Source organism: Idiotropiscis lumnitzeri, chromosome 15, assembly GCF_059441095.1.
Source record: "Idiotropiscis lumnitzeri isolate Australia: NSW breed Sydney's pygmy pipehorse chromosome 15, RoL_Ilum_1.0, whole genome shotgun sequence".
NCBI lineage: Eukaryota > Metazoa > Chordata > Actinopteri > Syngnathiformes > Syngnathidae > Idiotropiscis > Idiotropiscis lumnitzeri.
This window is the reverse complement of record NC_142405.1, coordinates 103,803-225,698: the sequence shown is the minus strand read 5'-3', so window position 1 is coordinate 225,698 and position 121,896 is coordinate 103,803. Positions and strand designations below refer to the sequence as shown.

Here is a 121,896-nt window from a genome sequence, read left to right as displayed (position 1 = left end):
TCGTCGGAGTACTGCGCAGCGCAAAGCCCCGAGGCGAGGCAAGATGAAAGTGAAGTAAGCAAAGACAAGAGATTCATTCATTCACGGCGAGGTGATTTAATGCAACGTGTGTCTGAGCCGCCGCAGATGATCATCATGACTCACTCGCACGCTCACACGCAAAGCCGCCTTCATGCTGACGACGGATGACTGACACTCAAATCTACTGACACGGCTAATGACATAATGACATACTTGGGTGTTACTGCTAATACCATCATCTCATCAAATTAATATACACACACACACACACACACACATTCTTTTCTCTTCTATTCTATAATGTGTTGCCATTCAGGACTTGTGGCAAATACGTCGCGTTGTTACTTTTCGTCCTGAGATTTCCGAGTTCATAAACGCAACACTCGGTGTGTGCTCGCAACTCACAAGGGACCAGAAGTTAGCACATGCGCTCTTGCGGTTGTCTACGGCGCCTATACAGAAACTGCGTTTTGCTTTTTAATAAACGTGAGTTTGCCACCACAATTCGCAGTGGACGCCACACGATGTTAGCGTACCTCAGCAGGACACGCGTGTAGCATTCCGTCAGACGCACACCGTAGCCCGCGTGTGCTAACTGCAGCTAGCTTCCACACACAACTGTCCCGATGTCAGAAATGAAATCTGGCATTGGCCGGAACGCGCTTCCTTTTTTAGATGCTCTTTTATCGCTGCCGTGCTGCTACAAAACCGAGGTTTACGTCGTATGAAGTCAGTTTGTGAAATAAGACCGAACTTTCAGGCTCTAACGTGGGCCTCACTCAATTCCGGGACCACAATGCTTCTTTTTTTACATGATGGATGACTCTGTGCATGTGCGTTGCACAGAGGCATGTAGCCAGTGGGAAAAGCAGAAGAGAGGAAACCATTGAGCCAAATTGGTAAATGGTAATTGGCAAATATATAAATAAATGACTATTTTGATCATCGGCGATTTTGATCGTCGACATCATCCCGTGTATATATGTACGCGACACTTTGAAAAACATGGAGGACTCTCACATGCAAACGTTGACGCATTCGTCACGTACCGAGCATTATTTTCAGTGAAGCCTTGATTGGCTCTTGCAGGTAAAACTGTCCATCAATTAAACAAAACTGACATCGTTTATACTGTGTATATTTGCATGCTTTTTATGAATGTCTGCTGCTAATGTTACACATTAAGGGCTACATTACGCCGCCGACTCTGTGTGATCTATATCTTTGCTGCTGTAACACCTCAAATTTCCCCATTGTGGGACTAACAAAGGACATCTTTATCTTTATCTTTATCACGTGACAAAAGCAACTCAACATTTGTATTTCACAGCACAAAAGTAAATACTAAAATAAAATGAATAATGCAGCATCGCTGGGAAGGTTCTCCCATTATGCGTATTCTATTGTCTGGTAAATGTACACTTGATGTTGTGTCTTCAAAACCCGATAACGTGAGGATTCTTTTGGCTTCGGCACTCTAACTACATTTCCCACGCTGCTTTGCGCGCTCTACGTCATCCTTAGGCCGTGTATGTCACGTGATCGCCTGCTCCGCTGCAAGTGTGGCTCAGGCTGCTCAAACTCACTCAGTTGCCATCTGAGCAAGCACGAGGACGTTTCGTCTGAACGAGTTTTGCTGGACTTCGAACATCGCTGACTGAAAAAGAAAACCTGAGCTGCTTGAACCTCATTTAATCGCCCAAGTTTTTTTCCTTCTTCTCTTTTTCGACGGCTGTCGCGGACTTTCCTGACTTGTTTGCTGAACTTGAAATGCTGTCTTCGCTTGCCTTGATCTGGTAATAAATTCAAATCTGTCAAATATTGTCAGAAAATTGAAAATGGATAACAAAAGGCTCCACGTTACGGATTCAACTGCCTCTCTGCGGATTATTTTGTGGAATAAAAATGCACTGCCCTTTTCTAACGGAAAGAAAAGAGTGTTGCTGTCCAAGTCCGGCTGCTTGCGGGACATCTCGTGGGATCATCATCATCATCATCATCATCATCATCATCATCGTCATCACCATCATCATCATCATCATCATCATCATCGTCATCGTCATCGTCAACATCCTCGTCCCGTGGATCCATTTTCAAACACAAATAATGGAATATCTTCTCAAGTGGCGGAATATTGATCATCTTGGCAGGTATGTAGATTTGCACCAAAATGGTGATCATTTTATTTAATTTTTTTTCAGTGTTCTCAGTGATGGCACAGGTTCAATAATTGTTAGCTCAAAGAGTTGGATAACCTGCAACAATTCGTCCCTGAGCACATTTGATGTGGTGACACAAATGTCAAAAAAGAGCTTAAGTGTACAAATATACATATATGTTGGTTGGGCTTGTTGCCCCGTTAGTCCATTTGGAATGAAGCTTTTGTCAGCATAAAATATGGTTGAAACAAATCCACCTGAAATATGGCTGCATTTTGTAACTCGTGATCTCATTTATCACAAGTCGACGTTCTCGAATGCACCTGCTCCTGACCGCTCGCCGCAGCTTCTGATTGCGGAAGTGAGTCACCCTCTGCGTTGATCTTGCTGCTCACTATCTCACAGCATCAGCGCTTCAGTGGGAATGCTCAAGACAAGACCCCCCCCAGTCCCCTTTCGAACAAAAAAGACTGCCGTGGAGGGACAGAGCGGAGCACCTCCAAATGTGCGTGACGCAACTCACAAGACGGCCTTTCTCCACTGAAGAGGGACCCTCTGTCTGCAGCCAAGTGACTCTCACGGACGGCGGGACACTTGCCTTCACAAAAGGAGCTCAAGTGTCAAATAAAGTCGGTCAGAAGAGCAAACCCCACACCAGCCCCAACCGCCGCCAATTCCTTTATCTGGGAGGCGGACAAAGACGCACTTTGTGTCAGCGAGCGGAGCGAGGTCTTGACTAAACATTGGCGCTTCTTCTTTTTCTTCTTCTTGCCTTCTACCGTGCGGGAGTGGCGACGAAGACGCATGTCTGCAGGCGTGACCCCTGATCGACCCATGTGACCAAAATTAACACTTGGTCAACTCGTGTCAACAGCAAAAAAAAAAGTTTGCCTTGTATTCAGGCGATCCCCTCGAAAGTACGCGTTTCATCCTCACGCCAGGACAAATGACCGAACTCGCAGAGCTCGGCACTCGAGCCTTTTTTGCCGGTCAGCACGGTACGGTTCTGGCCTCGACCCTCCGGCTGCCAGGATGGCCGAGTGGTCTAAGGCGCCGCATTCAGGACCCACTCTCCCCAGGAGGCCTGTGTTCCAATCTCGAATTTGCCCATTGTGGGACTAATAAAGGGCAAATTATTATTATTATTCCTAAAAATGGTCGCCTTATTACGCGACGGACTGGCCAGCTGTGTATGATGACACCGAATAAAATGGTTGACCAACGTTTTCTGGATTAAAACGGAAGGCTTTTTTAGCCCCCCCCTCCAAAAATGTTTTTTCTCACATTTTTGATGAAAGCGCTAAGCGGCAAATGCCCGAATTTTATTGGTTGCTGACGATATCTAAATGAAAACATTTTCCTCTGTGTCTCGTGTATATTTTTATGACAGCTTCATTTTGTAGTCTTTAATTTTGTAATCTTCAAATACTGTTCGTGGCTTTCTTCCAACATAACGATTATTGCGTCGTTGCTCATTCCTCCGTGCTCGCCGTTACTTTTTACAACTTGGGAAAACACCTCTGCCTTCTTTTGCCCGTCTTTGGAAGCAAACCAAAAAGTGTCTTGAAAGTCCGACGGGACGGCGAGCCATCATGTGTCGCCAGCACTCGTGAGTCGTGTTTTCAGGTGGGCCAGCTTGCTAATTTTCTTTTTGACAGCTCAGGAATTTGCTTTCTCACGCAGTGTCAAGCGTGCTTGCGTGTCATATGATCGGCTCGCGGCCAAGCGCCACCGACAAACATTTACGCATCGGGGCTCGACTCGTTGAACGAGCCCTCTTTTCCTTTTTTCCTCTCCCCAGGATTTTTCTTTTCTCCCCAGGATGGGCAAAACCTTCCACCATGTTTTCCCGTGTGTCCTGTCGCGCGTTCTCCTGCTCATGTTCCTTTGAAGCAAACTTGTTTTTGACATTTGGAACCATCGATAGCATCTAAATTCCGTTTTGCTGAGCTGCAATGCCAACGTGAACAACGATCGTCGCCATCTTCACATACTTGCCCATATTTCTTCTCGTGGCTGAAAACCGCGTAGTCTTGTTTTGTTTTCTTTAACGAATCTTTTCGCACTGGAGTTTCACGTTTCGGAAGAGTTGCTCTTGTGCTGTGAAAAGTAATCACACACACTTCTTCCACCGTTCCACATTTGGTTAGTTTGACTGGCAAGCGGCTGGCAACATTTGGAATATGAGAAAAAGTCATTTTTGCCATTTGTGCATTTGGACCGGGACGAAATGTGTTTTCGCCAAGTGCTTTATTTGACCTTTGAGCTGAAATTCAGGTTTCCGTTCACACGCAAACTCATTTACACAATCGACAGCGCCTCTGCTGGTTGCAGCAAAGTACTGCATCTCGTTTTTTCCCTCGACGATGAAATCCACCCGATGGACGCGATTGTGACCAATCGATTACTCTTCCCATTTCAGCATTTGACTTGCGTCCTTGCAATCGCGCCGTCTGACAAAGTCAAGAGCCGGCGAATGAGCTCACCGTGACCTGAGCGTGACCTCCCATGTATGCGTTGTCATGACAACCCGAGGTGTGCGTGTACTTGGCATGAATGACACCAATTCATGTCAGTTACGTGTCCCGTTGCGTTTCCTCGGGGCAAGCGGCCGTCCGTCATCCTCCCTGTCAGGTGACCTTCCCGTGCGTGGAGGGGGTCAGGACAAATTATGCTTAGCATGAAATGCGTTTCATGTCAGGACAGCAGAACTGTCATTTATTCATACGGCCCAAACAATGGCGATCTTGTCTGAGGGGGGCCGGCGGGGGAAGGGGCCGGTCTGAGATTGGGCAGCAGCCTCTGACCAAGAACAAGCCCCCGTCTGATGGGGAGAACTGCTGACCCTTCCGCAATAAAATGCTACCTTTGTTTTCGAAGAGTGTGTTTGGGAGAAGGCGGCAGGTTTTTTTTTTTTTTTGAAGGGCCTGCTGTGAAAAGCGCTTTTGTGATTTTTCTCTCAGGTTGCACTTGTCTCGGAAGGAAATGCGTGAGTTCAAAAAAAGTTGTTGTGTTCCTTTGAGATTATTGGCCAACAACGCTGCTGTCAAGTCGTGTCGTCCCGGAAAAACGTGAAAAGTGAGACTTGTGCACGCTTTGAGCAGCCACGGCACCAATTGGCCGCTTATGTCGTTCGATTGCTCCAAGTTGTTTTGTGTGGAAGCTTCCAGCTGCCGACCAAATGCTGCAATGCGACCGGACTTCGATTCGAGGATGCGCTTGAGGTGGTTCGGGTTTGGTTTGAGGTCAAAGTTGAGGGAAAGGCGCAGATGACTGGTTTTCAAATTTTAATTGTTGCTCAGAATACATGTAGGGGTTAAGGCTAAGGCTGTCATCGCTTGCGCGATTGTGCAAAGTCCCAAAATGTCACAAATTGTTCTGCGATTGCCGTGACTGAATGACCATCTGAAGTTCATCACCATTTGAAAACGTCGCTCCTCTGCGCCTTCTCTCTTTTCATAGTTATACTCTGCTGCACCCTTGTGGACACTTGGTGAAGTGGCCCAGACTGAGCATATTTTCTTCCGCTGCATTTCCTACACTGTGGCGCTCATGAAAAGCAAACCTTAGTACATTTTCAAAGTGCTTTTTAATTAATTTCCCTTAAAATAATCTACCAATTAAAAATAAAAGAAAATCCAATCAAAAAATAGTCATTAAAAAAGATGTAGTTTACTGTGCTTTCTTATAATATAAATAGTTTTTATATGCGATATCTTCTTGTTTAAAACAAATTACAATTGATTTTTTTTAATATACGCTTTTATTTAATCCAACGCTACCATTTCATTTCGAAAAATAAGTAATTAATGGTTTTGGTCGAAAACACATTCGAGCATGAGTCACTGATGGTGTCGTGGTACACTCGCCTGACTTGTGTGTGGGCACCGTGGGTTTGGTTCCCACTCAGTGACTTGTGACGGGCTGGCGACCAGTTCATGGTGTCGTGCGCCTTTCGCCTGGAGTCAGCTGGGATAGGCGCCAAATAAAGCTTTGTTCACTGTGTTTGCCTCCAAAGAGAAATGATTGTTTTGACTAAGACTAACAGATCCTAAATTTAATACAGCTGTATTTAATTTAAGATCTGTTACTTTGTTTAGTTACTTCGAGAAAATATTTTTTTTAAATAATTCAATTAATATATAAAATGTGTGAATTATCACCGACACAGTTCAATCTGACAATCTGTTAACTTTTGTGTCCATAACTTAATGCAAATCATTTAAAAAATGATAAACAACAACTGTCAAAAGGTAGCCTTGGCGTCCTTATTAGTGTTAAAAAAAGCATGATAGTTAATTGTCATTTAAGATATAATTTAATTGCTTTACACAAAATGTCCTTAAATACCGTCGTTAAAAAGAACAACTTAAATGAATGAAAACCATCGTCTCACCGTCGCACTCCAAATTCTGAGTTTATAATTTCAAGCGTAGAATTGAATGATCGTCCTGTGGAGATGTTGAAGGAATTGTTTAGTTATTGATTGAGGTTCAAATATGACTTTGGCCATTATCTCGAGCGGCTGATGTGGAGCATCTCAAATGAATAGCAGTTTTTTCATCTCACCACTGGAGGTCGCAGTTGAGTTTTGAATCTACAAGTTGGACCTCAGTTGCAAGCAAGCAAACAAATGATTTGATGTTTGAACTTTTTTATGTTATGTTTTTGTTAGAAGTTACTGGAACTGATTGAGTGAGACTATAAGGTCGTAGAACCGATTTAGAATACTTGTGATGATGTTTTAACGCACACACTATTTTGTTGTCTTTGGAATTGTTTAATTAAAAAAAAGATAAGGTGAACTTTCTTTATTTCTTTAAATTAATTTTAATTTTAGTTTCTCTTTGTGCCTGTGAAGTGATCGACTCTGCCGATTTCTTTTATTTTTTTTGCATGAAAAATGAAATATTAACTGATTATTAATATTGCTGATGTTAATACATATTTTCTTGGTTAGAATTTTTTTTTTTTAGATTTTCCATCATAATTCTTCCTATCATAGTTGTGCATGTATTTCTTTTTCTATTCCTTCTGGTTTCTGTATTTTCAATGGTTTCAATCACTGGCCCATGTAGCTTCAACATAATCATAATTGTGTTTTATTATAACACATTTTATTAAGCTTAAATTCAAAAGAAAAGCGGTCAAAGAAACCATCCGGTTAATTTTATGTTCCACTAATGACTGATTTGGTGTGCATGCAATTGAATTTAAATCAAAGAATGATGACAATGTTGGCCACTAGATGGCAATGTGGCTCCACAAACGTACGCAGTGCACTGAATGCTGTGGATTGATTAGTCATACATTATGAGTACTCTTATTGCCCCCCTCCTAAGTCCTTTCCCCTCCTAAATCTAAATCATCTCGCTTTGAAGATCAATGTGCTCTCCGACACCGATAAAGGCAGAAACCATAAAAAGTCAGCGGTCGCTCGCTCCTCTAGTTTTTGGCAGACTTGAATGTTGAAAGCAAGTCAGTGTTGTTTGTTGCCGAAACTTGGCGAACGGAAAAGTCACGTGGCTAGGTGGGGCACATTTTCATTGGGTGACAACAACAGAGCTTGCGAGTGTCATGTACCAGTTCCCACAGGTACAACGTGCTTCGTGTCCTCTTTGTCCTTTCACACACAAATGACTTGGAATCCCCCCCAACAACCCCGTCCTTTATTTACAGCATTAAAAAAGGAAAAAGCACGCAATGCTGGTACAGTTCATGCCAAAGTGTCTTTAATGTGTTTAGGGACCAAGAACAAGAAGTCAATTAGAAGTTAATATTGCAAAACTTGAAGTACGGTCAATCCGATTTGGTTGTCGCTCCCAATCTGGTTTTGTCTGAATTCCACACGTTGGAGCGCATGGACACGTGGCTGCATGACATTTTATAATTCATTCTTTATTTGCATTTTACTTTTAGCTTTAACCACACTAATTGTTTTAGGACACCAAAGTTCTTTCGGGGCCGCTCTTGCATTTTCTTGACACCATTTCAGTTAATTTTCCCATTTTTAATTTTTTTTTTTTTACTAGATTTTGAATAAATACTTTTTTTACTTGTCGGATTTTGTTTTATTTACTTAATAAATCATTTTTTCTCGTGATTGATAGTTTTTATTATTATTTTCTAATTATTGTAATTTAATGTCTTTTGTGTTTCATAAATCAATGTATGCCAAAAACATTCCGTTCTATTGGACATAGTCGATTCAAAATTAGGAGTGAAAGCTACTACAATGAATATTTCTCCCTGCTTGAAAAATTCAGGCGTCGGTATGTCTTTTGCCCAAAAAGTGTTTCCCGAATGTCGACTTGATCGACACGGGTGGGCGAGGGTCAGCTCCTTTCCCACCACCCGACCCCCCCGAGGAGGGTCACGGCGTCCGCGACACCCGACACGGTGTCGATTTTAACAGCGTTCACTTTTATTCAGCATTTCGTGTGCTTCATGCTGAAACATGTCTCCCAAATCCCGACAAAGCTTCTTTAATCAGCGAGAGGACGGCTTTAATTAAATCACGTAAACATGATCCTTCGGCTAAACTTCATTTCCAGTCTCTTTGTTTTTTTGCCTTACTTACTTAATGTTGTTGATATTCATGATGGCGTCCCACTTAATTAAATTTTTTTTTTCTAGTGGCAGCTTCCTTTTTCCTTTGCCATGCGCGGAGTTGTGTTGGAAGGCGCCCGCGGGGCAGCTTCCATTTTGAAGCCGCATATAAACAAGCGTGGAAACGCAGCCGCTCTCACGCCGACTGCAATTGTGTCATGTTTAGACTTTAGTGTGTGTGCGTGCGTACGTGAACGCCGTGTCAGGCCACCGTGCTAATCCCCGCCCCTTCGGTTTTATTGGCCCGCACGAGGTTATACGCGTTCTAAAGGGATCGCACCAAAGTACGGTCAAAGAACACGACCGTCTTTTGAAGGGCACCGTTTTGCACTCGACAAACGTGTTGGAAACACGTGAGACGCAAAGAAATGAAAGAAATTCTTTGGCCACAAACATCCCGGCACAAAAAGCTGCGTTAAATGTACTACAAAAAAAAAAGTGACTTTATTTGGCGAGTCAAGGATCTGCTTCCGTTCTGATTTGAAACGGGAATTGAGCGTCCGACTCGATGAACGGTCGTGACAATTGCCACAAAATGGAGGACGCAATTTGAAGAATTTCTGATTCAGAATCGACTCTTTTGACAAAGACGTCGGCCGATTGCAAACGACAACTTGTCCGCCGTCACTCTTAAACGATTTCAGACAAAAGACATTTGAACCTCGATATTTTTTTTATTTTTTTTTAATCAATAAAAAGGCTTCAAAGTTGCTGCAATCTTCATCCTGCGAGTGCTAGGAAAGCAAACCAAATTGTCTGTACAGTAAAGCAACGACATTTGGCCCCGTCACAAAGGAGCGACGCCATAAAAACACCTTCCGATGTCTGGCGTTCTGCAGTCTGCGGTCATTAAGCTGTAAAAAAAAAAAAAAGAGCTTGAGCTGATAGCGCCAAAGATGAAAGTACTTTCATAAAACCAGCCGTGCTTTTTTTTTTTTTTTCTTCCCAAACGATGACAATTTTTTGAATCGTCACACCCGCGCTTGACGTTTGCCGCCGCTGGCAGCATCGGACAACTTTTGCGGCAGCGCCGACGTCACCTCCTCTTCAATTCCGACTTGCAAACGTTTCCCTTAATCATTTGCACTTTGGACCGCGGCGTCGCTAAGAAAGTTGCACGATTGGCCACTGTTGCAAGTCTGCCGGCTCGTGTCCATCTTGGGCCTCTTTATCGCGTGTCCTCGACCCCGAAGTGTCCAAAAATAACCCGAGCCGAGGCGTGTTGATGTGACGAGGGTTTGCCCGCCGACGGGTCGATCCGGCCTCGACGTGTGCAAGAGTTGAAATCAAACGAGGTCTCACGCACGCTTGTTTGCGATAGACCGGCGACCGATCCGGGGTGTCGGCTCCAGGATAGGACAGAAGGTGCGCTTCGGTGCCCTTTTTTTGCGCCGCTGTCCCGATCGGATTGCGATCACGATGACGATACGCATTTGCAGCGAGCGCTCTTTGTTTCATCCAAACACTTTTTTTTTTGCTTCCCTCCCCCCTTTTTCTAACCCCGCCTCCCATTTCCAAGCGCTTTGCAAAAACATCCCTCCTGGTGCAGTTTGTTTGACTTGTAGCTGATTATTCAAACAGAGCCGTCTCGGGCCTGCGCTCTGATAAACATTCGGTGGGCTCCGCGCTCCGCGATTGAACGCCACCGTTTTCCGCTTGTCGTCTGCCGCTGGGAGACGTGCGCTAGCGTTTTCTCGGTGGGGAAGATTTTCGCTTTATTCCCCGAAGAAGACATCTGTTTTGCAAATGTTCATCTTTTTGGGACTCGGTTCTGAAATGGATTGAAAAATGGGCCTGGAACGGCTTTTGAACTCGGAAAACTGCAGAGCGGGCCACATGAGCCTTTTTCGTCCGACCGCCGGCCGTGATTTCGCCACCGTGTCGACCTTATTGAGAAAAATTGTCGTACGGTTTGCCGAACTCTGGAAAACTTGATGGCAAATTGTGCAGAGTCAGTCGTGACTTTTTGGTTCGGATGAAGTATTTTTTTTTTCTTGTCCACTTGAAAACGAGACGCGAGTTTGCTGCCGTTGCTTTTATTGCAACGGCAGCAAACATGGCATCCGTGAAGCTGACCTACTTTCCCATGAACGACCGCAAACCACAAACGCAATCATCGCCACTTTTTTTTTCCTCTCGAGGTCTTCGGACGCTTCGTGCGGGAGCGCCAACGTGCAACTCATTCCGTTTGCGTTTGGACTCAAGTTCTTATCTGTGACCCGCCGGCATCATGTTGGCCTTCTGACACCAGCAGGATCCGCTCGCTTGATGAGTTTATCATTGTTTGCCGAACGCCAGGTGTCACTCCGAAGATGATAACGGCAACTGAATTGGAGCGTTGACGAATTGCGGCGGACACTCGCGGCGTTGCCCGCACACGCTTCAAATCGACTTTGGACTTGGAATGTCCAAAGTGATTTGCAACCCAATCAACGTTGTTCTGGTTTTTGTGTTTTTTGTTTGAAGTGACACGTCACATTTTGCATTTTGCATCCGAGGTGACTTTGAGGCCAGCCGATGGCCACTGAGGAAAAAAGCCCATCAGGCTCTGCGTCGGCGTTTGGAATTCCCCTTCATGGCTTGAGCCGCCATTGTTTTCCTGAGCGGCAGGTAGAAAAATGTGAACGAGATTGATCGGACTCCCCCTGAAAACATTTTGCACTGGTGGGTCTGAGCAGGAAGCGGATCTCCCATTTCCAACGCGTTTGAGGACGGCAACGTGTTCGCAAGGAGCACGGATTGCGATCCACCGCGCCCGCAAATTCTCAAAATGTTTGCCGGGTTGACGTTCGCAGACGTCAATGGCAAGGACGAGAGCGTCCGCGTCAACGTCAAATGTCTTTTGTTTCTTTGCCCTCCGGCAGCCGCCAAAACAATCCAAAGAGCGGATTAGTTTGGCGTTCCCGCATTTCCTTTAAAAGCCAAATGGCAGAGGCAAAAAGGTTCTGCGTTGGGATACCGGCTTGGAATTTCTGCGCGGCGTTGGCGGCAAAAGCTTGCGTGGCTTTTCTTTGCGTGGTCTGGGATGTTCTCAGGTTGCTCGGCTTTCCCGCAGCGTCTCGCGCTCCAAAACACGAATGCTCGTTAATGGAGGGTGTGCCCGTTGTGGCGAGGATGGAAATGAAAAGAAACCGGTTGGATTTGCTTAAGAGCGGCACGACGCAGCCACGGACAATTGCTCCGACGTGCACAAGTGCTTTTGGCTTTTGTCATTCTCAAGCGTTCGTCTTTCAAGGTGGAATCGGAACTTTGTAGGTTTGCGCTCGCAAATCTGTCGCGTCTGGGAACTTTGCTTCCCTCCTCCAGATTCCACGCGCGACCTCATTTTTGTTGGTGCGCATCCTTTTGCGCTTTCCCGTTGCCGTGCTCTGGCGCCCCCCCAGGTGACCGCAGGCGCTGCGCTTTTGGCGACTCCCGGTTACGGTTTGCCTGGTCACCTGGAGAATGAACTTTGCCAAAAGTGTGATTGTGGCGTGTGACTTGTTTGCCAGTTTGTGTGCGTGATGCGTTTGAGTGGCCAGCAAAAAATGTTTTTTGTCACTTGAAATGAGTTGCAGTCGATCAAAGTTTTGCAAGCGCTGACCTTTGCCATGAGGCGGCAAAAACCTCGCACGCAAACATGTGCGCCCGCTGATCTGCTTACTGCGATTAGACGCAAGTGACCCGGCTTATGACGTCAAAAAAGTGTTCAAACGAGCTTTGGCCAAATCTGATTTCTTTATGCAAAATCGGCCTTTGCTTGGTTTGCTCTTCAATTTTCTTCATTCAAGGGAGAAATGTTTTTGTGCTCGCGCTATTCACCATACGATCGTCGTGCTGTGCCACAGGAGAAGGAGGAGGTGCAAAGTGAGGTGGGGGGGGGGCAATTACGACATTAAGTTCAAAGGAATTCAAAATAATGTAATCTCTCAATCCCTTTCACTGCCCCCCCCCCCAAAAAAAAGAAAAAGTGAAGAAAGCTTGAGAGTGAACATGCTCCATCTTGTTGCCAGACACAAGACGAGCACAAAGTGGCGTCGGGAAGAACGAGGCGAGTGCTTCGTGAAAGCGGCCTTGCGAGCGAAGCAAAGTCGTTTTTGAAAGAATTCCTTCAAAGCGATGCGCAAATTCACTTTTCTGTTTCGCAACTCGATGTGCTCGATGAAATGAAAAAACTTTTTCTGCCATCCCCGCAAATGCAAAACGCTTTGCGGGAACGTCGTTTGTCCGATGGCGAGTCTTCACGCGCTTTGCGAGGCCACTCGGACATTTATTTATTTTTTAGCAACAAACGTGAAAACGGGCCGCTGCGTGGAGCCCAGATCTCTTTTTTTTTTTTTGCAGCCACGCGATCTGTTGCGTCGCTCGCGATGACGTTCAAGTCAACTGGACGTCCGCGTTGAAGCGAGTCGTTGGCGGCCGATCGCAACCTGCGGCGCTGCGAGATGACTCATCTTTCCGTTGCTCGGGCGGGACGGCGAGGTCAGCCGGAGTTCTTCCGACCAGGAGCACTTTAACTGACAGCGACTTGGCGAGCAATTAAGACGCTTGCGACAGCCTGTAATTAGCGCCTCACCCGTGCGTCACCTACATTCGCTCGCTGTCTGTCGTGTCGTAGAGAACACGCCGCCGCCGCGTAGTTGAACGTCAGGTCAGGACCAACAAAAGCCAAAAAATGACATTGTTTGAATGCCGAAGGCTGGCGAGCGTTCATCCGCGCCCAAAAGGTTTGTTGATGAATCACAAAACGTGCTGCGGCAGCGGCGCTCTTGATTCAACTCGTTTGGCCATCAAGTGAAGAAGCGCTCAATTATGCCGACGCGGTTAATCACGTCTTGAAGCTGTCGAGGCGAAATGAACGCGCAAACGGTTGCCAAGGCGGCCATCTTGATTCAACCACTCGACGCTCTCATCACCGTGAACTCGTTTGTTGGCGCGCACACTTTGACTTGAAATTGGAACGCTCTTCAAGTTTGCGTTTCAAAGCGCTCTACGTCCCCATCAATGTTGAGGTTGGTGCCCGGTGGCGCAAAAGATCAGCTTTCCAGCGCGAGCAGGAAGCGAGAATCGGAGGCTTCCTGCTACCCTTTCCGTCGCTCTTCCGACATGGAACCTGACTCAAACCATGTGTGCTCTGACCCCGCGGCCTCCCCCAAATTCGTCAAATCGCCCCCGAGGGTTGCGACCGCAGCGAGGCTCCATCTTGCCATTTTTATTGGAATCCCCCCTGGGTGCGCGCTTCGGGAAAGTGGAAAGCCATTCGAGTCGTCCTCAAGTCCGCTTTCATTCAAGACTCGGCGCACGAAGGCTGTGACGGGGGGGGGGGGGCGCTTGTGGCACCCCGGGACTTTTCAAACACTCAAGTTGGAACGGGTTAACGCAAAATGGCTCAAAAAAACAACAACCCAAAAAAAAAAAAAAAAAAGACCCGACCCACGTCATAGACACCTGAGGGCCGCCGTTGAAGGGAAGGGGTGTGGCCTTCTTTTTTTTTTGCCATCTTTTAAACCGAGACGTGTTGACTAATTGTCTCAAGATGAAGCTCTTAGACAAGGCCTCTTTCATTCCGACACGCCGCTGAGCTGGCGAGGAAGCGTTTTGTTGGGGCGGGACCAAGTTCAGGTGGCGGACTGTACCTGGACTTGGCTTTGTTGCGTCATTCAAACATCTGCACTCGCAGCAACAGATGTGCGCGTGCGTGTACCCGGCGGCGGCATCTTTCGCCACTTGCACTTAGTGAAGTCAACTCCGCTCTTTGGGCGCCGAAAAGTTGCAAAAGTGCAACGCTACGCAGTTCATCGGCTTTGAAAATAAAATTGGATTTCGTTTCACTTGCTTATTTTTGGAGGCCTACAAAAAGGAAATCAAAGAATAATCGAGTGTAACTTTGCAACAGCAAAAAAGAAAACAATTCTGGCCGAAAAAGGACGTGCGCGTGCGCGTGCGTGGAGGGAGGTTGCCGGCCTGCGTCTCGTTGATTGTAAAGGTCACGTGACCCAGCTCGGACGTCATCTCGTCCAGACATCCTCCGCCAATGTGCTCATTGCAAAGAAACCAAATCACGTTTTCCACGTTGAGCGTCGGACGCTTCACGTCCAGTTCTGGCCTTCGAGAAGCAGCCGCTGCAAATGTGCTTGCGTGGATTGCCCATCGCCGCAAAATCAAATTCTTGCTGTCGTCCGCTCGTAGAAGCGTCGTTTTACGCCAAGCGCTCTTTTGCAATCTCTTTCAACCGGTGGCCACAATCGTAATAAAGTCGCTAAATCACTTTTGCGGTCGGGGGGAAAGCAAAGTGAACGGGTGGAGGGTTTGGTTTGTGTGTGCGTGTGTGTGCGTGTGTGCGTGTTCAGAGGCTATGATTGGGCCTCCAGGTGAGTGCACCTCCGGTTGTTTGGGCTTGTGAGGCCTCTTGCGGAGGTGGCTTCATGACAGCACTAATGATTGGTTGTGGCAGGTGAAGACACGAGGATGTTTATATGTGCTCGTTTGACACACGCACACACAACAACGTCGATTAAAATGACACCTATGAAATCAGGACGAGTGAGTACTTGCAAAGTGACGGGCAAGTTCTGCAAGTGGCAGGTCAGGTGATCGTCGAGCACTCACGATTACGCAAGCGCCGCAGCCGAGGTGGCTGACGGGTCAAGTTGAGCTTGCTGCTTGGTCGAGTGTGACGTGGGGACGTTTTCGTTTGCCTTTGGAACCGGAGCGCAAATAAACGCTTTCATCTGACAAAATGAGCATCGTGCTACAAAAAGTCACTCGGAAAGTTTGTCGTCAACGCACGGAAAAGTGCGGCAGAATTCTTTTGACATGTTGAAGCGAACCATTTGGTCCTTAATTGCCATGACGATCTGTTTTTGTTCCGTCACCTTGTGGTGATTTGTGGCGTTTCGCATCGGTGGTGTACATTGCCACCCTTGTAATCGTTTATCAACTTAATAACTCAATTATTTCTCATTGATAGCTTTAAAAATCCAATTTGCCACTTGCTGAAAAATGACTTAGGTCAGAACCGATCACGACTCACCTGACGTTCACACGCTGAGCTGCGACCGGTCGTTACGAATAGTACAAAAAAACAAAAACCTAATTGCAAGTTAAATCTGAGAACTACAAAAGTGCAATATCGCCGTGAAAGCAGAGTTGGAGTTGAACATGAATTGAAAGGAGGTCCCCAAGTTGCAGGTAAAACGTGAAAGGCAAGACCATCCAAGATGGCGTTCCACTTAAAGGCCCTTTTGTTTGTCGAGGTGCCACCCTTCTTAATCACCGTCTCTTTTGAAGACAAGCACATACTTTGGAGTCATTAAAAAAAAAATAAAAAATCATCATCGTCATCTTCATCGTCGTGAACACGAGCGCAAAACAATCTCCTGTTGTGCAGCGTAAAATGTAAACACGACAGCGCGCCTCGACAAGGATGCTCATTCCTGCGGCATGCGGCCAGGAAATGAAACACAAAACTGAAGGCGCTTTTGTGTTGCGGCGCATTTCCGCGTCGGCCTCACGCAACGTCAACGTCGGCTGCAAGCGCGCGACCGTGCAACAAAAACAGCCGAGCCGATTGTCTCGCCTCGCGTACGGCGAGCGCCCGCTTCGTCGTGTCTGCATGTTTGATCTTCCACTGACGTGCGTGGATGAGATGCTGCTCGCTTTTAAAATGCGTTCTTAAAACAACGCAAAGCGCAGTTCACGACGACCCCCAAAAAAATTGCGTTCATTCGTTGCCGTCGCTGTCCCTCAGCTCAGCCGACAGGCAAAAGTTTTCATTCCGCCGCTTCAGACGAGCGTGTGCGGGCAAATGTCATTCTGATTGAAATCCGGAGCAATTTTTAGGAATAAGGCCGGAGGGTCGAGACCGGAACGGTTCCGAGATCGCACGCCCAGTTCGGCTTTTTCTGATGACGCTTGAGCGAGACGGCGGCGACCGCTAACGTCCCAAGTCAAAGTTGTGTCCAAATATTTCCCACTCGGACCCGAGTTTGCGAGACCGATGGGAGTCAACTGAGCTTTTTGTCAGCGCTTGCAACGTAGCCTAGCGGTGATTTTTCACGCAACTTAACTTAAGGTCAGAAAGGCACAGACGTGCCTCCGTTTGCCGGCCCAAATCTTGCCCAAGACCATGCGGAGCGTTTTCTCGTGCATGAGAACGGGCTCCGTCCTTACAAGAAGCTCGGCCCCGAATCGCGATTCCTGCTGTCGCTCATTCAAAGCCCGCCGCTCTTCTTTCGAAGCGCGTCCAAGTGTAATAAGAAGCCACTCAAGTGCTTTTGTTGCTTCTCTCGCCACGTCGTCCCCGGTGGCGGTGAACTTTCTGATTTCGACCAATTTGAAGCGTATCCAAGTCGTGGACTCGGACCTCCTTCTTATCTGGCATGTCTGTTCTTCTCCGGCGGTGCCCACAGGGCAGCGTCACATCGCTGCTTTTATTTGTGATGTTGTTGGCACCCGAACAATGTTTTCGTTTAGGCGCCGCGCATTCCTGATTGTTGACACACCGCGTTTTGGAGAAGGATTAGCGAACGCGTCGGAACGCCGGCTCGTGTGCGACGACAACCGCAACGCGCCGCGATTTGGATGCCAACCGGTTCGACGTAAGTCGAGTTCTCGCACCAGCGCAAGCGGATTTTCTTGCGGCACGACCGAGCTCACCGATTGAAATGATTGACAACATTTGCAAAATGAGGAATTATCAAGCCCTTGTCTCGGTTCTCAAATGCTGGAGGCGCGCCCACCGGAAAACCGATGCAACTTCGCAACTCTTTTTTTTTTCCCGACTCGCAAATTTTCCAGCTTCCGGAAAAGTAGAAAATTGCGAGCGAGTGCGAGCGTCACGTTTCACACGTCGACGCCACTTTGTGACATCATCACACATTTCATGAATTGACAGACGGCGTGAAAAATCGGCAAATAGAAGTTGCCTTTTTTTTTTTTTTTAATTCACCGTTCGGTTCACATTTTGTACAGAAAGAGAATAAAATTGCTTTTCATATGACGACATTTAATGACAACCGTTCAAATCAACGATAAAAGAATGTATGAAACTTTTCGCAGCAGTTTTTTTATTTTTCCCGGAAACTTGCCAAAAATTTGTTTTGACTCCACAAGAAAGTGTCACAAATCTGCTCAACTGGGTCAGAATGTAGAAATTGAGGTGGTCTCGTCAGTTTTCAAGTACGTGCGGCCGTACGTTTGACGTCGTTCCCGACGGCTGACGTGGACGAGATCGAACCGGAAAAGACGAGCGGAAGAACAAGACTCGGCCTGTTTCGAGGCGCCCGCTCGGCGCTTTTGTTTGCTCCCGTCCGTCCCTTTTGTTGACGCTCGCATTCTCTCATGCCTATTAGATTTCCACGCATGGACGGCCGGCGCGCTCTTGCAACGTTTGCCAAGCTCTTCATTTTCAAGGATCTCTTTCGTCCGACATGAACGCGATCAAGGCCATGCTGGGAATTGGACACGTTTTCAAACCGTTTGATTGCGAGTACAAGTCGAGGTTTCCGTCGGTGAAAATGTCCACCAAAAGTCCGTCAACTATGAAAAACAACAACAACAAAAAAAGAAATGTTTTCCAACAGGAGAGTCATGTCGTTGCACAAGTGCGCACACCCTCACAACTGGAAATGGCTCAGAACCTTTTTTTGCCGGCCATCTTCATAAAAATGGTCAGCCCCGCCCCCTTTCTGGCCCCATTTCACTCACCCCGTAACAGGAGCCAATCACCTTAGTGTGCACTTCAGGGACCACACGGAAAACTGAAACTCCAAGAATATTACCAGTTGGTGGCGGCGCTTAAGATGCGTTGGGAGGCAGTTCTTGTGGTTTGCCCATTTGGCCGCCTCGCGACCACATCGCACGCAAAACGCCGATTTTTGGGCTCCGGTTGTGATGAATTGAACCCCCTTTAAAAAAAAAAAAAAAAAAAAGTCACCCCACGCCACCCGGCCCAAAAATGGACGTCCGGCCGGGCTGGAGGCGTTCCGCCTGCCCTGCTCTGGGATGGCGCCGTGCTCAACCAAACCTTTAAACTTAAATGCCAGTTCGTGCACCTGCCACCGTTTCAGTTTCCCAAGTTCTAGTCGGCTTTTCCTGACATGTTTTGTAGTCACAAAGCATCTCATTGGTCACAAATGCTTTGGAAATGATTCCGATGTTTTTAGAAGACGTCAACGTTTTTCTCTTTTATGCGTTTCTCAATGGCTCACCAGGCCGGCAGCTTTTTTTTTTCTGTAAACGTGCAACGGGCGATTAGAGCGCATTCTCGTTCCGTGGCGTCGATGCGTTATGAGGCAGCGTGGGAAGTTGGCTGCACTCGCTGACCCCGCCCGCAACGGCGGCGCGTTGACCCTGGTCACGTGACGCAGGAATGCTCGCCGCCTTTTGTTTCAACATCAAGTGGGGAACAACTTTGCATACGATCGAGTGATGGCTCCCTTGGCACGTTGCCTTTCTATTCTCCTCCCGCTCGGGGTTGCGCCCAAACACGATTTGCAGGCTGTGCTCCCCCCACCGCCATCTTTGAAATCACTTCAAGCGCCACTGAAGCCTTTTTTTATTTTTTGCACCCCAAAGCGGGCACCCAATCGAATGGCATCACAGGGCCTTGGACACTTCAAGATGCCCCCCCCCCCGCCTTTTTTTTTGTTTCTTTTTTTAAATGTTTAAGGCCAAAACAAAAGGCGGGCCCAGCGAAGCTCATCTCGGCTGGTGGCCTGAAAAGAGGGGCCCCTTTCATGGCTGTTTATGAGCACCCCTCCACATCCAAATGGCATCCTGCTTCTTTCTCGCTCTCGCTCTCTTTTAGTTGTTTCCCCACTTGATGGATCCCCCCCCCCCATTTCGGTTTGTTTGTCGGCATTACATAAGAACCGGCGCTTGTGGGAAATCTCATCAAAAAAGTTGCGAGACAGACGTCACAAATAAAGACAAAGTTAAAACTGTCGGATTCCAAACAAACAAGCTCGTTGATTAGGACCCATTTTTAGTCGTGCCGCAATCCGAATATTCACTTTGTGTCCACAAAATATGAACAACACTGCTAATATGACAAACAAAACAAAAAAGAAGAATTTGATGAGAATAAGGAGGAGCGAAAAGGCGAAATGTGTTTAGTGCAAAAAGTGTTTGCCTGCCAAATTTGTGCTTTGCTAAAATAGTCAGCGTGTGATTGGCGTTGGTTGTTTGTCGTTTTCTCGGAAACTTGAACCGGGAGTGACGAGAAAGTAGAAAATCCCTTTTTTCGAGATTTGCCAAGATGTTTGCAGCCGCTCGACGAGCTGGCAACGCAAATTAAACCAAGTCAGCGAGCGCGGAAGCAAACTTGCAAGTCATCGCGTCCGTGACGGCAATCACGTCCCCTTTTCCGTTCGCTGTCACATCCCGTTCGACAGGTAAGCGTTTGACGGACGGGCAGGAATGCGGGCCGAGGGATTTGTTTTGGAACGGCGGCCCGTTCTTTGGCTGTTCTTAAGCAAACACGGCGGCCGACTTTTTTACGGCTTTGGCGCGTCACTGTTCAAGCGCTCGCGCCCGACAGAGCAAATAAGGCCCGAATGTCGACCTGCCGCTTCATGTGACGCGCAACGGAAAGGTCGACTCGAAGTGCGGTTTGCACATTTGCATAGCAACAAAATGAAAAGTAAGGAAGCATCCGGTGCTGCCGCATTTATGACCTCCCCCAAGCAAGTTTTGCGAGTTTGTTGGCGAGCACAAGCATGCATGAATCCGATCGTGGCGGAACACGATCCGTTGCACGATTCTTCGCTTCTTTGTTGTTGCCTGAGAAAAAAAATAAATCAGATGTACCTTGACTGGCGTTTTTTTTTCTTTGTCTGGCCAAAAAGCGGCGACCACCAACGTAGCTCAGCTCACGCTAACCCGCTAGCGGCCTAAAGTCGGATTTGGTATCGACACGGAATGAATCGTCCCTTTCTTGACTAATTGGAATGGAAATGCTCGATGGCTGAACGTTTGGTATTGCGCTGCGAGGCTTTTTGCTCTTCAAATTCCTGCGGGAGCAGAAAATGACACACACAAGTGAGTAAGGCTTGCAGATGTTTACAAAGGCTTCATCCCGCCAGGTGAGATGATGAGCGATCACTCCCAAAAAAAAAAAAAAAGCGGCGAGCGGAGGGGAATGCATCCGCTGCGATGGCTCCGCCTGTCTGGCGTTTCCTGCGGCGGTATCGGAGGGTGTAATCCCTCAACGTCCGTTTTTTTTTCGCTACGTGCGCGTGCTTTCTGACTGACGTGCGTCGCTCGCGACTCGAGCTAGCTTGAGGCCGTCCTCGCTCGCGAGTTGGCCACCCGCAGCCTCAATTGCGAGATTCCGGAACCGTCGCTCACAAGTTTGTGGCGTTGCTCGATTGTTGGCAAAAACTTTGAGCACTTTTTTGAAGTGAAAAAATGGGGGCGCAATTTGTTGGAACGGCCAACGCTGTCCATGGCCAACCGGGGCGGGTGTCGGAGCTCCTGAGTGTAATTCCCCGCCCGATCTGACAGATGGCGCCGTTGTGGCTGTTTTTCTTTTCGCTGCTAAAAAGTCCGCCAAGTGAATTCAGATTTATTTTTTTTTAATCTTGTGCAAGACTGTCAACTGTGTACATTTAGCGTGAAAGCATTTTTGTAACATTTCAGTTTTCCTGAGCCATCCTCGTGACCACAGATGTGGAGGCGCCATATCCAAAATATTCCACATGCCGACGGCAAACCTTCCAATTTTTTCTCAACCGCAATTGCTTTGAGTCTGCCGACACCCCCAGACTCAAGACGCAGCGACGGGAACCCGCCTGGCCCCCCAATTCGCCGACCTGCGACACGATTCCTTGATGATTTTCATCTTTGGCGGCTTCTTTACTTGACGATCGGGTGTCAAGGATTTTCAACCTCACCCTCCAAGCGTCCGACGAACTCATCCATTTTGGGGACAAAGTGTTTGCGAGTCGGAAGCTCGATTTGCAAAGCCACGAAATGGGACCGACCGTCCACCGGCATCACCGGCAAATTCGACCAAATGACGCGTTTGTCGTCACCCGTCCATGCATTTTCTCAGACGCAGTTTGAACGGCCGCAAAAGCCAAGTTCACAAACGTAGCGGCGAACACGTCAACTTGGCCAACGCGTCCCCGTGTCGCGAAAAAGGACGCTGAACACGATCGTCTCCATTTGGGACTCGACACGGACGGACGATGACTTCACGCAGCTCCGCCCAGATGAAACGATTTCTTTTTTTTTTTCTTCCACGTTTTGTCATCTCCGAACATCGGGACACAAAGTTTACATTCCGTATTCATCCTTCGGACCACATCGTAACCATTTCTTTTGTTTTCTCCGCCTCGCCACTTGTGAGCATATTCTCCATTTTGCCGATTGCGTCACCACGTGCGCTGTCCCGACAAGTTCCGCATCTGTTGCAATTTTAATGACACGCATAAACGTGCGCTCGGCCCTCATCGCAACATTCCTCCGTTGACGGCTTTCCTCTCGACACGCCTCTCGCCTGCTAATCCGTCTATTGTTGCCCGTTCTGGACGAGCGTCTTTGCGTGGGAGTGGCCTGGGCAAGTTTAGCACCGAGCGCCACATTTGGCGGATAGAAGCTGCTCTTATTTGTTTGTTTTTTTCTTTCTCAACTCGTCACTTGAGCTGACATTTTCTGTGCGCAAAAAGTCGCGTCAAATAAAGCCGTTCCTCTCCGAGGTTCCCCGCTGTCGTGTTAAATCCGTTTTTCAGACCAGCGCGACCACATCGTGACTCTTCTCTTTGGTGTCAACTATACAAAACGAGGGATCGAAACTTTCAGCGCCAACAGATGCCGAAAAATGGCGCCAAAGCACTTTTCCTGTGCGGTTTAGTCTACGACCGAAACGGTTCGTCGCTTGCCGCTGCTTTCATTTGCGTGTCATGACATTTTTCTTTTTTATTTCCACAGTGAGGGAATCCGGATTGCGGCCACCAATCATCCACCGTCGCCGATGGTGAGTACCTCTCGAAAGTCGCTGCTCACTCCGTTGGGGGCCCCCCTTGAAACCTGTCGTGAATAAGTTAGCTTTCATTCGCCTTCATCAGTTTCGTTTTGAACAACCCACGAACATTTGCCAAAGATGCCGACGGCTTCAAACTAATGCAACGGACGAGCGACGGCTTCGATTTCGAAAACAAAATCCCCGAAACTCTCCAATCGGCTCGCCCAGTTTGCTGTTTTGCGCCGTGCTCGTCAAGCTTGGCCACCGTCCCACTTGACCGCCGTTGCCTGAGCCCACCCGCCAGCGTCCGGTGTGTTCTTGTCAGCGTGTCATGGCGGGGTGATGCCCCCCCCCCCGCCTTCGCCTTCGCCTTTGCGGGCCTTTTGACTCGACACAACTCGGTGTTTGGGAGCCGGATGCAGGAATGAATTGTTAACTCCGCCGGCTCCCTCGCGCCCGCCCCTTCCGACATGCTGTTGACTCATCTCTATGGCGATGGGGCAGGAATTTGTTTTCGCCGAGTGGCAATCGGAGGGCAGGCGGGGGGGGGGGGTCTGGTCACATGACCAGGAATGGCCCGGGTTCCTCAACTGTGTCGGAAACCAAACCTCGGGGGGACTTTGTGTGCGCTGCGCTCGTCGATAACTCGAATGCGTTTCCTGTTATTCTTACGCGACTGCACTTGGCCGCCATCTTTTTGGAATTTGGAAGACGAAACCAAAGTTTGGAAATAACAACCGTCTGACTTAATTCATTTGAAAGAGTTTTTGGGCCGGATTGTGTGAACAAAAAGATCCCCCAAAAGGCCGTTTTTCAACCTTTTTCCGGAAGCCACGGCCCAATTTTCACAATTGTCGCTACGTTGAGCACTCGGCATTTTGTCGTTTTTGACAAATTGTCACATGTAGCGACTGCACTCTCGAAACTGTAACTTTGGCTGCCATAACAGTAGCGAATTTCTTCTTCTGTCCTCCGCCGTGACAATATTTGTCACTGCCCCCTTGTGGCAGAAATGCATCGACGTCGCAACGCCGCCCTCGGGCCTTTTTCGAAAAGTGGCTCATTTGTCGCAATTCATGCGCCGGCTTCCGGACAAAAGCCGAGTTGGTTTTTCTTGTGTGCACATATCGACTGGCAAGTGTTGTTTGCGCTTTTGGCCTCCGCTCACGTTGTTAGCTCAGGGCAGGTGAGTGTTTGCCGACTTTATGAGGTCGGCGTACAGTGCGGTATGCGGCAGGAATGCACCGCGTCCCATTTGTCATCGACTCGTATTGTTGAGCTCATCCGACGGGTACATTTGGTTCTGTTGTTCCCGACAAGTGACAAACCCATTTTGAAACACACACTCTTGCTGGAGCAAAATGAGAATCCGTTTAGCGTGCCAAATGCAAGTCGGGCCGGTCAGCAAACGTTGCCATTGCCTTGAATCGGTGGTCATGAAATCCAATTTGGCTTCGGCAAACGGCCTGCTCGCTCGTTCTCATGACACACACTCGAATTAGACACGTGAAAAAAAAAATTGTGATTGAGCAGAATCCTTCTCATCAGCTGTGCGCATCAAATGATCACAGCTGGGCACTTGACCCTTTATTTGCCTGCCGGTCTGTCCCTCGCCCTCCGGCCGCCATCTCGTTCCGTTCCGGCCTTACTCATAAAAATTGGCGGCCCTCGACTCCGATTCGTGAGCCGGAATAAAATCAACCTCCGGCCTTTGTTAATTGAACCCTTTTTGAAAAGTTTGTCACCACCCGACCCCCGGCCCCAAAAACGGGCGTCCGGCTGGGCCGAGCGGTCCGGGACAGACCGGCCCACTTTGTGAATGACGAAGCCAAACACGGCGCCATGTTGAGCTCACCTTAGCGTGCCGCTTTGTCGCCACATGCGCCGCAGTCACCCGTTGGCCGCCGCGCTCCGGAACCGTCTCATGCTGCTGACAATCTCCAACGACAATTCCAATCTTGTTTTTCAGTTCGCTGCCGTTCGGCACAACCTCACCGAACTGAAACGGAGAGACTTGCGGACTGCAAACGTTTTGTGGACATTCCCGATTATTTCCAATGCCAAAGCGAGTTCTGTGAAGAAGAAGAAACCCAAAACATTTCAATGGCATTATTTGTGATGATGTGCGAAGGTCTTCCTTTCCTTTTTCAAGCTTTGCGCACGGCGGTTGGGCGTCTTTCGGCCCGCGCCGCCATCTGGGTGGTCCACACGGCCGGCTTGTCCGTAATCCTCCTGTCCCATAAATCAGTGTCCGGGCTCGGGACGGGAGCTGATGCTGTGTGACCAGTGGAGCGAGGTCGGCGGGCGGCGGGGGGGGGCGGCGGGGGCGGGTGTGCCTCAAGGCACTAAGCCGAGGCTCCGGACGCTTTTTGGCCGCGGCCGTCTTTAAAACAACTCGTCATGCATGCTTGACTTCGGGCAAGCGTCCTCGGCCAGCCGCTCGCTGTTCTTGCGTCTTCAGAACTTTTTTTTTCCTGCCTTATTGCAGCTCGCTACTTTCAATCAGCCGGCCGGCGGCTCATTTGGGCAAATTCCCGGGTCGAAAAGATCTGGAATTTGAGATTTGAGATCAAAATGGCCGTCTTCCTCCTCATCAGTTTTTTTATTTTTCTTTTTTTTTTAGGGGCAACAATAACATAAATAAACGTCAATTCCAAGTGCGCCTTCCCGCTGCCCGGTGCTCGGGTCCAAATCAAGTCTCTGTTGTGACGAAAGCCAAAATGGCCCAAGATGAAAGCGGCGTGGGCGCGACGAGGACGGCCTCTTTGCTGCGCTTTTATCTCGGGGGAGGAAATTGCCCGCAATTGCGTGCGGACTCGCACTCCCGACGAGTGCTCGGACCTGCGGCGTTGGTGAACATAATAATGCTTGCAATAATAACGGTCGCTTGAAGCCCGACGGCGGAAGAGAAAAGAAGCTCAGATGAAAGGCGACGAGGTGGACGGATCGACACGCTCGCGTCCAAACAGACGCCGGTGCCGATTTTGACCCCGTTGAAACGCAATTTGTTCTTTTTTTTTTGCCGAGATCACAGAAATGTTTTTTTTTTTTTTTTTATCCCGGCACCTCCGTGTCCCTCGCTGAGTGCAATTTAGTTTGACGAGCAGGTGGTCTCGCCAGAGCTTCTTGGCTTTCAGGCCGAGTCGCTCGTGTGGGCCGGCCGGGATTAGCGGTGCGGCGGATGGAGCGGAAAAGTCCCGCATGTGTTGCCGATGCGAGTCGCGAGCATGCCGAGTGCGCAACCAAAGTTATTTGGCGGCTAAGTCGCACCCCAGATGGCTTTTGTGCGGCGCTCAGCGGGCGAAGAAGGCAACGCAATTCAAAATTGGAGGGCGACGCTCAGCACATCGCACATGCGCTCGTGTCGAGGACTTTGGAAATGTGACTTTGAAACGGGCGCTGGCCTCCCTACGAGGCGTTCGCATGTCGGCCCGCGTGGTCCCGTTCCAAAAACCAAAAGGCGTCCGTTGCGCGTGAGTGCTCGTTGGTCTCGACGTGCCCCGCGATTGTCTGACGACCGATCCGAGGCGGACCGAGCCAAAGCGGCCGGCGTAGGACGGGCCTCGACCCGGAAGAGGAGAAGCGCTTCCGCAAATTGTCACGTGTTTGTAAGCGAGGTTCCCTCGAGGAAGAGCGAGCCGCCATTTGCAAGCGACGGCGGCCGGAGTCGCGATGCCTCGACCTCCGCACTCGGTCGGCTTCACTTGACCTCGACGCCACACGCCGCCGTCTCATTTGCGTGCAAAAATGAAGCTCCGTCTCGGAACGCTCTTCAAACTTCACGAGCACTCGATGACGAATCCTTTTTTTCACGGTGACGGAAGATCGCGCCGCCGCCCGCACGCGTTGGCTCGGACGATTCATTGCATTGATGCGCCGTCTCCGTTTCCGTTTCATCAAACAAATTGATTTGCGGGAAGTGGCAAAGCTTGCGATTTGTTTGCGTGATTGTTGCCGTTTGCATTTGTCGCCTTCACGCTCGTGTGGCAGAATTGGTCGCGACAACGCGAATGCCTGGAATTGTCGTCCAAATACTTTTTGTCTTTGATGCTTCGTGAATGCTTCATTTGCCTTTGGCTCAGTTTTCGATCATTCATCACAAATGTGATATTGTTTGCCGGAAAGAATATCCAATGTTGAAAAAAGGCCTCGCCGTCGGATTCTTTCCTCTCGTGGTTGGTTGTAACGCTAAAATTGTGCCGTCGCCTTCTTGCCGATCACGCGTCTCGTGTTGATTGGTAACGTCAACAAACGTTTTCTTTTTGACTTTTGAATCGCCGCATTGCAAGACCTCAAAGTGCGATTACAAAACGTGCGCGTGATTGATGGCATGCGCATTCGCTTGGGTCGCTGATGTTTTCGTTTTGGGAAGCGGAGAAGCATTTTTCTAAGCATCTGTTCAAAACACGCCAAAACTTATTGTTTGGCCCTTAAAAGCTTTGAGGGCGGAGGAAGACTGATGGCTTTTTTTTTTGGCCCTTGTTTCCCAAGAGGCAGGCGGCGTCTACCCGCTCTGCTGAACAGGATCCAGACCCCGTTGGGGTCTCGTGCAGCCTCGAGGCGCAGAACTGCGAATGGTCGTCATTTGTTTATCGTGGATGACATTTTGCCGATTGGTAATCCTTGACTGGATTAGCCTTCATGTGTTCCTCATTCCAACTTTCTCCAGCCATCGCAAGCCCTGACTTTTTTTTTTTGGTCAGCTCAACAAAAGCTGTGCCAAGAGTCACCAATATTTCAAAAAAATGCAAACATTTTCCTTTGGAGTGTTTGGAGCAGACAAACAAGAAACGTGAACGCATTTGAAGCTGTCTCCTACTTCCGAGCACTTGGAACGTCAAATTTAGATTGACGACTCGTAAACTAGCTGCTGAATGCCCCCCCCCCCCATCTCCCTTTTTTTTTTTTTTAAATAGGCACTGCCAGAAAGAATTTTCTCTGCGGTCTTTTGAGCTGAAGTGGTCGCAGTCGAGTGTCGCGGGGCGTCGCTTAATTAGCAGCTTGTGCAAAGATATGCTTGGCTAGGCGTCGCTTCCTCAATGGCGCGTCGCACCAGTTGTCCTTTTTCAAATTGTGCTTTAATTGGCTGGCCGGTCACAGGCTCTTGCCTTCCAAATTGTCGTCTTCTGTGCTTACCTGCGTGTGCCCGTTTTTGTCAGTCACAAAGCAGATGTTTTGCTTTTGGGCTTCGTCTCCGTTTATGTTGTGGCAATATTTTCGAAGTTGCTTTCTTTTTCTTTTTCTATTCATTGGCGCCTTGCAATACGAGTACGCTTTATTTATCAGTTGGATTGTTTTTGCTTTGCTCTTGTCAACTCAAACCACTTTCACCAAATAGTGAACAACAGTTCCAAGCAATTTCTTGCCAAAATGAACATGAAAGAAAAAGAATTTCTTCACCTCATCTCGCCTTTCCGTGTGCTAGCTTCAAGCTAAAGCTAATTATCGTCTGCGAGAATGCGCTAACCGTACGGCGACCATATAACGATCCTCGTACGAGCGGCGGACGGATGAGCTGACGTCTCGATGAGCAGTCGATGCATCTGTCCGTCTTAGGCGAGCGTTCATTCTTTTGAATTTGATTTGATTTCATTCCCACGCGGAACCGAACGCGGCCTCCGCTTCAGCAGTCCTGTGCCGTCCTGTGATCCCACCATGGGGTGGAGATGACTGCGGCTCACGTGACTCCGCCCGCTCGCAACCGCAATGGGAAACATGTGCTTACTGAGAGTGGGTCGGGTTCGGGCCCACCGTGGGAGAGACGCTGTTTACCTTGACTGCAAAACTAACATTTCTCAGCTCCCGCGGGCACGGCCGCGCCGCTCGCTACCTCTCGACGGCCTTCAAGGAAAAAAAAAAAGAATGACAGACGATCCATCGGCGTCATTTTGTTGCCGACAAGATAATAAGCCGGCACTGTTGTTGCACGATATAATTGTCACTTCACTTGTCAGTCGGGACAATTTGCCACTTGCTTTTTTTCTTTTTTTTTTTTTTTCCCAACCAAAGGATGTGGACGGCATCGTAATTTGTAATCGTTTTTAAGTCATTTTTTTCCCAAACTGAAATTTGGAGCCGATTGCGTTGTTCCCAACAAAGCTTAAAGCCCACGAGGGACGAATCTGTCCCGATTTGTCAATTCAATTCGTCTTTTCTGTTGTTCAGGGACGCCAAATGGCGAGCTTGAGGGCAAGAAATGCGCTCCGGATGAACACTTGGCTTGCGTGGACCGCCGCGTGTGCACGTTAACTCGTCATCCGAAGATTTGAAAACTCCACGTGAGGTGGGCGGAGCTTGACTTTGGGATTGACATTTCCATTTTTCCGATTGAAATTTTGGCTTTCGGCCGCTGGAGGAAAACGACCCGTTTGAGTCGATCTTGCTTCCGGTTGAAAACCTTCGAAGGGCACCGCGTTGTGCGTGGACCATTTTGAGACTGGCCAAAACGACCCGTTTGAGTTTTTCCGGATGAGTTTTGGCTTGTTGATTGGCGCCGCTGTTGTGAAATGACTTTTTGATTAGCGGCGCTGAGCCTTGTTGAAGTCTCGTTGGGGGGCGACTTGTACTTCCTCGCGTGGTCTGGTTTTGATTAAGTTCAACAGCGGCAACGTTTTTACACGCTCGCTCATGAACATTTGTCGCTGTCCCGTGAAAAAGACGCATGGCCAATTTGGTCATTTAAAAAAGAAAAAATTTCAATCATAAAAAGGACAGCAAAAAGGATGTCGGCTTTGCACTGACAGTTTTTCGGAGCGCAGTTGGTTATTGGAGCTGAAAAAGTTTTGTTTTGCGAGTTTGAGTTTCAGGCCAGGCTCAGATGTTCCTTCAAGTTAGCGTCGCGAGCTCGCAATTTAAGAAAGTTTCGTCTTTCAACGTTTCCAAGTTGCACTTTTCAAATTCGGCTTTTCAACGTGTTTTCATTTTGGGCTTCAATTCAAACTTGTTCCCCCCCAAAAAACAAAACGTGTCGGTTGACATGACTGCTTGAACGCGCGTCTGCATTGATTTGTCTTTGCCAAATATTTTAGTTTTGCCTGCGAGAAACGCAACGATGTGGCTCACGTTTGCCGTCGCGGCTTTTCAAAGCTTCCTCGAAAGTCGGCAAATTCAAAAGCGTCGGAAAGAAGACGGCTTTGTTTGGAACTCTCGTTTCCACATTTGCCACGTTGGCAACTAATCAGAAGTCACGTGGACGATTTGAAGCGTTTGCGAAAGTCTCGCTCGACTTGACAGCCGCTGCCGGATTTTCCCGTCAATGTTCACCTTTTCTTGTTTTGATTTTCACTGAATTGTGGGAGGTGGTCACGTGACACGCGAGCGTCGGAGAGGAGGCGACGTTCGGTGACTGGCGTCGCGGGCGACCGTGCCGGCGAGACCGCGCGTCGGGCGGGAGGCTCCGATCCCGTCCGGCGTGTCGGCGGGCGGCCCTTTTTCATCCGACACACAAAGGGCCGCAGATTATGAGCGCAAGCTCATCAAGACCCTCAAAGCGTGAGCTCATTTTGGGGGACTAAGCCGAGCGACTCGCGGCGTCGAGCTCCCGCCGAGCCGCGGGAGCGTTTGCCTGACAATCAGCAAGCAATGCGAGAAAAGAAATTGGCGCCGTGGTGACCTCGGCCAGGTGAAGATCTTTGAGAAGACGCGACGTCGGGCAGTTCATAGAAACGTGACACGCTTTCAAACGAGGGTTTTAAAGCCGCCGTTATTCAATCATTTTTTTTCAGCTGGGAGTGAACATTTTCGGATTTGAAAGCTGCGTTGGGCTTTTCTCCCTCCGACAGGAAGTTGTGAAATTCGGTCTTTGTGTCACCGGGGCCCGGCGCTCTTGTTGCCAAGGAAACGAGTCTGGGACAAAAGCAGTTTGCGAAGGCTTGACCGCGCTGACGCCGGTCCAAAACTGGTCGTTTGCTTCCGAAACATGTCCGCTTGCATCCAAAATGGAGTCCAACCTGAAATGGAGCCAAGCCGCCACTTGGAATTGCCAAGACGCAAAAAAAAAGAAAGCATCGCCTCACATCGGAGCCCGAACGTGATCGGCGGAGAAAAAAAACCCTCAAAGCCGTCCGGTGAACGTTTGCGACCTTGAACGACCCTGACGCCAACGTGCATTTTGCTCCCCGTTTTCGCCAACGGTCTCAAATGTTTGCCGCTCGGCTTTTAGCATTTTAAGCTTCCGGAGTCGCCTTTTGGGTTTCCAAGTCTAAATGAGTGTTTCCATCAAAACAGGATTTGCGCTAGAAAATATCAAATTCAAAACATAAGCCGACGTTCGGGATACAAATGAGCAATTTAGCTGAAAAGCGCAAATGTGACGACGTCGACGTGTGCTTTCGGTCGTTTTCAGATGCAATGGCGTTAGCGAGCGCGATCGCGGTCGGCCTGATCTCAATGACGTCGTTTCATCCCGCTGCTCCTTCTCCAAACCGGCAAACGAGCGCGAGCGCGCCGCGTGCTCGCCGGCCGATTGTGCGCGACTTGGCCTTTGAGAGTTGAAGTGACGACTGCGCTGCCAAGAATGCGGCGGCGCGGCCGTATCGCCTTCAGACGCTCCGACGGTGGCGATACGGCGCCTTTGCCCACCGTGGCGCCGCTGACCTTCAAAGCACCCTCATGACGCCACGTCATGGCGGGCGCTGTGTACGTGCGCCACTCACGGTTGATGTGGACGTGCCCCAAGCATGCTTGCCTGCAGATGTTCCTCCACCTGTGTGAGCGTGGCAAGTTGCCCACAAACAAGCACCCTCGCAGGCTTGATGAGGGGAGGGGCGGCCATAGGGGCTGCACCCCCCCCCCCCGGGGCATTCGCCAGCGTGCCGAGACGGCGAGGCAGGTCGGGACGCGGTTCCCAAAAGAGGAGCCACAAAAGGCCGCAAATTGAAACGGAAGCGCAGTAGCTTGAAAATGGTTTGACATTTTTCAGGATTTGCACTTTTTTTTTTTGAATGCGTTCTTATTGTTGGAATGTATTTGGGTTCCTTTTAAATATATGAAGAATTTGTCAAGTGCAAGATAAGAAAAAAAAACCAAAATAAATCTAAAGATAAAAATGAAGGGCATTTTTAATTCTGCAAATGGAAGATGGAGTTTCATTTGGTCTTTGTTTTGTTTTTTGAAATTTGCAATTTGGTTTGTATTTTGTGAACGAAAATATTTTCCAATTTTACTTGTACAGATCAAAGAAATTCCGAGTCGCAATGCGATTTATTTTTTTTGCAAGAGTCCAGCCGAATGAACTTCCTCAAAAGCGCTCGATGCCCTTGAGCATGGCACCGAGTCCTAAACGACGTCGCTCGTCGTCAACAATTCCGCACCTTCGCGGTCGGCGTCAACTCGAGCCGCATCGTCACAGTTGCTCATTCGGACATTTTGAACGTTTCAATTGAACGACGCCATCAAGCAAACGCATCTGAATCACGATTGTGGACTCCACGACGACGTTCGCTTCTTTGGATTTAGTTTGTTGGAAGAATTGCACAAGATGCTTTTGGATCTTTTGGGGGATATTTGTTCATCTTTTCATGTGTGTTTGAGCCCGTGTGCTCATTTTGGGACGCGTTCAATCATTAGTTTGTGTGTTTTGTTTCTAGGATCACGAGTAAATCCCACTTTGGACGCCACGAGCAGATGTTTTCTCCTGGCGAGGCGTCCGACAGCACGCGCTCCGTCACTGACAACGTCGCTCTCAAGAGCTTCTTGGAGCGGGAGAAGCTTCAAGGAAAACGCGGCAGGGCGGAGGCATGGATTCCATTTCTCAGACATTAGGAAAGAAATCAGGCCAGCTAAAAAAGGCAAGTCGAAACGGCCGCAAGTGATTGCGACGGACATATTGTTTGGCGTTTTTTACGTCGAGCCTGGATGAATATTTTGCCGCCCACACATCTGCTTTTCATACTCGAAACGCGTTATCCGGTTGACATCAACAAGCGCTGGAACTGACTAAGGAGAATAATCGGTCGTTATTTGCATTCTCGTACGAAGAACCGAGCCAGTTTTTAGAGCACGTTGACTGGTCGAGGCCGTGTCCTGGAGAGCGCTGTAAAAAATTCAAAATAATCTCAATAAACTCCCGTGCTTTGCTGAGCGCTTTGTTGCTCATCAATTTCAACTGAAAACGGCAACAAAAAGGAAGTCAAAAGGAATTTACATAAGAAAAGATTTGTTGGCAATAAAATATGAATAAAATGCTGTTTGGTTTTTAAGACTCTTTTTGTATTTGTTCTTCTTGGACTGTCGCTGTTTGTTGTTGTGCTGTTTCTTGGCGTCTTGTGGACGTCGTGTTGATGATGACGCACATCTGAGCAAGATGGCCGCCACGTAGCAACGCAAGCGTTGGGCGGCAAACGCCAAATTGATCTTTTGAATGCCGTTTTGTTTGCAATGTTTGTCTTTTACAAATAGTCACGTGACAACTGGGGGGGGGCATCTTTTGCTCAAATGGAGTCAATTGGAATGAATCGAACCACAAGCGGAGTGCATCGTATCGGAATCGTTGTGTGATATCGTTTTGTAATCGTGTGATATCCTGTTCTTAAAAAACTACCCAAAAAATTGTTTTCTTTTACTTTGGAACTTGACAGTCTTGTGACAAGTCATCCGAAATGTCACACAGCTCATCCGAGCATTTGTCAAGAAAAAGTGGGGGATTTTTCTTTTCACAGTCCAAACATAGACATCTTGGGGGGGTGAGCCACATGACATCTTCATGGCCCCCCAAAACATTAGCATGACCACAATTCACCCTCCCACCACCCCTAAAACACAAACACACCCCCACACACCCACACACACACACTTGAGGCGAAAGATGACCTCCCAATTCACTGCACTTGTATAGTTGTCAGTAGAGCGGCTCAACAAAAAAGGTGACATCATTTTCTCAGGGTTTGATTGCCCCCCCCCCCACCGTGCCCCGGGATGACATCATGCAAGCCACCCTTCCCCAAATGCCTCGCAAACAACCAACCGGTATCGCCCCCTCCCCGAGCCCTCTTGGATGCTGTCGCCAAGGCAACCGGCCAAGAAATGGGCCAGTACTTGGCAGTATATTAGCGCTGCCTATCCCATAATGAGCTCAGGCGGCCATGCCTTTTGTCCGCCCACTAAACAATCATGGGACCAAAAGAAAGGGTGGGCAAAGTGCAAAGTCAGCCATGGTGCTGTTGCCAGAACTTTCTACTCAACAAAAAGAAAAACAGGAAAAAAAAACAAAAACTTCTCAATTTACTCTTTGAAAGCAACAGGAAGCTTGAGTATTTTTTTCTCCTGTTTTTTTCAGTTTTGGGAACATTTTTTCCAGTTTTTCTGGATATTTTTTCAGTTTTTGAAGATTTTCTCCCGGTTTTTTGACTAAATTTCTTCATTTTTTTCTGAATACTTTTTTTTTTGGTTTATTTTATATATATTTTATATTTATTTTATTTTTTCCAGTTTTTCTGAATTATTTACTGTTTTTGGATTTTTTTTTTTAAATCTGCATATTTGTTTCTTTTTTTCTGAATTTTTTTTCATTTTTTGTGAATATTTTCTTTCTGTTCTTTGGATTTTTTTTCAGATTTTTTTTTTTTAGTTTTTCTGAATATTTTCTCATTTTTTCCTCATTTTCCCCTGTTTTTCTGAATATTTTTCCCGTTTTTCATGAATGTGTGTTTTCTGTTTTTCTGAATGTTTTTGCCGCCCCTTTGGCTTTTTCGCATCGTGGTATCAGTCACCTCTGGCATGACGTCCGTCCACTCGCCTCTGGTGGGAATCAACAACTTTAGCGAGTTTCCGCTATCGAGTCCACTGTCAGCAGAGGTGATGAATTTCACTCTCATGTGTGATGGACTTTCCTTTGAGTTGTATTTGTTTTTTAAGGACTTCCTGTGTTCCAAAGGGTGCCGACTCGGGCTTCTAACTAGCATGAGAAGCTAATGTCGGTGTCTAAATCTCTTTTTATTGGAGAGGAAACGAAAGGCCGCTGCAACAATGTGGAGACTGTAATACGACCAGAGTCACTGTTTCAGTGTAGAACAAGACCCACAACAAATATTGGGGGGGGAGTGAATAGTGGTGCTATTGACTTTTGCCCCCAATATTTGTTGTTGGTTTGTTTTGTTTTTGTTTATCCGGGAAGCATCCTCGTGGCCCCCCGCCCCGTCGGCCCACCCCTTTGCGCACCACTGCTCTTCATCTATGGCTTGCGTAGCAAAAGCGCTGTCCCATCTGGGCAAGCGCCGGCTCACACACTCTCCATCCCGCTCTTAATCCCCATTGAGAAGTGTGTGCATGAGCGGGTGGGAGGGGGAGGGGGGTTGGGGGGGGGGGGGGGTCACAGTCCGGTGGGAGCACCAGAGCAGGCCAAAGGCTCCGCTGACATCCATGGGAAATGTGCGGCTCCATTCAGCAGTAATTAAGGGCATTAATGCAGAGAGGCGGGGGCTGAGGGGCCGGGAGGGGGGGGGGGGGGGGGGGGCTGGTTGAAGGGGTGTCACAGTCCAAATATAGACATCATGACAAAACGGAAAGGTCGGCACTACTTTCATTTAAGTGGAAATGAGCTTAACCTCGAGACACACTTTGAGATTTCAATCCATATTTCCATTGTGGAAAAATGTTGTCTCGTCCTGATTTGGATTTTTATTCTCTTGAATTTTTTTCACTTCTGATGCAACAACGATATGGCGATCAAAAGTAGTTTGAAAGCGATATCAGTTGAGACGATATCAGCAGTAGTGACACATTCTTCCATTGATTTTTTTTTCATCTAAAAACATTGAAAAAGCAGAACGAATTACCTCGGCAATGTGACATCCTTTTCACGCTTTTCCACTCAGAAAGTATTTCTTAATTCTTATTTTCTTCTGCCAGGCCCAGAAAGTTAGACATGGAAGCCAAACAGAGCCCTGACCTCAACCCCATGCAAATTCGTTTCTCTCTCCCCAAAGTTGTATTTTCTTTTTTTTCTTGTTGTTTAGCAGCTGATAACAAATGTTTTTCTCCAAGCGTGCGTCGAGAAATGTTCATGAATCATGCGCGTGACTTTTTCTGGCCTTTTCACTCCTGGATTCGGAATTCCAGCAGAGACGCCACCTCAAACACTCGGCCGGCTTTCAATTGCAATTGCCAAGCTGGCCGAAGCAATTAGGAACTGGTTTTTGTTTTTGAAACATCAAAAGATATTCGATCCCGGCTCCGGCCTTCCTGTTTGGAGTTTGCATCGTTTCCTCCGGGAACTCCCACATTCCCAAAACATGCACGGCAGGCACACTAAATTGAAAAGCGAGGATGGTCGTTCTTCTGTGTGCCCTGCGATTGGCTGGCAACCAGTTCAGGTGTCCCCCGCCTACTGGGGATAGGCTCCAGCACCCCCCGCGTCGCTCGTGAGGAGAAGCGGGACAGAAGATGGATGGATGGATGAAAAGATATTGGAACGGGGTGCGGAAGGACTGGACATGCAAACGATGGCGAGTAAAACCTTTCAAAGTATGAGCGCCTCCGTGCCAGCGGGCGCTTCTTCTTCGCCGTTTGACTTGACATGGGTCTCATTACGCCTCGGATGAATTTCGGCAGAAGGTGTTAAGCCGGCGGCTGCACAAAACTTGCGCCGAGGATAAAAGAAAGCGACGTGGGAAAAAAGAAAAAAAAAAGCGGCCACAACATCACCAGCGACACGACGCGGCTCATCTGACATCGTCGACGAGCCGAAGCTGCCCACGAAGATTTTGCGGCTCTTTTCGTGTTCGTTTTCAGTCACTTTGTTGCTTTTATTTTCTCTACATTTCTGATTCGGATTGAGATGAGCCCCGTCGACTGGAAATTTTTGGGCGAGCATGAGCGCGAGGGTCAAAGTTCCTTCTCGTCCACCCAATTTCAAACGGCGCCGTTCCTCAGCTCGCTGCATTCAAGGACTCAACGACGTATTGTTCTCAGCCTGAGAACACGCCGCCATTTTGTCCGCTCACACGCGTGACGGAATCCTCCTGAGAGGGCCGATCGGTAAACGATCCCGCGGACAGCTTTGCGCAGGTGAACTGTAAGTGAACACCGATCCCACGTGGGCACAATGCCAAGACTTTGGCCGCGCTGAGGACTTTTGTGGCGTTTGTCACCGTGAGAAAGTCGGGAAAACGGCTCCATTTGCCCTGGAGTCACGAGCTGACTCCTGCTATTTTCCAAACGATCTTCGGAGACGAGTTGCCCAAGAGACGTGCGAGCAGCGCGCTGGTCCACATTTCCAAAGTGTCCAATTCAATTAGAAAGAAAAGTCTGCGGCGTACTCTCGCACTTTGGTGAGCTTCCCACTTTGCGGCAAAGAAATCGGATCATTCACCGCGACCCCGCAACGTCTCCATCGTTTGACAAGCGCACGTTGGGAATGTGAAGAGGAGGCTTGATTTTTCGGCTCTGTCGCCCGGGCTGAGATTGATGCGAATGCGACTCAACTTCGCCAACGTTCCCAAATGATTCGGCTGCATTTCGCCGTCCAAATGGAAGTCGTGCCGCCGGTCAGGTGGCCGGCTGCGGGTCGGGTGACTGCCACCGGGCGGCACAGCCTCCAAACAACCCCCCCCCCCCACCACCACCAACCTTCACTCCCTGATCTGCCCAACGTGCTCCGGACTTAGTGAGGATTATCTCCGTTGCACTTCCACCCAACCACCCACCGCCTCCTCCAAGTTTTGCGCAGCCGCTTGCACGGACAAAAATACGACATTTGCCTTTCCAGTTTGGAGCCATTTCACGAGTCGCAGACCGAAAGTTTGCAGCTTTTGCTCGTCAGTCCATCAAAGTGGCCCTTGAGCAAAGTGATGAATTCAAAGCTGGAATTTCTCCAGCCTCAAAATAATTTGGGCCTTTGGATTGAAATTGAGATTTTGCTTTTTTTTTTAAATTTTGGCTCGTCTTCACACTGTCCAGACTTTTCCACACCGCCAGTTTTAAGAGATCAAATTAGCATTTGTGTTTGAGCACGAGGACAAGTCAACTTTTTGAAAGATCTGCCAAGAGAGAGTTTTAGAGTTGTCGCGTTGCTGCTGTTTGGCATCTGATCAAATATCCACGCTGGCGATCACTTGACTGTCAGTTTTGCGCTCGCGCACGTAAAGCGAGAAGGAGAAAAATCCCCACCCCCGTTCCGATGACAGACAAGTGACAATACCGGTTTTTCGAATTCAGGTTATAGTTGAGATTCCTTTTTAGTCTTCCAAGCGCTCACTCACGAGTTGACGCGAACATCACGGCTGCAAATTACTGAGAGCGAAAAGTGAGGCCGCTCACGTTCGTCGATGTGCGTCTCGCAAATACCCGGCGATGATGTCATGCGTCGGGAGCGTTGACAAGAATCTTATCAGCATGCGGGTGGACGAGCGAACGCGAGTCGCTGACAGAGACGCAACAAGAAAAAAGGGGAGGGAAAAAAAAAAATCAGCTCGGGCAATCGGATGACATCAGGTAGCCTGTTGTTGACCTTGCAAGAGATCAAAACAACTTGAGAAAAAGAGACGGAAGTCGCTGACTTTAGGGGGACAAAAAGTTGACCGAAGCAATTTGGATGCAAGTTGAAAAGGTTTTGGACTCGAGACTCGTCCGATTCCAAACCTTCATTCCCATTTTCATCGTCACGCTCGTGAGCCCATCGAAGTCTCTGCCAGTGGCAAACGTCGGCTCGCCCTCGCTCGCTCGTCTCTGTGATGGATGTGCGACCGGTCGTGGGTGTCATTTGTCAGACGCGATCGTTTCTCACTTCTCGGGATTAGCCAAGCGGGAAACATATCGAAGGACGCTTGCGTGGATTGTTAACCGTGAAACCTTCACGAGTCCCGAGGCCTTCAAAGTCAAAGAAGTTCAACAGGACGTGGGAAAAAAAAAAAAGAAATCCACACCATCGCAGAAGGGAGTCGGTCCCGAAATGAGGTCAAGTCGACAAGCTCGCATGGCGTGACGACGCGACGTGTTTGCTGCACGTGTGCAACCTTCAAGATGCGAGTGTTCCGCAACTTGCTGCGCGCGTTCTTTATGAGCAGATGGGAACAAGTTAGCGCAAGTCCAAAGGCCTGATATCGCTGCCGTGTGCGGTCCCCACAAGGCGTGCACTGTGTGCGCACATGCTTGTGTGGAATGTTGCAGGCGGGAGTGGCGGGAGATCAGCGGCCCGAGCGAGATAACCAGACTTTAGGTAGTCGTCGTGGAAACGATGATGTCACCACCCAACTCGCGCTGCCCGATAAGGTGGCAAGACGGAGCGTGGGAGTGCGACGGACGGCGACGGAACGCACGGCGGTGGCAGGCTGGGTGGGAAACATTTCGTCCGTCGTCCTTCACGATTACGATTATTTTTAATGTCGACTTGAACGCACAGAAAATGCACAAAATGAGAACACGTAATGCTCGGGAATCGAAAACATTGCTTGTGAGTAGTAATCGTGTTCATTGTCTGAGCTGGGCCGTCCGTCCTGGAGGCAGAACGCTCCAGGCTTGATTTTTGTGAAAAAGGCCGGAGGCTCGAGCCCAGATGAGTAACAAGATTGCAGCTGGAATGCAAAAAGGATCCAGTGCCCAGCTCTGGCAAAATCCAAAAGGGCAACGTTGCGTAATTTGGTGCAGCAGGTGTGCATCTCTTCATTTGTTACGACGGCAAAATGTTGAATTGGTGTCATGTTGGCGAGCGTTGCAAACACGTCAAGTCAGTCAAGTGACTTTTTGTGACGTGCAGTACGACGAACGCGATCGTGGAGGACGCGGCCAGATTCCCGCAACCTCGTCAAGTCTTGGCGACGTTCCCTCACCGCATTTTTGTCAAGCAACCGCACGACGTTCGACGCGGCCTTCGCTGAGCACGGGGCACATTTTCTACTTTCAACGTTGAACAAACGTTGTGCAAATGTTTAACTTTGAACCGGCTTTGCAGGAAGCGTTCAATAAATCTGGGCCGCGTCATCCGTCGGTGGCGTTAATCTCGTATTTTCTGCCTCGCTGGTTGGCTGCGAGTGTTGCGCAACGTCTTTTTTGTTCGCCGCTCAAACAGGACGGAGCACAAGGAAACAATGTCAGGAACAAAAGTGTTCGTCAATCGTAGCGTTCGCAAACTTTAGCGGTCGGTCTTGGTGGCGAGGTTTAGGTTTGGGCTCGGGCTACGGCTCCAGTTAGGCTTAAGGTTCATTTTGGGTCACAAAATACGCAAAGGAAATGGACAAAGTTTTCAAGACGATGCCGAGCGTTCTTTGTGGGCGTTGACTTGCTTTTGCGGCGCGACGACAAGTTGAGTTGAGTTTGTCGCTCTTCGCAAATGCCGACCGCGACAACACGAATGTCAAAAGTCTTTGGGTTTGCCGTGCTTGACAAATCTACAAGAGGCGACCAGCGACGCGAGCGTGCGATGCGGCTGAGCGAGTCCGTTTGTGGCTTTGCAATGACGTGCGAGATTCCAAAATCTTGGAGGTGATTTTTGTGAAACATGAGTCATGCGGGTTTGCTCTTCGTGGTTTGGTGCCATCTTACGATGACATTTGGAGGGCGGGTGGCGCCAATCACATTTTGGGGTTATTTTGGCCTTGCGATGTTTGAAGCAATTCAAATTGTTTGATATCAAAACAGACGCGGCGGATGCAAACGGCCGATCTTGGCAAACAAGTGCGCGCTCGTTTGCGGCCCCCCCCTCGGCGTATAATCGCGACCCATCTCAGTGGCACGCAGCGCGCTTTGCAGTCGCTTGGGCTCTCGCCGCAGTCTGTAATCCTCGTTGTGGTCTCGCCTTCTGAACAGCCGAGCATGAAAACGGCGGCGGGATTCCCAGGCTGTGACGCCGTCATTACAGAGGCCGCCTGCTCGCCAAACGGGCGATGTTCTCTCCCGGGCCAGGCTTGACCCGACGAGACGACCGCAAGCATTTTATTTTTTTTTTCGAGGGGAGCCTGCGTGTTCTGCGCTCCATTTGGGCTTCTTTGAGGCGTCCCAAACAAAACCACAAAAGTGGAGGGCTGATGCAACGAGGTTGCCGAGCAGCTCGGCAGCAGAGCGGTGAGGTCATCCCCGGCTTGAACCCCCCCCCCCCCCCCCCCCCTCACCACGGCCGGCCTCGCGCTTGGCAACCGGCATGGGAAAGGCCTTCCAATCGCTCTCATCGGCTTTCTCGCAGGTCTCCTCCTCCGTCAGTCCCCCCTTTTTTTTCTTTTTCTCGTTCTGAGCGTCCGACAAGTCCGAGCACCTCGTCATCGACGGGGAGAACGTGTGCTGCGTGTCACCGCCGCACGTTACTCCTCTTCCAATTGGCTGCACGTCACATTTGCTCTTTTTTTCCCCACACGATGTCAATCGAAAAGATGTTGGCATGGCGTCAGCTCCTCCGAGTGTCCAAATGTCCCCCGACTCCCCCCCAAAAAAGACGATTCGTTACAAATGACGATATATGAGGTACGATACCATTGAAGAATAAGAAAATTCCATCGTATTCAGTTGAATTTCATACGATTGAGATGTGATTTGATGTGCTACGGCCGTGGCTTTTGTCATGTTCATCAATCTGTAAACGCGACCAATGTGGAGAAAAGCTTTTTAACTGGGCTGTCGTCGGAACGCGCGGCGAGGTCGACAGCTTCCGTACTTTGAAATGTTTTTGCGTATTGAGAATTCCACGCGTCCGTCGAAAAAAAATCATCTCCAGGCCAAATGATTGAACGCCGTTCAAAGAAACAACAAGAAACAAAGTCATGTTGTCTAAAAAAAAAAAAAAAACTCAACTATTTATAAAAATGTTAACGTTACTTCACTGGAACTTAAATTTAAGAACTGAATTGAAATTGCGAACCGAAGACAATCGAAACGTTGTTGCGTCATCGCTCTAATTGATTGCGTTCAACGAAAGTCCGAATGGAAAAGTCACAAGCGTCACAAGATGGCGCATTCGGAAATGACAAAACGTTTTGGGGATGCCTCGCACCGAGAGAACGAGCGGCGCTTCCGAAACGGCGTCGTCTAATCCGTCACTTCATGTGGGAAGCGAGCCGCCCCCTTTAAAAGCTGAAGACACGCACATGAAAGCGTGCGTGTCAAAGGTCATCGTGACAAAGTTGCAGCTTTCATTTGCTTGGCTGCTCGTCTCAACTTCTCGAGCACGACGCCAATCACAACATCGGAGTTGTGAGTCACACAAGTTGAAAGATCGGCTCGTGGAAAACTGCAGATTGCAAGCGCGCAAACTCGTAACGCCCGTCTTCCAAACATCCACGACTCGTTTGCTTTTCTCGTTTCTTCACGGACTCATCACTAAAGAGTCGCTTTCGGAGAAGCGGGAGCAAAATCCACAAGTCTCATTTTCATCATTGCAGACGTGCGATTGGAGGTTGCGAACGTTGGCGCAGCAGGTCGGCGGAGCTTTTTGGCCAAGTTCGACGTTTTGCCGTCGAAGCGAAACTGCAAACGGCTCCGCAAGGACGAACTTGACCTCGGTTGCGCCTGATGCGGCGCCATCGGGTCGGGAAGCCAACTCAATATGAAGCGCTTCGAACGAGTCGGAAAGCTCGCCAACTTTGCCTTTTCAAGTGTCATGTGATCGAGGTCCCGCCCCCGACAAAATTTGCAGGCGCTCCTGAAATGCTCTCGCATGTGGCCGAAACCTCGCCGACTTGCGTCCGAGAGTTCGGACTTTGCCAAGGCGGGCTCGAGTTTGAAGCCGTGCGGCGTTCGCTCCCTTCGCACACGGGTGGCGGGAACACAAGTATGACACGGGCCTGTCAGCGGAGCGCGGCCGTCGCCATGGTGACAGCCGACTGTTTTCTTTAATAAGCGCCTCGCAGATAGACTTACTCATATACTTTGATGACACCTGTCAGAGAGGCCCTCTCTTGCGGAAAAAATATGGATGAGCTCAACAGCAACCACGCACACACACGCGCGTGCACAGAATGACGTCCTTCCAGATGAGTGCGAGCGCAGTCAACAGATATTGTAGGAAGTCACCGAAAACCACGCCTGAATGGTGACAAGGGGCCCGTCCGTCTCCATGTCACGACGAGGCCGTTGCGGAAACAAAAGTGACGTTCCGTCAGTGGAAGTCCGCAGGAAGCAAATTGTTTGCGCAGGGATGTTTTGAGGCCCGCATCCGATCTGCGCTCGCCTCGGCGGACCTTTTCGTTCTCATTGGCGTAATTGCAATGCTCTGCTGCGGCTGGTTAGGACACGCGGCCAACCGAAGTGCCACCGTCATGTCAAGCACGAGCGTCAACTTGACGATATTCGTTGTCCAGCAACTTGCAAATAGAACAGTTTTCTAACTTTGTGTCTTTTGCGTTTCTTTTGTTGTCTCCTGCCAGGTTGGCATTGCAAATGATGAGTAGTTCTCAGTTGCCAATAAAGGTTAAAAATAAATAAATATACATAAATACAGGAATATATATATATATACATAAATAAAATCAATTCATTTTGAAATGAACAAAAAAGGGAATTTAAATGTTGATGCTTTATTGTAAGACATAAACAACAAATGTAATTAAACAACTATTTCATTATTGATTTTATTTCCAGTTGTTTAAGAAATTAGAAATTAGAAATCCCTTTATTGTCATTTATCCAATGAAAACCTCGATTTCATGGCATTTATTTCTTTGTTTTACGCAGGCCTAAAAGAGAAGATTGAAATGTGAAGCAAGCAAAACAAAATGAAGAAAAAAAATTGACGAGGAAGGAAAAGTGAAAGAAAGAAAAACTACAAACGAGAGAAAAAAGAAGCAAATATAAGACGTCACTTTTCTTTCTTGACTTGCTGAAAAGGCGGAAATGTTGCCTGTGATAATTGGATCTGTCACACTTGTCACTCAACGCAATCTTGTGGCCGTGCACGCACGCTCGCACGCACACACGCGCGTACACGCTGACGCTCGTGGACGCGCGTGTGCTCATCTCAACACGTCATTATGAGTTTTGCTTGTTTACGTGCGCATATTTGTATGACGAGCGCGACCAAAAATGAAATAAAAACTGCGACCTTGAGGAAGAAATGAGCTTACTGACGCTTCATTTGACACTTTGATGAGTTGGATTTCCTTATTTGATCCAATTTTGGGCGTTTTCACTTTCAACGGCTGCAGAAAAAGAAGAAGAACGAGCAACTCCATGCAGATTGTTGGTGTAACCAAGTTATAAAATACTCATAGTTTCTACTGAATGTGGTTTAATAGGTTCAGAGTTTTAGGAATAAAAATGTTGTTAAAAGTACAGCTCTATTTACAAGCAATAAGGTTATGAGGTTTCTCAATATGGGAAGGTTGAATAGTGGATGGTTTTATTACATTTCTTACAAGTTGTAACTAAGTTGTTCGTTGTATTCTCATTTCTTTTGGAATGTTTTTGTTAGAATCAGCCATGAAACGATTTAGGTACACAGTTTATGTTGTAAATGTGAGTATTTCTTTTTGTTATTAAAATGAGCGGATCACTTCCGGTTGGGGGGGAGGAGAGAGAGAGAGAGCGAGAGAGAGAGAGAGAGAGAGAGAGAGAGAGAGAGAGAGGAACTGGGCTGTTGCTGCTGAAAGTAACAAAGGCGAGAGCTCAGTAAAGGGACCTTTTATCATTTTTAGCCAAAGTGTTTAACTAGAACTCTTTTAGGAAAGTTTAACAGTGATAGAGTTGGTCAGTTTGAGTGACTCGATGGAAGACCGACGTTCGTGGAATTAGCAGCTAACACAGAGGCTAATCAGCGCGCATGGACTTTGCTAAGCAGCTAGCAACAAGCTAACGCCTCAAGTGAGGACTGCGTGGACGACGACGACCAGGTCCAGGACCGGGACCAGGACCAGGACCAGGACCAGGACCAGGACCAGGACCAGGACCAGGGCGGTCAACCCAGAGTGGTGGACTGAGAGGACCTGGACCTTCCCCCTTTCTTGCCGTTTGGACCTGCTTCATTGGGAGGAGCCACTTTTGTTTTAGGCTACTACGCACACAAGCATCGATCTGGCCAGAAACTTGACTTGACTTTGGGGTGTGTGACTGCCGGTGATTGCCGACTGTGAGCTAAATTGACTGGGCCCATCGATTAATGTGTTGCACATTGTACTGTTTACGAGGGATTCATTTGTGTAACAAACGAATTTGAGAGAACAATTTATTTTCTGCCTTATTCTATTTCTATAAGTAAGTGTTTTTTTTTATTTTTTATCGCCTACTCGAAAGCTTGTGTTCTAAGTTATAGTGATATTTTGAGGTCCAATAATTTTGCAATATTATTGTCCTCTTAAGCGAGATTAGTAGAGGGGCAACGATTATCAGTCATTTAAAAAGCAAATTGCAATCTACTACTTTTCAACGACCCAGTAAAGAGATGCGCATACGGTGGTCAACTTTTCAAGTGATAGTTATTTCAGAAAAGAACCTAGGTTAGCCACCTCTCACGATAGTCACCCAGGCTAGAGAGGCGCTACATCTGCATTCCGTTTATGAAAAACAATAACAACAAAAATAATCTTTCAGCTTTTTTGTGCTCCTTCCAAAACGTCATTTTTAACCTGCGCTAACTAAATCCGGACAGAATACGTCACTTGTGGCGAGACGTCTCTGTCTCGGCAACTCGATACATTCTGGTTAACAAAACACGAAATGAAAAAGAATTTGCCGGCGTTTATCGAAGCGCAAACTGTAACCTCGTCTCCTAACTTGATGCTAACACACAACACGATCCAGAATACGAAAGCTAATAAAGCATTAGCATTAATGTTGCAGTTGTTCGGTTTGAAAGCAAGCGGTCGCAAAAATTCCGACAGACGATATGTTGTTTCTTTAGCATCTACAAAACATGACTCAAATTTTCGCATCTTGAGTTGCGCAAAAGCAACTGAAAACGTCATGTAATCTCTCATCCTCGCTCTAATCCCGTTCGAAAGCCCGAGGGAGCGCACATGCTCAGCTCAAGAGCCGTAAAGGAAACGAAAGAAAGAACAGGCCGTGCGGACACTCGAGTAGAAGTGGCGCTTCCAAGTATTGTGTCACATTGCAGGGGAGGCGGAAAGTGGAAGCCGATATTTGGCATGTGAGCGTCCATGTACCGCATTAAAGAAAATGATGTCGGAAAGTTCCTTGGCCCGCTGTTGCGACAGCTTGAAGTCGTTTGAAGACTTTTAAGGCACAATTGTGGAAATGATGCGCACGCCGATACAATAGGTTGGTACGCCGTTGCCCACAAGAGCGGTAATTGTTCAACCCAGACCTCCACCCGACCAATCGGGTCGAGTTCTGGCATAACCGCGACGTGACTTCAGCTCGTAAAAAGTTGACCGTTGACTTCTATTCAATTCAATCAAATTAAATTCAATTGCAGCATTTAGTCGCCGCCCACGTCATCCACTTAGGACAAATAAACAGAAATCAAAACCTCCCTCAAATAAACGCCTTCCCTTCTCCCGTTTGGAGCGGAATTCATTTCAGTTGTATCTGGGATGAGCTCAGTTCACACTTTCGAGGACAAAGAAAGGCCGCGGTCTCCTTTAGCAAGAAATAAGAGCCAACGTATTTGCACGCGGCCATTAAAGCGTTAACTGCTGAGCACACTTCAATTGTGTTACTAACCAAAACAGCAGCAAGAGCTGAAAAGTATAGACGAGATGCCATCGCAGTTGGCCTCGTTGCTCGAAGTCGGTCCTTTTTGTTTTGAATCTTTTCTTCGTGAATCTTATTCCAAATTGGCGCCTGAAAACTCACAACCAACAAAAGATTTGATTCATTTTAATTGTTGCATCATCGCTAAAGGAAACAGATGTCTCTTTTTTTTTTTTGCTTTCCCACTTTTCAGTCACATGTTCAATACGACTACTATGATCAAAAACTTTCATTTGTCTTTGCTTTCTCTTTTCTGACCGCAGTTGCATGTTTGCGCATTCAAAGGGAACGGGGGGGGGGGGGGGGGGGACAAAAACAAAGCAAGAAACGCTTTATCGATACATGCTGCTACTTAGATGATGTGAATGAATGTGTGCACATAAGCAGGCCTGGAAAAAAAAAAAAAAGAGGTTCTTTCACCGTTCTGAGCGATCCAAAATTTATGGTGAGAACGCAGCAGCAAGCAAACAAGCGAGGAGGAGCCCGCTTCATGAATACTAATTCTGGGAGTGATTAGCCAAAAGGGCTACCACATGGGACAGCTGGAAAATGCTAACGGGATTGTTCTTTGTGCTTTTGCCCTTGGACAATCAAGATTTGCGCACGTCGCACCAAAAGAAGATCGCGAGTGGCGAGATTGCTCGGAAAAAGTGGCAAGGTTCGTCGGCAATTACGGTGCCAGAAAGGGGGGGCGGGGGGCACTTGAACCATCACCCCACACATGTATTGATTGTTTTGGAGTCACACTTTGGACCATTGAGACATTTAAACCCAAAAGTTCTGCCCACTCCACTCGATAAAGCAGAGAACGCAACGTTCGCCTGAACGTCTCGGAGCGGCGCCGCCGGTGACGTCTCGGCCGCATTGGTCGGCGAGCCGGGAGAGACGACGTCGGTGTTCTGAAGTGGGAGGGAGCCGAACCAAAACGGGACGGCCCACGCCGTTCGCACCTGCTCTCGGAGAGCTAAAAACAAACGAGCTCGATTCGTGCTCCGCTTATCGAGAACGCGGCACGTCAACCAAAAGACGCACCTGTGACGGAAGCCAAACTATTTGACTTTGTGAACGAGGATTCGCCACGTCTGCCAAACAGAACCGGTTGTCGACAAATCACAAGTCACAGATTTTCACCTTCTGCATTTCGTTTTGGAAAGACATTCAGTAGAATCCACTCCGCCCATTTTGCCTGGCCACGCCCAACCAGGAAGTGTCAGTGGGAAATGAAGCTCATTGCTGGGGTAGCGCATGTGCACCACCGGGAATGTGACAATGCCCCCCCTGCCCCCCCCCCCCAGCACACCCACCCAAAAAGAGCATGGCATAAAAGTCTTAATAACGCCAATAATAATCGCTTTGCGCTCCTGTCTAGACAGGGAACGGTTAAATTGGGTGCGCGGCGGCGAGTAAAGTGAGCATTCTATTGAGGTCTTAGTTTGGCTAATCTCTCCCATGTGACAGCACGGCCAGATTTGCTGCCATGGAATGCCGCAGGCTGTTGTGCTGCGGGACAAAAAGAGACAGAGGCTTAAGCTGCAGGGGGGCAACACTCGGCCGTCCTGGAGAGCAAAAAAAAAAAAGATGGAGAGGAAAGGGAGGTTGAAAAAAAAAATAAAAAAGTTCTCAGGGCTGCCATGCTCCCCCCCCCCCTCAACAACCGCCGCTTTGCATACATCACCTGACCTCGTTAGCATCTGTACGAAGGTGCGACTTGAAAATGAAATGTTGCTCCTTTTTGGGATTCAAATGGAGAATAAATGTCAGCGTTTTCTTTTTAATTGGGCTCAAAATTTTGCACTCTAGCAACAAAATGATCAACAATTGACATTATTATACGGTGGCCTGAAGCAATTGCAGGGCTGAGCACTTGAGCCGCGTCCCCCGAACACGATCCTGGTACCGAATCTTTTAGGGTCAAAATGGTGATGCTTTGGCGCTCCAGTTTCAAAATGTATGTGTGTGGCTGCAGCAATTTCAAGTGGAAAAAGAACATGAGAGTGGTGACTAGCTGGCGGCCATTTTTCATCTTGTCGAGTGGCCTTAAAGAGGACAGCCCAGCGTGCTGGCGTGCCGCTCGACCCGAACGGCCCTGGGGAGGCTCGACCGGGCTACTGTGCACACTCGCAGGAGTCGGGATGTCCCGAGCACATCTGGTCTGCAGCCGCACATGGATCGCACACGGCGGTCTCATGAATCCCACAAGCATGGCGAGGACAAACAAAACAGATCCTGAGGCTTTTGCTGGGTTTTTCCTCCCTTCTGTTTTAAATGAGTGTGTGTGTGTGTGTGAAGCATCTCGAGTGAACGGGACAGGAAAAACCGGAAGCAGCTTTTTCGCTGTTCTTTGCCCGTTTGTTGTTTTCTCCGCGGATTCAGTGGAACGTTTTGTCTTTTTTTTTTTTTTGTCTTTGATTTTTCATCCAAATTTTCTTGCAGTTTTTGCGACTCGGCCAATCATTTGCCAAAGTCGCGCCTCCGAATTGTTTTGTGAGTTGTCTCATAAGAGTTCAAGAGACATTTTGACATGTTAGGGCAACATCTGGGAAACATCCTCGCCAAAGGCATTTCTTTCAAAACAATAAAACGCTTTCACCACACTTTGTTCCGTCACATTATCCAGCAGTGACACGAAATAAACACGCCCAAAATTGCGGCAGCCAACTAGGTGACCGCGAGGTCAGGTACTTTGCGGTCAAACTGTTGTTCTAGTGACAGACTTTTGTTCTGAAGGCCTGACTTTTGACGAGACGCGACGCCGATTTTGCCCAAATTTGTCCGAGTGTTGCCAAGCAGACCGAGACGCTTGTTGCCTTGAGTTGAGTCGGCCGATCCACTTTGTGAAATTTATTTCACAAAGTTTTCCGTCCGCACGACTCGACTTATTCTCAATGAATTTTTGTGTGGCTGGAACGGATTGATTGGACTTCCATGATTTGCTCGGGGAAAGAACGCTTTGGTTTTCATACCGCTCCATTTTAGTCAGACTTCCGGCAAGGGATTGATCACCCAAAAATGAGGTTGAACGTACTTAGCTGAGCGACACAAAGTTGTGGTTGCGTCTTCCCTCCGACAGATGGAAAGAAGCGCTCCAGTGGAGTCCAAAGTACCTGCGTCGCACATTCACAGGATCAGCCTCAATCCCTCCAAGCCCAGCGGCCAAATCCCCCAGAGCCCCAGATCGGCAGTCTGGGACAGACGTGAGAATCTCATTCAGGGAGGGGGAGGGGAGGGGAGCGGGCCACGTACGGCTCCGCCCCCTTCGCTCCTTTTTTGGCCCTCTGCTATGTTTACACATTTCCATCACGATGCTGCGCTCATTTGTCGGATGAAAATTAAACATGGCCTCAACTCGACTTCACGGCTTCTCCGATTAGTCGTCGGTCCGACGGAAGGTTGGAGCGTTTTGTGACTTTCTCAACCGGCACCAATCAGGAGGGCGGTCGCTGACAACGGAATTCTGTCTGAGATGTTTTGAACAATAACGAAATACATCCTCTCACCACAGAGCAACGCACACAAATTGGGATTTCGTAAATGAATAAAAAAATAAATAAATAAATCAACCGAATGGCTCGGATTGTTTTTACTTGTCGCTAGGCGTGATTGTGTCGGAAAATCAAAAGAATGTGTTGCTAGGCAGAATTGGTGAACTCAAAACTCAAAACCCTCTTGTGTCCAGCTTCGGATTTTGTCAATTTTTGTGAACTTTGAAAATATGGCAGACAGCAAACGCGGTTGACGTGACACACGTACGTGTTTGTCGCTTCACGCATCGGTTTGTCCATTTACACACAGCTGATGTGATGGGGCTCCGGTCTCTCGGCCCCCCCATCCCCTCCTGTTGCCTCCACCCCCCCCTTTTTTTTTTTTTTTCCCCCCCCCACCCCCACCCCGGCCCCCCGCGCTGTCCCGGGCCACAATAGGCCGAGCATCTTTTGTGGCGTTAACGGTTTGCAAGAGCAGTTGAACAATGTATGAGAAGTGAGGAGCGCGGGGTTCCCACACGCGGGGCCGATGTGTCCTCGACACCCCACCCCACCCCGCCTCCCCCCACACTCAAAGACGGCCAACTTGCACACAGCTGATTGCCCCCCATCCCCCTCCCCCTCCCTCCCTTGTTTGCCTCACTTTCCCCCCCAAAAAAACCAAAAAAAAAAACATACTTCCCTCGCTCCAACACGCACGTCCAAACACACATGCAGAAGGACACGTCGTTGCTGTGGCACATGTTTCAGTTTCATGTCTGAAACTTTGAGGATGCACGTAAGCGTGCACCTGCATGCACACACACACGCACACACACCGCACATGTCGTTTAATTGGCTGCTGAGGCCGGGGGAAGAATCCTTTTGTTGGCCGACGGGAGCGGAATCGGGTCTGGAATCTTGATTAATTTGTACTGTCACACGTGGGAAGCTCTTTCATGATGGGCTGGGAATGCGCCCAACTTTGCCCCGTCGCATCCACTGACGGAATCCAATTTGTTGTCATTAGGCAGACTTGAACTCATTTTCCAATGAAGTTGGACACCTTTTCTTTTGTGGAAATTCATAAAGTAGCGCAAAATCCACCTTTCATCTAGAAGTCCTCGCTTGTCTTTGTTTGCATGTCGAGGACGCAGCCTAGATGGTCGGGGGGGCGGGGGGGGCTTGCTGACTGCTCTTTGCAATTGTGCTGCGGCCGTTTGACCACAACGGGCGCGATGCGATGCGTCCTCCGCTCTTTTCTCAACTCAAGTGTTTGCGGCACTCGGTGGACGTCCACACGTTGTCGGGCCCGATCCAAGGTGGCGTGTGTGCCTTGCAATCAGTCGCAGAAGCCGGCGGCTCCAAAAATGGCGCCCACCGTCTCTCGGAGCAACCGCTCGTTTGTCAGCAATCGTCAGCGTTGAGCAGGCGATGATGCGAGACAAGGTCGGGGAGGCCCGGTGTCGGAGGCGCGGGCTTGCACGGCCGACATCCGACCTCAGAAGAAGTGAGAGGTGACCGCCAGGTCGGATGTTTGCAAATGCAGAACCTCCTTTGTCAAAGACGGACCGTTGATTGGCACCAACAATCCCCCCCAGAGATTAGTTTTCTTTCACACTTTTGTCCCAAACGCCCAAGGCTGGTTGTCATTAGCGGGGCGTGGCGGTTCTCTCCGGAGATCAGGCCCAAGTTCAACTGAGTCACTTCCAGGAGTCGGCAAGAGTCGCCCATCACTGAGTGGACAATTGGTCCGGGGAGGTGCCAGCGTCCTGTACGGGATCGGTTTTCGTTGCAGGGGAAGTGCTTATTTAAGTCGGCTACAGGGAGAGCCGCCTTTGTCCAAACAACTCTCGGGGTTACTCGATGCCTTCGTCGGCTCCAAGCATTCTTTCCACATTCTGGATTTATTATCCAAGCACAATTTGGACCAATGGCAGAGGAATGCCGTCTGTATGCTTGTCGAGGAAGGGGAATGGAAATGCTTTTTTGTCCAGGTGTGCCTCACCATGTCTTCTGTGTCCCTGCCCAAAGTCCAACTTCAGGAAAACAGGTGGAAAATGGACGGAGGGATGGATGGGTTCAGCTTCTTCGCCTTCTCCATCTTTGTCTCACGTATAACTGGCGACCAGTCCAGGACACACCACGCCGCTCACCTGAGACGCTTAAATGGACGAATGGAACCGAAAGGAAGACGACGTTTAGTGATTGGCTGCCAAGGAGTTTTCCTTCCTCGTTTAAAACGATTGCAGTCGTTCAACATTCTGACACCTCCAGATTTCCTTGGTCTAAAATTTCTGATTTACATTCCGCACTTTTTGCAGGCTGCCAGGTAAAATGTGTTGACTCGGCCTTGGACTTTCACCGCTGCCGATGATGATGTCATCTGAGTCATCCGTCCAAAATCGTCAGTGTTTGCGCACGGATGGCCTGCGGAGCTTTTTGGAATGTTGCAGCACTGTTTGGTGCCACTGTGCATGGCGGGTTAATGGCTCTTCAGTAAGGGGGGCGGGCATCTGGATCGCTCAAGCATCTTTCATCCGGCCGACTGCAGAGAAGCACAGCGAGTCCGAAGACCACATTGCGTAAACACGCGCTGACCGTTCCATATGGAAGGCATCAGTGCCTCGAGAGCAGCGTGACGCCTGTCACGGAGGGGTCACGGGATTACATATAGCCCTTAACTATTTCCCCTGACTCCTTCAAGCCGCCCAGCAAATAGCCCCTCCCACAAAATACATTCAGATCTGTCAACATTGCTCGCGAGCTGCCGAGCGGAGCCGTCCGGGCCTCCCCGAAAATGAACACCCGCCTGCTGACTTACAGACGTGGCCTGCGGGTATTCTGTAAATAAAATGAGAAAGTCCGAGGCTATTTGCTTTAAAGCAAGCAGAATGTTCTGAATGGGCCGCATTCAGCGATGCCGGGCCGAAGCTCGGCGCTTAATGAGCGGCGGTGTAATTAGCGCCGCCGAGGACGTGTTTCTGCTCCTCATGCATCAGCGCTCTGGAATTAACTCATTAGCAGCTGCTCTGGCGGTACAATTAGTCCTCGCAGCGCAATTAAATGACCGAGTCACGCCTCGGTGCTCGCTCGACGCGACACGATCGGGCCGCGGAGTGCCGTACGCAAAATCGAATCCAATACTTTGGTCAAATCAAAAGCACGACTCAACTTCTTCAATTAAATACAACGGCGCGGAATCTGGACCGGGTTGCATGCAGTCGTGCGTGTGCACGTGCGAGCGTGCGAGACGCAGCAGCGGCAGAAGCGGAGTGTGCAGGTGGTACCAGGCGCCGCCGTCCGTTCCGTTTTCGGGTCTTCCGAGCTGCTCCAGATGTCTGCTCGGGTGGCCCGGCATCACAAGTGGCGCTTCTCGGTTCTCCTTCAGTCTGGACGGTGATGGATGGAGGCTCGGGGGGGCTTCGGGAAGTCCAGCTGAGTCTGCCTGATCCATCAATCCCATCGCACACCTCATGGCCACTCCTGCTGCAGGGTCAAAGGTCGTGTGAGGGCATTTTCGGTTTCTTGTCACCGTGCGTCTTCATTGAGCGGAACTTCACGGAGGCGTCACCCTCAAATGGAAGGCAAGCGCTCCGTGGCCTTCCTCTTTTGGCCATCGCGTTTGCGCAGGTGCACGATGCAAGTTTCGTCACTGACGTTCTCCCAATTTAGGCTTCGAGTTGATAGCGTTGGCGACGCTTCGAGTTCAAGGTTAAGGTTCAGGTTATTCTTCAGAGTTAAGATAAGTGTTTGCGATTTCGGCTCTTGGGATTTTACGCGAGAGTTTCGGATTAGACCAACATCGGTGTGAGGATACAATTTCGATCGAACGGTTCGTGTTAGCCCAAAGCGCATTTACGATGAACGACACCAGACAAAACCTTGCCCATATCTCGGCCGCGCTGACTTTTTATCTTTACTTGTGTTCATGCTCGCCATCTTCCTCGCTCGCTCCTCCTCTTCCTCTCTCCTGCTGTGAGCGGCCTCATTCGGGAAGTGATGACGCAACCGCTGTGTTTCATCAAGCGCTGCCATTTGTCATTCTGACTGACAAGTGCCAAAGTGGTCCAGCGGGGCAAGCGGAAGAAAGCCCCCCCCCCCCGCTGATCTAGGATGCTCCAATTTCTCTGGCTTGTGCTTTTCAGACAGCGCAGAAAGACTGGCCGCGCTACAATCGCTGAATAATCTTTCGAGTTCAGTCGCTGCAAAAGCACAAGTGACTTTCAATATTTGCATTTCATTCCGTGCGGGCCGAGGTTCAAAAAGAAAATAGCATGGCTCTTTGCTAATCTTGAGTGTGGCGTGGGTGTCTTAATTTGAGCGTTTGGACGGATGGACTTTTGTTTTGTTGTCTCGGGTTCCGTTGAGACGTCCTTGCCATACTTTGTTCCATTTGCGCTTGCAGAACCGAAAACCCGTTCTTGTTCTTCATGGGACGACGGCAGCCTTCGCTTGGGGCCGCCAGCGAGAGACTTTCCCGCGCAGCAGACGAAACATCCGGTACGTTGACTGACCAGTGGCTCTCCCGATCAAGAGCAAACCAGGACCGCCTCTGCCGAGTTTGCAAGATCGGTTTTTTGTCGGACGTGACGCTGGGGCGGGATGCAAAAACAGGAGGATGCGATTAATGAGCGCAGGATGAGATTGCTCCGTTCTGGTCCTATTTGATGGCCTGGGCGGTCTACGTTTGGTGCGTTCATCCCTCCTTCTTCTTCTCATCCCTCTCGCGTCATTTCTCACTGGTCTCATTTCTCAATCTGGCACGTTTCGGTCGTGCGGATCGGACACAACCTGCGACACGGCGTTCTCGCAACAAAATAAAGAAGAAGGAAAAATGTGGAGGCCAAATGGCGCCAGACGGTTGCGGTGGGAATCTGAAGCTTGCCGCTTTGGGGTCAGCGGCAAAAAGGCTCCAAAGGGCCAGAAGAGCGAAGGGCGGCGAGGGCACGAGGAAGGACAGGGACCCGTTAACAAGGTGTCAACCGCCGCTGTGATGTTTGTTGACACACCCGGGACAGAATTTGGCACGTTTGGCAGCCTTCATAAATCAAGAGCGGGCATGGTTTTTTCCCAAGGCTTTGGGCTCATCCTGCAATAATGCTGGCAGACTTTATCACCATGGCGACATTAGGGGGGGGGGGATCTTTGCAGTGGGATAATCTCAAGAAAAAATACAATCCAGCCCAGAAGAACCGTTTTACGAACGTGCCCATCCTGATGCTTGATTCCTGACGTTGCTCCGGAATTTCACAGCAGTTAGTGAAAATGTTTGGAGGGATGAACGAGCTAAAGGACGCCTGTCAGTTTTGTCTTTTCACGCGTTTGTGGAAATCCGTCCAATCTCCCAAGCCACACATTCCACAAGGATGCATCATGGCTACTTTTCACCGTCACTTTTGATGAGGATCTGCGAAATTTCTCACGTCAGATAATTTGCATGTTGCAAGGCCAGACTTCATGAGAATGGCAACCTGCCGTGTGTTTTTTTAGGACTTCTTATTCAATGAACTCTCGTTCAGAATTTGCCCGGGAAAGTACGGCTCGCCTTTCCATAAAAGTCGAGTGTCGCTCCAAACGTTTGGCATCCCTTCGCCCAAGCGCTTGACCCGACGAGCGTCGCGGCGTGCCGCGGCCTATCGCAGCTGTCTTGGGCCGCCAATCGCGCAAACAAACGGAAATCAAAACATGACCTCTGACCTTGCATCACTGAGGCCTGACGGAGTTAACAATTAAACGAGAAAAAGAACAGCAGCAAAGGTTGGAGTTAAAAATGGGTTTGGCTTTTTTTTTGTGGCGAGCGATAGTGAGTCACCGCGTACGCGTGTAATTAATTGCTTTTACTGCCTGCTTGGACCACGTCTGTCACTGTGGAATTTGCATTTGGCTTGGCCCTGAACTTGGACGTGTTAGTTGAGGTATTAACTTATTTGAGCAAAGGATTAAGTGCCACCGGTTGTCCAGCGCATGGAATGACCAAACAGAGGCCCCGCCATGTTTGACATACTGCCGCCCTGTCACTGGCCCGCCAGTTTGGCCTTCTCACTGTCGCTGTGAGAACCCGCACTAAATAGGAAAAAAAAAAAAAAAGGACAAACACATTCCCAGTGGGCGCCACGCCTACCTGAGAAATGTTAGCTGAACTGAAACACTGAAAGTTTGTCAGCGCAAATCAAGCCACTAAAATGAAAAATCTTTTGAAGAAAAAAATAAAGCCGCACTTACGGCACTTTCTGAGTCTTCTGTCAAACTCTGAATCTCACTTTCTGGCATTTTTTTGCAGGTAGTGCAGCCTGGTTTCATGGGTGCGGCCATCTTGAAAATGGCCGTTGGGCCAATGCAAACGGAGTTGACCCACTTTTAATCGTCAGTGGCTCAAGCGTTTACTTTGACACCACGCCATTTCAGAAATAGAACAATTGCTGTATGTTGATGTCATCGGTATCATCAGAATAATATTTCTTGTTATGCGAGGATCCATTCGTCTCATTTTCATTAAATACATCATCTTTTTGCTGTATTTTCTGGATGTTCTTTTTTTTTTTTTTGTGTGTGTGTCGACAAAGTCCAGTCAGAACAGGACCGCTCACGTTTGCACTTTGGTGCTTGTTTGAGGTTAAAATGTCCCGTTAGTGGGACAGCTCGGACATTCTCTCTCGTTGAATCCGATCTTTGGTTCCCCCGACCTTCCCCTCACGGTCTTGTGTGCCGCTCACGAGGCCTCTGACACACTTAATGGGATTATGCTAATATCATTTTGGGACGTTGACCTCGGGCCGGTGCCAGCTTTCTTCCACATGGCCGCACAAAGACGGACGGGTGAGGGTGGGAAGGGGGGGGCGAGCTCGCCCAGGCTTGGCCTCGGCACGGCGACTTGGCACCGGGCAGCGTCCCTGTGGGGCCGAGCTCAAGACGGATGGCGGCGGGGGCGTCGTTCTGCCACCGCAGGGAGAAACCAAGGGAGGAAATAAATGCACTTTCATCCAAATCATTTCCCGCAAATTGGTGTCAGAAATGCGACCTGTGCGAATGGCGATTGATGATTGCGGTTTCCGGCAAAGCTTCTTAGGGTGCTGGACATCTCCACGTGAAAGGATTCCAAGTCCTCAACTGTGAAATGAATCCAGTTCCCTTTCGTCGATGAGAAAAAACGGTGCCACACTTCTTGAGCCGAGGGGGAAACTTCCATGGAGACGCACCTGTGATTTAGCGCGGCTTCCTCCGCCATTGGTTTCAGGAGGAATTTTATGGGCCGCTTGGAAAAGTAACTCAGCGCGACGGTCCATTTAAAGTGTCTTCTACAGACGAATTGTGTCACCCAAATTCACAACGTGTGAATGAAAGCAAAAGAAACTTGCAAGTTTCCGCTAATGGAGAACGAGAGCGGGAACCGCCTCGAAATGACATTGTGATATTGTTCAAAGAAAAAGCCGCAGCTTGTAGAAAACACTTTTTAAAAAGTCAAAAAAATGTCGACTTTGCATCAAAAGTTTCTAACGTATGAACGATAAATATTCATGGACACATTTAGGAGCCTCACTGAAATGGCCCAGATAGAAAAAAGAAGGTTGGATTGTCCGAAATTGACTCTCGATCTTATTTTACTTTAAGCTCCTTTTGATTGTTTTCCAGTTTCTCTGGGGCTGTATCGGCCATTTTCTTTTCTTACCCTTTCTTTTCCTCTTCCTTTTGCCTTCAGAAAGACCACCCATTGGGCTCGGAGGGGGCAGACGTCTCCGCGGAATAATAATGGCGTCGTCCTGGGAAAATGGCCCATGGAAAGGACTGTCTGAGGAGAAAAAGAAAAGAAAAATTTGGTCTCGTTTCCGATCCCCTCTTGGAAACATTCATCAAGAGCGCTCCCGCTGTTCGGTCGGGAAGCACGCGGCCCCTACGAGGGGCCCCGAATCCATTCACCAACTTGCTGCCCAATTCGGGGAAACAGAAGCACATGTAGGCAAAGTCAAAAAAAGAAAAAAACAAAACAAATAGATGAAGGAACCCAATTATGTCTTCCAGCATCTTTGCCATCAATAGCTTGTTAGCGGATTTGCTAACAGCTAAAGCTAGCAAAAGTTAAGCAAGTGAAATAAAGAACAGGAAGTGATCGATCAAACTCGCTCGTCAGTGGCTCGTTGGTGCGTTTCGAGTATTAGCTAGCTCGGTGCCTGCGAATGCTAAGCTAAAGCGAGACGCGGTAGAAAGTTGTTGCCGTTTCAATTGAAAATGTGGAAAATAATATTTCAACGTATATTTGAAACCAATTTCATAGCCATATTTGGCCAACATATTCATTCCAAACATATTGGCAAGTGATCATAATTAAGTGTGGATTTAGAGTTTTACGGTGACAACCAGATTTTGTCAACAATTCATCACCCCCAAAATTAAATGGAAGCAATTTTGTTTGCTGCTGGTTGTGTGAATGGATTCATTCATTAAAGATGAGAAAGCTTCCGGGAGATTTCAGTCGAAATCATGGCAATGAAACGGGAGCAATAGAAGTTGACAGTGTTTTGTTTTTATTGCAAACAATATGATACAAAAAAGAAATGCTTTTCTTTAAGATGAAGCCATGTTTAGCTAAACGGAGACTCTGAAAAGAGGTGACACAAATGTGGAATAATGACACAGAATATAAAAGACGAAAAGTACTGCAACCTTGACAGCAACTTTTTGTTTGTTTTTCACAAAACAGCCTCAAATGACACAGTGAGGAAAAAAAAAGGCAAACGTTCCAGTTTGATTCGAATCACGGAAAATCAAAAGATGACATTTACAAACGATAAATAAACAAATTTGTACCACAAAATGATTCTGCTCGACAAACTCCCAAGATAATTGCCACAAACAAAAAGTTAATTTCCAATAAAATTAATGCTAAAGAATAAATTAAGAGAGGTTAGAGAAGGCATTTTGGGGAGGACGGAAGCGCATGGCGTGGCAGAAGAGTGGACGGAGCCCCGCAGGCAACAGTGGTATGAAGGCAGACGGAAGTTCGGCTTGCAGAAAGGCCCCCGATAAAAAAAAAACTGATTTGAAGCGCAACCTATGACCTCAAATAAAATTGGAAAAAAACTCAGAGGAGCAGTTTGGAAAAGCTCAAATGCTCGGAATATAAATAGAGAAAAATATTTCCTCCTCCTCCCTCTCCCCGCACTCAACCAAAGCAGCACCACTCAGTCCGCCACTGGAATTAAAATATGTACAGAAAAAAGAAAAAAAGAACTCAGTCATCACTCCATCCCCCCCTGCCCCCCCCCAAAAAAACCGAAGCAAGGCCACTGAGGATGTTTTTTTTCCCCCATTTACTCGCCGGCTCCTTTAAGACATTTCCAACGGATGGCGTCGATTCGCTGAAGAGCACAACACATACACAGTACATACGCAAATATTTCAAACAACTATGTCCTCACGGAGGATTTTGTTCTAGAAAAATATAATCACAATTCCAAGCGTTGCAAAAAAAGGCACTGGCAGGAGTCAATCCAGAGAGAAGCCGTACATCCGTCCGTCCGCTTATATCCTGTTCCGGGTTGCGGGAAACGAGAACGGCACCCGGGACCGGTCGCAGGGAACATACAAAGACAAACAACCGTTCGCACCGTCACAGAGTGGCCACTCAACGCACGCTGCCCGCACCAAAGGCTGGTGAATGTACCGAAACGCAGCCAGTGACCCCGGAGAGATACAACAAGAAAAAAAAGTCAAAGAAGTGTTCTTAGAAGGCCTACGCAGGGGGCGGGGGGGTTGCAAGTCCTCATGGGCGAGACAGCTGAGTGTAAATGGGCTGCTGCTCCCAGTGCTGCGGACTGTGGGCGGAAGGCACCGAGGACACCCCTGCGGTGTCGGCAATGGGGGTGTACATGGGCCTCTGGTTGGGGCTCACGTAGCTGAAGGTGGAGTAGAGGCCGGAAGCTTGGCCCGAGGCGGCCGAGTGGGCGTAGTAAGCGCCCGCCTGGTGCTCGGAATAGTCATAATGGGCCCTGCTGATGGGCGGGTACGAGGAGGCGCTGTAGTGCTGCAGGCTGAAGGAGCCGTAGGCCACATGCTGGGGGGGGGAGCCCCCCCCCTGCTGCTGCTGCTGCTCGCTGTAGTGACTCGGGCTCAGCTGCTCCGTCTTGATCTGAGTGGCTCGATGTTGAGCCGGCTCCCCCGTCGCCGAGCCCCCCAAAGAGGGCAGAGCGTGCTGCTGCTTGGACATCCAAGCCGACACGTTGGTCACCGCCGAGGAGCCGCCCACGCCGTAGCCCCCGGCGTAGCCCCCCTGGCCGGTGGCGGCGGCGGCGGCGGCGGCGGCCTGGCTGTGGGGCGGCAAGTACTGGTCGAACTCGTCCACGTCGAAGCTGCCCATGTTGGAGATGACGTCGCTGCTCAGCTCGCCGATGTCGACGGCGCCAAAGTCGATGTTGAGCTGGCGGCTCGGGCCCTCGGGAATGGGGCGGCCCTCGCGCTTCAGCTCCGACTTGCCGGAGGGAAGATCTGTCTTGGGGGTGGTCGGCGGTGTGGGCGGGCCCTGGGACTGACCTGGTGGGAGCGAAACGACGGTTAGCTTCATATGGCGATGCCCTCGACGGACACTTTGGAGGCTTTTTTTTTTTTTTTCATGCTCTGTCTGCCTGCAACTTTTTGACACTCCAAAGAGACGCTCGGGCTTATAAAAAAGTAGTCATCGGTGCCAAGAGGACGCAATACAAGTGATGGAATAAAATCTAAGTCTTTGTACGTCGGGCAGGAGCCAAGTTTGGCCTGGATTGTTAGCAGAAGTTACAGAGAAAAAGTCTTTCCACGGAATTGTGAAATAAAATCATCTGGAAGGCTTTTTTTTTTTTTTCCCCGATAGTGACGTAAGACAAGTTTGTAATAGTAATTTTGGGATTGGACTTTGTGGTCCATTCACAGTTTCAACCATCAACGCAGGCAATTATGATCATTGTTGTCAATGACTTTGAGTTTTGAGCAACGTGAACGCCGCTCGTGTGGTGTTAATTTAACTCCAACACAAAAGCAACTTTGCAATTTTGTTTTCCAGCTTCATTTTGATGATCCACAAATGACACTCAACTGTCATTTTGGATTCGTGACCCAAAACCTCAACGCCGAAAAATGAGTTGCAAGGACATGAAGGTGCGTCAGGAGACACGAACGGCGACACCAAAAAGTAGCGAGCGATATTGCCGCTTTTGCAGTTTTGCCATTTTAAGAACATCGTGACATATTTTGCATTAGAAGAGAACATTTTTAGTCTTGCGGTATGAAAAAAGTGTGAAGTCCGCGCCACGCTGATATTTTGTGTTGAAAAAACAAAACCCAAAACCAAGCCGCCCCTTTGTGTCTCGTGCAACGCACGCTCGCACCCAGTTTTTGGTGTGAACACTTTTCAGACTTACCTGAATGCTCGCCAGGTGAATGCATCTCGCCTATGCTGGAGGCGGGCGAGTCGGCTTGCTGCAGAGCCTTAAAGATGGCGTTTGGCGAGATGTGCGTCTGCTCGCCGTCTTCGGGTTCGCTCTGGCCGTTCTTCACCGACTTCCTGCGCCTCGGCTGGTACTTGTAGTCCGGGTGGTCCTTCTTGTGCTGCACCCGCAGGCGCTCGGCCTCCTCCACGAACGGCCGCTTCTCCGCCTCATTGAGCAACCTTGGGAGGAGGGGGGGGGGTGCACATTTACGCACTGGTATATTGCAATGCAAACGCACTAATTGATGATAAACGTGGCAAAAAAAAGTAATTCGGAGCATGCTTGTCGGCTGATTCGATGCGCAAAATGGTGCGTAAAACAAAGAAAGAAAGGAAAAGAAAGCAAGCGAGCTGCGTCCCGGACGTACCTCCAAAGTTTGCCCAGAGTTTTGCTGAGCTCCGCGTTGTGCAGGTGCGGGTACTGGTCGGCCAGCTTCCGACGTGCAGCCTGAGCCCAAACCATGAAAGCGTTCATGGGCCTCTTGACGTGCGGCTTGTTCTTACTCGAACCGTTGACGCGCACCGGCATGGGCACCAGGGTCCAGTCGTAGCCCTTGAGGACCTGCGACACGGCGTCGCGGATGCACACGGGGAACTTCTCCCCGTCGCCCTCCTTCTTGTAGTCGGCGCCGTGCAGGAGGTGCATGTTGGACGGCCGGGTGTTCTCCGTATCCGAGCCGGAGCCGGAGCCGGACGGGCACGGCGAGCCGGCCGAGTCCTCGGACATGCAGGGACTGGGCGCGTCGGAGAGACACTTGTCCTGTTCTTCGCTCATTTTCAGGTAAGGGTCGAGGAGATTCATGCGAAACAAGTGGCGAGGAGCACACAAAAAAAAAAGAAAAACTAAAAGGGAAGAAAATGTGCGAATCCACACGCACCGAGCCCCCCCAAAAAAGCAGTGATAGCCTGCCGGCGATCGAGGGCGCGCGCTCCTCCTTCTTTTGCAAAGACAAAATTCCAAAAAGTCCTTTTTGACGAGGGCGAACAACTTTGGCAAACGTAACTCACGAAGCGACTCTTGCAAGTTGCGTGGAGCGCAGAATTTATTCGAAGGGCCAGGAAGTGATTGCGTAGGGGGAGGGGAGGAGGGGGGGTGGCATTCTGGTAGGCGTGGGCTGAACTCTGACTCCCGAGAACATTGAGCAAGGAGGAAAAAGTCAATTCCACCAAAGTCTTCTTTTGCACTCAAAACACAATAGATGAGGAAATACAACTTTCATTTCGGAGGACAAACAACTTTGAAACGTGTATTTGTCAAGGTATACCCTTCAAGTCCAATTTACTCCCACATTTAGAATGATGGCATTAAACGGTGGCTCAGTTGTAGATTAAATATGACATTATAATATATAACGTCATATAATGTGAACGTGTTTGCGCGCGCCGACTCGAGCCTTCTGAATGGAGCTCCCACTAGCTGCAGTCTCACATTGACCCATAGGGGGCGACATCAGTCCAGAAACATGCAGGCAAGCCAAAAGAAAGCAAACAGATGCTGTATGAACAGAAAGCTTTTTGTCCTCACTCAGTAAGTGTGTAGGGCCAATTTATAATTTGTCATCATCAAAAGTTGTTCATATTAGCAAAAGATGAGGATGCATAGAAAATTTAAATGTTTTGAGGGGTTAAAATATTTTCTTTTTCACAAAAAATCTTAACATTACCGAGAAATTGGGAATTTAAAATTTAAGACTTTAAGGTTAGCATTTTGGAAGAGAAAAAATAAGTGAACTGATAACTGGGAAAGTTTTATTTTTTTCAACAAAACATTTTTGAATTAAGTTGAATATCAAAATTTAGTTTTAGATGTAGAACCTAACAGAAAAATCACACATTTTGTGTGTTTGTATAAAGTTGTAGTTTTGGGATACAATAGGGCATCAGCATCAATACATTTAATTAAACAATGCAGGTTTTGTTCAGAAGGAAACATTATTGCTCAGAGTATTAGTCACGGGCAAAAAATAAATGAAAAAAATATATGTTCTGGGGTAAATTCGGAATGTCATCACAAATAAGTAGTGCATCCATCCATCCATCTTCTGTACCGCTTCTCCTCACGCGGGTCGCGGGGGGTGCTGGAGCCTATCCCAGCTGTCTTCGGGCAGTAGGCGGGGAACACCCTGAACTGGTTGCCAGCCAATTGCAGACAAATAAAATAAGTAGTTATTTTCTCCAGATATTTTTTTCCTTGAGAAAAGACTCAATACACTTTTTAAAAAAAAAAAAAGAAAATGTAATACGAGAATAAGAGTTGAAATCATCTTAATGCTAACGCAACGCTTGATGCCATAGGTAGGCAAATGATCGGCATCGGTGTCGTTGTCTTCGATGCTTATAGGAACACAAACAGAGGAGCAACACATGTAGACAGATAAGACACTCGGACATATAATGGTTCCGTGTGTGTGTGTGTGTGTGTGTGTGCTTTTGGGAGGGGCGATGCAGTGCCGCCATGCGAGATGTCCTGTTGCGAGTTCGCAGTGTCAACACGGCGCTGAGGCAAAGCCAACGGTGGCTAACATGAGCACATCAGAGGAGCGGCGGGGTCCCGTTGTCGCCCTCGCGACGCTCGAGTGCTTGGAGCCGCCCCCCCCCGTCCACCGGTAGGGAGTGGGGGGCGGGTGCTGCTGCTTGGAGGTTTGACTCAGAAGCGGCTGGGAGGGGCGCTCGGCCCGCCGAGGGACCGAGCGGGTCTTGGGAAACTTCTCAGCTCCACTTCGAGCAGTGGCGTTAAAATGTTGAGGCAAACACTGAGAGTAAACTGGCAAATCACGTCTTCCACCTCTCCCAGCTTCAAGAGTTTCCATTGAAAAGCTCCAAGTGCAGCGCCCGCCCGACTGTAAGCGTCACTCAAGTATTTAGTGTGCGAATCAACAAAATGGCCGAGCACGCCAGTCCAAAAATCAGCTTGGACTAACCATCACAAGTTGGCCAGTTGCCACCCAAAAGCCATTTTGTTGTTGTTGGGAGGGAGGAAATGCCGTCTGTCCAAATATGCTCAATGTTCTGTCGACAATATCGAGTAAAAATGGCGAGGTCCGATAACATCCGAGTAGGCCCGTTTTGCCAACCCAAATGGATCGCTTTTTAATGCTTCAGTGCCAAAGGAACCGGTTAGCCTCCAAGGCACTTGGAAGTTTGCAACTAATAACTCATTTATTTGAAGTTTCCTCTCGGAGCAGACCCCAAAGAGCAAAGCCCCTCCCCTCATCGTCCACGACTCAGCATCGCTTGTGGTCATCATTGTGAATGGCAACAAATGAAAAAGCCGATCAAAGAATCTGTCCAAACATGTTCCGGACTTCAAATTTAACAGAATCATCGTGAACGTCGAAAACATTTGGGGAGAATTTCTCCGGGAAGGCATTTTTGGGAGACATCGAACAAGAAAAGAAAAAGAAAAAAAAACAACTCACTGCTGCTTGTTGTCTCCTCCTTTTTTTTTTTTTATCTGCTCAAGTCAAACTCACTGATTGTATAATCTGCCAGAAAGGAAACGCAAACGCCAATCGTGGGACGAACACGAGAAAACCTTTCAAATGGCAACGCAAGCAGCCAAAAGTGAGGCAACGCAATTGAAAAGTGACGAGTGATTTGGCGCTAGTTTAGGTGCAGTGCCCCCCCCCAGCTGCTGCCGTCGCCAACCACAAAAAGTCAGAACCAAAGAAAGGAGGGAAAAATGTCAACATTCTCATCCACACTTTTTATTTCAAGCATTTCATCGAGAATTTGTCTTTTGAAAAAGTTCCGAACGAGCAAAAATGAATATCTTGAAAAATGCGCTTTGCTCTAATTAAAAGGTGACAAAGTCACGGCGATGAAAATGTAAGCCTCTTGTGGAGGAAATAAGAAACAAATGTCTTCTTTTCCAAGCTCCACATCCAGCCTCCTTTTTTTTTTTCTTTTTTTCTTTTTTTGGGGGGACCGACCAATGAAAAGAGGCTTTCTTCCCAGCCGGCATGCTCCAAGCACGACCGAAATGAGCGAGCGATGATATGTCATCGCTTTCCACAGGATTCCGCTTTGTGACCTTTGCCAAACACACTCGCGTAGCACTTCCTGTTGTTGCATGGACGATAACGCTCGTCGTCGTCGTCGGGAAGTCCGCATGGAGCCCGCGTGGACCCGAGCAGAGCCACTTATCGGAGCGCTTTCAGCGTTCGCGCGCCAAGCGAAGGGCGGGGCTGAGCGAAACAATGGCATACTTGAAAGGATTTCAAATGGCGTCAAACTAAATTTGGGGAATGGCAAAGCAAAATCAGGCGTGAAATGACATGATAAGCACGCGCCAAGTTGTTTTATTTTCCGACGTGGCAATTTTGAATTCTGCCTAGCAACAAGATGCAATCATTTTTTTTGTCAGCATGTTTCCTTTTTTTGGGCTGCGACTTTGTGCTCACTCCGTAAATGTAAAACCTTCTTATTTAACGGATGGAATAGTTGCGATTGTACCAAAACGAAATATTTTAGGAGGCGCTCATTGGCGCAGTCTCGTCGGCCCGCTCGTCGGCAGTCCATATAAATCGATGTTGCCAGTTTGCGGTCTCGCAGTCACTTTGCAGCCGACCGCAGACAGCCGAGAGACGTCGGGCCAAGCATAATAAGAAGGCTCGGGGTCATGCGCGCGTCCCCTCGCCGCTTCCTCCTCGCACTCCCGCCGGGCGCGACTCGGCAGGGAAGCGCCGTCGAATTGCGGCGGTGGCCCCCGAACGTCCGGGAGAGCAGCTCTTGCCGTTCTAATGTTACGCTAGAAGGAAATTGTCCCGCGCCATTTCCTGAGCTCCAAAATCGGAGCCGTTTGCTTTCCATTCTTGTGGAAGAGGTCTTGATTAAATTTGCCGTCTGCCGGGCTGCTGCGGCCGGCACGACCGCGTGCCGCCGGATCATCGGCTCCAGATCAAGGCCAGCGATACCCCGGGACGACGTTTCCACGACAACATTTCTTGAGCCAAGTTGGAAAAGTCACTTGACGCGGCACCAAGCAAACGTCACCAAAAGCGGAAACGTTATTTATTTACGGCGCGCCATCTCGAGGAATGTCGCCATAGAAAGATGACCAAAGACATTTTTGGAGAGAATCAATCAGTTTTTATGTCACTGATTTTCATTCCTTTTTTATTTTTTGGCGCCGCTCAATAAACTGCTGGAGAACGCTAGCCGCTAACTGGGCTAGCGTCGAGTGAATGAGCCATTGAGCCAGCCGGCAGGTCATCAAGAAGCGTTGACCCTTGCACCGGTTCGCCTCGCACCTCTGTAATTACAAATCTAGAGTTTCCTGAAGCACCTACACCTCGACGCACCACTGTGGCTTCAGCGCACCCGATGAGGCCTGTCGTCCTAATGACGGCTCCCACAGATATCGAAAAACACGTCACCAACTGACGGATGAGAATAAGACGACGGAGCAAAAGGTTACATCAAGGAAAAAAAAAAAACATTCCGGTTTCAGGTTCATTTTGTCAAATTTGGGATTCTCTTTTTTAGACGATCACAAGAAGACAAGCAGAGGTCAAAAGATGCCAAGCCAAATCCTTTCATACCTGACCCTCCAAATCTTAACACTTGCTGAAAAATTTTATTATTTTTTTTTTTTAACCTCTAACCTGGTCTGTGAACCAAACTTTGCATCCCGAATCCCGAACCGTAGCTGGAAAACCTTAAAACTTTTAAGTTGAAGTTAAAGCTTAACTTTTGGAGCTGAAACCTTTTCTTGACACCCCAATTTTAAACGTCGACCCTCGATGGAAAGCCCTAATCCTGACTTGAAACTCCAACCTCGTCTTGAAAACCGAATGTGATTCCTTAAAACTGGCTTGAAATCTTTACTTCCAACCTCAACCCTTTGACGTGTGAGTGCACGGATCAGGAAGTCAAAATGGAAACTCTTTTCATGTTTCTCACCAGGCTAAAGATCACAAACGTAGCCTACCGGGGGAATCGAATTGAACGTGGTCGGTGACAAGAAACAACAACGTGTAAGACAATACGGAGGAGGTGGGAGGACCCTAACGAGAGCTGCAGATAATTATCATTTTCTTCCAATGGCCATTTGCGAGCGTTGTCGTGTGTCCTTGTGGAGGCGCACGGTGTCAAAGGGGCCAAGCGTTTGCATTTCATCTGGCGGGGCGCAGCTTTCCAAATTGAAGTGAGCATGAAGGTCTGTTTTGGGCGCTCGCGGTCGTCCTTGGCCGTGACAGCGCAAACACGGGCGGGCAGCGCCTCAGCGGACGTGGGCTCATTTTTATCGCGCCGGTAAACTGACTCCTGCTCCCGAAAGCGCTCTGCGGTGCTGCATAAATATCCTGTTGACAGGAACGATAACAGCTTAAGCCGTCAAACAGCAGACGGTGCCTCGACTTGTACAAAACGCCCAAAGACTTTTGTGATTGTTATCAAACGAATTTGACTCGTTGCGATTCTCACGTTTCGCAAGTGGAATCGTCAGCCTAGCGTGTTATAAAGTAAACGTAAAAAAAAATCGGAATGGAAAATTGATGCTGTTTTTGCTACTTGAAATCCTTGACAACAAAATGATCTACAAGACTTATCACTTAAAAAAAAAAAATTAAATAAAAAAAGGCCTCCGTGCATCCGTGCATGATGCCGCTGCGGGAGCGATGCTAACGGCAGAGGTTTATTTAAACATCATCAGCGGACTAATTCAAATCCGCTCGCCTTATTATGGCTTAGAATGCTCCACCTTGTCTCCTTCTTCTTCTTTTTTCTTCTGCACTTGCCCAACAAAAGTGTTTTTGTAATGTTGGTGTTCTAGGGATTGTGGTGTTGCCCCCCCCCCACTCTCGTGATGGTACGCTCCAGTAGCAGGTGGGAGGTGTGGCTTACGTGATGTCAGAATAAGGAAATAGAGTCTCACGTCTCTTCAAACACAAACTAAAGACGCGTTCGGAGGCCATTGCCCGTTTCAGGAGGTGACGCACGAGGGCCCATTCGTGGGCCGGACCGTTCCATCCCCGGGATGGACTGCTCAGCTCGGGTGACTTTGACATGAACAAGTATTTCGTATTTCACGCGAGAACATCCGGCAAAATTGGAGCGAATAAAAAAGAAGCTGAATGATGACAGATTTCAGCCCGCGCACGCTGCTCATGTTTTTGTAGCGTCTACTCGAGAGTAATTGCAGCCCAAACGTCACCGGCGCTTTGCTTTGACACATTTGGCGCGCCGGTCGGAGTCAAAGCAACATCTGCCAAGAGGGCGTCCGCCTGTCTGCGCTGAGGTTGCAAAAATGAAGCTCAGACTTTTCAATTTGGAATGAGAGCAAAAAAAATGGAGTTGCCCAAATAGAAACAAGTCGCCAAATGTTGCCGTCATCACAAAGACGCAGACAGGTGGGACGAAGGAAGGCCTGCAGCTTTGCTCAAGCGAGGCTCCTCGAGCGACCTTCTTTCATTTCGGAGCCTCGCATTATCAGCCAAGCGCTTGCTTGGCGTTCACAAGCTGTCAAAATATCTCAACCCTCGTTTGTGTTGAGCGACCTCTTGCGTCATTTCCCCCCAAATTGCTTTCGTCTTAAATGAGCTGTAATTGGCCCGTGCGTTAGGTTACCGGGGGCAACCTCCAATCATACAGCGGGAAGCAGAAAGCTTCCATCTGGTTAATGACGACCCGACGGCGGTTTACCAATTTAGGATTGGACGAATATTCAATAATATTGAATTCAATTAGTTTTTGCTTTTTACTTGGGAGCAAACACTCAAGATAACGAGAACGAGATTGGAAGGTTTGGAGACTGCTATCTTCTCCTTAACAACAAACATTTTTTTTTGGAGGGGGGCGGGGCTGGAAATTAATAATATTGCCTTTATTAGTCCCACAATGGGGAAATTCGAGATTCGAACCCAGGCCTCCTGGGGAGACTGGGTCCTGAACGCGGCGCCTTAGACCACTCGGCCATCCTGGCAAACGATGACTGGCATGTGCATTGCCACGCATATCTGATATGCAGATGTTCAGTCGTGTCATTTTCATCTCTGGCCGAGCTGGCTCACCTGTAACGTGAACTCTCGGGGAGGAATGATTCTCCGCACGGGGTCATGCCGCATTAGAGGTGGTGGGGGGGGGGGGGGGGTGACACACACTGGCTCTTTGTGTTTTGTCAGCAAAGTTAAGCACCAGGGCTAATCAGGGGAGGGGGCGAAAGTGGACCCCGCCTTCCCCACCCCCAAATCAGCTCCAGTCAGGCTGATCTCAAACTTCTCGACTTTGCTCGGCGCTCGAAATCGGCTCGGGTGATGACGAGTGTGACAGGCGGCTGCGTTTATTTGCTTCGTCGTGTCTGCATCAGTGACAATGTGCGCGAGGGCAGTTTTTTTCTTTTGCTGGCCTTTGTCCGGCCAGGTGCGCTCTCCCCTTTGAGCCATCGGAAGGCAAGAAAGCAAAACGGTGTCCTGGCCTCCCTCGTCTGATTTTTCTGGCCCACTGTTGCTAACACGCCATCTCTCTCTCTCTCTCTCTTTTGCACGCTCGCTCGCTCTGGTCTGCTTTAAATCAGTTCCCCCGACATCTACTTCTTGACGTTTGCCGAATGTCTCATTAGCCTTGGGTGGGCACAACCTTTGATTATAGGAAGTGCCTGGAGGCGGAGTTGCGAAGACGGCTGAATTTTGACAAAACCGCGGCGCTGATCAATCATTGGCCGACACGTTGTTTTGCGCTTCATTTGAGAAGCCGCAACGGCGTTCGCCTTCTTTGGGCCATTTCCTGTCGCCGGCGCATGTGCCACTTTTCTCGGGTGGTGATGCGCGTCTGGAGATCGGCTTCCATTCATTGCGAGCGGCTCATCCATCTGGAGGGCGCCGATGCTGATGGCGCGTCAGCGACCGCCATTGTCATTCCTTCAAGACTCAAACGGTCATCCGACGCGTCGACTCGACTCGCGCATCCAGTCGCTCGCAAGCAAATGCCGCTTTACTCACGTTGTCGCTTCTCCAACGGGTGACAAAGACAACTAACGGAACTTGCTTTGGAGCCAACCAGCCATCCATCAAAATACTTTTCTGGCGCACGGCAGACGGAACACATGAGCGCTCTTTTGTGTTCATTTTAAGATTCTGCGAAATGACGTTTTGTTCCGTTGTCACGTGCTCAATGTGAACATTGTTGAACTTTTCAATCGCATGAGTTTGATGCATGAGAGCGACCTTGCTTGAAACTTGCGCCAAAAATGGCTGACCTCTGCGACTTTCCTCGTTTTCCGAATCTTTGCGAGGCTTCAAGTAAAAACGACTTTCGAATCACCCCCCCCACTCTTCGTCCCAAACGGGGGCCAGATGGCCGGAAAGGTTCTTTTTTTTGGGGGGGATTAAAATCTACTAATTCCGGCTTCCTCCTCGTTGTGACGCCACCGACGACTCCACGCATCACAACTCCGAGCTTTTTTTTTTTTTCACTTCCCGCACCTGCCCGTCTTTTGACTTTTCAACTGTACCTTCTGCTCTTTTTGGAGCATCCCAACTTTTCATCAATCCAGCACAGAGCGTCCATCTTTTGAAAGGAAGCAGTCAAGGAAAGTCAATCTAAACGGCAAACAATAGACGAGGTGCTTTGGGAATGGTCCGAAGCGGCCATTTGGCAGGTGCACCTCGGCGGCCTCGGCGGCGTTTCCCACACGTATCAGCGAGCTCGCCGCTCCGCCCTGGAGACTCGCCTGGATTCCCCGTCCGAGATCAAGTGGCAATCAATGAACGGGAGAACGAGACGGGCGTCCCGCCCACTCCTGCTTGGACATTTGCAACTCTATCTGTCGTGTGACACGAACGGGGGGGCTGTGAGAACCATCGGCGATCGTTTGCAAGAGTGAGGACAGAAAGGCCACGTTACTTTTGCAAAGCAGCGGCGGTCCCACACTCAGCATGACACCATCGGAATATTCCCAACTCGGTTTGCCCCGAGTGGGCCGTTTGCCAGCCGGGGCGCTCTCGCAGGGAAACAAAACAAAAGTCGCTGTTTTCAAGATGGCCGCCGAAGATTAGCCGTCTTGCGCTACCTCCACCAAATCTCCGTCTAATTGGCGAGGGAATTTGATTAGTGGGAGGCCGCGGCTCAATATTGCTGCTCTGTTAATGCATAAACACAAATCCCAACTAAGTGGTCGACATGATCAGATAGCGGCCGCTCGCCAAACCCCCTCCAAGCGCCGCAAAGTCACGTCTTGTTCCCTCTCAAATCCAACGCGGCTCAAAACCACAAAAGAAAAATCTTTCACAGTTTTCGTATTCCAAACAAATGTTTTTTGGGTCGTGATTGTGCGTAACAAGTCGACGACAGCCCGACTTGGATCATAAAACGTTTACTTCTTGTTCAGATAGGCGCACAATAAACATAAAGTGATTTGACATTTTGAAAAAAGATGTAAAAGTTTCATCTTCTAAATTGAGCGGTGCCTGGGGGGGGGGGGGGGGTAATCGGGGGGCCTCCCCAGCCGTGGACCAAAGTGGATCCTGCATGCTCTCAGCATGATTCGGGTCACTTTCAAAGAACAAAAGTTCACACCGGTTGCTAATTTGACAAAATGGATGCCAATAAGTAGCACGAGACCCGGCGGGGGTCCTGCGGCCCCTCGGGTGCGCGGCCCCCATGCCGACGCGATCCCACAGGCTCTGTCCAATAAGTGAGGCTCGCAAGGGAAGGAGAAGGAGACGCCGAGCATCCAGCCTCGGGCTCAAGTGGCGTGAAAGAGACGACAGCACCGTAATCCTCAAACCATGAAACTGTGACGGATGCCATTCTTTACGGCTCTTATGACTGCATATGTGGCCTGCGGGGCTGGGGGGGGGGGAGGGGACGGAGACATGGGGGCGGGGTCACATGCTCACACATGATATTCGTGTCACTTTATGCTAATTTGAAAATGTTGCCGTGCACGACGATCGACTTTCAGCAATCACTCAACAACCGCTTAGCAGTTGGAAAGCATCTCCAGACTCAAATGTTGCAGGAGAAACGTGGCCGTGTCTTTTCTCTCCAGCAGACTCGACGATTGTCGCAATCTTGAGCACCAAAGAGCTGCAGTTTGCGTTTTTCAAAGAGTTCGAAACATTTGACTCCACTCGTAAAGGCTTTGCACTGGTCCCAGTCAGCTGCACAATCCACTTGGAAATGTTGCCACTGGTCTTGAAATCTCAAACTGCTTTGCGTCCTGAAATGCTAAATGGAAATAAAAGCCGTCAGGTTTTGACGGCAGCGCACTTGGATGCGAAAACAGACAAAAAGCAAAACGACTGTCATGATGTCACTCTCATTTGTTTTGATTTTTGGGGGTTTTTAGATCAACAATTTCTTGACGGCAAGTCCCATGAAGATCTATTTCCCCGAGTTTGATTTCGTCTGACTTTTGGAGCTGATCCGCTCGCTGCCTTTGCCGCCTGCATTCCGACTGCTTCTTACTTTGACGTAACTCTCCTGAGTAGGATCACAACACGAGGATTTGCTTAAGCAGCTACCTGGTCTCATCCTTGTCAAGCCCCGATAAGGCGGTTTCACTGCCCAAATCCCCCCCCCCCCCCTCCCCGGCTGTGTCAAATTGCCCCCCGCTTCCCTCACAGGTTGATCATTTCGAGCCCCGCGGCAGTCGAAACTTGTCGTGTCTTTTCCCAGACACTCAGCAGAAATTTCTCTTTCCGGTTAATGTGCCCACCTGCCGTGAGAATTACCCCCCCCCCCCTTGCTTCATTGTGCAAGCTTCGGGGGGCCCGCCTACACACAAAGAAGAACGTAATCCTCCCGTAATCCACGCCTCAGTGCAGCATTGATTTCTTGGGGGGGTTGCCAGTTTGAACGGCGCACAAAACTTGAGTGGTCGTCACTAACAAGGCGAGTTGAGGTGGCGGGTCGTCCGAAAAGTGCGCCGAAATGCCACAATTTGGAGCGAGACCCCAAATTGTGGGTTGCGGACGTTTTTGGTGACAACTTGCACAAAGCTCACGAGAATTGGGATCAATTGTTCAGGATTCTCAAAAGACTTTCAGAAAAACTTTCAGAACTCTCGCAAGAGTGTTCTGTTCATCCAATGAGACTTTACAATAGCCAAAAAAAAAATACAAGCTGAATGTTTTGGGAAAAAATAATTCTTGCTCTCTGAACATTACAAAAAAAAAATCAATTGTAAGTTTGGAATGTTCGAGTCGCTCACCATTTGTCATTTTTCATCCAACTGAAATGCAACAGTCGCACAATTAATAACGATTGGATGACAAGAATTCTTCCAAAGATATTCGATCTTCATGAAGGTTGCACTAAAATAAATTCCACTTGAACGTGTTCCCAAAATCTCACCGGCTCCTCAACAGCTTTGGAGCGCTTTGAAACTTGGGAGCTTTTTCTCTTTTCGGACTTTTGACGGGAAGCTGATGATTTCATGCATAATGAATGAGCTGCCGCAGGATGTGTGGAGCGAGCCGCGCATCCACACCGAGCACCTGGACTAAACAAAGATGGCCTTTCTGCCGCCGGATTTGTGCCATGGTACCCGTCGTCACCATTGCCGCGGCTCGCCGCCAGCTGCGATGCATTCAGGCTCGCTCGTTCGCGCGGCATTCATTGCAAAGTCAAAGTTGGGATGCCAAAAAAAAAAAGTCAAAGTGTCCAGTGGCACAGAAAGACTTCTTTCTGGCTTTGTGAACGACAGCCGCTAAAGCTGCAGGCGAATGTTGTGGGGCGACTTGCATGGATCAACGTAATGATGCGAGGACGAACAGCAAGAAAAACGAAAAACGCAAGCTGCTGGCTTGAGGCTCATTTTATTCCAATGTCACGTTTGACGGAAACGTCGCAGAAACAACAGAAAACAGTTGAGCTTTCTGAGCAAACGCGTTTGGAATAATTCATCTGTTGGAATATTATCAGGATGAAATGAAATCGAGAGTCGCAGCTTCTGAGTGACAAACAAAAGTTGAAATTTTACTCAAATAAAATTATGGCAAGGGGAAAATAATCCTAACTTTACAACCCCCCCCCCAAAAAAAAAAGAAAAATCAGAAAAAGAATAAAGTCGGAAAGTTGCAAGAAAAAGTTTGAAAAATTTGTATCGCAGATTTTCACCCATGGCGGGGGCGAGTCATTTCCCGCACGATAAATGTCCGGCCGAGCTGCCGACGTCATTCCGCTCGACATGAGTGTCGGCTTTGTCACATGACAAAAGCAATGAAAGGAATAATTAGCGGCGGCTGACTTTTCATTGAAGAAGATAAATGACAAATGTAGGCATCCTGCGGGCCGACGACGGCGGAGGGAGGGGCGCAAAACAAAAAAGCTCTTAGATGTCACAAACACAACAACAATTTAGGTGTGCGCAGCGTCGTCCGCGCTTGGCATAGAATGAGCCGCCGGCATTGTTGCCCGCGTTCGCGGCCTCCAGCGTGGCGAGATTTATGCCGACGGGGTGAGTGTCGGAATCCAGGCGCTCGCATCCCGCCCAGCTGCATGGCCAACAAAAGCAAAAGGCCCAGCTGCAGATTTTAGCATGGGCGCTCTCTCGCTCTCGCTCGCCCCATGTGCGCCGCCTCACATGGCCACGGGGGATTGTGTGCCCCCTGTTGTCATGCTAATGCCGGCGCCCGCAAAAAGTTGATTGCGCACCAAATTGAAAGAGGGCAAAAGCAGCAGAAAACAAAGCACAGACAACGTGGAAAAGAAAGCGCACACACGCGCTCACACGCACACACACGTTCCTCCACCCAAAGTTAATTTTACAAGAAGAAGCTCCGAATATTGCAATAATCGCTTCATATTTGGTAGTCGGCACACTCGAGTGTGTCATCTCGGTTGTTTCTGTTTCCCTCCGTTTGTTTGTAGTTTTTGGAATCTCCTCGTCAACAAACAAATCGCGTCAATCGAGTTCTTGCGCCGCAATTTGATGAAGCAATTTGACGTGTCACTCATCGACTGTCGACTGATCGCTGACGGCCACGTGGATACGAAGGAATCTGCGTTTTAAAAATATACCTCGGCCAAATTCAACCCAGGTCCAAATTCGGGGGTAGCGGGTGTCTCTCTCTGTCTGTTGGCATCGCACTCAAATCATTTGTCAAAAATAAATTCGGCCGTCCATGGCGAGCGTAGTGACGAGTGGGGATTGAAGTTTACATCGCATCAATCCAAATAGAATGACGAGGAAATTGCCGAGAAATGTGTCATTTGTCCGCTTTCGATTGCACAATATGAACGAGCGACGGATTGGTAAGAATCGGCGAAAACAAAATCGGCAAAGCGCTTTGAGAGGGTGGAGACAAAACTTTCATACTGTGGTGACTTTGCTCTTTTGCACATTCGACAATTTGAGGTGACAGCCTTGTCTGGGCCGTGTGCTAATCAGCGGCATCGAAGGGGGCGGGGCTGTCGGGGGAGGGGGGACGATTTAGTTGGGATTTCATGGCAGCGCTACTGAGAACTCGCATGTGAGGCAGAACACCTCAGCTCAGGCCAGTCGGTTCCTGTTCCAGGCAACGGCGGCCTAAATGGGCCCTGATTGGCTACTGGGACAGGCAAGTGTGCAAAAGGTTGACATGAAAGTTTCGCAGCGTCCAATGAAAAGCGGACGCATGTTAGAACCGCAATGTCAAAATCAAGTAGGAGAGTTTGGCCGTCGCACGGTTGTCACGTTGAAGCGGCTCGCTGAAAATATTTGCACTCGCACCTCAACGCACAAGTTATTTGATTTCATGAGCAAGTCCGCAGCGCAATTTCCTTGAAAAGAAATTGGATTTTCTCCACTGAAATCAATTGAAACAACAAAATGATCTATGCAGATGCAATTTTTTTATCTTAACATGTCACAAAAGTGTAAATAACAGTTTGAAATCTGAAAGCAACAAAAGCAAAGCACGTCTTCACGAAAGCAACAAATAAAAACTAAAAATGGGATTTGAATGGGAGTCATTCTCATTTTTTTTTCAATTGTTCAACATGTGCAAAAAGAAGTTGTCAAATGAGAAACGAAAAAGAGGAAAAAGCAAACATCCAGGGAATTGGGACTGGTCGCCAACCAATCGCTTGGCGCATAAACAGTTCACTGGCGACCATTCACACGTGCGGATGAGATTTCCGCCAACCAACCGATGGTGGCCGTCGGCCGAGCGACGCGCTCGGGAGCGCCACAAAAGCAAAACAAGCGTCGATTCATTCACTAGATTCCTGCGCGACTGACGCAGACGAGCGACGACAACAATGACAAGTTTGTCCGAGTGCGACGGGGAAGTTTGCGCAGGTGGACGCGTCTCGAAAGGTGACACCTGAGCACTTTGAGAGCATTTTGGCGGCAGTGCGTGCGCTCGGCGCCTTTGTAAGATTTGAAAGTGTGACTGTCCGAACGCAAGAAAAAGATGCAGAGGCAGTTGTGAAGCCGTATTTCTTCTTTCTTATTATTTCTTGAGGTGGTCACGACGGAGACAGATTCACACGATACATTTCTCGTTACTCGGTTTAAAGTTGCCGTTTCGACTCGGTGGCTTGTGATTCAGTTTTGGCGTTTTGGAGTCGTTAGCATTTTAGTTTGGCTTGGTTGGGTGACAAATTTACCGCAAACAAACAAGTTTGCTTGTTTTTTTGTGACACCAAATATCGTGCCGCTTATCCGAGTCCAATTTGCGATTTGGGTCCTGTGAAGGCACAGATTATAAAGTCGGGAACGTCCTCGGAAAATCCGACATGACGTCAGCAGCGGAAGTTGTCCTGTGCCACAACACGGTCGGAATGGAAACACGCGACCTCATTCTGCGTGGACGGCGGCAATCGGGAAACATATTCCTCCACAAACTGGCCCACAACAATCATTTTTAATCCGCCACCAAAGCAAATATTGCTTTTTAATGACGCGTGCTCATTTATTTTTTTCTTCAATGGAATGAAAATGGTGATTGCGCCATTAGCTGAAGGTCAAAAAATAGAAAGTCATTAAGAAAAAAAACAAAAAAACAACAACACGTTAACGTTAAGGTCAAAGAGAAGAGGAGACTTCAATCACGAAATGTTTGTGGCTGCACGCTCACTTGGCAATATCTTGCGGAGGCGAGTGCAAACGTTTGCGCTTTAAGAACGCCAGCCGATCGCCATGAATGACGTCGACGTCGAGTGACTCACGGGAAGTCGTCTGCAGGATGGAGTCAGCGTCTGAGACGTGACTCGATGCAAAGAGCAGAACGAAATGCGCTCTGACAATGTCGGCGTCCTGCCCGCTGCACATTCATGTCTGAAAACAAATGCAAGTGGAAAGGAAACGGCAGATGCGCTTTGACGATTTTGCTCTTTTCATGAATCATCCTTCAAAAAAAAGAAAAAATATTTTTAGGGGTGTTTTTATCCAATCAGAATTCAGCTAGCTTGTGTTGCCAGGCACATTTCACGAAACCAGTAGCACACGCTATTCGTCCTCGGCCTTCGCATACAATCGTGCGGGCGTCTGTTCCGTGTGAATGAAGGCGCTTTTCGAGTTGCTGCACAGTTGCGATAGCCAATCAGATGACGAGTTGGCGACGGTGCGCCTTTTCGCAGGCCTCACGTTGAAGGTGGCGAGTGCGTCTTGTGATTGGCTTTTCACCTGGCAACCGTTTGAAAATCTCGTGTCTATTCTTGCTTTTTCAAGCCACAACGAAGGAAGGAAAAGTGCGGATTTAATTGCAGATACACTTGCAAGGACGTTTTCAAGCTCGCTCGCTCGTGTGCGGAGGTGCTCCAACACTTGCAAGTGCGTTAGCGTCTGCATATTATTTTTCCATCCGTGATGTCATAAACGTTGGAGTGACGAGAGCCGACGTGTGAAATGCACGACCTGTCACTGCTAACGAGCACACTCCAAGTGGTGCCTGTCCTGGCTGCTCTCTGACAAGTCAGCAACATCCAAAAAAAAAAAAAAAAGTTCTTTTATTTCGGTTTTCTTGACACTCGATTGTTGAGGCATTGTATTATCTGCTTCCTCACTTGGCAAGATTTCAACATCTTTTGTCCACCTGGTGATTTCCCAGCTGAATTCATGACGGTACCGACGGGATGTGCTGCAAATGGGCGTTATGCATTCTTCACGCGTGTGTAATTATCGTCTTTATTGTGACGACAGGCGACAGTCGTCTATTTTTAACCAGGAAGCCGTGTGGGGGTGGCAAGTTCTTTTTTTCATCGCTCTTCTAAAGGCTTCACGCGTTCATAAAAGACGGCTCCTCATGCAAATTGGTGCGCGGCGTTGTTGGAAGTCGCCAAAAGCGCACAAGGGGCAACTTTTTATATATTTTTTGGGGGTGTCGGCGGCTTTAACCGAGTTGGGGGCTAACAATTCTTTTGCAAAAGAACGGTACACTCTTTTCCCGCGGCCGGCAAAAAAAAGGCTCAATTGGCCGAGGTCTGCAACGTTTTGCGATTTTGTTCTTCCATCCACGCCAGCGGCAAGATGAACCTTGATCTGACTTGCCCCACTCAGGAATGCAACGAGGGGCGGCAGAGACTAAAATGTTCACGCCGAAACGTTCTGTTGATCACAAACTGATGTCTGACGCGCACGCGCACCAACTTCATATGCAAAAGTCGAGCCGGGGACGCATGTTGACCTTGCCCTCGTTTATGTTCCTTATCACGGTATGACGTCGGTGGGAAAGTCCGTCTTCGAATGACGAGGGGAGGGAAAGGAAAGCAAGCGCGATTGTGCCGGTGGAGCCATTCGAGCGCGACCAATCCATGAAGCGAACGCAGCGAGCCACGTGTCGCGCCGCCGCGTTGAAGCAGGAGGTGAAGCGGCGGCTGCGAACGAGGCTCGTCTTGGCATTTTGTGCGTGACCCAAGTTGCTTTTCCACCCGATGAAGACGTGAACGCCGATGAGTCGCCATCTCGGGCTTTAACAACCCGTCGTTAGTTGCGCTTCCACGTGCGCTCCATCCGAGTCTCATCGGCGAGAGTTGTTCATATTCGCACAAGTACCGCAAAAGTCATTCGCGTCTCCATCGTATTTGCTCCTTAAAAATACGAAATAAGAGAAAAGTCTGGGCTGAAAGTGCGCTTTGTATCCACTGTGTTTACGCCAAGCGATTGGCTTTCCACTTGCGTTAAACGCAGCCCGCCGTGTTATTCCAACAAGCAAGAAAGAAAACAATTCTCCAAAATGAGGCAGACCTCATGTGGAAAATCACAAAGACGTGCGACTGTTTGGATCTGATAAGCCGTGTCGAGTGTTTCCTCTCATGCTCGAGAAAATAAACAGGCGGCCCGATGAGGTGAATGGACGCTCGCTTCGGCCTCCCAACCGCAGAAACCGGGAGCTTGTTTTAGGGGCCGCGGTAGCCGGCAGCAAAAAAAAAAAAAAAGCTCTCATCACGCTGAGGCTCGGCGCCGGGCGACCTCAACGGCTCACTGGAGGACGCGCTTCGGTGGTCCCAAAAGCGTCGTTGCCCACTAGAGACTTGATCAGGGTACTCACCTGGCCTGGACCCTGCGGCCCCCCGTTAAAATGCCCGCTTACCAACACACACAACCACAAAAAAAGGCAAGGAGCGACGGAATTAAGAAAAGTATCAAAGTCCAAAAATAAAGCGAGGCTGCAGGGCGACGATGGTGTTATCAACTACCAAGTTCCGCCTTTGGACGCCGTTCGCCGGCCGCCATCCCAGAGGCGACTCCGGCCTTGGAGAGCGACCCCCCCCCCCCCGCTTCGGCCCCCCCGACCTCCGTCGGGCCATCCAAGCGGGACGGACAACGGGCGCTTCCGACGTGTCCCGAAGCAATTTTTGACATGAACTTTTGCGACCACGTCACACACGTGAAGGCCCGACCAAAATCCACCAGCGGCCTCTCTCCTTTGATCAAATTTGTCATCCCACGGCCCAAAAACGGGCGTCTCAGCGAATATCATTAGAATGGCCTCGGTTTTAAAGATCGTGTCACTTGAATTTCTTTGGGAATACAATACTAAAAGGCTTTTTTACTTTGTCAGAAGGAGGAGGTCCCGGTATCTCGAAATGTTTTCACTTTTTTTTTTTGGAATAATGAAACATACTCAAATGGGTTGCATCCCCTCAAACTCCGGCTTCATTTGGCACAAAAGTGTCGTTCTGGTCTCGCATTCTTCTTCTGCGAACATGAAAACAAGCCAAAGAAAAAGCGCGGCCAGAGTTCGCCCTCGTGCGAGGTATGCGGAGGTCGAACCCGAAATGCAGATTGACAGCGGCTTGTTTTGCTTGGGTGGCCCGCGTCCTCGTTGCCGCTCTTGCGTCCTCGTTGCCGCTCTTGCGTCCTCGTTGCCGCTCTTGCGTCCTCGTTGCCGCTCTTGCGTCCTCGTTGCCGCTCTTGCGTCCTCGTTGCACGCGCCAAGGTGGCGAGATGGCGTCGGAGAGCGCCACGCAACGCGGCGGCTGTCAGGATGACAAATAGCCGAGGGCCCAGAGGTCTCGCTGCCGGCGGCGCACACCACTCAACTCAAAGACGAGTCGCTCAAGTGCACTTTGAGATGCGCGCGGTCTCCAAAACGTTGCTTCAAGCCGTGTCGCAGTTCAGCCGCTTGTCACGGTGACGGCAAAGAAATTCAAAGGAACCCAAAGAGGAAAAGAAAAGCAGACCAGGTCGTGGAAGATCTTCTTGGTCCGCTTCAAACAACCTGTGGCGAGTCCGTCCCAACAAGTCTGCGGCACGATTCAAAATTGGAGGAATTTTGCATTCCAGTTACGTTTAATTTGGTTGTTCCAAATTCACGTCACATAATATGGGCTTGGATTGACGCCTGATCATCCCCCCCTCCGAGGTCCAGATGTTTTTTGGGAGCCGATGCCAGCTGCCTTTGGGCAGAAGGCGGGGGCACACCCTGAACGGGTTGCCAGCCAATCGCAGGGCAAGAAGCGACACTTTTTTCCACGTGAGCAAAATCATCCGGCATTCTTCCGTCAAGGAAAGAGACGAAAACTATCGCAAACATTTTGGACCTCTTCAAAGAAACTTTGCAAACTTCCTTGATTCCGACAAACTCAAATGGCGCACTGGCCTCGTTTGTGTGTTTGCCGGGCCTCATTTGGGATGCTAAGCCTCAAATATTCCTTCTCCGGCCGTGTTGACAAAAGGAACATGAATAATTATTCTTGCTCCCCATGTTGCTGCAAACTGACAGATTTGGGCCGTCGTGTCTCTTGGCCTCAATCCAGACGTGCGCTGGCCTACTTCTGCGTTGCGTCTGCGCTATCATGGCGGCATCGGATTAAACCAAAAGCTTTGAGACGCCCAAACAGGTTCAGCGATATGCCGCGTCTCCAAAATAAAGCCTGGTTTGGTCGCATGTTGTTGTTTTGTTTGTTTTTTTAATGTAGGCTGGACCCATTTTACTTCCCCATCGCTCGCCCGGTGAGCCCGTTACGGCAAGGAAATGTTTTCTCGCAGGGATTTTGGGACAATCATTATTTCGCCATATTTTTGTTTCAAATCTAAAAGAAACAAGATGTGCCTTTCGGAAAGAATGGGAGAAATTCGAAATAAAAGGCAATTGTTATGTTTTGATTCAAGTCGTGACCCCACTGCAGCGCGTCGGTGTCCAGACCTGGTCAAATTTATCAAATTGTCTCGATTTTTAGCAGCGTTTAAAAGGTCAAAACACACACACACACACGCACACCCACCCCCCCACACACACCGTGGTGATTCATTAGAAGTCGGGTGCAAGTACCGGTCCGACGGGTCAGTTGAGGCGTCGCGCAAAACTAACAGCAGCCAAGTCGCGAATCCGTTTGGCTTGCATGAATTCTTTCACACTTGGAGATCAAATTTGCTGATTTTACAAGCCAGCCACCAAATTGGCCTTCCAACGTGTTTGAAGGTGAGCATATTTAATATGAGACTGAAATGTTCACTCTTGTCTCATTCGTCATGAGAATAAATGTTGAAATGGCTTCAACATGACCTCCATTTATATCCTATTTTTTGTGATGAGGCCATATCAAGATTAAATCCTTGAAATGGCTTCAATGCAATCCGAATAATCAATATTATAATCATAAAAGAGAGAGTGGACCATTCTTGCGCCGCAAACGTATGAAGTTTGAAATTTAGAAACCCAAACGTGATTGTGACTGAATTGAATCCGCTAATTTGTGTGCAGTTGCTCCCCCTAGTGGACAAACGGTTGCTTTCTTTTTCTGTTCCGGAGAAGTCAGAAAATGGAACTTCTCAGAAACATCCCTCCATGAGGACACAAGTGAAAACCGTTGCATTGCATGCTAAGTCACATAAAAAAATGAGGTCACGTGATGGATCAATGAGTCAATCAAAAAAGTCAATCTACAGTTCGGAAAGCGCTTTTGCATTCTCGCTGCCATCACTTTGCATCCCGCCGTCACGGTGATTAATTGCACCTCATTGCCAGGCGGTCGACGTACGCGCACGCGCACGCGCACGCACACGGTTGAGCTTGCCTGCTTTAACGACACAAGCACACGCACTCTTGTGACTTGTGGCGCTTTGTGCACTTTCAAGCCGCCTCGGCCGCATGTCTCCTGCCTGTTGTGTTTTCTATGTGTGGGATTTATTATGTGAGCCAGAAAGTTTAGAAAAGAAAAGCTTTCGACAGGCACGCATCACGGTAGTCAGGTGAGAGTTGCTCACGTCATTGCCCGACAGCCCTGAGGAATTTGCGCTTAAGATATTTTCACAAAGTAAAAAGTAGAAAGTACGCATTCCAGAATTTTATTGATTGATGTATTTTATTTCAAATGTTGCGAGTAAAAAGTAAGTCAAGTGCAGATCTTGCGTGTTATTTTCAACATCAAGTCGGGCCAATTGAATTTTTCAACTGTGTTGTGACAAGCTTGCCGGTCAAAAAAAAAAAGGGGCGCATGTTGAATATTGACATAAAATGTGAGCATTGCATGCGACACGTGACGCAAATCAAGTTGGTTTAATTGCAGCTCGCCAACTTGCGCATAATTGCACCGCAGCCGTCCGTCCGTCTGATCAACGTCAGCCTGCTGCATCGTCCTCGGCTTTCACTTTGTCGTTCATTCGTTGGCAGCCGCGTGAATATCCCAGCCGAGCACGCATTGCCAACGTTGAGGCGACGTGCAACTTTTAACGATGACTGCCGTTGCGGCGGTGAGCGTGAATGTGCTTCACCGTGACCTTTGACCTAAAATGATGCAAATGAACGGCCCCGGTCGACTGCGAGCGTTTTTCCACTTGATATATTTGGACTCGAGATTATCGGCCGCACCATCACAACGTCCTTTTTTTGTTTTTTTCATTTTCTCTCGAGCGGAGCGCACGCTCGTGTTGACTTTGTGGTTTGGTCCAAATTGGACCCTGGCTTCAGGGGGCCGCGTTCCCATGGCAACCTTTCATTTTATTGGCTACAAGTGTTAACAATAAGGTCTTTCACTTTACCAACTTGATTTTTTTCTTCCCAATATAAATGATTACAAAAAAGAATATCATATTCTGGGAAGGTAGTCACTGCTTTTTTTGGGAGGAAAATAAACGAATAAAAAGATTTGTTCATGACTTAATGTGTGACATCAGTAAATCTTGCAAAACTTCAGCTGAGTAAAAATGCAATTCTGACCATAAAAAAGGAAATGGAAGACACCGTGATGTACTAAAGAGGGCTTGGCACTCCGCAGTCGAATCGCATCCCTCCAACATTGATGGGAGACCGAATTGAATTTCGATCATGACGAATGGAAAGCACGAACGCGTCTCCTGCTGTTTAGCGTCTCGCTCAGCGGGAACAAAACATAAAACCAAGAATTGTGAATTAAAAGCAACCAATATAGTCGCCACGACGAGAAAGTCCATCGATGTTATCGCCTATTCGAAAGAAATAAAATAAATGTTAGAAAAAAAAAAAACAATACTCTGGTGCTTCTTTATCCTCTGCAAAGAACGACTGAAAAGCCAAGCGAGGAGGCGCATTTTCGAACGCGGCCTCCAAATGGCGACGTGTGCGCCCAACATAATTCACGTGTGGCGACGTTTCATTCTTTTGGTCTTCAATTCTGAATGGCAACTCAGGCACCTACTTCCTTTTTCTTTGAAAATGAATATCACAAACTATTGAGTCACGCAAAGGAAACGTTTGCAAAGCCTTCGCTTGCCCCGTTCTGCTTTCGCGAGCGTCTCGTGTCTCTCGGCTTTGCGCCACTTTTTCAGTGGTTTTCAAGTGGAGATGACGGACGTGCCGGTGGCCTCGACAAGGATCGGTCGGGGGTGTTGGGGGTGTGAAGGTCGAGGGTAAGGTGGCGTAGGAAAGGGTGAAACGCGGCGGGCCCGCATAAGCGCCTCTTTGTGCACACACGAGGATCACGAGGACGTAAATGGCCGACTGGATGCGGAACACGGCGTGTGGCCTTGAGCCTTTCCCGGCAAGTTAGCATGTTGGCGGCCTCAGGCACACGTTTGCACTGAAATCCAAGAACAGATGAGCAACGTAAAGCTTCGGCCCGGGAAATAAATCACAAAGACGACAACCCGGAAGGCCCCAAAATATTGGAGCGAAAAGCGTACGCGATCGCCAGAAAAAAATTCTAATCGAATGTCGCTGCATAAAGAATCCTTTTACGTTTCCTGTTCACCCCAAATTTGAAGAACGACTCTCTGGAAAAACCGGATTGTGAGAAACACCAAAACCAAACACAGCAGACATATTTAACATTTGAAATCAAGTCAGCTTTTTGCAAATAACCCGAAGAATCAATTCCTTTTTATTCTTTTTATGAGAAGAATTTTGCTTGCGAAATCTTTTTAAGTCAACTTCCTTCTGCATTTTGGACTTTCTTGACAAGAAAGTCCAAAATGTTTGAAAACGTGATCACGTCTGCTTGTGCGCTCTTCCTTTTTGTTTTCTTTGCACTCGAAGCTCAAATGAATTAGTTGGAAAAACACAAACGCAGGCTCGGGAAACGAGAACCAGAACATGCTGCGTCTTCGTTGCTTCACTTGAAATTCCGTTAATTAATTCGTCCGTAACTGCGGCAGAAGCGCATTTGGGCTTTTTTTTTTTTTTGTGGTTCATGTTTTAAGCCGACTATGTTTTCTATCCGTAATTGTCTCTGACGTCCACTTCTTCTTCGTGTTCGAAGGAACATGTGGTCTGCATTACTCCAGACATTTTCCTCAACGTGAGCTCATTTTATGAGTTTATTAAAACAACGTCAGCTTCAATTATTGATTCGGTTGCGAGTTTTTGCCCTGCTGCGCTTTCATATGGATTATTTCATGCCTTTAATGCAAATCAAAAAACATTTTTCGAAACATGACCTTCATTCTCCAAACTTGTTTACAATTGCAGCAATCATCTATTGATGTCGTTATCTTGTCATTTTTGTTGTCAGATTCAAAAAGCACAATTCAAATTCCAGCCCAAAAATATTTCAAATTGAAAGAAAAAAGTTTTCAACAATTGCTTTGGCCCAGAAAATTCACACAAATGGGAATCATTGTAGTTGTTTGGATTTAACATTCGTGGAGGATTCCAGAAAGAGGAAAATATTGACAGCAGAGAGGCTGAAAAGTCACAAATTGCACAGGAAACAAAATTCATCCATTCGTTTGATATGAGAATCGATTAGTTGTCGATGAATCGTCGCACATCTATTATTATTAATACCGTCATCTCCACTTTTTGACGTTGCCGTGAGGATTTGCGTCAATGGAAATCATTTGGCGTTTTTCCTTTCTCTTCTTCCGTCTGCTTCAAATGTCTCGTAGCGATGTTGTTGTTGTTTGGTTTTGTTTTTTTACAACGGGGGGGCCAGACTATGTTGACAGATTTCAAAGCTGGGCAGTCTGTCCTGGGAAGGGGGCAATTTTTTTCAAGAATATGGCTGGAGAGTGGAGGCCGGAAGGGTACCTAGATCGCATCAGAGAATATTTTACAGCAATTAGTTTTTGGGGGTTTTTTTGGAGCGGAAAGGCAAGAACGGATTGACTACATTTGCATTCATTTCAATGGGACAGGATGATTTGAGATACAAATGCGGTCATGGTACGAAGTCATCACTGCAGCTTTGCTGAACTTCAAACTTGATGGCTAGCCTGGCATTCCACAAACGCCGCTAGATTTAGGCACATATTAAGAAGCACCTGCGATATTGGCTGGCAACCAATGCCCGAAGATCGCTGGGATAGGCGACCCTAGTGAGGAGAAGCCGTATAGATAATGGATGGAAGGATTAAAAAGTGCGTTTTGTCCCTTTTAAAACATTGCCTGGAAAAACATTTTGCCCATCGAAATGTTGGTTACAGGGCAAAGCCGCACTTCCGCACAGCACGCACGCAAGCGAAACCACACGGACGGTCGGCGGCACGGTTGGGGCGTGGCGGGACGTCGCTGAAGTCAGCGTCACTAGCACGTTTTTTTGTTTTTGCCTCTTTGGGTGTCACGAGAGGGCCGGGGTGGGGCCAGGGGTGGGGGGGCGCCCCGGCGTTGGTGCAAGCCGACGATAGCAGCGCAGCCACAGAGGACAAAGACGGCCTTCATTGGCTGTTCGTTCAGCTCCGCCGACCGCTTTTGCTTTCGTGGGTCTGGAAGCGAGAAGGTGTCAGCGAGACGCCAACATGAAGCACGGGAGCACACGTTTCCGCACTTGACGTTGACTCCATTTTACACTCCTTCTTTGTGTGATGACCCCCCACAACCGAGGCGACCAACGTTGACATGACCTCGTTTAGTCTAAGGTCATGTGGGCGATCGCAGTTCGTTTTGGTTGTTTTTTAATTCGATATCACTTGTAGAAAAAGCAAAAGGCCATGACACGATTTAACGCGAGCTTGGCGTGTTGTTGTTTTTGGGGGCAAAGCTAAAACGGTGCCAACGTACGGGACGTTTGTGGACAAGAAATTTGTTCGCCCGATTGCAACCTGCACTTTTCTCACGAGTTACGCCAACATTTTGAAAAAGCATTTTCAGCCGCTTTTGAACGCCTGCGTCGTTATGGGCGGACCGATGTGGGGCCAAAAGAAATGCTTGTGAAAGAAAACCAGAGCTGGCCACTTGACCCTTTTTTGCCGGTCAGTACCCTTCCGGCCTTATTCAAAAAAATTGTTGGGAAAACTAATTTGTTGCGCCCAAAATGGGCGTCTGTTTGGGCTGAACCGTTCCGCCCCCGGGACGGACTGCCCAGCTCTGGACGCTAGCGAGCTAGCGTGAGATGCTAACGCAGCTAGCGAAATGCAGCGCAAACAAAATGACTCAAGTCAACGACAGCAGCCAAATAAGACAAAAGACAAAAGAGTCGATGCTGGCCGAGGGTCTGAATTGGAACAAAACGGCAAGTAGCAAACTTGAAACCAGCCACACGAGACAGAAGACTTGAACACCATCAGCATTAAAAAAAAAACAAGCAAGTCACACGCAATGCTGACTAAAACGATATGTCGTGAGGTAGGTTGAAGTCAACCTGAAAGTCTTCTTGTCCAAAAAGCGTGGCGACGTTGCCATTTCAATGACATCAGAGGCTCTCGCGCTTCCGTCGCTCTGGAAATATTCCAAAATCTCAACGAGTACAAAGCTGCGGCTATCTCTGCCGCTTCCGATAGCAAGCTGCTCTCAGTCCATCGAGAGATAACGCGTGTTTGTCCGGAAGTGATGCTCGGCAACAGCGCCAACGGTGGCGGAGGAGGCCGCTGGCGCGAAGCAAAACGTAAAGTTGGCGCTGTTGAAGCGCTGGAAAAGGTCCACGCGCTCACGAGCTCGGTGCAGGAAAAGAAAGAAATGAGGTGTTCGGATATGAGAAACTTGTACCATTAGCCGTAGTGTGTCGTCAGCGGCAGTTCGAAATGTGTTCCAAGTCAAACCGCTTTTCATTGAGCATTAAAGCAACATTCCAAGGCTTCACATTCACATTTGACACTTTTATCTTGTTCAAATTCTACAGTCGAGTGGATGTTGGGGTTCAGCCGCATGCATAATGCGTGTCCTCGCACGAGTCCACAAGCGGCCATCATCGTCAGTCCGCTTGACAGATCGACTTCCAAGGTGCGGCGGTCCCGTAAGGAGACCTCTCCTCAATAGAAGAGGGGAAATAAGTTGTGACACTAATGATGCCGGACGAGGGGGGCAAAAAGATCCAATTCCCGCACACACAATTATATATATACATATACACACATATATATATATATACACACATATACACACATACACACAGCAGTCACACGATGCAAATCAGTCAAGCAAGTCCAACAAGAAGAAACGTTGCATGTCTTTCTGGTGAGATTTGCAAAGTTTTGTCAGATTAGGCGGTCGCGTTGAGAGAGGTGCTAAACTCTGGCGGGACATTGCGAGACTTGTGCACCATTTGCAGAAAATTTATTTTGCGCAACGTTGTGGCGAGATTGGCGGGAGTCGCGTGCGATTTTGTGAGAGTCTTGAAAAATTTGCTGAAGTCTTGCCCAATTTAGCAAAAGTCTTGAAACATGTGGCCAAAATCCTTTTATTGATCGGAACGCGCTTAGAAGAATAATCGCCGACGCTCCGTTATTTCAGGATGAGTCCAATGAAATGAACCCTGCAACGCTCCAACAAATAAAGCCCAACTGTGTCTTTTGACGTCTTTAAATTGACGAATGAAAAATTCCAATCAATTTTCCGCTTTTTGCGAGGTGGACACTTTCCCTCGTTTCCGTTTTAGTAGCCGGCGCGTCGCGAGCAACGTTAACCCGACGGCGCCATGTCACACCTGAACGCGAGGGGGCCCGGTGCGACCCTGAGGACCCCCCACGGCGCCTGTCCAGTCTCAGCTGTTGCTGCCGTCCGTCAAAACGGCGAGCGCCGTCTCTGACAGTGATAAATGGCCTCGTCCATCCAAAAGGAATTTTGGAAGCGCAACACTTGCAGTCCACAATGACTTTATTTGTACAGCATTAGAAAATACAGAATCTCGAACGTTTTGCACTAAAACATTCTGTCAGGAAGGAATTCTCCTGGTGCTCCTGAAGGGAATCAAATACCAACAAGGCGTTTTTTTTTGTTTGTTCGGTTTTATTTTCAGGCTAGGAGGACGAGCGCTGTTCGATTTCAGTTGCCTACATGGTGACGAGGAGCGAGTTTCGCAACATTTATTGAGCCAAGGCACAAATTTAACATGAGAAAAAAAAAATCTCACATAACTTCACCAAACCAAAATTCGGAATGCTGAAATCTTGTTGTTACGTTCTGTGAAATTGAAAAGGAAGTTTCAGGAAGTTGTCGTATCAACGCGCAACTATTGACGCTGAATTCATCTGCATCGCTGGCATCGACGGATGAACAAAGATGCTTTCAAAATGATCAATACAGCAAACCAGAACAGAGGCAAATGACTGCAAATAGCAAAAATGCAACGTCAACGACCGCCTTACGTCGCTGATCTCAAAACTGCTTTCGACTTTCATCGTTCTGCCGCAACGGTCGAAGCATGACTTGAGCGTGAAGGCAACAAATGGCGTCGGTGACGCGTGCGTGCGTGCGTGCGTGCGTGCGGCTGGCGTGGGCGGCCACAACATCTTGTCAGGCTCAGGAAGTGCTCGTCGGGTGGATGACGAGGTAGAGGTGGTCCAAAAAAGCGAACGCCTGAGCCCCCAGCGTGCCGGGGGGGCGGGGGGGGCGCTTCCTGTTTGGGAGGACAAAGCCACCGTCTATCAGGCCCCCCCCATCCCTATGTCAGGCTCGTTACTCGTACCGCCTCCCACTCCGCCGCAACCCCCCCATCGTCCCCCAGTCCCATCCATCCCCGCCTCCGCAACAACTTTGATTTGCAGCCAAAGCAAACAATTCAACGGCGCGGATCTGCCACAGGCCCGGTTCCCATGGCGACGGCACACGAGGCCACCGGATCGGACGCGATGATTGGAGCAGACAAAGAGGCCGATTCAGAGACACCAATTTGGATGGCCGGCACAGTCCGGATGGAAAGAAAACAGAAAAAAAACTTCTCGTGAAATGAGCACACGCCGTCACTTGGTTTCAAAGTTTGTCAACGTGGATTCTCATTTTCAAAATGGACATGTCCATGTTAGTCACTGATGTCATTTTTCAAAATGTGCACGGAGCGTAAAATGGAAAACGAGGACTTCTCAACATCGGACAGTGTCGAGGAAAACGAGATGATCTCAATCCATCGCACGAGTTAGATTTCACAATCAGCAAAAGTCGTTTGTTACACCTCTAAGACTTCGAAACGGCCTCCCACTGATCACACCAAAACATTTTCCATTTCGAAACACATTGTGAACATTTTATAACCTGAGTGATTTGTATATTAGAAATAGATGGTTGCTTTCGTTTCCCTCTTTTCTTTTTTTTTAGTTACACAATAATCACGTGGTTTTGTTTACGTTGTACGTCTACTCCAAGCTTGCGTAGCGCTACGTCTGACGTCATTGTCATTCAAATCACGGCGCAAGTCGCACACCGGTGAACGTTTAAGGACAAGGACAGGGCCGGGCCGTAGTTTGATACGGCCCGGGGGGCCATATGCGGCCCGTTAAAAGTTTTAATCCGGCCCGCCGAATTTGAAAAAAATTGAATGAATAAACCTTGTTAATGTTTTACTTTCTAAACAGTGTGGTTTTCAAAGACAAATATATTGTTGGAATGCTTTTGTTCACTTTCATTTAAAATTAAATGTATTTTTTTTTCTCCGATGAGGTGAGGTTTCCAAAACACTCCATCCATCTGCTCCTGGTCCGGCCCCTCTGTCATAGTTTAGAACCCATTGTGGCCCGCCAATCAAAAAGTTTGCCCACCCCTGGCCTAGGTGGTAGATGACCGCATCGATCCTTCAAAAGTATTATCTATGTCCAATTCAGACTATTCTAATAAGTTGTCAATTGACAGGGGCTTCAACCACAGGTAAACAAGAGGCAACTGGTGAGCCAAGTCATTTGTTTGTTTAAGCGTGCTAATAGTAGCCGCTAATTTGTTATTTGGTGGAATGGGACCTGGACGGATATTAGGGGGGGCTGGCACCGATAATGTCGTCCTGCGTTACCGCTAGTTTTGTTTGTTAATACCTGCGTGATTTTATTTTGGTATTCCTTTTGCTTGAAATAGTTTGGAGTTGATGGCGTTCAGTATTTATACTGTTTTATTTCATTTGAATTAGAAGTTGACATCATTTTACAGAACACATTTTGTATTGATTTACGAAGTACTGATTGAAATGATGGAATATATTGCATATTTTTGAACATTTTATGTACGTACATTAAGATTTACATTGAAAAAAAGACAATGTAATAATTAATTGTGTATATATATATATATATATATATATATATATATATATATATATATATATATATATATATATATATATACACACATATATACACATACACACATATATACACATACACACATATATATACACATACATATACATACATATTTTTTTTCTTTAATTAGTATACTTGCATTTTTCCATCACAAATGATGTGTCTATACTTTGAACATTTTCCCTACTTCCTCCCTGAGTTGAACATTAGAGTTGAACATCTGAGCCTAGCCCAAGGGTAGATATATAGATGTGAGAATATTATATTTCATTCCTTTTGCTAATAAATATAACATCAACATATTAATCTCATTTCTTCAGTGTAACAATTTCAACAAGAACACGATTTAGTCGCATCGTGACAAGTTAAGCTTGCAGTGTGCGTATTGAGCAACAGATGGAGCGCTCGCTCGCTAGATGGGTTAGACAGATATTTGTAATTTTACAAACAATGTGCTTATTGTTCAACCTAAATTAAAAAAATAACGCAGTAAGAATTTAAATACAACTAAACTGAAGCTGCAATCATTTTGGCGTACGACTTGTGGTCTACTGTGCATTTAGCCACGGTTAAGGAGCAAATCCATCCTTGTTTTTTTTATTTCAGAAAAGTCATTTGCAAATTCGACGCTAACTGTTGTGGCGTCCAACTAAAAAGAGGCCACGGCCGGCTAAGACAAGAGAAGTTGAAACATATCTCGAGGCGCATTCATCGCGTAGGAAAATGACAGGCACTTACTTCATTTGCCATTCAAGGTCGCTCTTTTGGACTGATCAGCTCGCTCTTCGCCACACGAGTTGGACGACGTTGGACGTTTGTTTCACTCACAAGTCCATTACACATGAAGTTGCTTTCCTTGATGATTTACGCTGATTTTGACGTGAAGCAAAAGTTTCTTCCCTGTGCTCACCCCACCGCACAATCCAAACAAAACAATCATTACCCACAGGTGTGTGCACACCTACTAAAAAGAAGAAACACCACCAATCACTGTGAAAGTGGAGCGTGCACAACACACAAGCATGCTTCGCAACAAAGGAAAAACCACAAAACACGATATGGCTCCTACATGAACGTTCGCCTCTGCGTTTGTGGTCGGCGCGTGCGTTCTTGTTAAGCAACATTTTTAAGTGCAGAAATCACCAAATGTGTTGAAAGTCGAGGCAACCGTGTCTTCGCGTTTCAATTAACGAGTCCATCCATGTTTTGGGTCACACAATTCCAAAAGAACAGCCGTCAGCATTCAGGAGACGTTTTAAAAAGATAGCAACATGAGAACCTCTGTAAAATTTCTCATGGCACTCCTAAAAATACGCTTGATTGCTGCCATCTTGGCCATAAAATTCTGGAAGCCATGTCCAAAGTGCGTAAAACTAGCAGAGGGGCTCGTGTTGTCGCAAGGTCGTGTTTATTTCGCTTTTTAATTTGGCCAAATGATTGCCATCTGTTAAAAGTTATTGTTGTGCTTGTTATGTTAACGCTTTCACCAGAGCAGTTGATTAATTGAACGCACTCTGCGGGCCAATTATCATAATCCCACGCTGTTTATTATTTTTTTGGACTCCGCCGCGGTCAAACCGCCGAGAAAGTCGGCATAGGAGATGAAAAACACGCAAATCGTCCAATCACTTCATTTCAGGAATTTTTCTTTCGGCGTTTTCGGTTGAGAAGACTCCTCATTTGTCATGCGCTCAGTCGGCATGGATTACTCCTCATGAGGTCACCTCATCAAGTCCTGACTCGTTTCTGGTCAAGTCCTGACTCGTGCCATTGGCTGAAATGGATGCCGATCAAAATAGCATCATCATCGATTGGTGATGATAACACACACACACGCACACACGTGCACAAACACACACGCGCACACCCCCACACTCGCACAAACACACAAACACGCACACACACACACACACACACACAAACAAACATACACGCGCACGCCCACACTTACACGCACGCCCACACGCACACGCAACGCACCCCCCCCCCACACACACACATACATATATATATATATATATATATATATATATATATATATATACATAAATAAATACATAAATAAATAAATATTACATAATATTTATTGGTGCTGTCAAGCGATTCATTTTTTAAACTAATTAATCACAAAAAAATCTGAAATTAATTGCGATGAATCAAAATTTTCAACGACAATTTTTTTTGTGAAGCGTGTACCAGATTTTTTCTTGAATATCTTGGAATTAATGTAAATTCGCCAAATATGAAGTATATTTTAATTCAAAGACTGTTCTCGTAGCTCTCTTTGATCCTTGAATACGATCTAAACTGGGTCATCTTTACTGGAAACAAGTCTCAAAACTACCCACAAGAACCACATTCCAGCAGTGTTGCTTTGCAAGGACCGGTGGTAACTTGAGCACAGTGTTTCGTTCTGAGATAATATGGTTAAGATGTACAGCTAATATGGTACAATATTTGCAAAGTATGCAAGGTATTTTCAAAGTCAATAAAACCTTGAGTTAAAATATTTAACTGAGGTATTTTTTTAGATTAATCTCCAGAGTTAACGCTTTATATATATACATATATACATATACATATATATACATATACATATATATATATATATATATATACATACATACATGCAAAAAGTAATGTATAGCACAATAACAATAATTATCTCAATGCGCTTAAAGACAGAACGGATAAAATAAAATAACTTGAATCCGTTACAAGGTTGGAACAAAAAAAACTTGGACCAAAGCAGTTACACTTTATTGCCAGCAGATGGAGATAAATATCCAGTTTGACATATTTTTAGAACGCTCAGAAAAAAGCCCGTCTGAAGCCTCTAGCTTCCCAGAACAAATCATATAACCTATTAACGACTATTTTAATAAGACCCTTGCAGATCTCCTCTACGCATGCGTGGGAATCGAAGCGGAAATGCGAGAGGCTATCAAACAACAATAATTTTTTTGCATGCTTGCAACAGCTCCCCATTAGGGGGCGCAGCGATGACTAACTCACCAGTGCACCTAATCTAGGACACACACCTAGACATCCTTCATGACTCTCGCGTTTTCCTTGCCAGAAACGCGTCCGCGGAGGTTAGCCGAAGTGGGTCGCCCGACGACTTTTTTTGGAACATCGAAGGAGGGAGGAAAAAATTATGCCAAGGAAAATGATGGCGCCATCCTAAAACACCGCCTGACCGCAATCCAAGTGGGTCACCAAGTATGACAAAAGCAACGCGGAGACGTTTTTGTTCCCCTCGAACATTTTATTGATCTTATAGAAAATAAAGGAAGCTGTATCAACAAACATACAATATATACATCAATAACTAAAGAGGCTTCACGTTTAAATCCACATTGTATATCAATAAATACGGGACATATCTACAGATTGCAAAAAGGTACAATAATAATTTAATTTATAAATAGTTACAATTCACTGTTCTGATACAAAGTACTGCAGTATTTTATTACAGCACATACAGAAAAAAATATAAAAAAATGTATGACTCGCTTTTGATTAAGCTTTGACACACAAGTGCTTTACGGAGAAAAAAATAATTGCACAGTTGTTCGTGTTTAAAAGTTGCGTAAAAAAGAAGCACAAGTGCTGCTATTTGTTGTCTTTGATAATCATACGTTTTTTAAAATTAAAAATGAAAATAAAAATGAAAAATCTGGCAACATAAAAATCCAAGTAGAAAACATTGTGGCGGGTGTTACCGGCGCGGTGTGGCAACTCTGGAACCTGGCTTGTTCAAACAAATGCACCAAAAATACTAGACGACGACAAAAACATATTGTAACATTTTCCACATACTCTACTGCAGTCATTCTCAAAGTGAAGCTCCCTCTAGTGGTATGCAAACGAATCACTGCCCAATTAGAGTTCGGTTGTTTTTAACTTAAAAGCTCAAATAATTTTCATTTAAGCTTTCCAAGATCTTGGCGGGATGGACGCATCCCTTTGCAACCTTATGCTGGACTCAAAGAGACTCCCTAATCAGGAAATTAAACGTCAACATCCAAAAGAAAAATAAATAAATGAATAAATGGATGCTGTCCAGTGAAAAGAGCAGAGACATTTTTCATTGGCCAGCAAAGACCAGCAGCATCCCGCAAAATTGATCTCGATGTGACTTTGGAGCGAAAAATCGAGAGGATGCCACAGTTGCCACGACAACACGCCGACCACCTAAGTTGAGCGCTACAAAATTAGCACACCATTGACATCGATACGGTAAACGACACTGCCAAAAATGTCACATCACGCGCCAAGACTCACTAGAAAAAAAACAAAAAACAAACAAACTTATCAGACTTGAATAGTAAGCCACTTTCGGTACAATTGCAAAAAAGAAATGTGTGTGTGGGGTGGGGGGGCAAAGCTTTTTTTTTTTTTCCACGTATTTCTATAAACAATGTAAGCTATTCCATCCTGGTACTAAATGAAACATCCAAGAGCCATTTTTTATTCTAGATGACGATCATTTTGTGAGCCTAACAGCATCATTGCCAAGAGCCTTTTCACACTGCACTTACTTTTCTTGGAGTTCGCCACGCGGCGGCATATGAGGTTTACAGCGCCTCAGCGTAAGCTTGACCGTATTTGGAAGTAGCTGCCAAGTAGGAAGTTGTTGGCGCTCCGCCTGACGCTCTCCACGTGGACGCGCCTTCTGACATCACCAATTGGATCGTTTTCAAATTGTTCCTTCCTGGAGCCCTCATCGTGCATCCACATTGAATGCAGATCGCTAAGTGCAGTGTGACAAGGCAAGATCAATCCAAAATAAAGCGTTGGCTTTCTTTTTCTCAGTCATCGGCAAAAGTTAAATCAAGGCAACTTGAAGGTTTTTTTTTTTTTTGTTTGTTTTTTTTAAATATTTTTCAAAAACTTCCAAACACAACTTAGGCAACTACACGATTAGTCTAATGATTTGTGGCTGCAATGTTTCTGAGGCTTTTCCATGTTTGTCATATTAAGACAAAACAACCCCACATCTCAACCATTAAAACGGTAAAGCTTGTGTGAGATTTTTCTTTTTTTTTTTAAACATCTGATGGCCCTTTAAACAAAAACAAGATATCTCAAAACATTCCTTTTCTTTTCTTTTCTTTTCAGTGCATACACGTCTTATTGCATTGAGCGGTCATATCGGCAACGACTGCTTCTGTTAAATGCTTTCGAATTGAAGCGCATTTATTGCCGCTTGTGATTCTTGAGGAAATATTGCGTAAAATTAATCATTTGTTTGTATACAAATAGTTCCCCACCTACTTAGAAGGATGCCTTGAGATACAAGCTGAATTTGTTGTGTGACCTGACGATCGTACCTAAATACATGAAATTGTTTTCCAAATGAAATGAATGGAAATGCCATTGCCAATTACGTTTTTAATTGTTTGCATTGTTTGACAATTAACTTTTAAATAGATTGGAGTCTCTTTTTGATGAATTGTTGAACTATTTGCCATATTGCGAAGTGGAACCGCTCGTATCGCCAATAAGTCGAGTCACTCATATCTCAAGGCACCACTCTCAAAGAAAAATGTGTCTGTGAGCCGGCCATTCTCAATTTCCACGTCATGACATGTAACAGTGTGGCTACGTTGACCGAATAAGTTTCTCCGCCACTGACGTGTGACTTGAAAGCTAGGCTCTGAGAACATTGGCCGTTTTTCATGCCAGCGCCCGAAACGCTCTCATGTGAAAAGGCAAAAGGCAAGCAGAGCTTAGCATCCTCGATTGCGCAATCAAGACGACGGATTCCTGCACACTAATTGACAAATGTCTGCATTGCAGTTTGTGAAGTGCTGCCTCTGTGAGTGAAAATGATGAGCAATCATTGTTATCCTGCAAATGTGGGTAGAAGCTGCTCACATAGTCGCAACGCTCACTCTCACAAAGGCGTGTGCTGTAAAGTGTGCTATGATCTTGATCCCACTAAAACATGTTACACACGTTATTATTAAAACACTCAGGAACTATTTGAAATAAAAAAATGCATGTCTCTTTGATTAAACTCAGGTCAGTCAGTGCATAATAACAATTGTATAGGTTTGAACCGGTCACGTCTCGATGTGGAGAAGCCTTTCATTTTTTATAGGATTGTACTGGTGCTAACAGCCAAATAAAGTGATCCAGTTTGGTCCAACATCGAAAACAAAATTGCCCGCGACTACGACCTCGCCTGTGATTTGGATTTGACAATGGTGATGACGCTGGTGGCGGCCACTTTACCGGGGACAAGCGGCCCGATGACCGAGGCCCGGGGCACGCGGGTCGAGGCGACGGGGTTGCGCGCCACAGTCCTGGCGAAGCTCTGCAGCGCCTCGTACTTGGAGCGTAGCGCGTCCAGCTCCACCTTCATGCTGGCATTCTCCGTGGCCAGCTTGTCCACCTCCCGCTGCAGCTCCACTTTCTGCTTCTCCAGCTCCTCCTTCTGCGTGACGCGCTTCACCCGGCAGCTGGCGGCGTAGCCGCGGTTCTTCAGCGTACGTCGCCGCTGCTTTAGCTGCACGATCTCCTCCTTGGTCAGGCCGCGGAGGTGCTGGTTCAGCTCGCGCACCGACATGCTCACCAGCTCGTCATCCGTCAGGCTGGTGCCATTTTCGCCCGGCTCCCGCTTCACCTGGCACACGCCGCAATTTGTCAATGCGGGGGGTGGGGAAGGGAGGGGGAGTGAGGACTTGTACATAACAACGGCAAACGCTGCAATTGAGGGATTCCCAAATTGTGGTCTAATTGGAGGAAGGGAGTTGCATGCGAAATTAAAAGTATGATGGCGAGCTACAATGACAATGAGCATCTTTTTCAGACCATTGGGTGCGCAGTATCAATGAGGTGGGCGTTTTTCAAATATTCTCAAACAGAGGCGCATTATTTTTGTGATGCATCTTATGTTAAATTGTTAAATGTTAAATAAGGACACGCTCAGCTTGCGTTGCGTCTAATCCGCAGCATCAGGCTCAAAGGACTACATTTCCCATGATTCTTAGACATGGGAGCAGGAAGGAGCTCCAATTGACTGTATGATGAAAACAGACGGCCGCAAGCAATGCCCTGCGTTGTGACGTGCACTCTCCCAGAAGATTGACGCTCCTTTCCAAGAGCAAAATCACATCAAGAGAGTTGATGCTGCTTGGCAAAAGGCCGGCTGTACCTTTAAGGCCTTGTTTCCCTTGTTTGGAGTCGTCATGCCCGGAGTCCGCATCCACCTTCGCCGCTGGCTCGTCTGTGAAAAAAAAAAAAACACGTCGAAGCGTTAAATGACATAAGAGAGGTTCAAATGACATTTTGACCAAATCGTCTGGTCTTTGTCATGATACGGCTTGGCTGAGTCGCGACATTGCGGAATCCTGTCCCGTCTGATACCATCTCAAACGGTGGAAAACGGCACACTTGATTTTGTCCAAAAATGTTGTGTGAAAGAAGCAGCAAATTGCTGCAACTGCCACATGGCACCCTGCAATAATTTTGTGGCCGACAACGTCAGTGTCTGCTAGAACATCCCAGTCCCAAAACTGCTGAACATTACGGACACATTTCATTGTCTATCTCAGTGTCATTTAAAGAAATCGAATGAAAATAATGCCGGAAAATGCTCCTTTCATACAGCGATGCGGCATCCCGGAGACAACATCAGTGCCAATATTGGATTTGGTGCAGGAACAAGTGCTTTCAACAAAACAGGACAGAAGAAGTAAGTGAGCGTCAGCTAGCAGTCCATTTCAGTGTGTGACATTGCAGAGTCCTGGAACACTCGCATTGACCAGCCTCAGAAAGTGAAAAATCGCGAGCAGGATTTATATCTCACGTGCATGTCAAGGAGGAAGGGAACATTTTTTTTGATAAAAAAAAAAAAAAAACAACTACAGGAATCCCCAAAGACAGGAGATGCATGCTTGAGGATTAGGCATCCTGTGCACACATAAACCTTAGCGAATCAAGGACACCCAAAAATTAAAAAAAACACCAAGACAGTCCGCCTATTTCCATGGCAACAAAAGAAAGGGTACTACAGGTGGGCTACTTGGCAGAGCCAGAGAGAGCGAGAAAACGAGAGATACGCTTGTTAAAAATGACCTGAATACGACACCATCACACGGGCTGCGGACAAAACAAGAGGTCACGCTGTGACTTGCATTCCTGATGTCTACTTGGAAAAAAAAAAGTCATCTGGCACCTCCTCATAAAACGTTGCTTGCACAAAAATGGCTTCCACTTTCTGCACCTATCACTCAATGGCCATTAGGACGTCTCATTTCCAGTGAGCATTAGGAACATAACTGGATGCCGCTCCGCATGATTTTGTTTTGTGCTGTGCAGGACAACACGACTTGGACCACGTCCTTATCTTAATAGTATTGCACACAAACATCAACCCAACGCCACCCGACATCACATTCAGTAGCTTATTGAATACGCTAAAAAATGTATTCCATTATCATTGATGAAAATGGCACAAACAGACGACTGGCTCCATGCACATCACAGTCTGCGCGCCAGCTGAGCAGACAAAAAAGCCACGAATGCTTCACAGAAGCAAACCGCTGTGATGACATCATCGTCCAAAAAGTGTGTTGACACTTGACAGCGATCCAGTAGGAACAAAAAAGGCTAACTGAAATGGAGCTAAGCACACCATTTGCTAGATGAGCACCAATCAGAGATCTGCAAGTCAGCAGATCGAATAAAATATTTTCACTTATTAACCTTGTAAAAGAAAATAAAATCTAGACTCTCAATGTTGATGCACAACTCCCAAGAAGTGAAGAAAGAAGATTTTTTTTTTTTTACAAAGTGGGAAGGTCACAGCATTTCTTTATTTTTTTTCTTAATTTTTATGAATCACCCGGAAGATGCGGACAAATGAGCGCTGATTGCTGGTGGAGGAGAGACGGATCACACCCACAGAAGACAAAAAACGCTGAGTGTGGCCACACAGGTAAAAAAGAAAGGAGAAGAAGGCGTGCATAGCAGAGGGGAAAGAAAGCGCACGCTCAACACATTTTGGAGAAGCCTGGAAGGCAAAAGAAGCACTGATCTCAGCAATGATCCCATACCTAAAAAAACAAAACAAAAGTCAAAAGTGGCAATCAGGAAGTGAGACAACATTCAAAATCATTCGTGGCTAGTGCATGAATTTCAAGCAGCCACTCAGGTGGGAAATTAGACGTCTGGCCTGGCGCAAGTGTGACGCTTTAAAGATCCCATCACGGGATTGTTCCAAAGATGACCGCCATTCGCTTTGTTGTCATGCGTTGCACTGTCTGATATTTATCACCGTATATATATATATATATATATATATATATATATATATATATATATTGTTTAATTCAATTAACTCAGTTTAATTTACTTAAAAATAATTTGCATACTTTGCAAATATTCTGCCAATATTAGCTGTACATTTTTAGCAAGTCTCTGAAATACCGTGTTCAAGTTAACACTGGGCCTTGCAAACCAACACTGCTGGAGTGTGGCGCCTGTGGGCGTTTTTGATAAATTTCTTGAAGAAAAATGCCCGTAAAGATGTCTCCATTTAGATTGTATTCAAGAATCCAAGAAAGCTATTAGAACAGTCTTTGAATTAAATATACTTCATATTTGGTGATTTTGCATCAATTCAAAGATATTATTCAAGTAAATATCTGTTACAAGCTTCGCAAAAAATTGTAGTTGAAAAATGTGATTAATCGCGATTAATCATAGAATTTTTTGTGATTAATTAGTTTTAAAAAATTAATCACTTGACAGCACTAATTAAAACATTTCTGAGCGGATCTCCACCAACAAAACGGCTCCACCAGGCTCCTCCTTGGGCCACTATTCTCGTTACCAGGAAGGAGGCAACGGTGAGCATTATTGCAATACCCCGGCGACCAGCCTCCTAAAATGCATTTAAATGCACTGCACACGCACTCGATGATGAAATAAGTCGGCTAGGCGAGCAAGAACAGGGAGGGAAACTTCAATGTTCCTATGAATGCTCAACAGTTTCCAAGGTGACTTTCAGAGAAACGGTGGCGGATAATTCATTAGCTGGCATCCATGCAGGCAAATGTCATCCAAATCCACTTATAAGGGGGAAACAAGAGCATCTGCCCCATTAAAATAAGACAAATGGACTGTTAAATTATGTCCAATGTTGTCACCAGAGTGGTAGCGCTCGCCGGGATTAGAAAACCACAAAATAAGTCGAAACATTGTTTGGAGAAAAGTGGTAATGCAAAAATGAATACATTTGCATTTTGTCAAGAAAAAAGGTCAGAATACTATAACAATGAACAGTTATGCAAATTATGTGAAAAACGTTGTTGAGTTACAAGAATAAAGTTGAAATATTATGATCTAAAAATTTATTTTACAAACATTAAAGACCAATTTTGGTGTTTATCAATTTAAAGGAATAAGTATTCTTCTGCGGAGTTGGGGATTGTAATACACAATTGTAATACACAAAATGAAGTTAAGAAAAATTTAGGTGTGATTAAAAAAAAAATCAAGCTTTTCTTTTTAAGAAAAAGGAAATTACATGGAGAAAGTCAAAGAATATTGTTTTTAGTCAAGTTGTTATTTTACAATGATTAATTCTCGGTTTCTCTGAAAGATAGACTACAGTGTGAGAACAAAAGTTCTTTTATTGAAAAAAAAAACATGCTGTAAGTCATATAAACACCCCAAGAAGAATAACAATTTAATTCAAAGATAAAAGTTTCTCTTCTCATAAAATGTTAACTTTTTATTTAATTTTTTTTCATTATTATTTACAACAACTGGTACTCTTTCTTGGAGAATTAGCTAAAGAAAATCAGGTGTGACAGAGGGAAAGAGGGAGAGAAAGAAGGAAGGAAGGAATGAAGGAAGGAACGAAGGAAGGAACGAAACAAGGAAGGGAGGCATGAAGGTGGAGAAAAAGCTGGTCCGAGGTGAAAAAAGGCAGGGAGGCGGTCGGAAAGAAAGGCAGAAAAGCAGGTCTCATCAAAGGGGGAAAGAAAGAATGAAGCATGGAAGAAAAGGTAGAAACAAAAAGGAGGGCAGAAAAGTAGGTTTAAGCAAACGCGAAAGGACGCAAGCTTGGAAGGCAGGCGGGAGGGAACGAAGGAAGAGGGGAAGGCAGGGTTTAAACAAAAGGTAGGAAGGATCTAAGGATGCATTAATAAAAAGCAGGTCAGCAGTTTGCAAGAAAGGAAGGGTGGAATGGAGAGGAAAAAACAAGTTTTGGCAAAGGACAGACAATAGTAAGGATGCAAGAATGAGAAGCAACTCCAAGGAAGGAAGGAGGCCAGGAAAGAAGAAAGGAAGGAAGGAGGTCATGACGGCAAAATGCTACCAAAGGAAGAAACGTTAAAAAATGAGGAAAACATGAAGTGCGTCGTTACTTTTGTCCCACTTTTTGGCAGATTACTTAGCATGCATTTTGGAAATGTTGTGACACCTTTTGGGTACTTGCAGTGTGAGGACATGAAAGACAAAGACACACTCCCACATGACGCTTAGGTGATGCTCATCATCACTTGAGGCTCACCTCGGCCGAAAGAGCCAAACAGTCCCGTGTGATGATTCAGCACATTGAAATAATAACAATGCTAGTCATGCTGCAGACAAAACAAAATATGTCTGCTTTGCTTTGTTTCGCTGTCTTGTAATTTGGCGGTATAACGCCACAGATTCGTCATAAAAATAAGATTAAAATTGTTTCCCCCTAAAAAATCACTTTCCAATAAGTAGTGATTCTGGTTGCGATGGAACACAGCGTTGGTGGCGAAGAATAAAGACGACCAACCTGGATTGGCTTTGTGAATGCTCAGCTTCGGGTTGCGTCTCCTTTGAGGCGAGGTGATGAAACAGCAGCAGCAGATTCGCAACAATTGACGCCAACACTTTGGACATTCCGCTGCCCGTCCGCGCGTCAAAGTGTCAAACAACTCCCCCAGCCTATTAATAAACAAGCAGTACACAAGGGACGGAGACCCGGCCCCCCACGCCCTCCCCAGTAAACATTAGGGAGCTAACCAACGCGTCCTCGTGTCACGTCTCCCAACCGGTGCCAAGGTGCCAAAGCCAGAGAAATAAGACGGACATTGTTCTACGCAAGACGAGTCTTCGTCTTTTTGGCAAAGTACCACACGAGGGACTTTTGCTTTCAGAATAAAACAACTCACACGAGAGGAAATATGTGCCCAGGTTTGATGCCCAGACGCGAAAGCTCTCTTATTTTGAAAATACAAAAAACATGCTGTAAAAAGTCGCTAACTTGATGATACCGAGAGCGGCGTTAATGCCTCATCATTAACAACAAACTGCCTCGAGTGACTTTAACTTCAAGATGGAAACCGTCAGTAACTTCTTATCAAAAACGTTTGACATTTTAAAAGTCAGAAAACGAAAAATGCCGCTCCTCGTTAGTAACATTATATTGTATTATATAGTATTGTGTTGAGTTTTCTTGTTTCGACGCCGCCGTACGTCATGAAGTTTGGTCACGTGACTTTATTTACGCGCCGCTCTAAAAGGAGAAATGCTTATATTCAACCCATGATAGTGTTGCCCAACTTTTGTGCTCAAGTGTCGCATTTTAGCTTCCTCCAACATTTCAAAAACATGTGAGGTTCATTGAACTCTCAATTTTCTATCAACATGAATATGAATGGTTGTCTGTGTACGCGCTCTTTGATTGGCTGGCGATCAGTCCGAGGTGTACCGTGCCAGTCGGCCAAAGTCAGCTAGGATAGGCTGCAGACTCCACATGTGACAAAATAAAGATGGCTATTAATAGCTGACACCTGATGATCATTTAAAGAAATTAGTGCAGGAAAGTCTTGATGTAAAATTTTAGCATGAATATTGTCATACTAGTATAAGAATCCGAAAATCTGCTTGTGCATGTGAAACATAACATACATGAGGCTAGCTTGAAAAGTAAGAAAACACTTAGCGGTCTCCATCTTTACACACCGTTCCTTGTCAAAGAGCAGAAAGCGAATGGGAATGAGCAGATAAACATGAAAGGAGCACAATTAACCCATCAATAGCAGAACCATTTCAGCTCAATCACAATGAGGACTATTGAAGTTGGCGGCTAGTGTGAGACGCTATCATAGCGATTTACATTTACTCAAAGCTCCTTCTTGCCAAACATCGCAAAAAAATGGACAAGACCTGTCCCAGAAAAATTGATAGTGTCTCAGTCTCGGTTTATTAAGTTATGCTATCCTTTTGTTGCGGCTACCTGGTCCGAACACAAGAGGCCTCGACGGCATTGATGAGGAGGCTGCGGAAGCCGCCGCTCTCCATGACATGGAGGGCGTGGATGGTGGCGCCCCCCGGTGAGCACACGTTGTCCTTCAGCTGCCCGGGGTGCTGCTCCGAGTCGAGTAACATCCGAGCTGCGCCCTTCCAAAGCCATGAAAACAAATCACATGGAGTCATCAATCGGCTATTGCTGCAGACGGACTCGTCTCAGCTGGATTTCACAATCGTGTACAGAAAAGAGTAGAGGTGTTTATTTGTTCAATTCTGAGCTGCAGAACGGTCCGGCTTGGCTGAACGTCCATGTTTGGAGCGGGGGGGGGGGGGGGGTGACTAATTGAAAAAAAAAGGGTTTGATTAGCACAGGCCGGAGGTGGAGCCGACAATGTTTATGAGTAAAGTTGGAGGGTCGAGGCTGCAGAGCGTGGGATTCCCCAGCAAAAAAGGGTCAAGTGCCCAATAGTACACAAGGTCCGGTGTCCGTACCAGCAGGGCATGAGCTCCGAGGCGTACAGCGAGTCTCCTGGGCAGGCCCATCTTCACGCCGCCGTCTGCGAGGGCCTCTACAGCTGTGAAAGCCTGCAAGACCACCATCGCTCGTAGGTTAAAACTAGGGCAACTACTTCATTCAGGTGCTGTCTATTCACATAAACAGAGCAAAAAGCATTCAAATTGTGCCAATACATCGGTCTGCCCATTCCCAAACGTGCAATGAAAAAAAACGGCCGCAGCGCGAATGAAGTGACTCACGTAAGCTGGTCCGCTTCCACTCAGGCCAGTAACGGCATCAATGAGGTCCTCCTCCACCTCAGTGCAGTAACCCACGCTGGCCATCAGCTGCTCCAGCAGCTTCCCGTCCTCCACCTCTGCATGAGTACCCGTGGCATAAACAGTCGCCCCTTCACGCACAACCACCGGCGTGTTGGTCATGCAACGCATCACTTTAGGAGCAGCGCGGTACTGCAGTAGTTTCTGCAAAGGCACACACTGCTTACAATGTATTCTGCGATTGGATGGCAAGCAACTGTCAGCTGAGAAAGTCTCCAGCGATAGGAAATGAAAATTAAAGCCGCGCACTGACTCGCCTTCTCGATGGAGCTGATGGTGACGCCGGCAGCACAGGACACGATCAGGTGTCGATCTTCAATGTTCGGTCCAATCTCGTCCAGCACAAAGGGAATAATGTGAGGCTTCACCGCCAGGAAGAGAACGTCACTTTTGTTCACGGTCTCTTTGTTGCTAGTTGTGAAATGCACCCCTAATTTCTGCACATATATTGTCACTGAGCAAAAGCTACATTAAAAAAACAAAAGACATATTTCTAAATGTGTGTCCCACCCGGAGACCCTGGACCGTGGGCAGATGTGTTTCCGGGGAGCTGGCTGTGATTCTGTGGGCGGCGATTACTCCTGAACATGTTTTCACATCAGTTCACAAGATGGATGAATAAGTGGCATTGGAAGACAAACATACCTGCTGCCGTGAAGCCTCGCACCAGCGCGTGAGCCACCTGGCCCGCTCCTATGAAGCCGACACTCATCCTACCTGCTCACAGGACAGTGGACACCATTTCAAATTAGCATGTGCACTTGAGATGGGAAGATTTCGGACCAATGATAGCAGCTGTGAACCTCTGTTGGCAGTGGTGAAAGTTAAAAGCTGATCACCTGGTAATGGCTCGCTGGTCAACTTTAGCATAGGCGAAGCAAAGTGATCAAGATGAACGCAATATCGCTTTTTTGGGGGGCAAAATGTCTAATATTTTAATGCCTCTCGGAAATAAAATGATCTGAATTACAAGTTTGTAAAGTCCAAGAGCTAATGTAAATCAAATATAATATAATTGAAAATATTTTTTGTCCTTAACATCTACAAATCATATATTATTTATGATTTTATATACATATACACATCACAATGTGCTTAAGAAAATATCTAAAAATGTGCCATATATATTTACATTCCAAGTAGGCCTTAAACGTAATTCCTATCTAAGTATCCGATATGTACGATATATCTTATCATTAGCTAAAAAGTCAACTATAAGAATATATTAGAATACTTTTTGTTGCGAATAACAACGATTTAAAAATGAAGAGGGAAGTTTCTAAAAAAATCTTGACGACATTTCGAATTTAAGCGTCTTACACAATGTCAATGAAATACATTTGAATAAAAAAAGAGGAACTTACGAACATAAAGACGAAGGACTCCAAGCAATGTTCCTTTCAACACCGCCTTGTAGTCAATTTCACCTGAGGGCGGAACATTTGACGGACGGATGCGGGAGCCAATGACCGTGCACGTTTTGGCAACATGTGACATAAGTGACCAATCACGTCGTCCAAAATGACAAATAAAGGCGGGCTATTTTAAAGGCGGAACCAGTTGCATTTTTTTAGTTGCATCATTTTTTAGTTGCATCAGTTTGTGCTGCGAGGAAGAAAGAGTAAAAAAAAAAAAGACGACCAGCAAGCAAGTTGGCAACCAGCTGGCTCCATGCTGACATCTGCTGGCAAAATGTATAAATGCAATTGCATTACGGGAACTGCCCTCCTTGGCAAATAAGAACGTTTTGAAATAGAAATATTTCTAAATATAATAAAAATAAGAGGCGTTTTGGAATAGGCTTTAATTAGAATGGACTAAGCTCAATTTTGCTACCTGACGTCGTATTGCGTGTTTTTATTGTTGTAGGCTATATATGGCAATGGCCGTAAAGTATTAAAAGATGGCCACTATTGAAAAACAGCGTGATGATTATTTTAGTCCTCTTTCGCACTGTTGTAGTTTGAAAGTGTGAAATGTCAGTCGAGTAGAACCTGTTGCACAAATTGGCAAATTGCTTGACGGCAGCAATCATTTACATTTCTACAGGTAAGTCGATTCTCAATTAGATGTGGTTGAAATCCAGGAATAGTTTGTAAGATGAAAAATCAATTTGCTTTTGTTTTGGTCACATTACTGACATACACTTTCAAAGCATACGGCCGCAGCTAGTAAGCAAGTCATTAGGTTTTTCTAATTTACTCAAAGACAAACATTTTTAAAAAGTTTTCCTCAAATGCAATAATGGGGGCCTGCTTGTCAAGTGGCTTGTCGCTGCTGTGTGGATAACTTTACAACCCTAAGTATAATTTATTGCAACAGGACAGACTGGATGACTATTGCAATATGAACAAATAGCAATTATACCTACATATTATTTTCAATAGTATATGTAATAAACTTACTATACACTACACAACCACGAGCAGCAATACTTCTAGAACATTATGCTCTACAAACATCCTTCCATGTTTTATCATTCTTCTTTAAAGGGTTAGTAGTTTTACTTTTTCAATTTAATTGTATTTACTTTGGTACTACTACAATTAAATGTGGTTAGCTATTTTTCAGTTTGGTATCAGAGTACAATAAAGAAATGTTTTTAAGACAGAGCCTGCAACAGATTACTTGCGTTTCATAATTCAGAATTCCAACAAATTTAGATTCTTTGTCAATGCTCTCGACCTCCTAATTTAAACTTCATTCCCGCTAGTTTAAACGCGTGGAAAACAACTCTTTGGTAATTTATTGGTATTCATAAATGTCCAACACAGAAGGAAATGGTTATATAAATAGCACAATTAATATTGTAGATAATCTACTGCATTCAGAAAGGCACGCAACAAATCAGACATTCAGTGGATAACAGAAAAATGGTGCGAACATCCGACAGCAAAAAGGGCCAGGGAGCCAAACGTTAGTGCAAATTGTCAATTGAATATATTCGTATCCATATGCTGTACATTATTAAAGGGCAAAGTCAAACCCCCAAAAATATTTACAATAAAATGTTCTATGTGCCTTCACTAGTCTAAACATGGCATTGCGATTAATGTGGAATATGAGTTAAGCACTAAAATCGACCCATTCTCAGCCATCTCAGGGGGCGGCCATTTTGTCATTTCTGTCGACTGAACATGACATCACTGTTGCTCAAGCTCACGTAACGATCAATCACAGCCAATCATGGCTCACCTGTTTTCTGAAGCAGAGCCATGATTGGTCATTATTTGAGCTCAGAGCAAATGTGTCAACCGCATGTGACAAAATGGCCGCCCCCTAAGGTGGCTGAGAACGGGTCGATTAATCACAATGCCATGTTAGGACTAGTGGGCCTGGAAAGAAAATTTGGGGGTTGACTTCCCCTTTAACCATCCCAAACATAGCGCGTACATCTTTTTGTTTAGAATTAGTGTCAACAGAATGGCATTATACTAATCGTTACCAAGGAAGCGGGCTACATGTATACACCCATTTTTAACCGATTTTTACAGTGCAAAAGACACCGCACACCCCAAAAAAAAAATTGCGCGTGTAATTCTTGCTCTTACAATCGGTGGTGTACTTGAAATGACCAAGACATAATGTCTTTTGTAATTCCACGACTGACCTGTGATAGGCAGAAAATACAAAGAACATGAATGCGGATTCGTAAAAGAAGCTCGGATAGCTGTGACTTATTGGACACGTTCTACAAGTAGCCACCATCAGGAAACACCTCAAGTCACTGGATCATCTTTCAGAGACTTGCCAAATCGACAATTGGGGCTGATTGTTGGTATGTGTGCAGCATGATTTAGCCATATCCCGCAATCTGGCGTCAGTCGGCACTTGACAGTCTTGGAAGCCCCTTGCAGTTTTGGCTGACGTTCTTAAAGTTCATGTCCTGATCCGAGCAATAATCTGCCATGGACATTCAGACGGCAGCATTGGTGATGAAGCGAATTCTCTGTGAGTAGATCAGGTCAACAAAGTAAAGAATGAGGTTGACGTTGGTGAACACGGCGACCACCAGCTTGCTGTCCCAAGGGCATTTACCGCGTGGACAGATCTCCGGGCGAGTGGTCGAGCTGTACTTCTTGTCGAAGCTGAAGATGGGCCACACCAGCGCGGTGCTGAGGTAGAGGATCACAGCCATGAAGGTGTAGATGACCACGAAGCGATCAAAGGGGAAGCGCAGGGACGACGTCCTGCCAGATATTGTCAAGATGACCACAAGAACGGTGATGGAGAAGCACAAGCTGTACACCACCACGCAGTACTCAGTGGCGATGTAGTTCTCGTACTCACTGGAATTGTCCAGAGCTCCGAAAATTATGCAGGCCACAAATCCCTGGACCACCTTGAGAAGGCCGGAGACCGTTGCCATGTATCCCACCACGGCGCCCGGTTTGGCACGAGTTATGAACACTTCTGTGGCATAAGGGAAGACGCAGACACTGGAGATGACGGTGACGGCGATGCGGTAGGCTTGCTCCTCGCAGCCCTCGTCCGGGCAGTCACTTTCCAGAAAGTAGACGGGGTACACCACGGAGGCAGTGATGTACATGAGTGTCGCCAGCATGGCGAAAGCCACCGTTAAGTTGTCCCACGAGATGGGCATGCACACGTAGAGTCGCGTAATGTCCAGGCTGAAAACCAGCAGCGTGACAGCAAAACAAAAGCACCAAACAAACATGCAGAAGTACCCATAGGTGGCACTGTATCCTGCGCTGTGCGACACAAGGGCGATAATGGCGGAGCCGAAGAGCAGCTGGCATATTCGGGCTGCGCCTAAAGGTGACAACACGGCTTCCTTGTTGAGGTAGTGTCCACCGTGAGCATCCATCGTGTATGAGTGCTCTCCAAACTCCGAGGGACAAAGACTCCGCCCCTTTCTTGGTTGCTTTTTAGAGGTCGTCCTTAATTACAAGGATCTGTACTTGGTTTCCGCCAGAGCTGGCATTACAGCTTCTCGCTTAAGAAGCCTTTACGGTCGATTTGTTTCTTTCAAGTCAGATGAAAATCCGTTCCACTCAGTCGCTCTGTGTCTTTGCCGCACTTGTCTTCAGGCCGCAAAGACGAGACGCCAGTCCTTTTATGAGAATGAAAAGGAAGATAATTGCGATGGGTCCTTCCAAATCTTCTTGGCTTGCTCCCTTAAAAAGTTCACCCGTGTCGTGTTCCCTAAGCCTTCCTCGTGCGAATCGGCGTCATTGACCGACAGGTGCAGATGTTTGTGGTCCTGTCAGTCAAGTTTCTTGGCTTCTTCATCGAAAAACTGTGCTCATCCTCGCTTGTCCCGTTTCGTCTGACCTTGTGCTCCGGTTAGGCTGTTTTAAATGAAACTTTTCGCCATGCCCAGCATGACGGGCTATAAATAGAGGCTCGATATTCCACAAGCGTGTGGGAGGGAGGCGGGGCGGCATGTGGCGGGCAGGAGGGGAGTCGTCTTTCTTGGGAGGCTGAGTCGGAGCTCCTGCCATCAGAAACGGGCATTTAGACAGCGTGTAATGACAGGACGCAAGGGTGGGACGGCAATTAGACACGAGCCAACGGCAAAATTAGACAGAAGCAGTGGAAGACTTGAGCTTGGAAGGTGAACATGAATTGGTAGTTACCGAAAATACTTACCATACTTGTGATGTTGAATATACATTGTAAATTGGCGATTCTTGTGAAAAAAAAAAAAAAAACGACTGGATTTTCGTAAATAATATGCGGAATAATACATGAGGATGAGAACGTTGAAGTATTATCCTGCATACAAACATTCAAAGAAATTTGTTTTGCTAAACCTCAAAATGGTCGCGCAACACTTATGATGCTCCAAACATGCAGTTAAAAGTTAATAGGTAATATTTACCAGCTCGCGACTCCCGTTCTGAGGATACACTTTGGATTGTAAAATTAAAGTCATTTCACAAAATGTTAAATGAAATCAAAGTCAACTCATTCAACTTTACCCCACACCCCCCCCCCCCCCAAAAAAAAAATAACAATAATTTTCCCCGGCAGTGTAACGTCATTTTAAGAACAACCCGAAACGGGAAAAAAATTTGAAGTTTTATCGGCACGTGTTTGAAGAGTTGGTGGAACAGGAAGTTGTTGGCATGATTTATGTGGACTAAAAGACGAACGGGATGCTGAAAATGTTGTGCCCGAACGACCGGACGTGACATCGAGACGAGACGAGAGCCGTGGCGATGGGAAAAAGTGGTAAACTGTCGAGGCCGACGTTCTCGTTGAAGTTCCAGGCTGTAAATTCCGCACAATGTTGCGCCATTTATTCTGTGAGCGCAGAGAGCATACGCCGTGGTGGCCGGCGCATTAGCTTTATTTCTTGTCATATTTTCATCGTAAAAAGGTGGCATAAATAACGCCTAAAATGCAAGTCCCAGAAAGATTGACTCGTGATTAGCACTTTTGCAAGCGGACGTGAGATGTTCATTCGTCAACAACGTTTTCAAACAACTTTTCCAAATGGACCTTTTTGCAATATCAGAAGCAAACATCATCGTTTGTGCTTGAACAAAAAAAAACAACACTCGTTGACACGGAACGAAAGCGTGTCCATTTCTTACCTTTTGTTGGCCTGAATGTGAACAATACCTCGCCACACATTTTGCCGAAAAACGCCAACACAATGGCAAAGAGTAGTAAACGGGCCCATCAACAATGTGGCCTTCTTTCAATGTCTCTGAACATGTGCATTTTGGTTGCTCGGCGCGTTGCTAAGGGACCAATTATAAATCGGGGTGGGTTGTGTTTAAAGCAAAACAACAAAAGTATGCTTAAAATAGTTTTAGCTGTGAATATTATTCAAAAGATGGTTGATGAAGTTGACTTCACACGTGATCTTTAATTTGCCCGCTGTTTGCTAGCATGCTAACTGCTAACATCCAGCACAACAGCACTAACATACAACATGGAGAGCCAATCATTTTAGCCCGTGTGCCTGATAGCTTTTTTTCTTTTGTTTAAAAAAAGCACCCCAATTTCTAGCAATCTAGTTGAGGGTTACGGTTAGCTTTCTAGGAGGGAATGTATGAAATCAAGATCGTAAACTAGCTCGTTCATGCCTTCAAATAGCTGGCACTTTAGCATCTCAGGAACAAAATTTGGAGCTTGTGAGGAGGATTATCAAAAAAAATAGGAGAAGAATATGTTTGTTCTTTGTACGTATGTATTGTGTCTTTTCTTTCGGCTCTAATGCAAAGACATGCAGTCAACAGAAAAATTGGCATGTATTTAAAATATTACCAAGAATCACTTCTTTGCAAAAAATAGCAATAGCACTTATAAATATGATTTGACATAAGAAAATAAATATGTAAATAACCACTGTAGTTTGAGTTTCTCCTGTGAAAAATGTTACAGAATAAAATCATAATTAGTTCCTTCTGTGGATGGTGTGAGCAAGTCTGTCCTTCAAAACATAGCAGTCCATACAACATTGCCATTCAATTTGAAAGGATGAAATCTAAGCATGGAGTTGACAGCATGAACACTTGAAAGAACTTGTACAAATACGCTAAACATAAACAATACACTCGATTTGTCTCCCTTTAGTTGATCTGAGGACGAGTACAACTTGTGAGCAGACTAATGACTAATGTTTGTTCATTGGGCCGCGAGTCGTCCGTCCGCTTGTGTGTGTGTGTGTGTGTGTGTGGGGGGGTGTGTGCGTGCGTGTGAAGCTCAATGTGATGACCCTAAAACACGTCCAGGTGTGCTAAGCGGCAGTGGTTGTCGTTCAATTCAGTATACGGGGAAGAAGGCGGATTTCCAAGCAATCAACCATCAGTGTTTGCTTGTCTTTACAACACGTGGCCACTTGTGAGCAGTAGTGAGTCGTTCGGGATAGATTATATATCCTCATCGAGTGGCCATCTCTGGAATTGATGCCTCGTGACATCGTCCTCTTCAGACAAATACGAGACGATCAATTCTTCGATACTTTACACTCAACTAACGCCGATACGAACCAAAACAGCACACTGAAGTACAGCAAAACTCAGGTCGATTTTTAGCATCCATTGTGAGTTGCGACTTCAGTTGCACTTGGTCAAGCCACAACGTGAGGAGCTACTTGACTTGTTACTTCCTACCTTTGCTGCATTTCTCCACAGCAATTTTGGTTTAAACTCCATCTACGGCCATAATGGTTTAATATCATTCCAAAAAATGCATTTGCACAAACAAATGCATAATCGACATCTTCCCCATCTGCATTTCGGTAAATTAACATTGCCCGCCACCATATGCAAAAATACGGTCATCTGATTTTCCTTTTTGTTTTTCTTGAGGTACAACAGGAAACAGGATGTTAGAAGGGGGAAGACTAAGGTAGAGACAGTGGTGGTCGGAGGTATCAGGTAAGCAGCCAGAAGCCAACTTGGGCTTGAGCTTGAAGATACTGTTAAGTATGTTTCTGTTTGTTTGTTTGTGCGTGTTCCTTTAGCTGCCACTGCTAAGCATGCCCAGGAGCTTGCCGGCGTCCATGCCCTGTTGCTGGGCCATCTTTTGCACGTCAAAGCCCATGTGCATGAGGAACTGGATGACGTTCATTTCCTGGCCCGTGAACTGGTCTCGGATGGTGGGGCAGGTGGGGTTGCAATGCGGCCACGGGCAGCTGTCTATCAAATGCACAGGGCAGCCTTTGGGCGGGGCTTTGTTGTTCCTGTTGTCATGGAGACTGCGGTCCCAGCAGTGCAGTGCCCGGGGCAAGGAAGTACCTTTGACCTGCACGTCCGTCCAGTAGCTGCAAGATGACACAAGAGGGCGCTGTTAACTCACAAGCAAGTCCAGCAAAGTCGACAACCAGTGGTGCCTGCAACTCACTTTCTTGTGATCACTTCATGTGAGAGGCATGCTGGGGCGAACATAGCTCTAAAAGGGAAAGCATTTTCAATTAGGCAAAATGTGAAATCCCATCATGTCACAATCCCCCCCCCCCCCCCCCCCCCACAAAAGCTCCTGATGTTAACTTACGGTACATCTTTGAGGGTGTTCCTGAGCTCAATGCCCAGATTTTGGATGTAACGCCACTGGCCTTCCTGCACCGGCTGTCCTGTCAACTGAATGTTGTCTACTGTCAATTGGGCCTCGTCGAACAGCCACTGGACCACAAAGACTGGGCCTAAAAAAAATTGCATCATGGGGCAGATTTAAACCAAACCGTATGATTGTGTGGATAAGTGAATGTTGGTTGTCTGGTGCCAAAACACACTTTTTATGGACGGAAAAACCCTGTAGCCAAAAAAACAATTCCACTCTTCTCCTTCATGGGCTTGTTTGCATTTCTCCGGGACCACTCCTCCCCAGTACCTGGTGAGAAGGTCAAACGCATGAATAAATCTGTGACCGAGTCACGACAGCCAAGCGTGGCACTGCACCACATTGTCCAGCAGGTGGTACTGTGGCACAACCAAAACAATCTGGTCAAGCCAGCTGGGATCGGCTCCAGCGTGACGGACAACTTTATGAGGAGAAGCGGCTTGGAAAATGGATGGATGGACTTTACGGCCCCAACTCAGTGGCAAACTAATGAGCTGTCAGGCATGGAGAGGTACTACTTGTCACGCATGTGCAGACGCGCCAGCTTCGTTGGCTTCTACATCTGCGACGGTTGGTGTGGAAACTTCTTTAGTTTAGTTGTTAACTACTTTTATCTCATTTAATATCGCAAAATTGCACCACGGGAAGGAATTCGAAATAAGGAAACGTTACATCACATCAACAGTGCTCTCCGCTAAAGAGTCAAACGCACACAGAAGTGCACAAAGTGGCACAAAAATGTCGACGGTTGGCGGTGCCTACTTGATGCCCCTCTTGATGGTCTCGGTGGGGGCGCAGCTGAGCGCATCCAAGCAGTCTGTGAAGTCGTACTGTTTGTTGTCGAGGAACCAGCCCGAGTCTGCCAGGCCTCGCACTTGGATCCCGGCGTGTCCAAGACCCTCCAGCAGCTCCGAAATGCGGTCTACGTTGAGCAGCACCCCCGTCCCGCCGGCACTACGCGCACGTTGGACATATTCGCGTTGACGTCGCCGCTTGCAATGTTCACGTGTGTTGCCGTGTCAACATACCTGCTCCCAGCGAGCAGCAGAACCTTGGCGTTGTCCAAACTCTTTTGAAGCAAAGCTTTAACGACCTCTTGAATTATCAGTGAGCCCATAAAAGCGTAGCCACCTGCTCGTCACAAAGAAAGAAGATGCGCAATTTGCTTTTTCAATGTTCTGATTTTGAGCATCCAGCAACGACTTACTGTGCTCCGTTTTGGCGCTGGCGCCACTCCATGCATCGCTCGAGCAGTATGGGATGTACCTGTCCAAACATGATTCCAGCTCATTTGAAAGACATTTTCAAAAGCAAACGTGAGTCAACTTACACCATGTTGGCGTTCCACCAGTGAGGATTTTCTTCTGGCAGTGGAGACAGGATGCCGGTGCCTGCGCAGACACATCAGCGCGTATCATTCGTCATTCCCGATACATCCTCTTCGTCATCGTCATCATCATCATTACCACGGGAATTATAGTTATTACATCGCCATGAAAGGCTGAAGCGTTCACGGCCTTTGGAGCAGCGAGCGCCGGGTCCACTTTTGCTCACAGGCGAGAACAGATCAAGGCCAGCGTTTGCATTCGAACTGACCTGGAAGTTGGTCATTCAAAAAAAAAAAAAAAATGTCCAAGCATTCCCAAAACTTTGGCCAAAGTTATAGATTGAGAAATTGCATCATTGAACTTTCTCCCCCAATTCACAAATGTGAAAAAGGCCTGAATGGAAATGTTTTGCTAATTGTGTTTCATGCAAACTTGGAACGGCTCTTGGAGAATTCATAGTCAGATAATTTTTTTGGTGCACGGAGCTATGGGTTCTCTTTTGTAAAAGCGCTTGAGATCACCAATTGTATCTTTGTCTTTGACATTTGTTTTCATGCCATCTGACAGACAATTTTATTTGCGATAGAACCGTATTGCTTTGTTGTTCGTTTGGTGGATTTTGTGCTGGTTAAAGTGAGTCACTCGCTAAAGTAATTCGTTTCACTTAAGCACGATTCAGTGAACCGAAATAATCAAATCATCGAATTTGGTGCACTGATCGAGTTTGCCGTGTTTTCGGGAACTCTGCCAACTGGAATATGTGAATCGATTCAATCGAGTCAGCGTTGCGTCCCGGGCCAATCGCGTCAGCAGTCAATCAGGGGCCGGCTTAACACACACCTCAAATTTGTGAATCCTGATTCATTAGGAATCTTTTCGATAACCTGGGCGTATATATAAATGTAGATGGAAATAAAAGGTGAGGTGAGGCCGACCTGTTTTTGTTTGAGGCCACTTGGACGAGCTCATCAACCTCCTCATGGTTTCGTATCGGCTGTCGCAGTTCTCTTTGTTGAAGCAGTACCAGCCGCCTGCACACAAGACAGCGACGTATGTTTCTTCAAAAGACGTCGATGAGCGGCATCAAAAGTGGATGGATGCATTTACGTGCTTTCTACTTACCCTCGAGGAATATCAGCCAGCGTCTGCTTCCCCTGGATTCTTTCAAGTAGTACCTGAGGAGCATCCAAGAAGACACTGTCGCGTCACAATCTCGACTTACGTGATGCGTCATTTGAAGTTTTGACCAGCTTGACAATATATTTTAAACAGACACGTTGCAGTTTTGATATGATTGTGGCGCCGCACTACCCTTCCCATTTCTGTGGTCACTAAGTCACGCTTTTATTTTGTATGTTAGCATCCAGTTGCTTTCTTAATTTTTATCTTCTGGAAGGGAAAAGTTGAGAGCAGGCTGCAGCAAAGGCAAAAAAGGCGACGATCGGCGATGTGACTTTGCTCAATCGTCCCTAAGCTGCCTCCATGTTAAAGAGCAGGACAAGAACTGGAATGTTCCTTTGCGCTCATCATTCTTTGGCTGTGATGTCACCAAATGGATTGGCATTTTTGATTGTGTCCATCGCACGATCGCTCACTCGATTTTGAGAGCGATGTAGCCACTTGCAACAAATTCCAGGGCAAAGCGGACTTTCTGAAGCGAATAATCACGGGTGAGTCGATGACGCAGGCAAGTTCTCGGGTGACAGCCAAACCAGTTCTGTGAGAGCATAGAAATCGGTTTGCTCAGATGCTGAGTCATACGTCGACTTTATGCCACAGTCAGTCATGTCCACTTCCAAGCTCTTTATTCGACCAAACAAGCGCAGGCTCATCATTTCCACACCTGCGCAATGATTTCATTTGTCTGCAAATGTGAGCTGTTGAATATGATCACGTGAACCAGAATTAGAAAAAGGCAATCTGCCAGGGTCTGTACTTCTGCAGTATCTCTGAAGAGCTTTGTGCTTTTGCAGAATTATTATTGTTTAAGCCTTGAATAGCATCACCGTCTTTTCAGTCACGTGTGCACATCGCTAGCGTAGTGCAGCAAATGGTAACCGGAAGAAACAGAGATGGGCACCTTTTTTGCCAGTCCGTCCTCCGTCTGCGACCAGTGGGTCCTTCTGTCCTTATTCATAAAATAATCGTCCTCCGTCGCCGTCCTTTTAAAGCACTTCTCTCCATACTTTTCACCAGTCGAAAAAAACATTTTAAAAAAGTCAGTGCAGGACGCCGTGGGAGCAAGACTTAACGGCAGACGTTCCGGTTTTGAATTGTTTGCAACTGGTCAAGTGTCAACCAAGACAGCAATGAGCAACCACCATCGGTCACCAGCATGACTGGCGATGTGGAAACTTTTTTTTTTTGGGTGGGGGTGGGGGGACGGAGGTCGAGTGCCCCGCCTTTTGTCCGCTTGAAGCAAAGTGAAGTCGCTCCCTCCCACATACGAACACGGTGCAGACGCACAAGACAAGCGGCGAATCGTGATTTGTCACATTCGCTCGGAAGTCGTGTATTTGTGGGTTACACTCACGAGACAGGCTGGGCGTGTTTTAGGTCAGTCGTCAGTAAAAGTGTCATACGCAAGTATTTGACCCGGTTCGGCACAATACAGGGACGGATGAAAAGCGTCTTCCAGCTTGCTGAGTTTGTTCTTTTTAAAAAAAACATCTCGTCCTCTGTCCCCAAAGTGGCCGTCTATACGGACGGACGGACGGACAGATCGTTCCGTCTTTGGGACGGAATACCAATCTCTGATAATAAACTATGCAAGTACCCATGAAAAAAATAATTATTGTGTCCCATCCCAAAAATACGGAACTCCAAACAACAAAAAGATGACATGATAATGTGCACAGTAAGCTACGATTTTCTGTATATTTCTAAATTGACAAAAGTGAATAATTTGTCCTTGTTTCTCATTATGGTGGGTAGCAACCGCATTGGGTCTGTCCTGTCATGCCATTCTAAAAATAAATAAAATGTTAAGCCTAAATAGCATTCAGCTTAGAAATGTGTGTCAGAATTTTTCATGAATTTATTATGGCTCTTAAAACCCTAAAAAAAAGTCAACCGACACAAATTGAACCTTATTCAATAGAACTTTATTTATATTGCGCATTTCGCAACAGCTTTATAACTATGGGCTGATATTTGTGCCGCTAGAAACGGAATCTGAATATTGTTGATTTAATTGAAATAGCTTAACTTGAATATTTGAATTGAAAACAGAATTCTTGAATTGAAAAACTGAATTTGAATTATATAAATTGTATATTTTTTGTTTAATTCTATCCAGAATTTTTCGGTCTTTATTATTTTTTGTCAGGTGCTGTATCCAATAAACTTGAAAATGAATTTAAGACTGTAAAATGCGTTTTTTAATTCCTCCAAAAAAGTTCACCTCGCTCAAAATTCAATACTGCATATGCTGACATTCAGTTCGCCAAGTAAAAATTCAAACTTCAGTGACAGACATACTGGAACTTTAGGGTGCCTGTGGGATGAGCAATGGATTCCAGGTACATAGATCGCCTCTTCGGCCAAACAGCGCCTTTGTTTTGAGGTTTATTTAAGTTCCGTAAGCCAATGACAAGCAACGTACTGTCAACGAGATTACACAAGAAATAGCAACAGACATCGTTTAAAAAAAAAAAAGAAATACATTTGACTTAGACAATAGAACCCATTCAAGAGGAACGAGATCAATTTTGGGCCCGTGCCACAGTTTTCGGAACCCTGTTCTACAGGTTCATGAACTTGCCAATAAAGAAGGCATATATTGCTTAATTGATCAGAAATGACGTGCAATAAATATTCATTTGAACTTCGTGACCCAATAAAATTTGATTGGGTAATTGCAGGTCATGTTTGCGCCAACATTGCATTTACGTACCCCGCCGGGCTTCCGTCGTTGCACGTAACCGAGGCATTGTGCACAAAGTGGAGCTTCATGTCGTGGTCGAGCTTCTGCGCAGAGCATGGGTACAGCGACTGCGCCAGATTCTTCACTTGCGTCATGAAGTTGTCCATGTTCTCCTCCACGGCGGTGAAATCCAGTGGGAAGCTCTCAGTGACGTCACCGCTCGGCGGCGGCGGCGGCGGAGGCTGCGCGCGTCGCGGTTGCGGGTTGCGGCCGCCGCGGAACTTACGCGCGCAAAGTCCGGCACCGGATTGCATCACGAGCAACACGAGCGGCAGCAACGACGAGGCGAGCCAGACTCTTGTCATCTTTATTCCCTTCAGCGACTTCCTTTCTTCCTTCCTCCCTTTTTCGCCTATTTTTCTTTACTTTGCAGCCTACTTGGATCAGCCGTGGAATTCTCGCAGACGTTCCACTCGACACTCGTGCCATGCTCATGTATTTTATTCAAACTTTCCCCCCTTGGGTGCGCGTCCAGCCAATCAGCAGCGGCGGGGCGGGTCTCAACACACGTTCAAGCGTGGCACAACTACACCCACTTTACACACGCACCCACGCGCCCTCACGCACGCACACACACATATATATATATATATATATATATATGTGTGTGTGTTAGTGCTGTCAAGTGATTACATTTTTAACTAATTAATCACAAAAGAATTCCGTAATTAATTGCTATAAATCACATTTTTCAACTACTATTTTTTGTGAAGCTTGTGACAGATATTGACTTGAATAATATCTCGGAATTAATGCAAAAATCACGAAATAGGAAGTATATTTAATTCAAAGACTTTTATAATAGTTTTCTTTGATTCTTGAATCCGATCGAAACTGAGACATCTTTACAGGCATTTTTCTTCAAAACATTTCTTCAAGCTGCTCACAAGCGCCAACACTCCAGCCGTGTTGCTTTGCAAGGCCCAGTGTTAACTTGAGCAGGGTGTTTTGTTATGAGATGATGTGCTAAAGATGTACAGCTAATATGGTACAATATTTACAAAGTATGCTATATATTTTTGAAGTAAACCAAAATATTTAACTGAATGAAAACATTTTAATCCGCTGATTTAACGCTTTCATTTTGACAACCCTATATATATATATATATATATATATATATATATATATATATATATATATATATATATATATATATATATAGCACATGCTTCTTTTGATGTTCTACATTTGATGCTGTGGCTTTTATTTCCCCATTGCAACACAAATTTACTGCTGGAGGTGCCAAGGATTAAGTGCAGCCTCAGGGGGGATCGCGCCTTTTCTGTTGCCGGTCCTTCCCTATGAAATGAGCTTAAATGTGTGGCAAGCCCCGCCCCCTCTCTGTCCACTTTGAAAACTCGTTTGAAGACACATTTTTATTCTTTTGCTTTCGACTCAACACAAGACCGTCGCTGTTCTGCTGTTCTTCTGACATCTATTCTTTACGTGTTTTCCTTTGTGTTGTAATTTCCCGCTAATTTATATGACACCAGTTTTGTAACAGCTCCAGCTTTTGTGAAATGTGCTATTTAAATAAAGTTGTATTGTGTCTTGTTTGCCAGATGCACGCATCATATGACAAATTTATTTTGCCATTTAAGGGAAGAACTGTATCATGGTCATGATTTGGCGTTTTCTTTTACTCAGACAGAAATGTCCATTGCAAAGTTTCTTTTGTTTGCCATAAACACGTTCATATCACCTAAAAGTTTTGTTTTTTAACTTAAGAGGGAAAACTCTCTCATGGTACTAGTGAGTTGGATGCTTGCTTTTTCTTTTCTTTTTTTTTTTAAATCTAGACATGGCCTCTAAAGATCAAAGCAGCCACAACCCCCCCCCCCCCCCCCCGCATGATCCCCTCCTCTGTCTATTTCCAAATATTCAAAGCTTACTTGAGCATCCTGGGTGCAGCAACCTGCAGAAATGCGTCGTTTCACGGCCGGCATTTTGGCAACTTCCCCCTCTGCGCACATCCATCCATTTTCTGAAGTCTCAAACAAAACGTGCGATTCTTGAGAAAACACTTAACTGTGTACCTAATTTCAACTTCTTGCATGAGGCCTCGC

General features: G+C 47.1%; 6 protein-coding genes across 13 annotated transcripts; 1 reads left to right on the top strand and 5 right to left on the bottom strand.

The window, feature by feature from the left end:
• The first annotated feature begins 1,580 nt into the window (after window positions 1–1,580).
• Window positions 1,581–58,288, top strand: LOC148321986 (uncharacterized). 7 transcript variants are annotated; one of them, XM_088317984.1, is made up of 5 exons: window positions 1,581–1,817; window positions 1,953–2,171; window positions 2,485–2,909; window positions 22,704–22,749; window positions 32,325–32,938. In XM_088317984.1, the coding sequence occupies exons 3-5, from the start codon at window positions 2,684–2,686 to the stop codon at window positions 32,497–32,499; spliced, it is 447 nt and encodes a 148-aa protein (XP_088174110.1). In that variant the 5' UTR covers window positions 1,581–1,817; window positions 1,953–2,171; window positions 2,485–2,683; the 3' UTR covers window positions 32,500–32,938. The 7 variants fall into 7 exon arrangements, with proteins under 7 accessions (XP_088174110.1, XP_088174109.1, XP_088174108.1 ...); XM_088317983.1 differs by adding an exon at window positions 57,463–58,288 and having other exon boundaries at window positions 1,584–2,171; window positions 32,325–32,525; XM_088317982.1 differs by adding an exon at window positions 43,330–43,473 and having other exon boundaries at window positions 1,584–2,171; window positions 32,325–32,525.
• On the bottom strand, window positions 58,265–62,258 carry LOC148321985 (transcription factor Sox-9-B-like). Its single transcript, XM_088317981.1, has 3 exons — window positions 61,590–62,258; window positions 61,154–61,401; window positions 58,265–60,290 (listed from the first exon to the last, which is right to left on the bottom strand). Exons 1-3 carry the CDS (start codon window positions 62,021–62,023, stop codon window positions 59,524–59,526), a joined length of 1,449 nt encoding a protein of 482 aa, XP_088174107.1. The 5' UTR covers window positions 62,024–62,258; the 3' UTR covers window positions 58,265–59,523.
• Window positions 62,259–95,128: 32,870 nt separating this feature from the next.
• Window positions 95,129–103,312, bottom strand: LOC148321984 (transcription factor MafG). The gene is made up of 3 exons (XM_088316958.1): window positions 103,242–103,312; window positions 98,613–98,684; window positions 95,129–98,081 (listed from the first exon to the last, which is right to left on the bottom strand). Exons 2-3 carry the CDS (start codon window positions 98,661–98,663, stop codon window positions 97,629–97,631), a joined length of 504 nt encoding a protein of 167 aa, XP_088173084.1. The 5' UTR covers window positions 98,664–98,684; window positions 103,242–103,312; the 3' UTR covers window positions 95,129–97,628.
• A 1,365-nt stretch (window positions 103,313–104,677) lies between these two features.
• LOC148321983 (pyrroline-5-carboxylate reductase 1, mitochondrial-like) lies at window positions 104,678–106,980 on the bottom strand. 2 transcript variants are annotated; one of them, XM_088316955.1, is made up of 7 exons: window positions 106,900–106,980; window positions 106,181–106,252; window positions 106,046–106,116; window positions 105,793–105,972; window positions 105,458–105,679; window positions 105,194–105,286; window positions 104,678–104,851 (listed from the first exon to the last, which is right to left on the bottom strand). In XM_088316955.1, the coding sequence occupies exons 2-7, from the start codon at window positions 106,245–106,247 to the stop codon at window positions 104,684–104,686; spliced, it is 801 nt and encodes a 266-aa protein (XP_088173081.1). In that variant the 5' UTR covers window positions 106,248–106,252; window positions 106,900–106,980; the 3' UTR covers window positions 104,678–104,683. The 2 variants fall into 2 exon arrangements, with proteins under 2 accessions (XP_088173081.1, XP_088173082.1); XM_088316956.1 differs by having other exon boundaries at window positions 106,904–106,940.
• Window positions 106,981–108,919: 1,939 nt separating this feature from the next.
• myadml2 (myeloid associated differentiation marker like 2) lies at window positions 108,920–110,829 on the bottom strand. The gene has a single exon (XM_088317498.1). It carries the CDS (start codon window positions 110,361–110,363, stop codon window positions 109,452–109,454), a length of 912 nt encoding a protein of 303 aa, XP_088173624.1. The 5' UTR covers window positions 110,364–110,829; the 3' UTR covers window positions 108,920–109,451.
• A 2,559-nt stretch (window positions 110,830–113,388) lies between these two features.
• Window positions 113,389–120,212, bottom strand: notum1a (notum, palmitoleoyl-protein carboxylesterase a). The gene is made up of 11 exons (XM_088316997.1): window positions 119,798–120,212; window positions 117,025–117,077; window positions 116,838–116,933; window positions 115,905–115,965; window positions 115,782–115,840; window positions 115,603–115,705; window positions 115,337–115,528; window positions 114,747–114,844; window positions 114,509–114,656; window positions 114,359–114,406; window positions 113,389–114,278 (listed from the first exon to the last, which is right to left on the bottom strand). The coding sequence occupies exons 1-11, from the start codon at window positions 120,130–120,132 to the stop codon at window positions 113,975–113,977; spliced, it is 1,497 nt and encodes a 498-aa protein (XP_088173123.1). The 5' UTR covers window positions 120,133–120,212; the 3' UTR covers window positions 113,389–113,974.
• Between the last annotated feature and the right edge of the window lie 1,684 nt (window positions 120,213–121,896).

Excerpts from the sequence above, each read along its gene's own strand:
- notum1a (XM_088316997.1), bottom strand. The coding sequence starts at position 120,132 with ATGACAAGAGTCTGGCTCGCCTCGTCGTTGCTGCCGCTCGTGTTGCTC. Across the intron at positions 115,841-115,904 it reads TGGTGGAACGCCAACATGGT|GTACATCCCATACTGCTCGA; the intron begins GTAAGTTGACTC and ends ATGTTTGGACAG. Across the intron at positions 115,706-115,781 it reads CAGCGCCAAAACGGAGCACA|GTGGCTACGCTTTTATGGGC; the intron begins GTAAGTCGTTGC and ends TGTGACGAGCAG.
- LOC148321983 (XM_088316955.1), bottom strand. The coding sequence starts at position 106,247 with ATGAGTGTCGGCTTCATAGGAGCGGGCCAGGTGGCTCACGCGCTGGTG. Across the intron at positions 105,680-105,792 it reads CCATCAGCTCCATCGAGAAG|AAACTACTGCAGTACCGCGC; the intron begins GCGAGTCAGTGC and ends GTGCCTTTGCAG. Across the intron at positions 104,852-105,193 it reads TCGGAGCTCATGCCCTGCTG|GGCGCAGCTCGGATGTTACT; the intron begins GTACGGACACCG and ends TGGCTTTGGAAG.
- LOC148321986 (XM_088317983.1), top strand. The coding sequence starts at position 2,684 with ATGTGCGTGACGCAACTCACAAGACGGCCTTTCTCCACTGAAGAGGGA. Across the intron at positions 2,910-22,703 it reads GTGTCAGCGAGCGGAGCGAG|TGAGGGAATCCGGATTGCGG; the intron begins GTCTTGACTAAA and ends TTATTTCCACAG. Across the intron at positions 22,750-32,324 it reads ATCATCCACCGTCGCCGATG|GATCACGAGTAAATCCCACT; the intron begins GTGAGTACCTCT and ends TTTTGTTTCTAG.
- LOC148321984 (XM_088316958.1), bottom strand. The coding sequence starts at position 98,663 with ATGCGGACTCCGGGCATGACGACTCCAAACAAGGGAAACAAGGCCTTA. Across the intron at positions 98,082-98,612 it reads AGGGAAACAAGGCCTTAAAG|GTGAAGCGGGAGCCGGGCGA; the intron begins GTACAGCCGGCC and ends GGCGTGTGCCAG.
- LOC148321985 (XM_088317981.1), bottom strand. The coding sequence starts at position 62,023 with ATGAATCTCCTCGACCCTTACCTGAAAATGAGCGAAGAACAGGACAAG. Across the intron at positions 61,402-61,589 it reads ACTCTGGGCAAACTTTGGAG|GTTGCTCAATGAGGCGGAGA; the intron begins GTACGTCCGGGA and ends CCTCCTCCCAAG. Across the intron at positions 60,291-61,153 it reads TTCACCTGGCGAGCATTCAG|GTCAGTCCCAGGGCCCGCCC; the intron begins GTAAGTCTGAAA and ends CGCTCCCACCAG.
- myadml2 (XM_088317498.1), bottom strand. The coding sequence starts at position 110,363 with ATGGATGCTCACGGTGGACACTACCTCAACAAGGAAGCCGTGTTGTCA.